At 40.3% G+C, this 144,179-nt stretch overlaps 3 protein-coding genes across 10 annotated transcripts; 2 read left to right on the plus strand and 1 right to left on the minus strand.

The window, feature by feature from the left end:
* Positions 1-12,304: 12,304 nt before the first annotated feature.
* Positions 12,305-18,691, minus strand: CCNA1 (cyclin A1). The gene is made up of 9 exons (XM_074816972.1): positions 18,505-18,691; positions 18,253-18,396; positions 16,849-17,092; positions 16,519-16,640; positions 15,582-15,805; positions 14,754-14,958; positions 13,704-13,817; positions 12,907-13,040; positions 12,305-12,571 (listed from the first exon to the last, which is right to left on the minus strand). Exons 2-9 carry the CDS (start codon positions 18,376-18,378, stop codon positions 12,520-12,522), a joined length of 1,221 nt encoding a protein of 406 aa, XP_074673073.1. The 5' UTR covers positions 18,379-18,396; positions 18,505-18,691; the 3' UTR covers positions 12,305-12,519.
* A 38,085-nt stretch (positions 18,692-56,776) lies between these two features.
* On the plus strand, positions 56,777-74,548 carry SPART (spartin). 5 transcript variants are annotated; one of them, XR_012622087.1, is made up of 10 exons: positions 56,791-56,919; positions 62,372-63,204; positions 64,296-64,493; positions 65,491-65,595; positions 67,391-67,520; positions 68,289-68,483; positions 69,457-69,615; positions 69,694-69,784; positions 72,119-72,232; positions 72,898-72,989. XR_012622087.1 is itself a non-coding variant. In XM_074815832.1 (10 exons), the coding sequence occupies exons 2-9, from the start codon at positions 62,374-62,376 to the stop codon at positions 70,814-70,816; spliced, it is 1,770 nt and encodes a 589-aa protein (XP_074671933.1). In that variant the 5' UTR covers positions 56,791-56,919; positions 62,372-62,373; the 3' UTR covers positions 72,898-73,036. The 5 variants fall into 5 exon arrangements, 4 of the variants coding, with proteins under 4 accessions (XP_074671931.1, XP_074671933.1, XP_074671930.1 ...); XM_074815832.1 differs by lacking the exon at positions 72,119-72,232 and adding an exon at positions 70,756-70,816 and having other exon boundaries at positions 72,898-73,036; XM_074815830.1 differs by lacking the exon at positions 72,119-72,232 and having other exon boundaries at positions 56,777-56,880; positions 72,898-74,548.
* A 5,411-nt stretch (positions 74,549-79,959) lies between these two features.
* On the plus strand, positions 79,960-120,399 carry CCDC169 (coiled-coil domain containing 169). 4 transcript variants are annotated; one of them, XM_074816975.1, is made up of 8 exons: positions 79,960-80,053; positions 88,188-88,270; positions 88,694-88,804; positions 88,897-88,937; positions 102,197-102,295; positions 102,500-102,553; positions 106,337-106,413; positions 109,784-113,112. In XM_074816975.1, the coding sequence occupies exons 2-8, from the start codon at positions 88,192-88,194 to the stop codon at positions 109,884-109,886; spliced, it is 564 nt and encodes a 187-aa protein (XP_074673076.1). In that variant the 5' UTR covers positions 79,960-80,053; positions 88,188-88,191; the 3' UTR covers positions 109,887-113,112. The 4 variants fall into 4 exon arrangements, with proteins under 4 accessions (XP_074673076.1, XP_074673077.1, XP_074673074.1 ...); XM_074816976.1 differs by lacking the exons at positions 79,960-80,053; positions 109,784-113,112 and adding exons at positions 80,300-80,396; positions 120,385-120,399; XM_074816973.1 differs by lacking the exon at positions 79,960-80,053 and adding an exon at positions 80,300-80,396.
* The last annotated feature ends 23,780 nt before the right edge of the window (positions 120,400-144,179 follow it).

The following is a 144,179-nucleotide window of genomic DNA, read 5'->3' on the forward strand; positions in this document are numbered from 1 at the left end:
CTAAAAGGTGGATGCTCTGTTGCTCAGGCGATTAGGAAACTACTCCACACCTTTTTACATAATGTTGCTCTTGTCATCCTTCCCTGTCATTCTAACGAGCCTTTAGCTGTTCAGTTGAACAGGAACACAGGGCAAAACCAGCCCCTCTATAGTTACGTTTCACCATTCCGTCAGTGCATCCTGTGGGACAACAGAAGGATCCAGGTTAGGCCACCCCTCCTGGAGGCCATCAGCCCAGAGAAGAGCAGAGCTAGCCTCACAGCCAGAGATGGTGCTCCAAGCTTGTTCCATTGACCTCTGGCCACCTCCAAGGATGGAAGTCCCACCGCATGTCTGGGCAACCTGCACCACTGCTTAACCAATCTCATAGTGAAGTATTTTTTCTCAGGTGCAGACAGAGCCTCCCTTGCTACAAGTTGCAGCTGCTGCCTCCCAGCCTCAGCTATGCCCCTCAGAGAAATCCCATTCTGGCTTATTAACAAGCTTCCTTTAAGCAGTTGAAAACAATTAAGTTTTCCTTAGCCATCTTTTCTCCAGGCTAAACAAACCCTGCTTCCTCGTCATTGGCAAAACTGACTTGAGTTAGGGATAATTAACTTAATTTATTGCCAATTAAAATAAATATTTAATTACCAATTTAGTTATTGGGAAACAAAGAGGCAAACTTTAAACAGCTTTCCTCACCACTATTCCAGGCTCAGCTTCATTCCAGACTCCTCTCCCTGCCCTGAGCAGTGTAGGGGGCTGCAGTCAGCCTGTAATGGCTCCTTCTCTGTCACTCCATTTTCCTCATGCTTCCCCCTGCTCTGGTGTGAATCCTTTCCACAGGCTGCAGGGGATAACTGCTCTGAGGACACAGAGCACCTCCTCTTCCTCCAACCTTGGTCTACCTTCAGCTTCCTCCTGTCTTGTATTTTCCACCCAGAAAGGGTGCTTTCCTAGAGGCTCCACCATCTTGGCTGAGGGGCTCAGCTGGGCCCTGCAGTGGGTCCGTTGGAGCTGGCTGGAAGTGGCTGTGTGTGGCACAGGGCAGCCCCGGCCTCTCCTCACAGAGGCTGCCACCCTATAGCCCCCCCACTGCCAACACCTTGCCACAGACACCCAGTATACCTGTGTAATTAGATGATCCCTAACTCAATTCTCTTTTACTGCAGGCCTTCCGTCCCCCCAGTCCTCAGGGAGCCATGGAAGGCCTCAACACAATCCTGCCAGGAAAGACTAAGGGAAAGACACCATTACATGTCTCAGGCTTTGCTGTGTCCATCACCACTAAGTTGCCTGCTCCCTTCAGAGTTTTACCTACATAAACCGTTTATCTTCCTTTACCTTAATTATTTTCTTCCACTACACTTAAAAAAGAAGAGTTAAGAAGTACCAGCCATGTTTGATTATCCAAGCACCACTGAGGTGAGCATTGCTAGAAACAAAATAAGGACCAAAATCCATGCCGTCACCTCTGAAATTTAAAGAAATACCTTGAAGAGCTTAAAGTCCTTTAGTGGCATTGACTTTAGATAAAAAACAGATGGTGATATTTAATACTGGCATAATAATTACAATTAGTATATATTAGCAGTGCTTCTCACTGTAGAAGACATCTGGCCAACTCCTGCCTAACTGATGGCTTTGGTAACTTGCCAGGAGGCAGAGAGACTGCCTTTGATTTGTATACACTGGGAAAAAAATTGGTGAATCAGCTTTCATTATAAGCAGACTTCAGCAAGAGTCATATCTACAACAGCATGTAGCTGCCAGCTCTTACTCTCAATACTCATTAGAAAGTTACTTTCCTTAGGGACTTGCGGGCCTTGCAGTCCTGCAGCTTACACCTGCTGCATTCATGAGACCAGGATGAGTGCTGCATCCCATCCTCTGATGCCCCTGTTTTAAGAGGATGTTCAGTAACTAGGGAGGAGTGCTATAAACACACAAGAACTAGAAATAATTTATTACCATAAAAAGCATAGAAACCTCAGTTCATTTTGTTTACAAGAGAAAAACCATGGGGTAACTCAACCATTGTGGTTACATTCTCACATGGGAAGAAAATGCAGTTAGTGAAGGGCTCTTTAACCTAGTTGGGAAAAGGAAAAACTAAAGGACTTGGAATTAGAGTCAGATATGTAGAAGTTAAAAATAGAGAACTTCTAGTATCAAGGGTGATTTAGCAGCAATCATAGTTAAACAGGTATAAAAGGCATCAGAAAGTCTGATAATCTCTTTTGATCTTAAAAATCTATGCATCTATACAGGGTCAATTAAGGCCTCTATACACTCCGACTCTATATTGAGCAAAAAAACCCAATCACTTTTTGTTGCCAAAGCCTGAACTGCAACAGGCCGCCTACTTAACCACTGCCCACAACTATCCCAGCATACCTCTTGTTTCAGGTGATATATAGGTTTCTCCTATAGCTGAAGTACAATGTGAGACTGTCCATACACAGTGTAACTTAAAAGGTCCAGAGAACAGAATCACTGGTGAAACAACTGAAAAGCACTCTGCTCAGCAGGATCCTACAAAACATTTATTAGAGACTGAATGAATACAAATGAGACCTAATGAATTACACAAAAGAGTGTTCATGTTAGGGGCTCTCTGAACAAGAGGAAGCCATACTCCTGTTCAGCCCCTGCACAATGAGATCAGACACAATGAGACTCCCCACTCATTTTGCTCCAAGTGCTTACTAGTGAGCACTGGAGGCTTCATGTATTTCCTTGGCTCTCTACAGTGACATACAGAACTTTCCTTAAAGAAAAATGCAAGAAGCAAAGCCTTTTATCAAACAATACAGAGTTCTAGGTCAGCACCTCTTTTGTTGATGGGCTTTCAGAAATTATCAACATCAATCCTGGATACAGAGTATAGATAGTGAAAATATTTGTAAAGTATGTTCCTAACTTAAACTCTGACCATAGGGTAAACAAGCTGTGGTTAACGTTTCATGAGCTGATAGAAAATCAACTCTCTATAGACAATAAATACTGTAATCATTGGCTACACTATATTGAATATTTCTATAACATTTACTCTTGGGTGCAGTATTCGTAATAGCCTTTCCCTGTTTCCAGAAAAAGAAGATGATGATTTCGGGTCATTCTTATGCCAGATGAAATGCAGGCCCCATTTGAAGACACAATGAGATTTAGTGAAGATTCCACTAGTTCAAGATAGTGGCACTCAAGAAGGGTAGTAAAAAAAAAAAAATCCAGTGATAGCCTTTAATCCTTTAGCAAAGTCACTTCTAGATCAAGGGCAGATAGATTCATTATATAATACTGTAATAAACTCTTTTTAGCTTTAATGTTACATTGAATTTTATACCATTACACTTTATGTTACTCTTGATTTTTTTCAGTATATTTAATATGAATTAGCACAAAGAAATTCCCAGAATTTCCTTGAGCATTCTTAGAGTGATCAGTTATATGACACCATATAAGGAAATAACCCCAAAGATTCTAAAATACTATGTTTTCAGACACTTACCAACCACCTGTGGAGGTTTTTCCTATCCCAAAGCATCTACAAGTTTCTTTTCTCCAGATGGAAGAAACAGCAACTTTTTAATATTGTGTACTGCTAGAGACAATTCAGTACAGTATTGAATCAATATTGTCAATGTAGTCTTCTTGGTAATTAGTGAATCTAAGTTTGGTGAGTGGGGGTTTTTTTGTTTTGTTTTTTAAAAAATCCTTTTCTCTTCACAAGATGACTATGAAAGGTTCTAGAGATTTCATCTGACAATAAAATAAAGGATTTTCCATGTTTAAGTCCAGTCAGCATTTGTTTTAACACAAGTGGAAGTTACAGAGATCAGCAGTTCCCAGACAGTAACCTCTGAATTGACCCAGAGGATGGTATTAAACAGCAGAACCTACTCGTACATCCCTTACATACCGCCCAGCTCAGTGATCTGGGAGCACTGGCAGTGGTTGTGCTGTGAGTTTCATGATGGCCTAATGTTCATGCCCTAAGACAAGCAGCTATTTACAGAAAGTACAGTTTTGTGAGGCATAATCTGACAGACTGCAGCAGAGCTTTATGCCCTGATTACTTGTTGAAAAAAATAGAGCCATCAGAGCCCGTTTACTCCCTGTCGGCCTTGTCTTTTCACCAGGTGATACAGAATAACTAGCTAAAAAAGAGGAGGAGCCAACTTCATGTTTAAAACTTGGTGCAGGGAGATGCTTTTAAAAATGGGTGTGCTTTGTTCAGCACTAGTGTGTCAGTCCTGCATGATGGGAGATATATTATTTGCTGGCTCTGGGCCAGGAGCCCTGCACAGTGTTATCCTACTGGCAAAGGAGCCTCTGCAGAGCCACATCCTTGTTCCACATCATTTGAAAGGTGTAAGCAGTCACTGAACGAAGAGAAAAAAGACAGAGGAAGGAGTACAACGTTCAGCTAGCAGATGCACAGGCGTATGTGGAAAATTGCATTTGTTCACGGGTGCTCAAGTGTCTACTGAAGATATGCATGCATGACGTGAACATGCTCTGCTCTCCCCCATACCTCTTTTACTCAGAGACAGCAACACCTCCAGAAAGCTGCTACTGTTAGCCAGAATAGACGTATTTGTTTTTCTTTAGCCAATGTCCATGAAGTGCCTCAGGCAGCCCATGACTGTGCACATAACAACTGGTTCAGCAACTGTCTTAAAATACATCTGTATAGATATCTATGCTCAAAATGAATAAGGAATCTAGGCTCAGTCACAGCCCAGCAACATAACTGTCCAAGGAGAAAACATTTCCATTTGACTCAAAAAATGCTTTACTGGCAAGTTTTGCATTGAATATTATTAGATCTCTGATGCAGCACTCAGATGACTGCTCTGGATACAGGCTTTCCACTGACTCTACCAGTTCATCTCATGCCTTCTGTTTAGAGGCTAAAGCTGAGAGCAAATACAATTTAGAAATAGCTACAGGTAAAGAAAAAATATAGATTCAAATGGGTGAGCAGCTCATGAAAGTAAAACTCAATTCAAGTTGGGAACAGAACAAGGAAAACATGACTAAGGTATAAAAAAATTACACTTAAACAACACAAACTGGGCAATAACTGTCATACATAACCATTCTCCATCTAGTTAATTACCTTGAAGCAAGAGTTAACACTGAAATTTTCAATAAGAGGAACACATTCTAACTTAAAAATTAACATTGATTTTTTATTTTTTCCCTTTCTTCCAAATCGGGCTGAATCATCTAGCAGGAATCCCCGTTTTCCTGCACAAATCATACAAGCTCTGTAATATTACAAGAGCTTCATCTGCCTAACCTGCAATCTAAGGAGATGCTCCTCCATCAGACCCATTTCAACAGAACACTTATGTCATGAGCATTAACAGTTTCCACCATATTTTCATCCTGTCTGAAGCAGGTTTTAAGTCAACATCAGATAGCCTAATTTTTATAGCCAGGAAAAAGATATAACTGAAAGTGTTGGATAAACTAATGCAAAATGCTGAACTTCACAGTGCAAGACTACAGATGTTCTGAGAAGTTGCATTTATTTTCTTGAAGTATCCCTTGAGCACAGCTAACAGACTTACATTGCAGCTTCCCTAAACCCTGGTTACATTTAATGAAAAAATAACTGAAATAACTGTATTGATGCAGTGATCTCACATGTTGGTAGCTTACACAGAAACACGTAGAAATGAGTGCAAGACCAAATAGCCTTCTTGAGCTCTGACCCAGGATCCTTTTGGGAAACACTGAGGTTCTTTCCCCTCAAGCCACGGACCAAGGACGCTGGTGCCCTCTTCTGGTTGTATTCTTCGGAGACCATCAGAATAGAGAATACAGCATCACTAGTATTTTTATTGAAAGTCAATTCGTTTTTTGCTTCTGGTTTAACACAATAAAAAACTCAAGGTCTTTTCTTGTATGGCTGAACCTGAGAATATTTTTATGTGCCTCTTCAGTAAATAGAGGTGACAATACATCAAGGCTCTGGGATAGGTATATTGTTCTTAAGCATGTGCTATGAAAATATGAAGTAAACCTGGTTCTGCCACCTCAACATCTCACTCCATTATCACATAGAACAGCACTGCTGTTGCTGCTCATCTGCAGTCTGTTTTGCCATCCATTTTGTTAATTTCAAGATATTTCTATCCTCCTCATGAGGGACAAAAAGAACCAAATGGAGGATGATTCTGGTTTGAGATACCTGTCACACTCCAGTTTCTACCTAGATAGGAAGAGGGTTTACAATATTCTACTGTAAGCAGCTCACTGATTACCAAATGCCAAATCACCAAATGCCTAATCTGTTGAATGCTGTGGGGTCTAGGGGTCTCTTTCCTAATTTTTCGAGTTGTTTACACATCAAAACACTAACAGTAACAAACAGAAAAGACAGCTTGGCTGCAGATGGTGGAGTGAGAAAACTCTTTCTTGTCAGAATTCAATGCTTTATCATGAGCCTGTTCTTTCAGCACTTGGTACCAGTAATGCTCCTCTGTGTTCAAATAAAGAGGGCCTGAACATGTGAAAGACAAGGACTGAGGACTCCCTTATAGTTTAGCTAGGTGTTTACTGGTATTAGTGACAGGAACACTTGGTCATTCTGGGCACATTGCTAAGACCAAAGAGGGGCAGACATCAAGTATGAGCACTGAACACAGCCACCCACATAGCTTGTTAGCTCACACTGACTATTTTGTCCTGCTCCAACAAGCTCTCCCCAGGACAAATCTGCTTAAAAAAGGAGCTAGCCCTAAGCATCGTGGAAACAAGCCAAATGGAGACAGACATTTGGCCAGGAACCAGCCCTTGCTCAGCCCACAATTATTTTTCAGTACCAGCACAGCCTAGCAAGCACTGTGCAAAACTCCAGGACAGAGCCTTAATTGTAGCATCTTCAGGAGGATTAGGGCCAGGACTGCCTGATCTTTCTTGTCTTGGCTTAGTTTAGTCACAAGTTAATTTGATGAGGGTAGGCATGTACTTTAGGATTAACCGTATCATATGCTCAGCATCCTTCTGTAGACTGCCCTAGAAGTTTGTCTCTGCTAATTGTCGTCAATGTTTGCACTGCTGCCATCTATACTGACAAACCCCAAGCAGGGCACACGTGAGCTGGGACTGGCTATATTAGCTACTCACCACGCAGGCTTTCTAAGCCAATGTTTCTCTACATCTCCTCAGGAGCACCAGATAAATGTATTGTCAGGGATGTTGATGATGGGCATCTCATTGTGCAAAGCTTTGTATTTTTTTTTTATATTACGTGGATGCAATCTGAACAAGCATTCAAGACAAAGTCTGAGCTTACCATACAAGAGAAGAACTATGAAGCAGACAGAGCTAAAAATAGGTATTCAGTGAGACTCTTAATTGTCTGATGCAATGGGGAAATACATACATCCACTATAACCAGCAGAGGACCTAATAAAGTTTGTAAGACTCAACTTGACAGGGCTCTAGAACATCTGAGTGGTAGGGTATGGTACTGTACCTCCTCCAGTTCACATCTGCCTAGCAGAGTCTGCACAGCTCTTCAGTATACAAAGACGATCTTGCTCTGGGGCAAGAGGAAAATTGCAAGAATAAAAAAAGCTTAATTCCAGGAAAAAAATCACTGATGCTGCTGGCTTGTTTCTCATCCTTAAGAGCAGCCCCACAAGCTGCTTCAAGGTCACTGGCTAAAATAAGTACTAACCTCAGCAATCAGAGCTAATTCTAGTCATTTCTAGAACTGACAACAAGCAGGTATGTACACAGACTAATCATGCAGCCAGATTTCTCAGCAAGGCAGACACCCTTCAGTCATGAATTAACAGCTTAACTGTCCTGACTACAGTTAAATAATTTTCTCCAATTACCCAATTATCTCTCAGACATCCTTAACTCACTCCAGAGAAGAAGAGAACAAAGGCAGACCCTAGTTGTTAAGTCCATACCTTCCCATAGACTATTATTTTGAGTTCTGCTTGTCCATTTTAATCTTAAGGGAACAATGGATTCACAGTACATCCCCAGCTATAAAGAACAGCTTTCTCAGGACACCAAGGGCAGCTACAATATTTAATGTTAGAAGCTATTGGTTAAAAAAATTAACTACAACACAGAAGAACCAAGATCATGCAATCACAGCACATTTGCATCTTCTGAAAGTCACAGCATGATAGTACGGAAACTGCTAGAATAAGATTAGGGAGCTCTGTGTTTGTTTCTAATACCAGTGTTAAAGAACTCTTGAATTGAACATCATGGGTCAAAGTTAAAATCCTCAACACTTCTCAATTCCAACCCACTCCACTCAGAGTATTGAATGATCACTCAAAGCTCCTTGGATGCGCTTAGCCTGCTGTCTCACTAGTAGGTTTTACCCCCACTGTATTGTCACAATACATTTTAACTGGGGGGAAGATACTGTGACCTGCATAGAAATCAATATTCAGCCTTTGAAATACACATGCTGAAAATCAACAGACTGATCTTCACAGCAGAGCTGACTGAGCAAGATCAGGCTTGACAATTCTGAAACTGCAACAGTTTAAATATTTCCTGAACAAAAAAGAAAGTGAGGTCTTATTTGTGGCTGTGGTCTACAAGCCACTAAGTGGTATGGTCAAAAATTGAGACTGCCTCTGTTTAGTCTTTAATGTTGATTCCCCTTTATTTCTTTTCCAGGATATGGCTGTCTTCAAGAAGTCTGGTTCCATTTCAAACATTACACAAGTGAGCTTTACAGGTCTTAGTTTTTCTGTATAGCATAGGCACTACATCAAAGAAAAGTTAAAAGTTTCCTTTTGGGTTGCTTTCATCTCCCTCCTTATAAATCCATGTTTCTGTATACCTGATAATTTTCACTACATCTTTTAAGTACTCTTAAGTGGTTTTGCATCTGCATTTAAGCACTTCATCTTATTAAAACAGCATTATTTCACCTTCATTACCATAATAGGCTCAACTGAAGTATCTCTTATACCTTGATCTCAAGTATCAGCTGCAGAGGACAGCCCACATGAGGGGCAGGCCAGAGTTAAGTGTGATGACTCGTAGAACGGCAGAGGAGGCAGCACCCAGTTTTCACCTTGGAAGTCAAGGTTCACTCATACCAAGAGCAGTAAGACTTTTCCTTGCTCTGAGTAAGACAAATAAAACAAGACCAAGTGAGAATAGAGCAGGAACATTCAAAATGCCGTTATTACCCACAGATCTCAGATGAGACCACTTCAAGACCAGTTTCTTCTGTCTCACAAATTAAAGTTTAATCCATCTTGCACAAACTTGCATTCACACTGCAGCACTGCACAGGTCCTGCACATGGGTTGGGGCAATCCCATGCACAAATACAGGCTGGGCAATGAGTGGAGGAAGAGCAGCCCTGAGAAGGATTTGGGAGTATGGGTGGATGGAAAACTAACTATGAGCCAGCAATGTGCACTCACAGCCCAGAAAGCCAACTGTATCCTGGGCTGCATCAAGAGCAGTGTGGCCAGCAGGTCGAGGGAGGTGATTCTCCCCTTCTGCTCTTGTGAGACCCCATGTGAAGTACTGTGTCCATCTCTGGGGCCCCCAAGATAAGAAGGGCATAGATCTGCTTGAGTGGGTCCAAAGGAGGGCCACAGAGATGATCAGGGGGCTAGAGCACCCCCTCCATGAGGGCAGGCTGAGAGAGTTGGGGTTGTTCAGCCTGGAGAAGAGAAGGCTCCAGAGAGATGTTATAGTGGCCTTCCAGTAGTTAAAGGGGTCCTACAGGAAAGATGGGGAGGGACTCTTTATCAGGGTGTGTAATGACAGGACAAGGGGTAATGGCTTCAAACTGAAAGAGGGTAGACTTAGATTAGATATTAGGAAGAAATTCTTTCCTGTGAGGGTGGTGAGGCACTGGCACAGGTTGCCCAAAGAGATTGTGGCTGCCCCCTCCCTGGAATTATTCAAGGCCAGGTTGGACGGGGCTTTGAGCAACCTGGTCTAGTGGAAGGTGCCCCTGCCCATGGCAGGGGGGTTGGAACTAGGTGATCTTTAAGGCCCTTTCCAACCCAAACCATTCCATGATTCTATGATAAGGTGAAGAATCACATGAACTACTTAGTTTTTTCATTTTGTCTTTTTAGTCTTTGGACTGAAAGAGTATTTAAGCCACTAGATCAGTTGCAAAATAATGACAAAACAAACAAGAAAGCAGATGAAGCACAATCTTCTTCAGATACTGTAGTTTAAAAAAAAAAATCTGCCACGTTTATAGACCAGAGAATTAAAGCTTCAAGGAAGTTAAATGCTACTACTGTATCTGTCTTGCAGCTGAGTAAACTCTAAAGAAGTACAACAGAATGAAAGTTTGGCTTCTAGGAAGACACCCCATGTCAAAACACTTAGTAAATTCAGACCTGGACACCTCCTACTGTGTTAGATGCACCAAGTATGTTGGCCTAAGAGCATGAGACATGACTGTGGCCATAGACTGTTCGTAAGAAAAAAACTCATCTCTTCGCTGTTACTGCAACATGACCACACAAATACCTTCAAACTGCTATAACACTAAGAAAACGGTTCTGTGCTTGAGACATTCATTACCATTTTCAAAATACTCAACACTACAGTAATTGCAGTTCAGTAAGCACTATTACTTACAACTAAAGGCTTATTAACATGGGGTTTCAGGACACCTTATGTTCAGCCTGAAACACCGTAAACAAGCTGGTACCCATAAGCCTGGTAGATTTAGCAAGATTCTTGCTCAGCAGTCACCATTTCCTCATGAAACAGGCAACCAACGAAGTCACCACTCCCCCTTGTAACTAGGCACCACTGGCTCTGACCCTTGTACTGAGCCACCTAAAGGAGTTGGCTGCACTCATGAGTGAAGTTCATAGCCCACCTTTAAGACATTCATCCAAAAGCTGTGAAATTCACTGCATGGAGACAATCCATGGATTTAGGTCCCCACCATAAAGTGAATACCACAGACATGAGCATGGGATATCTGGTCACATCTGTCATTATTAGTAAATACCAAGACAGATTAATTTACTTGACTAGAAAGTGTTCAAAACAAGACACTAAGAACTGCATAGGCTAGATTGAAACTGAATGCTTCCTTCACTTAAAGGATATTTACTTTGAGATAACTGAATCAGTCATTACCACTGCCTCCATTTTGAAGGAATACAAGGGTTTGCATTACTAGAAGGATTCACCATCCAGGACAGGAAGGAGGCAGGGGAAAGAAAGCCTTACACACAACCAAGGGAAGTGAAATCCCTGAAGCTAAGAGCAGTCTCATGATACACACACACTGGTATAACCAGGTTTTAAATTAAAGTAAAAGGCTTGTCAGCTGATACTTGGTATGTCTGCTGAATTGCATGTTAATATCAAGTGTTAAGCATATTCTTGCTTGCAAACACGTAATGCCCTGTACAGATTACTCTTAAGAAGCAATAAGCACTGAAGGCTTCAAACTCTTACAGTAAGAGAACACCTCAGGTTTACCTTGCTATTTAGAGGAGCTGAATATAGTTCTCTACATGTTGACCAACTGAATTATTTTTAAGTACTTTGGACAGGAGTTGTGTTTAAGAGTACTCAAGGTCATGTTTTGTTTGTTTTTAAAAACACCACCTAACAATAACTGGGGGGGCACAAGACAGTGTTGCAGCTCAGGATACGAGTTAATAGTTAGTCCTGTCCCATCACCCCCCTCCTTTCTGCTAAGAGTAAGGTTTCTCTAGAGACTGCAGAGCACACATGTTCGGCAGTGCTCTGGTGGCAGGAGAGGTCAGACAGCTATGCTGTAAGACTACTCAATACCACAAGTATGACACAGCAGCCATTTATCTCCACTGTTCCAGTACCTCATAGCTTTTAACACTGCTCTCTACTGCAGTTTGTCTGCCAGTGTCTGAAGTGTTCCAAAGGCTCTCCCAGCCACAATCTCCCCTTCCTCCAGCTCCCTGCAGATGAATACCCTTTATTCACCCCTATAAAGGGAAGTTTGACTTTTACCTCAACATTAATGGTCTTCTACACACAGGTTCACTGTTCATAGACCACTTGCATCTGGATGTTTTTGCTCTGATATGGTAAACGAGTTGCAGAAAATAGGTTCTGTTCATGGCCACACAATCTTGTCTCATAGAAGAGGAAGAAACAGATAAAATATTGCAGCAAATCACCTGTGTCTATAGAGATGTCAGGTTGTGTTGGTTCAGAGTACACTTTATCCACTCCACCTAGCTTAGAAGCCCTGCTCACAACAATTTTGTAAAAAACCACAGCCCTTTCCACTCACTCTTATTGCAGATATCAACTGGAGTCAGAAGATTCATAGAGGAACAGTGTAATAAGACATTTATTAAAAGTGCTGTCAGTTATATTAAGAGCTGTAGTCTAATATCCTTTTTTAAAAAAGGCATGCAATTAAAAAATACTAGCTAAAAACCATTCTGGTCACTATGGTTACAGACACATGACCTGCAGTGCTCTGACATGTTTGATCAGCTTTGCTGATTGGGACAAGGTAATCTTCAAGTCCAGAATCCACAGTCTCTATTGTAGAGGAAGAACTGCTGGGGGCTCCAGAAGAGACACATGCAGGTACCTGGAATATAAATGCAATCACTAAAGATTATTGTTTAGCTGACAAATTTAGAGATACCACCTTCTTGTGCCATGCACTGAGGAAGAAAAGAATCATCCTGCAACATCACAGAAGAATTGTTATCCAGTACATCTGTATACCTATGGATTAACTGCTTTTCTGGTCAGAAAAGTTTGCCCCTCAAACAGGCTGACAGAGGCTTCTGTTTCAGGAATAGAAGCTGACCACTATGAGAAGTCTGTCAGCTACAGCAGCTGTAGCCCAAGCTGCTAAACCAAAGTCATCTTGTGCTTATAGCCTCCAAGTTACAGAACACTGGCTTCTTGGTTACTTACTTTGAGCACTTGTACTTCTCCTTAATTGCTTGCAGTTGGCCATGGGGAGCATCGAGGCATGCTTTATGCAGATCAGTCAGGCAAGGCACTATCTCACTTAATGAATACCCAGTGAATGCAGCAAGTGTTTCTGGCTGGTCAGGGGAGAAAAAACAGTGTTAACTCTCTTGTAAGCAACATTCATCTAGAAGATAGCTTCTGCTTCTGTAGAAAATGTACTTTCACTGCATCAGTGTTCACCCTAGATTCTTTAATCCTGAAAAGGATTCAAGTGTACCCTGCCATCAGTTTCACTCTAGGTCTTCCTTGGTGCCAGGAGATCTGACAAGAAGCTCCTTCTGCTCTAAGCATGTGGCATCCATTGCATCTCTTCTGGATCCTGCTCTCTGTTAAAGCTATTCCTCTGACACACAGCTGAGAGAACTATCAAGGCTTGCATTAAAGCAGCCACTCAGTGTAATCCACTCAAGTGCACATATTCAGTTCTTCCCTCCCTCTCAGAAAGCCCCTGAATTGTATTTGGGGAGGAGTTTTGGAGATTAAACACTAACAAGGCCTTAGGTACAGATTTGATGTGAGCAAGACAGCAAGGTCCCTCCCATTTCAGAGAAGAGGCAGGATATTTCAGGTTGATTTAACATTCATTTATTAGGTAGTCCTGTAGGTCAGGAATTGCTACTCATCTTAGGATTTCAGCCTTTATAACAACATAGTTTGAAGCTACTCCTTCTGCTTCTCAGCCTAGTTCTAATAACATAAAATGCTTGAGCTACTCATTAACATGTAGTTGTTCTTACCCAGAAAGACCTGTTCACCGTGTAGTTTGCTAGACAGTAGGCTGCTGCAGCAGTTTGTGAAGGAAGGTACTTCAGAAAAGGATCAGCTTCAAGGAGACTCAGCTCTGCAAGATACTGAACAAAAAAGCCACCATTTTTTCAAACAGAATGAGCCTAGCTGGTATAATCAGTCCAATACAGCAAGCACTGAAAGTTGTCAGTGGTCTCAATTTCATGTAAAAAAAAAAGGAGTTACATGTCTGGTGGGTAAAAATAGCATTCTAGTCCTGTTGATCTCACAGAAGAACCTTTCACATGTTTCAGTGGGGACAGAAAGACCACACTGTCAAAGCCTGAGCAATCTACACTGTAATCTGAAGTTCTGGTCCTATCATCAGCTCTGACATAATTTTACAGATAGAAACTTAGAAAATTCATGTTTTGTAAAAATAAAAAAGACACACTCTTCCCATCTTCCAAGGCTCTTGCTCACCTAGGTGGACCTCACCTGGAGATCAGGGATAAATGCACAGCTCTAAGAAACAGAATTTGGACTCTGTTGGAGCAGAGTCACTGTACAATCCTACACTCTTTGCAGATAAGCAGCAGATCAGATGTGTTGCTATAATCTTGGGTTAACCTGTTTCTAAGCAGGGTTGCCTATGCAGCTATGCAGGCATATACTGTGTCATCGTGTAGCAATATGTAGTACCATCACATCCAGGACAGACTTCCTATGCTGGCACTGTTGAAGAAACAACCACATTCCTAACACTTAGCTACCTAGTCAGTGCATTATCCCTGATCAGACAGGTAGAACAACCTTAGGATTTCCATGAGACATTTATCCAGAAGTCACAAGCTGCCTACTGAAGGTAGTAGACTACAAAACATCCTGTTTTAGGCCTGTTGTAGTTCCCGATAGGGCTCGGCATGAGAAAGAGAGTATCTTCTGATAAAGCATAGTATAGCAGCAGAACCGGTCTGCTCAGGTAACTTAGTGAAATACAAGTGATTCTGCTTTTGGAAACCCTTCTCCCCCCTCAGTCCTAAAAGGAAGATAATTCATACCCTTGCAAAGTTCTCTGTTCTGATACAGACTCCATGCCTCTGAATATACTGAAGGAGGAACTGATTGATGGTTGGGGCTGTTAGGTCAAAAGCCAGCACTTTGAGAAGCAGGTGTTCCATTCTTAGCAGCTGCCTCTTTGTGTAGGTATCATCTGTTATATATACAAATTCATCCACTTCTGGTGGGTAGATCTCTTCATACTTCCTGAAAGAGGCATGGAAGCCACATTTGTCAGCTTGAAAGTTACGGTGAAAGAAAGCCATCCGCTGGACCCATATCAGGATGAGCATATGACACTAAGATTTGTGTAGAGCTCTTACTTTAGTCCTCCAGGCTATGTAACAATTCAGTTTCAAATCTGGGCAAAGATGTTTAGAGGAACTCCAAGTCATCAGTGTAGACAGACACACTCTCACATTGTTAACTCCTAATAGCAAGCTCTCAGAGAGAAAGTCTCAGTAACACAATTCACTCCAAACCCCCATGTGCTCCTAGGCTACGCTGGGTACCCCGTCTGCTTAAAGCAGTTCAAGGCTAATTGCAGATTGCAGCTGTGAATCTATGAACTTACTACAGCCTTATAGCTAGCAGCCTAACACAGTAGTGTTTTCGCTCCTGCTGTTATGGTTACAAGCTTTCCCTACTGCAGTTCCTCACAAACACTAAATGTTTAATTTTGCTAATGCCAAAGTAGGCAAAGTTGCTGATCTTGAAACATCATGAAAAGCTACCTACTACTGCAAGCTTCAGTCCTTCAAATTAAACTAAAAGACTCAGTCCAAAAATAAGTTTTAGCTCACGGAGATTTCAGGAGATGAAACACTTACGCAGCTAGAAGAATTGCTGCTGTTCCTACAAGCTGCAGCTTCCCTCTGAGAACAGACATGCAGGAAAGAAACCTGTCCAGGAAGTTCACCGCCAAGTACAGAGTCTCTGTTCGAAGTTTATATTCTTCCCCTACTTCCACCAGCCAGTCTACCAAGATGGCACGCATTCCTGTTGTGATATCTGGTTGCTTCCTCATGTAGTGGGGCTTAGGCCTGAATCTTACCTGTTTGGAGAGAGAATTGAAGAATCAGGATTGATGGCTGAATCATGCATTGAAGCACCAGCCATTGATGGATGAGCTTATTAACATTCTTATGCTTTCACCAAAAGGATTACGAGTTGTTCCACTATAACTCATTACTACTAACTACAATTATAGTGCTAGTGGTATTAGTTAGCAGCATCTCTAGGAAGTAGTATTTCTACACTGGAGAGATAGGAGTCTGTGTTAGTAGTAGAACAGTAAAAGAACTCCTAGACTATGGACAGCCTTTGCCATCAAGCACATATAAGTCATTCAGAGGGACCTGAAAGTGAATAAATCACATTTTTTTCCTGTCTTCCTATCGGGAGACTGCACTTTACTGCTCTGATACAGAAAGGCAGGAAAAACTACTACTATATCAAGAGAGCTGTCGGTGAGATCACATCCAACTGCTTTAGTATTTTTGCAGCATTCAATTCCCATCTGCAAGGATTCCTCATCCCAAAGATTCAAGAGATGCTCCGGGGGTAGGCAATTTCAGGGACAGAGAGTAATCCTGAAAGATCTCATCACTGTCTAGATCCTGCCTTCAGAGATGGCTTTTACTGCTTGCTTTCTCTCTTTTGTATTTCAGTGTCAGCCTTGGGTTATCCTGGGGCAGCCATACATCCTTGCAGTATTGCAGCCCATCAGAGACACAAATACCTATAAGCTTGTTACAAGCCACTCACTTCAGCCTCTCGGAGGTACCGATGAATGTCTTCTGCATACTCTTCCACAGCCAGAGTTACGGCATCTTCCATGTGATCCTCACGTTTGGACTGGAAGGATGTGTCCACTGCCATTGGAGATCCTAACAAGTGAGAGGAAGCAGCAAGACATTGTGTAATTAGCCTCTTTACCTTCTCCTGCTATTTCTAAACAGAAGAGTTGTGCCTCATGCAGACACAATCCAAGTTATCTTGAAGTCTTATTTACTGTAACAGAAGCTACTCACTAATTCATAACCACCCTACACATACTTATGCTATAGATACCACCTGAGCAGTAATGGGTGTTACCTGTACTCAGATCTAGCAGTAGGTGAATACTGGATGTCATCGCACTAGTATCCAGTTGACAGAGGCTTGATTCCAGCTCTTCAGCCACTTGGCAGCCATAGTTTTCTTTCTCTTCTGGTTCATCTACATAGATAGCAAACCCTTGCTTTGATGAAGCATTGACCACACTGTTAGGTAATTCATCTTTTCCAGATGAAGGGATGGTGTTTTCAGAGCCAGAGAAGTGTTTGACAACAGTAGCACCCTGAAACAGAGCACAGAGTAATGCTGTGGGAGGGCAACTCAGGAAGAACACAACAGTATCGCTTGTTTTAGAAAAGAAAATCACTTTCCTTGCCTAACAGACACCGATAACATAAGAGTTGACTGGAAAAGCCACCAGCCACAGCTGGTACCTCAAAAGTACCACTTGTTGCTGTCTTGCTGTCACAGACCCCTCACAGAGTGAGGTGGTGTGAAAGTCAGGAGCCAGGGGAGTAGCCTCATCTCCAGTGCCCACCGCCAAGAAGCATGAGGTGAGGGTGCTGCTCCGGTCTGACAGGGCTGACATGTGCAGGGTCTGCTCTGCATTCAGTTCTGACAAGGAACAGCTGCTGTAAGTGCAGCAAGTTATAGTAACAAAAGAGCCCAGGCACTCTCACAGACCTGTTAAAGTCTTCACTTTGAATTTCTGAGCTCAAGCATCACAGTCCCTAGGACTACAACGTGTGACCAGGCTACAAGCCTTGACATCACCTCCTATCAGCAAACCACCAACAGGCTTTATGGAGTCGTAACCGAGAAGAGTCTGCGTACACAATAGCTGCTGCTTTAGGTCCTGTAAGTCAGCACAGCAACACTTCCCTGCCACAGCAGCAGACTCCAGGAGGGACCAAGAAACAGAAACACAGACAGACACCCTGCTGTGAACTTTAGCTTTTTGGGAGGCTCTGCCACACGGCAATGGGACCTTTGGGCAAGCATCAGTGAACAGACTTTTTCTTAAACCACTCCCTACACTTCAGGGGGTAAGCGCCCAAATCAAGTCTCACCGAGTCTTCCTTCCTTCCAGGAAGAATTATTTGGTCAAAGTATCTCCACGGGGAAGCGTCTGTAGATTAGGACTGAGCGGTTACTAGCAGGGCTCTCGGGAAACTCCCGCTCATGAACGGGAGCCCCAGTCAGACACGCACCCCGCCACCCCCAGGCCTTCGCCTGCAGCCTCGGGGGCAGGTGCCTGCGCCGCTCACGCCTGCGGCCGGCGGCGGCCCCACGTGCCGGCCTGGGGCAGGAGCTGCCCGCGGCCCGGGCCCCGCGGGGAGCCCGTCGGGCAGCTGCGGCCCCCGGGCCGGGAGGGAAGCGCGGCGGCCGCTGCACCGCTGCGGGGCGGCTCCGCGGGAGGCTGCGGCCGCGGGCGGGGCTCACCTGGCCGCCGGGCCGCTGCTGCCCGTTCTCCGCCAGCACCCCCAGCACGGCCCGCCCGCCGCTGCGGGGGGCAGCGGGACAGGGGTCCCGCCGCCCCGCCCGGCTCCTCTCACCGGTGCGGCGCATCGCCCCGACGGTCGGTACCTTTCAAAGAAAAAAAAAAAAAAACAACATATAAAGTTGGGGACAAAAAAACCCCTAAAATTCCCAAAACCACCACAAATATTTGGTTATGCCTCGGGCAGCCCGCACCGCGTATGCTACCCGGCCCCGCTCGCCGCCGGTCCCTGGAGGTCGCCGCGCTCCGCGGAGGAAGCCGTCCGCTCGCCCGCGCCCCGCGGGGGAGGCTGCCCGCCCGCCCGCCCTATATAGGCGGCGGCCAAGGGAGGCGGCGGCGGCGGCTGTTGGCCGCGGCCAGTTGGAAGCTCGGGCCGCAACCCCCGGCGCCGCCGCCCTGGCAACCCAAGCGGCGGCGGGTCGCCATGGAGACCCCGTCGGGGGCCGCCCGCCGCGGGCCCGGCCGCGCCACCCCGCGCAGCTCTCGCGGAGCGGTGGGGCACGAGTGTCCCGGCCGAGAGCCGCGGCCCCCGCCGGCTCCCCGCGCCTCGCCCTGTCTGCCATTCCTAAACACCCAGAATACAAGAAAACGGCATGCAGGCGACAACAGCAGCCTTATGGGAACAGTTGAGGTCAGAAGAATTTTGCTTCTCTCTTTGATAAGGGAAAGCCAACAAAAAAGAGTTTTTAGTTGATTTAAGCGTGGATTTGACTCCCGTGACACTTTGATAAATTCTAAGCCAGGGTACGACTGCAGAACTGATCGCACAGCTGTACACATGGGCGGTTCTCAGCCATCAGCGGTGGAAGCACAGAGCTTTATAAGAGGAATCAAGCAGCAGTTTGTCCAGGGCCATCAAAGATTTTCACCAGTGACGTGGATAATGACACAGAGAGCACGCTTACTAAATTTGTGGATAACACCACGATGGTGCTGGGAAGGGCTCTGACTATGCTGGGGAACAAGATTAGATTTCAGAAATGATCTTGACAAACTGGAAAAATGTTCTGGAAAAGCGGGATGCTCCTGAAGCACAAGTGCAAGGTCAGACAGAGCCGTCGGCTGCAGAAATGCAGGATGGGGAAGAGCCAGGTAGGTAGCAGCTCCCTGAAGAAGAATCAGGAGGTTACAGTGAACCCTGGAGTGAGCATGAGTCACCGTGCTCATGGCTGTCCTAGCAGGAACAAACAGCAATACAGCCTGTGTGAGACATGAGTCCTCGGAAAGTCCACAGTGAAGACAAAAGAGCAAGCAGTGTAACAGCTTGAACCTCAGCATGAAATTTAGGTTAGATACCAGGGTTGTGATGCCCCAGAAGAGGCAGCATGCGACATTTGGGGATTTCCTTTTACAGATCTTTAAGAGCAAGTTAAAAAACTGCTGTCAAAAATGTTTGTGCCTTGGCAGTTGTGGTACTTCTTGAGATGCTCTCCAGAGTGATTGAAATGTAGGAGCTATTATCCAAAACTTGGATACATCAAGCAGGGTCTTATGCCAGAATTGGTTTTTGCGGTTCTTGTCATCCAGGCTGTATTAAGGTCTGTATTTTTTCTTCCCACTTTTCTTAAGTTTATTTTTTAATTGACTTTTCCCCCCACCCCCCAAAAGAATTTACTGTAGGAGGTAAGTGGTATATCTCATGGTGAAAAATGTTACCTGTGTTTGATGCATAAGCCATGTAACACTACTTTACCTTTTTGACAGCAGGAGTTCCATGTCCTTGAAGCAGCAAGGTTGTAAGCAGGTAGTTATCACAGTGGAGCTGTCACAGCTACAGGTGTGGGCAAATGCAGGGCAGGGGGGACAGAAGGTTACGCTGTACTTCTGTGTTCTTCTCTTCCTTTCATGTCATCTCTAAACACCAGGTTGGCACAAGAAGGACTTCACATGGGGACACTAAACATTTTCATGCAAAGTTTTTATTTCTGGAAAAAAAATCAGTCTAGCTTCCAGCCTTTGAAATTAAGTACCAGCTTAAGCAGAACTTTAAATACTCTTTATCCTATTGTTTTGATGGGATTACTAAAAAATATTGAAAAATTCCTGTGCTACAATATATGTGGAATCTATAGCAGTCTAAAAAGGTGGATGTTAATCAAAACGATTTCTAAATGTGTGATTATTTCACATTTTAATTACAATTTTCAGTTTTAATAACATTTTTGAAACAAAAGGCTTTTGAAATGTATGTATTTTGTGAGTGAAAAAAAAAAGCCCAGCCTCACACTTTTTAGCAATAAAGGAAGAAAAAATTGGATTTCTCCATCAAAGCAAAAATTTTCTTTCACTTACAGTTTAGCAATGTTTTTCTAATTCAGGAGTATCAGGACTCTGATTTCAGTCTCTAATTATATTTTAAGTAGCTGGCACTACTCTTCTGACCTTAAATCAATACTGGTCGATAGTTTCAGAATCTCCTCTGAGAATAATGGAAATTGTATATTCAAGAGTTAAATGTTAAAATATAAAAAAATAAGGAGATGACTTATGAAACTAGTTCTCTTGGGACATCAGTGAGATGATGGTTCTAGGGCTCAGATGCCCCAAAACACTTATGTCCCTGACATCCTTGTTGGGCGCCAGTTTGCACTCAGCATCATCTGGCCTGCCACGGACAAGGACTGCCCTGCTCCCAGCCACTCACTGCTGCTGCCACCCTTCTGCTGGCACAAGGATTCCTGTGGTTGTGAGACAAACCAAGGACCTAGTCCACCTGAAAAGTAACACAGCTGCAACAACCACACAGAACTGGGATGGGTTCTCTGAGCTGGGTTTCTAGACAGCTCCATGAACTGTAGGTCCAGCACAAAAGAAATTACGAGACTGAGGTACCAGCATCATGAAGGCAGTGGTACCATCCCTCATCTTTATAGACCTAGCACTCCATGCCTGAATAATTTTAAGTGCTGTTGAATTTTTTTGTAATTTTTAAAATGTTATCCTATTCTTTGTCAACATTGAAAATACCAGCTGTTCTTTCAAGGGATCTTCCTTTGGCAGTGCCAGAGCTGTTTTTTTTTTTTTTATTTTCAGTAAAAACATCTGGATAAGATAATGAGATAGATGAAACATTATGCAAGTACATATTTTCAGATAGGTAAATGCTGTTTGTGAAAACTGCCTGTAGCTTATAAAAATAATCTTACCTCTGCCCAAACCTATTTTTCTAACTGCTCACTCTCTCCATATGGTATTTGTCATGAGGAATGTCAGAACTTGGTAGTTACACGTCTAACACGTAACTCACATTCATACAAAGATCACTTGTCACTCCTAGCCAATATATGGATGGAAGTTATTTACTGAATTCGTCTTCAGTCAGTGAATATCCTGTATACCCAAATACCCATCATATCTGTATACAATTTAGAAATAACTGAAGAACCTCAGCTACCCAACAGATGACTTCTTCATATCTTTATGTATAAGCAGCATATGGATATACTCAGTAGTCATATAGTACATTAATGTAACTGAAATGCCTCTCAAATAGCTTTTAATGAGGTTATCTAAGCTCCAGTTTCTCAGGAACTCTTTGAAACAGCCCAATATGGATTAGTACCTGAGGGAGGCCAGTGAGCTTTGCCAGCCACTACTTAATTGTAGCAGCAGATCAAATAAAGCTTTGGGCCATTAATCATTTACTTCTGAGCTTCCCTGTGTGTGCTTGAGAGGAAACTGAAGCCTTCCTGAGTGGGCTCCTTAGGGCTTCTTGCAGTAATTACTGTCTTACTTATGATTTCTAGGAAGACAGAGAAGTCAGAGCAATTCCTGACTTGGCGAGGATGCTTCCTCTGTGGCTCTGGAAAAGATAGTATTAAAGGGCTGGTTAGGACTCATCTGTGTCTCGTGCATCTTTCCTAGCTCCTTAGCTCTTCTTCTGTTTTGCAGGACCACTGTTAAGCCCCAAACTTTTACACAGCAAACTCCGCACAGGCTTCAGTTCATGATCTGGGGCATGGAGAGTGACTGTGCCAGGCCTCCAGTTCTGCCCTGATGTTAGACCTCTCAGAAGTGCCACATAGGGCTTATTTAGAGATTGAAGAGCTGCATTTAATTTTAAAATTTCACAATATAAGTATTTGAAGTTTATATTTTACTATATCAATCTTTTTGCAAGATTTGTTTACAGGAGAGAGAAATGTTGCCTGTACATATGCAGGTGCTTGTTGCTGTGCCTGGGAGCAGGAGGAGTGATGAAGAGCACTGATTTTTCCTTTCTCGTTCGATTAAGGGCTTTCAAGTTACCACCACTACCACAGACCCCTCCTGGGATCTTGGTCATGTCACCCTTGTAGGGAGCATCCTTTATCTCGGTGACTTGAAATCACATGATTCATCCATTCTCTGATTATAAGCATACAGGGGCAAAACTGCCTTTTGAAAGGAAATTGTGGCATATTTTATCCCAAGATATTTTTCTGTGTATTTCTTCCTCTCATGAGCTTGAGAAGGACACAGCTGCTTCAGAAGCTCCCAGCAGCTCCCTCTATCCACTAATCAGACCACTGTCAGCTGTCCTCTTCTCTCTTCACCCTTTGAAGTATCTTTTGGTCCCTAGTGTGTTTTAATCCTTAGATTTTCAGCTTGGCATAAACAGCTGTTTGGCCTGCAGCCTGGAAGTAGCATCTTTACTGGTAATAAAACAGCCACTGTCTAGCAAATATGTGTGAGTACAAGATGAGAAGCAGTTAATGTAAGACTGTTGCAACTTCCCAGCCTTGTTTCTCTAAGTCTCATATTGAATTACAACACAATTTTCATATAGGAAAACACATTCAGGCAGGTTAGACACAGAGTTATTATGACCTTGGCCAGGTCACATTCAATATTCAGTAAGTTTTTTCAGACCAATGTACCGAGCAGTCACACAGCCAGTCCATGTGTGCCACACCCTCTTCTGATGTCAGTTTATTGCAGAGCAACCCTGGAAGTCCCACTGCATAGCAAATTTAATGCATGGCCATAACTGAAAGAGGTTTTCAGGATGCAGTCAAATTAGTAATATCTGCTATCTGGTTTCCTTTCATCTTCTTTTGTTTCTCCTTTTGCCGTTCTGTAGCTTTTCCAAATGCTCTTAGCTTTTGGAAAGTTACACTTGTACAAAACAAAAAGTAGAAGAAAACTAGAGCTATAATTTATTCCATTGCCTACAAAGGCAGAAAGAAGGCAGAGATAAAAAGGAAGAAATACTGTGTTTAAATCAGAGTTTCAAAACACTAAATTGCTTTTCTAAAATATTTCAGGGAAGTTTTAGAAAAATAAATATGTTCTGAGTCCTAGAAGATGGAAACTACATTGGAATGTTATAACCTTTTTTTTTTTTTTCTTACTAACCCTTAATCTAAACTTAATGGTGCAGGTTGTACTGATTATCTAGTGTTAACTGGTATCATTTAAATAGGGCTACATGTATGCTTGTTGGCTGAGGCTATGTGTAATACTCACCTGTAATTTACAGGATGTAAAAGAAAGTAGCTTCTTCCAGTGGACATATATCTTTAAACTGTTGCTTATACACACCTGATGTACTTTAAAATCTGTTTCCCCTCTGTGATGCTTCTGTGAATGATACCTATGTAACTTTAATTTGTAATGCATCAGTATTCCTTAGGTTTCTCTAGAAAATACTTGATATTTGCCTTTCAGAAACATTTAGTGATTAAGTTTGCTCTTGTAACTTTGCCAGTGTTATCTAACTAAGCAAATTCCACTAGGTTTCATGCACTAAACCTTTCAGTTATAAAAAAGAAAATTAAACCGCCACACACATATAAGTTTACATTGTGCAAAATTATATTTTTATGTGTGTTAGGGCTCTGCTGTAATACACACTTTTGTGTATTTTTAGACATACTGACTTTATAAGATCAATTAACTCCAAGGCTTAGAGTTAAAGCTTTCTTCCTAAATAGAGGCCTAAACTAATAACTCTTACTCGTTATGTGTATGATAGCAGATTATCAAATCTGAGAGCTAAAATTTATCTGGAAAGTGAACCAAGCAATTTTCCTCAAGCCAAATCACCAATCAGTGTGAAAGGTTCACATTGCTTGCAGGATCGATCAAGCAACCCATTTTGTTGCATGGAACCCTGTGAGACAATTTCTGATTCTTACTATACTGCATGCCACTATAGCACGTACATTAAATGTAAAGTGAGTGTGGAGTAATTCTTACATAGAGAGCCAGGGGCATGAGGGAAGACAATAAATGTAGGACCTTAGTAAGCAGAGTGTTCTTGAAAATCCATTCTGCAGAACAGCCCAGAGACAACCATGTGATGTTGGTGTAAGAAGAGCTGTGATGATCCCAGAGCAGCCTTCAAAAGCAGGTTCCTGTTACCCAGATATTGACTGTTTTCAGAGTTACAGTACACAGTGTGCATTCTTGGCAAATGCTGTGCAAGGTAAGACTGTGAGATTTGCCTGTATTGTGCACATACTCATCCTCCACTTGCTACAGAAAACAGAAATAATCTGTGAAAGTCCCAGGGTGTCTGTGTAAAGAAGGAGGGGAAGCAGCAACATAGTTTATGTCCCAGACAGAGCCACAAGCCTCGTGTTCCCTCTGTAAGAGGAGAACACTTGCTTCTGAGCTTGCAGCTGCATTGTTCACGGTGTGGCTGATGCCGGGAGAAGCCTGATGCACTCTGCATCCTTATTATCTCCGTAGGTCCCCTGACCTTGAAGCACAGCCTGCCTGTAAATCCCATCGCTCTCATGCTAGATAATAAAGGGACCCTCCAGCAACAATCCTTTGCCACTGTGTCTCATGTCTGAGAGCAGGCAGAACTCACCTTGAGGAGCAGTGGAAGCTACCAAGCTGGCATAGAGCACCAGCCAATGCCAACGGCAGAGAAGCAAAGCCTAAAGCCTTGAGCAGGTGCAAGATGTTCCCCTCTGGGGTTGTAACAATCCTAACCAGAAGACTGTTGTGCATCAAAGAGTTAGTGATGCACATAACAGTGTACCTGAGTAGGCACAGGACAGTGCTGTGCTGCGCTGTGCTGCACGTACAGCTTGTCCTTCAGGTCTGTGCTGGGCTGCGCTGGTCTCTTGGCTGCAGCATAAACTCAGCTGGGTGATGATAACAGAGGAGCCCACAGGCAGCTCCCCTTTGGTGTTGTTGACTACCCACCTGCATGGCCTTGTCTTTATCTTAAAGTGGAACAGCAAGTTCTCATGTGAACGTATGGTTGGTTGACAGTAGAAATGACGAATACAGTATTTTTTGTCTAAGAAAATTCTACAAGAAGTCTCAAAACCAAAATGTCAATGAACCTTTCTACGGGTGGCATCTGTACCACGTGCCCTGAGCAGAGGTCTGTCTGATGCACAGCTCAGGGTTCCCAGCACCTGAAAGGATGTAAAATTATCTGTATTCTTTCTCTTTCTTGTGTTAGCACCAGAAAAAGGTATTTTAAGCAATAGTTTATGGAGTCTTGAGTGCCTTTCTTACTGGGATCATAAGGTACACTAGCCCCAGGGCCTTGTACTACAGGGCGTCAGCAGAATAGCCTGAAGCTGACACCAAAGATGTGTCTGAATCAAGGGGAGTGACAGGTGACAAATATGGCTCCAAACATTTCCAGCTTTGGGGTTGCTTCCCCACACCAGTCTAAGGCTGCTCCTACTAGCTTTGTGACTATGTATGTTGCCCAGTACCACTGCAGTGACTCCCATTTCACCCAGAAGGACAAGAAAATGAGGTTTTTCAGTATCAAAACAATCATAGAATATAAACTATGCCCTTTAGCGCTGCATGTGAAGGGAATATACCAAGCTTAAAATCAAACATTTCTGCTGTCCTTATTTTCTTCCCTTACAAGTTTCTCTGTATCGTAAAGCAACTGATAGCGTACTTTAGCACTGTGCGTGTTTTAAACAAATGTCCTTCACAGAACATTAATATCTCACCCCTGCTTTTCATTTCAGAACAACAGAGGAAAACACCCATAACTTTGATAGAACCTTGAAATGGTTCTGCATAATTCAGAAATAGACATTTCCAGATTGTTCAAAGCACTTTTTTTTAATAACTGTCTAGCTCCAGTGCTAGGTCCTTCTGCCAGATATTGCTGAAGCGCACGCTAAAATGCCCTTCTTGTATAGTAGATCTTTTATCAGGCAGGCCCCTAATTTATGGTCCCTGTGTTCACAGCATCTGTTACTCAACTGTTTATGACAGCTGCTGTTCATTTCTACTCAGAAGCTGATGGTTGAAAAGTTTCACAAGAAATTCATGTTTTGACTTGATGATCCTATGGAAGCTGACTCTTGGGCTCTGTTTCTCAGGTTACAAATCACAGACAAGTTCTCAGAGTGCAGCATCTGGACATTAAAAGAACAGTCATTTCGTATTTGTTCCTATCAGTTCTGCTTGTTCATGTTAGTAATTCAAATGGAGTGGCTTGTATGCATATAAAGCAGATGAGTTTTGTATCCATGACTAGCTGGAGATCAGCTACCTGCAACAAAAATCGAGGCAAAATTCATAGCAACCAGTAATCCTGAAAAATAGTTTTTTATCTTTGTTGTTTTGAAAAGTAAGTGCAATGATCAACATCTATAGTGTTGTGAAGGCAAAGACTATTTACTCAGCAGAGCTCTGAAGTACCGGTGTAAATACTGTGTGTTGGATGTTGACAGAGCGGTGACTTCTTTGTGACTTTTTGCATGCTAAAATTCATACTGTAAAACTTTGTTACAGCTAAACTACAGGATGTGAGCAGAAGTGGTCACTATAATTGTCTGAAACCATTTTAATAGTTTTAATAAAATAGAAGTTTGATATGGGATTTCCTTTTTGATTTATAATAGAAAGAAATCAAATAGCAAAACTTTCAGATCTTATCTTTCAGTAATTTAACTTTTTGATATTACAAGCATTTATTTCAAATTAAGTTGAAAATCTCTGCTGAAGGCATGAACAATCTCTGAACGAAAGCAATGCATGTTTTGGTTTTGGAGGGAATGATCAAAATGACAACTATTTATCAGAATGAATCATGACAAGCAACTGTTGTTTTTCAGTTAGCTCTGCATGCAAGATTTGGCATTGCTGGAGTCTGGCAATGGTTTTACCTAAACTGGAAGAGAGGTTGTCCACTGAACTCTATGCCTTACTTAAGTACATGACTTCGTGCCACCCTGCACGGGTGAAGGGAGAGAGAGGTGCGTAGACAGAGGGTGGCTTAACAGAGCCATTGCCTGGTGGTTTCATGTCTCTGGCACTCTTTCCCCTTTTTCCCATAGGAGTCAGTGATAAGATTTGTCAAAACTGTTAGATGAGCTCCGCAGACATCAGGCCATTAGTGCGGATTTCAGAACCTGTGAAGCAAATAGGCTGTAATGTACTGATCATACCTGGAGCATTGCAGTCTTGCCATTTTCAAACTAAAGAAAAATACAAATATATGGCTGCTTGCAACAATGTACTGTTCATGACAAACTATATACCAGGATTATTAGCTTTATTGCCAGGAAAGTGTATTGAAAGAAGAAACAGAAGTAGCCAAACTCTTCTAGTAATTGGAGAGTTCCCCTGTCATTTTTCTTTGATTTCTGTGTTGTAATTGGAATACTGTGTGGTTTCTCCACAATGAAATTTTAGTTGGCCCTTGATTATCTGAGTAAATTAGTTAATGATGCTTGCTCATTGCAATTCCACTTTCCCATTGCACTTACCTGAATTCTGCTGTTTCGAGTTGTCTGTAATGAATCTGTGTTCATAATTACAGCATATTGCTAATAAATGTTTGTAGTAGATGTATGGTACAGCACTGCTTATGTACATACACAGCAGCTATCATTTAATGTAGTTGAGCTCACACATTCTTATTGCTTACTGCATGCTTTGCTAGTGATAAATGATAGCCATTTTTCTCTACTGCAGCCAAGAACAGAGATTAAAACTCTAGATACTAATCTGATCTCACAGGTCACAGCTTGTCTGTGTAACCCGTTTTATGTTATAACTGATAGCAGTAAAAGGTCTTTCATCGGCCTTGTTTATTTATGTCTGTGATTCACAGTGATGATGATTTATAGAGCACCTGTAATTGCAAGTGTATACTTCTCATGAAAATGCAACGCATAGCTGGAAAAAATGACCTTGTGGGAGGGAGAGATATTAAAAGTCCAGTGTGAATAAAACAAATCCTAACTGTGAATAAAGAAATCCAAACAATAGGATAATCCAATTACTAAACAGAGAACAAATCTGTATATAAGCAGTGGAGGTGGGTAATTAGGAGGGGAAAACAGAGGACTGGAAAATTCAGCACTTCTATTATACATTGGTTAACATTTTAAAAGCTCTGTTCATGTAGTCATCTGTGCTCTTTGGCTTGCTAACATTCATCTTGGCTATATCTTGCAAAGCTGAGAAGCTTTGACATCATAGAGTTTGAATTTCCAAATTCAATGTGGTAAAGAATAAGAACTCTGTAATATAGAAAACACGAGTGATGATTTTAATAGGGAAAACCAATGTCTGCATATAAAGAAGATGTTGAAAATGTAGCAAGGAATGCAGAACAGAATAAATAAATAAAAAAAAAAAAAGGTGAAGATTTTTATAAAAGAAAACCCTTACAGGAAGAGATTTACATATCTCAACATCTTACTAAGCAGAAGACTGAAAGATGACAGAATTGCATCAGGACTCCCATGGGAAGAACATATGAAGCCTGAAAAGCCCATTTATTCTAGCAGACACTGAGATAAAACGATTCAGTGACAGGTACCTGAAAACAGTCAGATTCCAATTAGACATAAAGCAAATGTTTGTAACAATGAGATTGATTACCCATTACAGCAAACCCCCAGGGGAAAACAGGATGTCTTTTAATGTTTTCAGTATGCCTTTACTTAAAATATACTTTGTCTAAAAAATATACATGCTACCAGACTGTACACTGGAGTGACTGGGGAAAAATATTATGGTATGGTAATAGATAGAAAGCTCAATGAGATGATCTAACAGACTTTTTGGCCTCTAAGATCAAAACAACTCTTGTCTGAAAAGTAGTTCCTGTAGAGCTATATTTGGGCTGTAGCATCACTGACTAGATAAGCTTTCATCGGCATGTTTATATTTACCTAATTCCCTACACTGGAAGCAGCTCTTTGCTGAAAACTCTTTCCTTCCTTCCCTTTTAGTCTGGACAGTCAAGAGACTGGTGTCACATTCTTCTGTCCTCCAGATGCTGCCTTCTCCCTGTTTTCATCACTCCCTACTTCCCACTCCAGAAGCCAACCATGTCCTATTCTCAGGTAGTTAATAAGCATCCACAGGTTGTCTCTAAATCCAGGGAAACCTTTGCCTCTGATACCCTCCTGAAAAGAGATAGGCATCTGAGAGGTGAAGGAACTATAGCCATCTTACAAGAGTCCATATCTGTAAAAACAGCCAAGGCCTCTTAAGTATTCATTTGTTAGCCAGAAAAAAATAATTGCTGTTTATCTCTAGCTTTACAGACTACCCTTGTGGTACTGATAAGATAGTGAGAAATAAATGCCTTTCTCAAAATAGAATATACTATCAGAAACAGTACTTACAGAACTGTTTCATTTACTGAATTTACATTTTATTTTAATGCCTAGCATATGTATTCAGACTCTCTTCTTTTATTTTTTTATACTTGCTTCGTACCAAAAGAGTAGAGAGCTCTTACTTTTTTACCAGCTTTTTAGGGTTTCAGATCTTAGTTTTGGACAGCAATGCATGATACCCTTTAAGACCTCTAAGAATTTTCCTGGTGGTCCTTTTCCAGCATATAGTTGTGCACTGCTGACAGCTTTGTATTTGATTCTTGCATTGATCTCAGCAGTAGGGTGATGGAGACATGGGATCCCACTGTTTTAGGGCAAGTAAGGAAGCCTTTGGGGCCAGGTGTACCAAACAGGACATAAATGTCACTGCTTTCCCGTTCTCCTGTAATTACGGTCTCCTTGTTACCCATTTAATCACAGTATCCTTTTGGAACATGGTAATTACATTTCTGCCTGCGAATGACCCGGTGTCTGTGATGGCAGATCAGCCCCAGTGGGCAGGGCCAGCTCCTCTGAGCAGCAGTTCCACTCGAGCACCTTACGGCTGTTCCCCTTCTCCATGATCCCTCCCCAGCACACGGTGCCAGTGTGGTTATTTGACAGTCCCAGCATATGCTCTTTTACCAGAGACAATCTGGACCCAGTCCTGGGTGCCGCTGAGCATCTTAAATGTGTGTGAACAGTCCCTTTTTGGGGAAACAGGCTTCTCAACACCTGGCTGGAAATGTCCAGAAAGACTTCTGGACTCCTCTGCTGTGTGCCTGTGAAACAGTGATGTACTGAAGTCTTGGAAAGGTTAATTAGTATCTGAATAACCAACTGGTTACCTCTACACTTGATTCTTCTTTCACATTTATCGGCACGACACAAGAAACTCCCATTTGACTTTGAGAGACTTCCCGCTCTGTTTTATGTACGCAAAACATCCAGGGGATCAGGTCCTCCTCTTTTTATGTGATGCTCTTTCTCAGATGCTCCTTATGGAATGGATTAGTAAAGCACTCATAATCTGGAGAAATTGAGATAATTGAAACAGAATTCCTAATTTGCTGGAAATTATGACTTTTTGAAATGTCTTCCTTGCCTGAAGACACAGTTTAGTTTCCCATGAGATGGGATTTTCACATAAAAATTAATATGCAAAACTTCTTTTTAAAATTTGAGAATGTAATTTCAATTAGTTTTAATGTTGATTTATTTCATAAAATACCTATTGTAGTATATAATGTGCACCACCACAAACAAACATACTGCATGTACATAGAGGAAACATTCTTATTTTAATTTTACTCTAGAATCATGAAGATAAATTATTACTTTGTGGTTGGACAGAATACCTTGTCTAGATTCGCTGTGCACTGAAATGAAACAACCTGAAATATTAATCTTAAAAAAATATAAGCTGTTTCAATCAGTAAAACGTATTAACTGCTTTTACTGATTTTAAGAATACTCTGTCCATGCTGTAGCAATGCCGCTCCTGATCTGTCATGAAACACTTAAAAAATAATAAATGAAAATGCATAAAGTCAACTATGAAGGAGTTTCAAAGTTTCCTGAAATTAAAATATTCCAAAATTAAACATATTGAGAAACATTTATAGGAATTTTCATTGAAGTAATACAATTTTGTGGGGAAAAAAAACCCCGCTGTTTTTGCACTAGTTTTAATCAAGCTTCTGGAAACTTTTTACAAGGACAGAGCAAACAGCCATTCAGTCTGCAGTTGCAGGCAACTGCAGTTACAATAAGCTACTAGCAATGACAGGACTTTCAAGGATCATGAATCACAAAGTCACAAAATCATTTAAATTGTGAGTGAGCTCTTGAGATCATCTAGTCCAGCCCCATTGCTCAGGCAGGGTCAGCTATAGCAGGTTGCCCAGCATCACACCCTGTTCTGTTTGAATATCTGTGCAAATGGAGACTCCACAACTTCCCTTGGCAACATGTTCCAGTGTTTGACCACTCTTACAGTAAAAAAAGTGCTTTCTTGTGATCAGATGGAATTTCATGTGTTTCAGTTTGTGCCCAATGCCTCTTCTCCTATCACTGGGCACCACTGAGTGGTGCCTAGCTTCTTCTTCTTCATTCCCTCCCATCACATATTTATACCATTGATGAGATCCCTCTGGGCCTTTTCTTCTCCAGGCTGAACACTCCCAGCTTTCTCAGCCTCTCCTCATCTGTCACATGCTCCAGTCCCTTAATCATCTTAATAGCCCTGTGCTGGACTCAATCCAGTAAATCTGTATCTTGTGCTGAGGAGCCCAGAACTGGACCAGGTGTGGCCTCACCAGTGCTGAGTGGGGAGGATGGATCACCTCCCTCAACCTGCTGGTAATGTTCTTCCTAATGCAGCCCAGGAAGCTGCTTTTGCAGCAAGAGTGGCCTGTGGTCTCCTTGTTGTCTACCAGGACCCCAAGGTCATTCTCTACCAAGCTGCTTCTCAGCCAGTCAGCCCCCAGCATATGCTAGTGCCTGGTCTTGTTCCTCCCAAGAGCAGGATTTGGCATTTCCCCTGCCAAATGCATGAGGTTTCTGTCAGCCCGTTTCTCCAGCTTGCTGAAGTGTCTCTGAAGGGCAGCACACCCATATGGTGTATCAGTTACTCCTCCTGGTTTTGTATTGTGCAAACTTGCTAAAGATGCACTCTTTCCCATCATCCAGGTCATTAATGAAGTTGTTAAACAGGATTGGCCCCAATATTGACACCTAGGGTACACTGGTAGTGATTTGCCTCTATCTGGACTTTGTGCCACAGACTACAGTCCTTTCAGACTGGCATTTCAGCCAGTTTTCAATCCACCTCACTGTCACTTTATCTAACCCATACTTTGAATGTGATAGAGTTGCCCTTCCTTATATGTCCACAATAGATGCTGAAGGCTGCACTGATATGGCATGTGATATCACCCTCTTCAAGGCTCAAGCTTTTAAATGCATCTTGTGATTTCTGTCCTAAGGCATTGTAATGAACTTATCTATGTCATTTCTTGGTACACAAGGGAATCTCAAAACTTGAAAACAGTTGGATGCCTTCAAATCAAACTATATGGAAATGTTATAGTACAAACAGTGGTGAAGAATTTTAAGTATTGAACAGGGCAGCTCATAGTAGGGAATAGTGCGTTTCTTCAGAGTCAATAAATTTATTTTTCATTCAATAGCCACATAAATATCACTTCTTTCAGAAAGGTTGAGGTTTTAAAATGTAATGTAAAGCTCTTACAAGAATATGAAAACAGATAAGAATACATGAATAGGTGTATGTATAGTCTTCCCTGCAGACCTGTGGTTCATCTCGTTGAACAGCCTACCTCAGGCAAGGACCAAGACTTTATTATTCAGAAAAATACAAAATTCCTTTCATGTGCACATTGTGTGAATACAGAAAGTGCTGCATCCTCATTATATTCCAGATTTCCAGTCATGATAGTGATCAGTGGCATATAAATCTGAGAAGAATTTCTCGTAGTCCAGATATGGAAAGTGGAGTATGTCTTGCTTGAAAATTTATCTTCTATTGAAGACAAATCTTAAATTTATATTCTCTTGCAAGAGAAGGCACATCTCATTTTAAATTGGGGCCCAAATACTGAAAAGATGAGTCAACCTTAGGAGGTGCCTTTCTCCCTCCTTTGGCTATAGATGGAGACTATCTCAACAAGTTAGGTGAGATGAACACAATCTCTTGTGATTATTTTGTATCTAAAAGCATATTAATGTCTAATTTTTTTCAAAGTCTAAAACAAAACTCAGTCTGTAATATCAGATGACAATAAGTAATATATACTCTCTATTTAGAAATAATACTGTTATCAGTTTCCCATGTGTGGATGTTTTAGGCTCATTTCTACTTATATTAACATGTCTAGTTTGCTCTTTATACATTTTTACAGGTCAAAGACTACTGCTGCTTTCTTAAACCTAGGAAGAGGTAACTAATGGCCTTCCCTGTGTTCTCAGAAAGTTCCGTGTCCCTGGATTTTAACACAGTCAAAGATTTGGCAGTGTTTGGGCAGATTTTTCCCTCTAACACTTGGTTAGTTAATGAAGTCTGGTTGCTTGTTACAAATACAATACTGACTTGTTTTAAATATTCACATTTAGCCACCCAAGGCTATTGCATCGTTATGAGAAATGTCAGAGTCGTGCTGGGAGTATTAAGTATTCTTTATTTTTGTTTACTGCCATTAAAAAATTGTGCTCAAGATGTGCTCAGTCAGAGGAAAAAAAACCCTCTCAAAGTATTAATTACAGATTTTATTAAAAGCATACAGAAGACTTGAAGCGTAACCAAGCAAACGATCACTGTTCTCTCACCCTAGGAGAAGGAATTCCAGTGGCAGGGAGCTTAGTTTCTTTTGACAAGAAGGGAAACATAGACCTCCTAATTAACAGTGCTGTTAAAGAAGGGTGAGCAGCTTGTTGCCAAACATAACCACAGGGAAAACTGTAACTGCTGTAATCAAGAGAGTTATTTACCCAGTCAATAAAAACAAGCTGAAACAAATGACAATAATGCCCTGAATAACTGTGGTCTGAGAATAGGAAGTTACCAAGGAGTGTGACTGCTGGAGGGTGGTTCCGGGGTCACGCAGGTACTGGACCGAAGGTGTCCTGTGTTGTATGTGCAGTGGTGGGCACTGAGCTTGGATCTTGTCCCTGTGAATTAAGAGAAAGACAAAGAGACGATCATGTCTGCGCATTATGAAAGGGAAATAACAGTCCAAAGGGAAGCAACGGTGAAAAAACTCCCCACCTATTGATCAGAGTCAACTTCCAGGCTACTGGGTGTTGAACTGGGCTGCACCATTTTGGATTTTGCAATGAATCCCAGGAGATTCGTGTCTTCATCTAAGCACAACTGGAGACAAAATGAGGTTTTCCATTCACTCCGGCATTTATAGGGTCAGGACTTTATTAAAGAGCTAGTGAGCCTTTTTCACAACCTTGACAGCATCTTCCAGAGCGCTCTGAAATGGAATGAAAATCACTTTTACAAATCTCAATCCAAAAGTGATTTGGCATGCATCAAAAATCAAAATGATACTATATATGCCTTGGCTGATATTTACAAGGATACCAGAAAATGCCCCAGATTTAGAGCTCGTGGCTTGCCCTGGACCACTCAGTGCTAAGTAACTCAATGTCAATGCCAAGTCAGTGCTGTATGCACTCTAAGGTGTAAGCTATTGATAATGGTTACAGCTAACTGTGGGTTTGCTTTTTTTTCCCCTGTCCAGATTAGCTTACCCAGAACATCTGCCATAGCCTCACATGATAGTCCATAGGCCTACATTCTTGATGTCCTGATGTCTTGATAGCACATGGATCAGTGACAAAATATGGTCAAAATAAAGCAATGGCTACATATTTGAGGAATACTGAATACTGATGATCAGAGTACTAATTAAAATCTTAGTGCGTATCAATGAGTTCTTTCTTAGCTTCAGAAATACTAATGTATTGAATCTTACAGCTGTATGGAGCCAGCTCCAGGTAATATGTGATCAGATTTTCTGAATCTTTGGTACTCCTTCTCCAAATGAAGAGGGCTCTGCTAAGAAGGAGGTGGTTGTGTGAGTCAGACTACCAGGGTCAATAAGGATTTTCAGGATTTGGACTGAGATATCATAGCTTTCAGCTCTAAAACTGCCTTTTTGATTACCTTTGATGTGATCTTCTGAACCTCTGTTAACACGAAAGCCAGCCAATATTTTCTGTGTGACAGCAGCCAAAAATAACAAGTAACATAAAGGTGCATGTGCAATTGAAATGCTTTACAGCTTTTGAACGTCTAAGTACCTGTGTCCACTCTGAAGTCAGCTGCTTCGTTATTCAGACTGTCATTTCTACATGGCGCTCTGTGGTCACAAACGATCAGTTTCCAATCAGATTCTGCATGGTGCAGGCGGCTTCTGATATTACTTGCACACACCCACCAAGTGTGAGTCGTTGTGCTGAGAGATCCTCATTCCTCTCCTGTACAGGTTTAGCAACTACCTTAAGTTATACCAATGCAAATAAGCAGAGGATGACATCTAGCAGATCTGACTGACCTCATTTTCTCATCTGCACAAGTGTGAAGTTAAAGTAATCTATGGAAACAACTATAGTTGAGAAAAAAGAATTTAAGGTAAATGAAAGATCTGACCCAGCTGAAAAATCTCCCTTTAAGTTCTTCAGTAAATTCTTCAGGTTTTTCACTTTCCTAGAAAGCAACTGAAAGGCAAGTTTCCCAGGTACCAGGGGCAAAGACAGAGCAATTAAGGTGTCTCACCATGTTCCCTGTGCCAGAAATTTAAACGTTGCATAGTGCTTCCTGTAAAGGCTATCCCCATGAGGCCTGTCTGCTAATGGGTGTTTGGTCAACGGGACTGGGGGATCCACGGGAGCCAGACAGGGCAATAGCCTTATCATACACCTTCGGCTACTGACTTGTAACATGCCTCAGCTGCACATGCCGCATGCATTCCTGCAGCATGGAGAAGATGTGGAGATCAAAGAGAAATGGAGGAAACATGGGATCTGAATAAAACCATAGGAATGGCTAGCAGGAGACAGCCTGAGCTGAGCTGGGTGTTCTGTTACTGTTATTTAAGCTTTCTGTAAAGCAAACACTGGGTAAAAGACAACTTTAACCTCGTACAATGCACATAGTCTTTAACAGGAGCATAGTGGTAATGGCACCTGCTCACAGCACACACCAATCTCGTCTGTACCTCCATCATTTGAGAACACAGTTACAGTAGTCTCCTAAAAGTATATTATTTTGTTGAGTGATGAATGGCATTGTGAAATATTACCTATAATCAGCACCCTTTATTGCAAAGCTCATTAAATTCCTGACAAATCTAGTGTTGACAGCACTTTAATTTTGTTTTATTGCCTCATTTTATCTCACCAATTTCTGTCTCTGGTTTACAGTTAATAATGAAAGACAGCAGAACTGCACTGTGCTTCAGGAAAATAAGTATTCATCTTTTAAGAAGTCCCCGATTTAGGCCAAAGTAACGGTGAGTACTAGACAATGCATGCATTGACAAGGTGATTAAAGTTTAATAAAACTGTCAAGTGAAATAAACCAATCTCCTTGCAAAACATTCTGTTTGCCAGGTGCTTGGAATTTAGCTGTTAAAAAATTCTCTTTCAACAGTCTGTTTAAATGCGCAGTAGACTAATGTTGTGACTGCCAAGTCACAATTCGTTTTTTTTGCGTGATCTGTTGAGACTTAGTAATAAAAAAGACTGCTAAAATGACATTCGGAAGCCATTATAGCAAGTGCTATATAGAATAAATGCACTATTACTTAATGAATCACTAAAAACATATCCTATCTTTTACTGTCCAAGTAAGACAAGTAAGACTTTGGAGTCTTTTCAGTCTTTCACCACTGTCTTCACAGAAGAGTGTCTGATTCTCCACCCATCTGGTCACCTGCAACCAACCAAACTGTATATCACTACCAGTCTGATTTGACAGAGCTTTCCAGCATTTTTTCCATATGCATGTGATCATACAAAATCCAAGGCAGTGAGAAATCAAACACATACATCCACATATAAAATCTATAGTCCCTATAACCACCTGAAAAAACCTTTCATCTAAGTTCAGCACAGAACCCTATTAAACTGTAAAAAGTGCTTGTTATTAGTGGATTCCTAATTATTAATTGATTTGCTATGCAGTGTCTCAGGTAACCTTTTAAGAATTTTTTTTACAAGTTGTATTTTCTGTAGAGCCGTAGGTGAATTAATCCAGAGTGATTCATAAATGACGTATTCCAGTGATTCTGCCTGACATGTCAGTGTGGGTACTGTATGTCAAACCTTTCCTCTACGTTCTCCAGCAGCCTCTCTGAAGAAAACAGGTCAAACAACAAATTGAGTTTCTTGAAGGCCGGGATGTTCCCCCTGGGATTGACAGTTACTTTAATGAGAACATCATCTCACCTCTTGCAAGGTTTTGCAGTGCAGAGCGCATCAGCTCCCAGACTCAGAGGCAACCCTGACTGATGGGATAGAGAGACCTCAAATAATGAGGAAACAATTACACCCCTGCGCTGTCCTGAGTTAAAAAGGCATCCTGGCTCTCAGGAAGACAAGCTTTTTTAGTCCACTTTGAAAACACTAAGTGGCCTTAAGAGGGTTGAAACGTCCCACTGCACAAATCTGTGCATCTCCCAGCATAGCAGGCTCCTGCTTTTCTCTGATATCAGAGGCAGCCAGAAATACCAGCCCAGGCAGATGCTTGCTGCATAGGAAATTAAAAGAAGGGCTTAAAGCTAAATCTACAATGGTTTGTGTATCACAGTGCTATCTGAGATATCCTGTCCTCTCCCCTCATTCTTCCCAATGATTGTTATTCCTCACACTTGCAACTTATTTTAATTTGTATTGCAAGGCTCTTGGGAGGAGGCTGAATGTCTCTGTGTGTCTGTATTAGCTCAGCACCGTGTGTGAATTTTGTCTTCCAGGTGCAGGTACTGCTAGGGCTAGTACAGCAATACACACAAATATATATGTGTGTATGTATATACACACACGTATAAAAGAGCTCTCTTAATAGGACAGCATTAACTTCCCCTGCAAAATTCTGTGTTGAAAATAAAGATAGCAAAAATATGCAAAATTAAAAGGTCACCTGCATGTCAACAAAACTTGCATTTTTAATTTTCCTGTACTTTCTCTGTGCTTGTGACAAGACGTGCGAATTTATACAAAGCTTTAATTAGTACCAGGTGGTGAGAACAGGAAAGCTTTATGAAAACAGTCATTTACAATTTTATCTGGAGGCTCCTAAAGATAATGAGATAAACCTCCTATTTTTTCTTACCCTGCGTTTGGCTTTTCAATAATATGACAACATATAGTGTACCACGTACAGCATTATCTGTAGAAAACCACTGCAAAGTAAGATCATAAGAAAAATAAGATATGCTATATTTAAGGAAAAATAATTTTGTTTCTTTATGCGTTTGACAATGGTTTTGAACAGAGTGTATTTCGAAATTATACAGAAAAGAGTGTGCAAGTGAGTAAGGAAAATGGATGACTTTTTCAGGAAACAAAAATCACCCTTTGTAGGAAGATCCAATTTAATGATATTCCTGGCATTCAGCTGAATCTATTGCCAAAGAGTCTCACTGAGGGGGAGCCCTGCTACCTGGAGGGAGGCTGTCAGTGAGCTCCATTCCCCCACTCTCACAGTAATAAAACCCCAAGGTTTGAATCTGCTGCCTGGTAGTATAGGTCAGGATTGTGCCAATATCCTTTCTTCTCTTGTGGCTTAACCAAAAAAATCCCACCAAAAGCCCAAGAAGAACGGATACTGAGATAAATATTTTCTGTGTTTTGCATTTACTTTATTCTGTTTTGCCTGAGGGTTTGTTTCAGGACCATTGAAAAGTGTGGGAAATGACAGCCGACATTCACAAAATCATTAGTGCTGGTGGTGACAATGCTCAGGTAATAAACGTCCCAAGCTAAGATGGGGGAGACTCCATGTCAGATGTCTCCTTGACTAAGAGGATGTGAACCCTGTCCCCTTTCTGTGCTCTAATCACCATACAGGCTGCTCCCAGCCACCTCAGCTCCAGAGCAGTGGTCAGGGCAGACCTTTGTAAGAATGTCTTCAACTAGAAAAATTAAAGTGTAAATAGACTATGACATTGGATAATGTAGTAATTTCATTTTTTGAGTAGAGGGAAAAATACCTTTCCTGAGAAGGAACTTCAGTCTAATGACCACCAAGGGCTCTATATTCAACTTTGATTTCTGTACATTAAACATCTCTTTGTGAAAAAGATATATTTAGCAAAAGTTGAGATGGGTCCCCCCATGGGGCAGAGAGTGCTGAGGGGATTATTTGAATTCTCTGTGGTGGAAAAAAGCAAACCAGCATGTGCTGCTAAGGCTGCTGTCACCAGCTTGCCTAGTGCTTACAGGAGATTCTGATATGCAGCTTGCAGCATCAGGATCTTTTGGCTACTCATGATCTTGAACAATTTGTCACTGCTTCCCTTCCCACTGAGAGATAGATGTTCTGGATAGAAATGTATGTGAATTGTTGCAGACAGTAATTTTCTCCTGCAAATCTTTTGCTGCTGGCTTGCCAGAAGGATGAAGCAAACCTTGCTGCATCATGTTCGCTCCCTACGTTGGTTCAACACACCCCTTTAATTCACAGCCTCACACACCATAGCATTCTCTCAGATGGATTTTTGTTGATTTGAAAAAAGATGGAGGATACCATCTCTCCCTCTCATGCTTTTATCACTGTTGGAACAAAGGGTTTTATTCTTGTTATCTCCCTCTGGTGAGCAATAAAAGATAAGCCACAGGACTTATAGATTCAAAGAAAAGCTGAGAGATGTAACTAAAGAAGAAGAACAAACAGTTGGCTGTTGCTGGGCACAGCAGGTGGGTAAAGCTCGTGGGGTGCCCCACAGTATATCCCTCTGTGCCTAATGGCTGCAGGTAAGGTGAGAGGAAGAGTAGCAAAAAGATTACAAGGATTTTTCTCTCCAGTACCCTCTGGTCTTTGTTTTAGCATTCACCAGGCACCTTCTGTGCTGCAGAGATCGTTACCTAAATTTTTTTTAAAATCTATAGCTTTTTTATTTTTTTATTTAAAAAAAAAATAATTTGCTCAGTCTATTTCTAAGAAATTGTTACTGTGCCTGAAGCTCTGTATATATTTTAGCCCTACTGCTTTAGGATCCAAAATACCTGGTCTTACAACCTGCAGTGTCTTTTACTAAGAGACTGAAACATCTTTGTAACTCCAGTGGTGTAGTACAACAGTGACTGCCACACATTTCTTCCGTTACACAGTTAGCTGTAGCACTGCTGGTATTAGCTACCAAGAGGGCTTCGAGCTGATGTGCAGTCATGCTAATTAGGACTAGTGTACACATCAACTTGTAGAAACTCATACCAAAAACAAATACGCGGGAGGCCACTCTTTTCCACTGGTAACAGCTTCTCTAAGAAGTCTTTCATAAATGATTGTTTATCAAGAGCCGCCTTCTCTACAGATCTATTGACATTTGTTTATTGAACAACATCGAATATTTATATGCCACTTGAACTGATACGTCGCAGAAGTGGAGAGTAATGATGAGTAATGCATATTGTTTCTTTACTGGCTGTCTCCAAATCATAAACCGAGTGTTTGTCCAGCTTCAATTAGAAAAGGGTAAATTGATATGATTTGGTTTCATTTCCAAGAACACAGGACACTTTTTCTTGGAATTAATTTAATTTATTAACACTTCGATTGTTTGTAAAAATTATGTACATCAGGAGTTCTAAGGTATTACTAATATTTTTCTGGCTTAGAATTTGCTTGAAGGACAGACAAGCAAATTCAAGGTGATTGCTATGTGCAATTTAAGCTGTAATTCAGCCTTCTAATAAGAGTTTATATCCATTCAGTGCAGTGATGACTGCTGAGAAAGATAATACTGACACATCTAGAAAACTAAAGCAATAGATAAAGATGGTATCATCACATTATTCATTATTATTATGCCTTTTTCTAAAGGAACCAAACTAGGAAAAACAAGATAGAGATAAGCAGGGTTTCCAAATCATTTTTGGCAATGACAATAACATAATTATATAGGACACTTCATTCAAAAGAGCTTTTCACCTAGAGATTTTAATTAATTGCATACACCAGACAAAGGAATCACAGAAACTCAGCCATTTCTGAGGAAGAGCCCACAGTGATTGTACAGCAAAGATAAAGGATGAGCTGTGAACACCAGCTTCGCCAGCTGATACACAGGCCTTGCTGCTCACACTGACTCAACACTGCAGGGTCAACATAGGCAGCTGCCTCCCTGGGCAGTGGGATGTACCACAGGGCTCGGAGGCTGGGAAATGCAAGGACTTTGTATGTGTGTCTTAGCAGGAGTGAAGCGAGATGGAGTTTGTCAGTTTTCAAGCAACAGCTGCTGGAGGAGCTCCCAGAATACCCTGGATCCCAGATGCACATCCCTGTGTGCCCTTACACACCAAGCTGGGCTGGACCGTCCCTGTCCCCAGCTGCCTGCCTGGGGCTCCCCCACCACCCCTCGTGATACCCAACACGCTCACACCTGCCAGAACCACTACTAACACCCCAGCTGCTCTCAGCACAACCAGCACTCCACCAGGGCATCATCACTGCAGATGTACAACAGTTATGACAGACGTACTGCCTTCCTGCAGGTTCCCAAATTCCAGTCCTTACCATCACTCGTTCAAGAAATGCAGAGACTTCAACAAAGACAGAGCAGTGCCGGCGTGCCTGCCTGAACCTCCCCACTGCTCCTGGACTTCCTCCAAGTCCAGCTCTCGGCTCCCACCGCGGCTGAGCCCAGGGGAGCCAGCCAGAAGTGAGGCCAGCAGCCAGGCTTCAGCCCCTTGTGCACAGGCCACCTCTGCTACAGCTGTGGGCAGCCAGCAAACCTAGAGACATTTCATTCCTCCCAAATTCTTGACCATGAGGACATTCTCATGTGATAATTTTAGGAATGTTGACATTTTAAAAGAGCAGCAAAAGATGTGCTTTAAAAGGCTACAGCTCCAGATCAACCTAGCTGCTAACATACATACACAACAATCAACAGAGCCAAATTATTGATTCCTTAGGAAATAGTTATTCTACAGGGAAGCTGAAGAAATTGGGGGTTTTTATTTAATACTGTGCATACTGGTGCACCTCTTCGCAACTACTTTGCGGTTATGGTGCATTGGAGGCATTAACCTGTGTCAGTTCCATCCCTAAAGGAGTGAGAAAGGAGGATTAAAACATCTGCAAAAAAAAGCAACTGCATGTGAGACATGGATTCAGCTTCTGCAGCTGGGGATATCCTCACACCTTCAAGGTTTCTGAAAGATTGGGAAGCCTCATTCTCTTCTCTTTTGGGTCCCCACACAAGACCCTTAATGTGCAGAGGGCACCTTTCCAGTAGTCAGGGTGAGAATAGAGCCTGGTGGCTCTGCACACCTTCTTTCTATCTGGAGACTGAAATCATTTTGGTTTTGAAGTGTTTCACAGCAAACTTGGGTATTGTACCTGTCTCACAGTGAGACACTTCCTGAATTACATAGAAATCAAATCATAAAATATGAACAAGGCCTTGGACATATGTTCTTTTCTGCTTCCAGTTTAAGAGCTCCTGGCCCTCACCAACTCCAGCCACTATTGCTGCTCCTCAGAAAGAGGTTATTGCGCAAGGTGGATAATTTGCACTGGCCAGCAGCTGGTGGTAGTAAGCACTGCACCGTGCCTTGCACTTCAAAAACACCCATGGCAACAGCTGTTATAGCAGTATGCACCGATAATAGTGGGACAGTGGTAGGATTATGATTCTGAGGATATTCAATAATTTTACTAACAAATATTTTATTCATAAGGCCCTATGAAATTTAAACTGTGTTTTCTACGAAAATTTTTGTTTCAATAATGTGTCCACAAAGTAAAACTATTGATTATTAGTTAAGGCTTAAGCAGTATATTGTAATAAGATAATTAGCTAGGTTTTTCTGCAGTTTATGATAGAATTAGTCCAAGGAACTTCTGAATCATCTTTGGTTTGATGTGGGTATTTCCAGCATAAATGCCCAATCAGATTTAATTATACCACCTGGCTGCTTGAGGTACTTCAGATTGACCAAGACTGACAATGAACACTTGCTGGCCCGTTGCTCTTAACAATATAAACCTTCCCATTACCCCATCAAGTTTGGAAAGTTTTTCTGCTTTACAGTCAGAAAGAGTACATAAGCACTAGGTTGGAGTAGGCTCTTCTCCCCTCCAGATCCCTTACATTAGCACAGAATTCCTGTTGCCTTGCCCAGGGAGTGCAAAGTCCTGGCTATATCAACTGTTAGTAAAACATTTCAGTTTTCCATACCTATATTATACTGCTTCAATCATACATTGTCTTATATTTCCTCCTTATATGTGATATTTGCCTGCTAACTTGTTCATGTTAGCCCCTTCTCTTTGTCCATCAGTCTCTCAAAGTTTGGTTCATGACTCTTTATGTTAATGTCACAGTTTTGTTATATCTTAATACATTGCTATTTGAGTGTATTTAATATAGACTAACATCTAGGATCATTCATAGGTCTTGACATTAGGTGCTATTCTACAGGGCAGGGTAGTCAGTGCTGGCTAACAAGTGAGCAGAATTACTTTCAGTAAAGTTACAAGATGCAAGAATGGTTCTAGGCAGGAGCATTCCCTGCATGTATGTAGGGAAATGCAGTATCTGCTCTACTTGTTGCTTTACATGAGCTTTCTTTTTTTTTTTTTTTTTAAATTATTATTGATTTTTAATCTCTTTCCAGATCTTTTTGGCTATAATCTTTTCAAGAAGGGAACATTAAAGATAGGGCAATAGTTGACAACACTAGAGAATGCTGCTTTTACCATAAGTACAAAAGCTGAGGCAGAAAGGTGTAATACGAGAAAATGAGAGCACTATGTTTCAGAGGTGATATAAGCCCTCTTATTTTAAATATTTCAAACCAGATCAGACAAAGAACTAGGAGCTGTCTCACCTCTGATGTGCATAACCCTGTTAAAACAGAATTGAGTTCAATAGGGATTAACTCAAATTTAGGTTGCATTTGGCACCTTAATTTCAGTCGAAAAGCATTTTTTATCCACTCACTATTTTCATGCCTACCAGATAAAAATGTCTACAGAAGCTACTTCTTTTTTAAAGGCTGCAAGCAAAACAAGAAAACTGTGTAAGCCACTGAGCTACCCATCCTTGAAGCCAGGAGAACAATGTTCTGCTCTTGAAGATCTATATTTTTACTCAGGCAGCTTTTGAAAATACTTATAAAATTTATGCAGTGGACAAGAACAGTGGAACAAGTTCCGCTTGAGTAAATATGTATTGAATATTTATTGAATTTAAAGCATTTTATGAGTAAAAACAAGTTGAAGAGAATTAACATCTTCAACTATGTGTTTTCTTTAAATTAGAACAAACTAATCATTTGAACAGACCAAGATGGAACATGGCATATTCTGAGGAAAGCTAATTTACCTTTCACCATTACATATGGTGTGGGTGTTGTTTTCCTGGACGATGCAAGCCACCATCCTCCACATCCATGTGCTTCCTTCTGCACAGAAGTGTACCTTTATCAAGGCACCTTAGTTTTGCAGAGCCACTGTTCTCCTCAAAGAATGGTGATCCCTGTCCTATTGCTTATTGCTAGCTTATGCTAACAAAAGAAATGAACTGCTAACTACTATACACCCAGAAAATAGTTCAGAGGGTGTATTTTATATCGTTAGGGTGCTGGTGGTGCCCCATTTTCTCTTGTGGCAAGGCTATTTTAACCACCTCCATGCTGCAGTTCATCATCCCATCAGGTCCGCGGAAGTGACTGTAATGTGAACCTACCATGAACTGCATCAGTGGCATTAAAAACCTGCCAAATCAAAGAAAAAGAAACAGTTCTTCATGGGTTGGTTCGTTGCTTGTTTTTTAAACCAGGATGATTCAACTGTTTGAGGTAGTTATACTCTTAGATTCTGTGCACTCCACTAGTATGCAGACAGCATGAATTCCTGAGCTGTTGAAGGGTGAAATGAACATTAGTTCATGTGATTTGCAAGAGGGAAAGTGAAAGGGTATTTTGGCCCTACAAGTACAAACTTCAAACCAGGTTAATTCCTTAATAGCACTTATTGAGACCTACGCACATAAAAATCTACATTTAATTATGCTGCATATTATGTTTTCTTAAATATTTTAACAAATAAATAATATTTGAGAGTAATAAAATAATTGTACTGGAATATAATAATGTCTCAGGCACTGAGGGAATAACAGGTATGAAAAATTTCTCATAAAAATGTAATCCTTGGGATATAACCTTGTTACTTTCATTTCAATATCATACAGACACTTTATCCCGTTGGTTAAAGAGTTCTCAGTGCTAGTTATTGGGACTTGTTTGTGTTAAATTAACACCAGAAGGGTTTTCCTTGTAATCCCTGTATAAAAAGGAAAGATATTAAATATTTCAATTACAATAATTTTGGAGTCTAATATAGATTCTAGAAAATTAAAAAAATATCCATTTCATTTCAGGAGAGTTTCATGTTCACTAAATTTAATACATATTTCTCCTTCACCCAAGAAGATTGAATGAAGAAAGCAGTAATTTTACTGTAATTTATTTACATAATGTTGGAACAACATGCCAACACTTGTACTGGGTAATTTACCAAAGGAAGTACATAAAGGCAATAACAAAGAAGCTTTTATTTGAAGTTCAACTTTTATATATGCTTCAGGTACTTAAGTATTGTGACTGCCAAGCTGGAATAACAATGAGGTGTCTCTGAGTAAAGGATGCAGCCTTCTCACCTAGGAAAGAGGAATTAGCATAAGCACAGAACAGTTAATGGGTCACAAATTCTCTGGACACTCGGACAAAATCATACACATGTAGGTCCATATACTGCAGGTCAGTCCATAACATTAAAGATGTACTTAGGTGTCAGTATCATCGTGGCCTCATTTTTCTCATTTGGCAAATTTAAAAATAAATTATATTTAGAAGTAATATATTACCTAGCACATTTACCTGTATATTCAAGGCCAAGGCTTCACATGAGCTCCCTAAGTATTGGTAAGAGAGCTGTGAACTTCCAAGTGACTTTTTAATCCAACTTTTATAGCTTCTGATGATGAGATTTAATGAACCACTGACCTTTGTTCTATAGTATACAGCTTTTGATTATGAGATTTACTGACATTTGGTTGATATTACACATCTGCAAAATCTTTGGGGCTTCATGTCAGGTTCTGATGGCAGCTTTCCTCCATTGAGCTGATAAATATAAAAAGCATTCCTATAAACTAAAAAGCACAGGCACTGGATTTACAGAAATAAAGAAAATTCAGAAAGCTTTTAGTCTATGGGTTGGCAAGCAAGACAGTCAGAACAGGGCTGTAAGACCAGAATTACTGGACAGAAATATAATGGTGCGTTTTTGCTAATAAGATCATGCTTAGACTTTACATTATGATTTCAAGTAGATATGTCCATAATATAACCTTCAGTGTTATGCAGAAATACTGAAAATAGGTTTAAGAATCTCTGTACTATTCTACAGTCTGCAGTATAGACAGACACTGAGCAAAACCTGATTTTAACTACAGTATTATTTGATTTCAGGCTGACACTTCTGCATACTACATAGTTAGCCTGCTTTGCTTTCTGCAGTTTAGTCTATAAACTAAAGATAAGAAAGTACAGAGAGCAGCAGAAAAGGTTCTCTCGATACTACCTCCAAGGACAGTGAGCTGAAGTTCATAAATAATTGAACTGTGATAGCAGGGCAAAACTCAGCCCTGTTTTAATGCTAAGGCCACAGCAACAGCATACCAGAAAAGACAATATGCCCACATTGTCCTGGCAATGCCAGGATCTCCTTTGGCCTCCAGATCATGTCAGCACAATCCTAAAGACTCTTATGACTTGTGTCACAGTTGAAGTGGTGGTTAGCATCTGAGGAAAGCCACTCCTGCCAGCTCTCCCTCTTCTTTCCCCCTGTCTGACATGTAGTCCGCATCCATCCTTTCCCCCTGGACCTTTAAAAGTGCATAGTAGAGCTGATTTTCAGAAGACATTAAAACACTCTAATTTACTCTTTAATTTACTTTAGTTTAGGGTTGAATGTGGCTCTGAAAAGTCCCATGGCTTTCTTGGACTTCTCGTCTGTATCCCCTGCTGTCTTTAGTCTCCTGCTGAGAAGGCAAGTCCTTCCAGCACAGGAGCTTCCCTGTTTTTCTCTACATCTATGCAACCCTCAGCAGAGGAATGTCATGGACAGGATGATTCTAGGAAATACCATCTCACTAGTAAATTAATATATAACTTTGCATACATATAAAGACATTTTTAAGCAGTTAGCAATGAAATCAGTAAAAAGAGAATAATAGAATCATTTAGGTTGAAAAAGACCCTTAAGATCAAGTCCAACCATAAACCTAGCACTGCCAAGTCCACCACTTAAACCGTGTCCCTAAGTGCCACATCTACATGTCTTTTAAATACCTCCAGGGATGGTGACTCAACCACTTCCCTGGGCAGCCTGTTCCAGTGCTTGACAGCCCTTTCAGTAAAGAAATATTTCCTAATATCCAATCTAAACCTCACCTGGCACAACCTGAGGCTGTTTCCTCTTGTCCTGTCACTTGTTCCTTGGGAGAAGAGACCAACACCCACCTCACTAGAACCTCCTTTCACGTAATTGTAGAGACCAATAAGGTCTCCTCTGAGCCTGCTTTTCTCCAGGCTAAATAACCGCAGTTCCCTCAGCTGCTCCTCATAAAACTTGTGCTCTAGACCCTTCACCAGCTGTGTTGCTCTTCTTTGGACACACTCCAGCACCTCAATGTCTTTCTTGTAGTGGAGGGCCCAAAACTGAACACAGTGTTCGAGGTGAGGCCTCACCAGTGCCAAGTACAGGGGGATGACCATTTCCCTAATGCTGCTGGACACACTACTTCTGATACAACCCAGGATGCTATTGGCCTTCTTGGCCACCTGGGCACACTGCCAGCTCATATTCAGCTGACTGTTGACGAATACCCCCAGGTCCTTTTCCACTGGGCAGCTTTCCAGCCACTCTTCCCCAAGCCTGTAGCATTTCATGGGGGTTGTTGTGACCCAAGTGCAGGACCCAGCACTGAGCCTTGTTGAACCTCATACAGTTGGCCTCAGCCCATCGATCCAGACTGTCTAGATCCCTCTGTAGAGCCTTCCTACCCTCCAGCAGATCAACACGCCCACCAGCTTGGTGTCATCTGCAAACTTACTAGGGTGCACTCAATCCCTTTGCCCAGATCATTGATAAAGATGTTAAATAGAACTGGCCCCAGTGCTGAGCCCTGGGGAACACCACTTGTGACTGGCTGCCAACTGGATTTAACTCCATTCACTACAACTCTTTGGGCCCAGCCATCCAGCTTTTTTTTTACCCAGCGAAGAGGATGCCTGTCCAAGCCATGAGCAGCCATTTTCTCCAGGAGAATGCTGTGGGAAACGGTGTCAAAGGCTTTACTAAAGTCCAGGTAGACAACATCCACAGCCTTTCCCTCATCCAATAAGCAGGTTGCTCCGTCGTAGAAGGTGATCAGGTTAGTCAAGCAGGACTTGACTTTCATAAACCCATGCTGACTGGGCCCGATCACCTGGTTGTCCTGTACATGTCATGTGATGGCACTCAAGACGATCTGCTCCATAACCTTCCCCAGCACCAGGATCAGACTGACAGGCCTGTAGCTCCCCAGATCCTCCTTCTGGCCCTTGTAGATGGGAGTCACATCTGCTAACCTCCAGGTTAGGGACACGTTAGGGACAGGAAGGCTTATGCCACTGTGCTCAGTAGCCTGGACTAGACAAATAAACATCTTCAGTGAGTAGGGAGAAAAATGCAGTAATGTTCTGAAAGGTGTCCTTGTCCCCTTACAGGGCAAGACAAGAGGTAGCGGGGCTATGCTTGATGAAGATAGGTAAGGCTTGATGGGATAGATAGAAGAAGCTTGTTGGACATTCCAAAAGACTTTGTTGAATAAGTAATTTGTTATGTACCTGAAAGGAAGAAAATCCATATTTCATCAAAACAAGCTTGTTGTAGCATTTCATGATACTATCATAAACGTATGTTTCCCTCTAATGCTGTTTAAAGTGGCTTCCTGGGATTTGAAGCTGGAATCTGTTTCCCTATTCATTGTGTTTACAGACTAGTCTATTTTTATAGACATGTTCAATAGCTTGTTCATTTTATTGTACTATGTTTAATTGCTTTTGTAATGAAATAAATGAGGTTTGGGAGGTTTTCTAATGAAGAAAAAAAGTAAAAGATAATTTTAAGAATGATTCAAGGCCTGCTGAGTCAATGGCAAAGATTCAATTTTTCCATTAACATTGCCTCAAATTTTAAGGAAACGGAGTACGTGCATAAAAAGAATGTTTTTATTTTATTGCAGTATCCTATTTATATAATTCTCTAATAAAAAGAATCATGTATAATAATATATTAGCCTGTTTTGAAATATGTAGACACGTAATCAGATTTTTATCTTTTTAGATCACCAGGGAAATACTATACTTCATACTATATGGCCAAATTATGCATCACCTATTTAGACACCTAAATGAAATGATCAGATTTTCAGATGTATTAGGTATTCAGACATTCTTATGCAGCACATTTCACTACATGGCCATGCCATTTAACTGTTACAGAGAAGCCATTTTTTTCTGAAAATCTTTCAAATAACTCTAGTTTTTCTCAAAGCAATGTGAATGCTGCCATCTAGCCATACAGTAATGGTATATCTTTAGTCCAGTTCTGATAGACTCAAACTTTTCCAGTTTCAGATTGGAATAGAGCAGAATAGAGATACAAAAATTCCAGTTGCATTTCTGTTCTTTTAAAAAGGTGTAGGCACCATTTATTCTTAAAAAAAAAATAATATTATAAAATACTGTTTTGACAGCAAACTGAAAAGATAAGAACAAGGTTAAAATTATTGCATCTGATGGTGAACAGGCTACTCCTTGTGAATGACTTATTTTACAAATGCAGGATCTTATTTTTCAAAGGTTTATACATGCCTTCAGTTGAATGGGGTAACAAAGTTAAAACCACACATTTGTAAATTGAAATCTAGATCCTCTTTGCAGTTTGAGATTCATCTAGCAAAGATCAGGATTTCTACAAAACACTTTGTCTAACAAATATCATTATTAAGTTTGATCCATGAATTGTTTGGAAGCTGTTTATATACAATGTCAGCTGAACACTCAGTATTCAAACTGTACCGTTTGAGTTCTGCCATTGGCACTTTCAGATGCACATCATTGCATGCTTAAGATGTTGATCCACCAAGTGTCCTACTCAACACCTCTTTGGGTAACCAAAGGGCCAAGAGACTGCAGACAGGACCTGCCCTGATGCTGAGAGGGCCATGGATGGTGTCAGTACCTAGTCTTGGGAACTAAAAGAACTAATTTACACTGTCTATTTCCACATTTCATCCAGAGCATTATGTACAGAGCTGTGCAGAGCCAGACTGTTGTTTGGGATTACTCAGTGGATAACTAGAACCATTCTGTTTGAGCCCCTGCCCATCAATTTGGGGAGTTTGTATTTCAAAACAAGTTGAAACACGTGACTCCTTCAATTTCCTTCCCTAGGCGGGGAACGCTGATGTAATTACATGACACATAGGCCACCTAGTTAAATGCACAGTTTCTTTTCTAAGTACAAAGCTACCAGGAAAATTATCCGCTTCCCACTTGAGGTAGAAAAAGTCTACGTAGTCTAGCACACACACAGTGGGACTCCAACTAGAAAGCAAAATCTGTCCAAAGACAGACATACCTTAAACATAAAAGGGGAGAAAATCTACATAAGTAGATGCCTTTTAGCTAGTATTTCCTATATCCTTACTGAACAAGACACACAATATGACATACATCCCTGCACAGGACCAGTTCACAGAATTGTCTAAGTCCAAAAACTGGCCAATACCAGATTCATCAAAGGAAGATGCAGGAAAACATGTTGTTACTTACTGAATAACAGCCCTCAAACCCGTTCTATTTCAAGCAACAGGAGCTTAGCCTGAATTTCAAATTGTGAAGAGCTGAAACTACAAGAAGACAAGACAGAACTGCCACAGGCAGGGCCCTGGTTTGCCTCACCTAAATCATTAGGAAAACAGATGTTCTCCCACATCATCTGTAGCAAAATCTTGGTGGTAGTTGTTCTTACATACAGTGTATCACAAGGCCCTAATTCTGCCACTATCCTTTTTGGACTAGCACACTTTGAAGTCTGGGTATGTGTGCTTTTGTACACACACGCACGCTCACACCCACAGAGAGATGAATGAGAGTTACAGCTTCTTATTAAAAGATGGAAAGACTACATGTAATCAAATGACTAACTCAATTTATCACAGACACCAAGCCATTCTTGGCCACTGAAGAACAATAGAAAAAACAACTCTTGATATCACAAGGGCTATACATTATTTTTGACACATTAGTGCTTGATGGTGCTGTGAGCCACAAAAAGCCAGAAGACAAACAAGAAGTTATCTTTCATGTTCCCAGAGAAATTAATTTGTGGTGAACTGAAATCAGCATGCAGACATCTGTTTCTCCCAAACATCAAGAGCATTAAAAAAAAATGTTTAATTATGGATGCAGTGTGAGATGCACTGCTTTCTAATTCTGCATTTTCAATTTCGCATTTTTAATCTTCTGTGTAGCCTCCCCCTGCCAAAAAAAAAAAAAGTATAAATTGCATAATTCAGGATTATTTATTAATTTTATAAAATCTCACTCCCAGACTAGTGAAGTGCAAAGTCCTTGCCCCTGAATGGTCTCTCGTTTTTGACAGCAGCATACTTTGCACCTTTGGTGCTAAAACAAAAGGAAATATATATCACCACCTCCCTGCTTTCTGCAGTCTGACAGTATGTCAAATCATTCTGGAAAACACATAGCTGCTATCTAATAAAGTGGCCACTATTCCAAGTGCCACAAAGGGGCATGATAAAATACTCAATCAGCATTTGAATTTATTTTTCCTCTGAACTGAACAAGCATCTCAATATTGTAATCAACATGTGTGAATAACTCGAGTTCTGTGATGCCCAGCTTTACTGTGATCTGTCCCAGCAGAGATGTGTTTAGCTATAAAACACCCAAGAGAAGCCTTTACAGAGCCAGGTATTTCCCTGGTAGTATTCTCTTCTGACCATGTTTGTCAACTTACTATATGTACTCCTGAATTAACAAACTGAACTCACAGTCAGCTTAAGCTTGTCCATCATTTGTCTCCCCAGTTCTCACATTCCTATCTCCATTGCAGCAGACCCTCCAAGAGCACTTTGACCCCTTTCCAGAAAAATTTCCCTTAGGCTGGACTTGAGGACCATGCTTGTAGCATCCCTGAAGGTAGGAAATGTTAAATCTGGGGTCCCATAAAATGGACTAGGTTTTCTGTGCTTACTCTGTGGGTACCCTATTCAATATAATATGGCAGATTAGGGAGATAGCATTTAATGACTACACACTTGCAAATGACTGCTCACAGCGAAGGGCAGGGAAAAACCTTGCTCAAGATGGCTGCAGCCTGGCAAACAGTTGAATGCAATGCACAGATGGTATCTGGACCCGTATCTATATCTTTGAGTTGGTAAAGCCTCCTCCTTCCCAGGGCCATACTGTTAACAGGTTATTCCATCACACTTCGGGAGTGGGCATCCCAGATGAGATCTTCCCAGGAGCCACCTACCCTTTCCAGATGTTTCATGCTTGTCTGCTGCTAGGTTGTTAAGTGCATTACCTCTGCTTGTAGTTCAAGCCTATCAACACTGCACATACACACCACAGACGTGTTCTTGCACCTTAATAAAGTGCTGGTTCACTCTGAGGTCAGTAGCTGGCATAATTTTAAAAATCTGCAGTACTACCTTTGTCAGACAGCTGTTATTGCTGTTTCCTCACTTGGCTTGAGGACAATTTATCTGCAAATGATTATAGAGTTTGAAGGCAGAAAAAAGGTAATCATCACAGTAAGATCATTTACTCATCTACCACAAAAATTTTTGCTATTGTTACAAGCTGTAGAATAATTATATATCCAGTTGTACCCACACAACAGTGATTTATTGTGTTTCCATCAGTGTTTTGGGGGCTGCTGACTAAAAGCACTCTGTCTACACTGCGTGATTCCCATCAGATGTGTAACCAGGCTACAGTCGTACTGGCATTTGGTGTAAGTCAATGAAATTTATTTGCATACTAGTAAGTGGTTTTGGAGAATTCTCTCATATTTTTCACTCACAGCCTCACCACCCCCTCATGTGTTCTAACTTTTACAGATCAGTTTGATATCCCTCAATGATATTACTGATTGAATGTTTAAATAACTTGGATATATATACATGCTTATATACCTAAATACATATATATGTATATGAATATTTCCCAGCTTATGTAGAACTTATTTATATGTTATTAAAACACAGAAAAGGAGATATTTGAGGAAAATAATTTTTGTGAAAGTGCAGACAAAAATTAAGCAAGCCCACAGTGGTTGTTTAGATTAAAATCACTAAAGATATAGCTTACCACAAATGGAGTTATCATTTGCAAATAAGGATGAAGACTTGCAGAATAAACACACAGTTTAATTTTTGCAGATTCAGGTCAGGCAGAAGCAGCTTATTTCTACAGCTATAGGAGGGAACGTGTAGCAACAGAGGTTCAGCCCTCTACCGATGTGAATTCTGACTTAAACCAAAAGTAGTAGGGCTTGTAGAAACTGATGGTGGATCTAAGCTGCCCTGTGAGGGAGCCTGATACAGCAGAGCAGCATCTGCATGGATGGAAATGTTGTCATTGCAGATGTGCCTGTGTTCCTGATAGCTCAGAGCATGCAGCCAGGAGGCCTCAGCGTACATCTGTCCAGCTCATCTCGTCCTCACTTGTGATGATTCTGTGCCCTTCACCAACTTCTAGGCCTAGCAAGGCCTGCTTCCAGAAAACAATGATGGTAAAAGGGATTATTTAGGCCTGTTTCCAGAAAATGCTGAACTACTGAAAATGCTGAGCTCTCTCAACTGACGGACAAAAATGACATAAATGTTTCTCTTTAGGAGACACCCTCTCAACTGATCTATATAAACTACTTGCAGCTTCTGCTCTTACAGAAATAAAAAAAAATCTACCATCACTTCATCACTTACATCTTCTCAAGGCTGACCTGTGTTTCAGCACTCTTTCAGCTGGTTTATTTAATTTATTTTTACATTCTGATTAAAGCATGTATTTAAGAAGCAACCAAACTGAAGTAGAAGTCCTCTGAGATGAAGAATTGTCTGTTGTTCCTACTCCTTGCTAGGAATCCACTTAAGGCCACTGTTTTGATTGTTTTGGGGTTGGGGTTTTTCTCTGTTTAAGGATAAGACCAGCATTTATTTCATAGAATCACAGAAAAATTTAGGCTTGAAGGGATTGCTGAAAGCCATGTAGTCCAACACTCCACTCACAGCATAGCCAACTCTGAAGCTACACCAAGTTACTCAGACTCTTGTCCAGTTGGGTTCCAAACACCCGAGGGATGGCGGTTGCATGGCCTCCCTGGGCTAACCATGACCAGTGTCTGACCACGTGCATGGTTAAAAAAAATAATTTAAAAAGTCTTTCTATTGACTTACAACAACACTCCTTGAAAAAAGAGTGTCACTCTCCTTTGTAAAACTGTTTTTTAGTTCCTTGTTAAGTCTTGCCTATATCCACATAATTCAGTGTTATCTGTTTACCTGAGCCCAACCTATCATGGGTCTAAAACAATGTTTAGGGTCCTCTCCACCTGCCCAAACCATGTTATGACACCCTCATCCATCTACACTACATGTGCAAATGTCATTCTCATTGTTTGGAGAGAGGAACTCTCCCCCATTTGTGCACAGCTTGTCTCTCCTCCAGGTTCTCTTTTTTTTTGTCAATAGAGAAAGGAATGAAGAGCAGGCAAGTGAGAAGTTGAGGACACAGAGTTCCTAAATAGATGTTGTGCTAGAAACTACCATGTGTGACATTTCCAGAGATACTCCAGAGCTAAGCGAGGCCAAAAAGCAAACCCATCTTCCAGGACTGTGCTGGACAGGGCTGCCACTACCTAAACACAATGTTCACTATGAATTTATTCTATGAAGGTCTGTGGCCTTCAGCGTATTAAAGGTTGATTCATGATAAGCATACACATGACAGTACCTGAGAAAGCAAGTTAATTAGCTCCAACGGGGCTGGCACTCAGCAAGTTCTGGAAGAGCTAGCTCAGGGGAAGAACTGTGCACCATGGAATGCACCTTTGCTAGATTTAACATGGTTAGAAATTTTCTATGTGAAAGTCAAGCTGCAGAAGGTTTTTAGCATTGATTAGGAAAGTGACGAATAAATAATATACTGCCAGATTATATTCAGAAAGTCTAACAGCTGTTTCACTGAGAAGTTGGAAGTTTCACTGAGAACATGGGTGTTCACTGTTCTAAAACAGGTGCTGGAAATTTAGTGAGACCATTTTTCTTTTGGTTTGTCACACTACCGGTGCAGAAATGCAGTTCATCCCTCCCATAGCTCAGGAGCCAGTACTGGGGGATGCAGCCAGCCCTCCCCTCCCCAGATGTGGAATGAGCCTCACCTGCAGACAGCCACCTCTGCCAACAGGGCATCTCTCTGACTACAGCAGTCAGTCACTCTGTCACAATTAACAGTCAAAATGAAGTATGAAATGTGACATAAAAGGGAAGACTTTTAAGCTTCAAAATGATAGCTTTTAGGCCTTATTTTTCCATTTTTGAATATTGCTATCAACCACCTAACTAGAAGCCCCAGTGACCGCAAGCTCTCCCGGCGTGTCCGGCAGGGCCAGCCCCAAGGCCTGCCCGCACAGCACAGGCACTGCCCGCGCCGCCGCCTCGCGCGCCCCCGTCGCTGCCGCCTGGGCCCAGGCCGCGGCCGCCGCCGCTGCCGGGGTGACGGAGCGGCAGGAGAGCGTGTGCTCCTTCTTCCCGACAGGAGATGGAGTCGGGGGAGGTCGCGGGTCACAACCAATATGATCACAACAACATGAAACACCTTTTAATAATTAAACTGGTAAAGCAAGATAACCAAGCTGTTAGAACCCCTTCTCCTCACGCCCGCCGCCCCCAGCCCCGGACAGCGCTGCCGAGGGGCTCCCGCCCCGCCGCGGGCGCCTCCCCTGCCCAGAAGCCACCACGGGCCCGCCGGCTCCCAGCTGCCGCCGCAGCCCCTCGGCGGCCGCCGCCGCCCGTCCCGCTCCGCCCCCGCCACGGGCGCTCGGTGACGTTCCAGTCGCGTGCCGGCGGCCCCGCCCGCTGCCGCCTGACCCGTGAGGTGGCGGCGCAGGCGGCCCGGGCCGAGGTGCGGCGCGGCTCGGCGCGGCGAGCGGGGCCTGGCGCGGTGAGCGCGGCCGCGGGGTCGGCCCTCCCCGGGCTGGCGGGGGCTCCTCCCGGAGAAGTGCGGGGGGGCGGTGCTGCGGTCAGCGCGGGGCGGGGGTGGCGGCGTGAGCGGCGGGGAGCCGGGGCGCGGGCCCGGGCAGGGCCTGGGGGGGTGGTGGTGACGGCGCCCGGGTCCTCTGGCTGCAGGAGCGGTGGAGGCCGGCCGGCAGGCGCGGCGGCCCCGCATCTCGGCGGCCCCGCATCTCGGCGGCGCGGTCGGGCTGGCCCCGGAGGAGCTGGGAGTCTCCGCGCCCCTGCGCTGCAGGGCGAGCGGCGGTCGGGGCTGGTGAGGGGAAGGTGCCGCCTCACCAACGCGAGCTCTGATGCCAGGGAGAGGCGGGGGAGCAGCGGCGGGGGGGGTGTGATTAGGCCAGGTTAAAGTAGCCATGATAAAGAATTTTTCGAGTGTCTCCTCGTGGAACTGAGAGGTTACTTGTCAAAATACTTTGGAAAACCGCGCCTTGTATTTTGTCTTTTTTGAAAAGATTCATGCCGGACAGTTTGGGCTTGAGTTGTTTGAATATGGAAAAATTGGCAGAGATTGGAAGCTGGCAGGCACACAGTTAATGAAAAAGTATTAAATAGCAATCTTGCGTAAAACTAAATTTTCCATGATGTTGACAGAATCTTTGGCCACAGATGGTAGATAGTGACCATGTCTTTGGACTTCAGTGCTGTGAAAAATACAAGTGCTGGACAGCACAGCTGCATGATGAAGAGAATTATCTGCCCTACTGGTTTTTCACTTTCGTTTTTAGGGAAGTGCCAGGTAGGCACTCAAAGCCTAAAAGCTCTGTGTTCGAGAGCATGTGATGGAAATACAGACCAAGGAGTTAGGAGGGAAGTCCATTTATTTGGACAAAAAAATGCTTGAGATAGCAGTAGTGGGTGGGTGAATGTAGGTGCTGGGGTACCAGCCTGAGAAGATGGCATGTGTTGAAATGTCAGAAGATGGGAGTTTATTGAAGTCTTTAGTAATTTTGAAAGTAAGAATTATCATGTTAGATCAGATCACTGACTTTCTCTGCTATCTAGTCAGTGATACTATCTAGCCTTAGCTGCGTAAAAACTAGCAGTAGGCCACCACTTAATGAAAAATTTAAGGTCTACTTTAAACAATTAAATAAACTAAAAGAAAAAAAGTGTGAATTTATCAGCTAGTACCTGGCTTGTATTGGTTTAAATCCTTTATAGCGTTTGTTTTAATTCAGTTTGTTCTCAATTCTTGAAAGTTACTAAGGCTTTCTTCATTGCTCTTTCCCTACAGCAATAAGGCTTAAACAATTCTGTCGGCATGTAGTTCTCCTTCATCCTCTTCACCTTTGAAATCAGTGGCTGATAGAAAAACAGTTGTCATATAGGGAGAGCTCTTGGATTAAGGGGCTTGTTTTGGTTTTGCTTTTTCCTCCCCAACGCCACCCAGGTTTCAAAAATAGCGAGTTGGAAAGAGTGTCCTACCTCTGTCAGTCAGGATATTTAATCCTCTTAATAAGCGTTAGGCTTAATGTTTACCTTCTGGCAGTAAGATCTACCATTGAGCTACTTCTTTTTAAAATATACATTATTTTTTAATGAAGTAGGGTTTGCTGCTTCAGAGGAAGGATGGTCAGCCCGATAGTTGAGATGCTAACTTACAGTATCAAACTGAACTCAAGTTTCCCTGTTGCACTGTAGCCTCCCTTGGTCTAGTCACTTAAAACCACAGAGTATATCTGTACTGATAAATGAAAAAGGGCCAAGGAATGAGCTCGAGCACAGGATTAATCTGTCATTATCTACAGTGCCCATTAGCTCTTTTCTTAGTGCTGTTTTGGACCAGCTTTCTCCAGGACAAGTTCCTCTAAATCTTATTCAGCACTACGTGGTACAGATCTGGGCCAATCTGTACCAGCTGCAGGACCAAAGGTTGGTTTGTGGTGCTCTCATATGCACTTTGACATTCATTCCAGCTTTAAAACAGAGGAAATAAGACTCTGCGTTGTGCAGAGAAATGGATTACAGATAAATATTAAAACATGCAGGGCACTTAAATACCGTATTAAGAGCATACATTGAAAATAACACTGACTGAGGATCTTCCTTGCATATGAACAGATTGCTTCTTAAATGTTCTGTTTCAGAGAATACTTCCTGTGTTGTGAGGGAGCAATCCAGTTTGCTTATTTACCTTATACCATCCGTTATTTTGTATTAATTTTAATAAATTAATGACTGAATTAAATTCAGCTCTTCAGGATGACTTTCTGTTATCTCTTGTTAAACTTAAAATCTACTGTGAATTCCTTCCTCCATTTCCGAGTGCACCCAAATGCATAGTTGGGTGGTAACTGTACTGTACATACACTGCAAACTTGGGATGTTTCAATCAATCAGAGATGAGTTTCAACACTTGCACTCTTCTGAATTGCTGAGACAGCTTTTGTATCTCTGCCACGCACTAGTGCTGTATATACACTGATCATGCTGACATCTCCATTTTCTCAGACCTTTTCTAGTGTTAATAAAGACTGAGCTTTAGCAAGAACAGTGGTGTTGGCAGTATGACAAGCGTAGAGTGAATAGTAAATTAATTCACAATTAAGATGAAATGTAGCTATGCCTTTAGAATTTTACCTGATGTCTCTTCTTGGGGGTTGAAACTAGATGATCTTTAAGGCCACTTCTAACCCAAACCATTCTATGATTATATAATAATGATCACTAGCAAAAGAATTATTTAAAATCTGTAAAGTATCTTTGCCTTAGCCGCCCACCAGCAAAAACAAATCAAAAAACGTGAGGCAGAGTAGACTATTGTGTACTGCAGTTGTGTTCAAACAAATGAATTGTTCACTGTAAGCCTTAAGAACAGACTTTTTACAGAATTGGATACACAGGCACTAAAAATGTCAGAACACTAAATTTTGCTCATAAAGAAGTAAACTGTGATGATAGGTTAAACTTGTCTGTCTCAGTCTTCTAAACATTTTCTGTGTTTTGGAAACCTACAATAATTTTTAAATCAGAGTTCTTTACTGTTAAATTGTTTTTCACCTTTAAACCCTTCTTAAAAGGACAAAGGGATTTTTCATTAGCAAATACAAGTGTTGACCCAATATGATGTAGTTTGGGAGTCCCTAGGTTTTTTTGCTAGCAAATAATTTGACTATGTATATCTTAAGTGGTCAATGTCTAGATCATAAAATATATATCACATAGTTAAGTATAATCTTTCATGTAAGGATCGAGCTGTATTTGCAAACTTGTTAGAGTTCTTTCCAGTTACTTCCATTATAATTGTTTGTTGTTGTGCTGGTGAGTATGCTTCTAACTTCTGAACTTGATGTCCTTGGTGGGTATTAACTATACGCTTATTTTTATGCTGGTAGCATTCTTCAGCTTTAATCAAAGATGCCGAGCCTGTTGGCAGCAAGTGACTGCAGTCAACCAGAAAAATCCCCTCCGGCCCAAGATCTGTTTTTCTGCTACGTGATGGGGAATGGGCAGTGAGCCTGGTGGCTTGAGTCACTGCTGATCTGCTCCACATGGGCTGCCTTCTCAAGCCATCCCTGTCATATTCCTATGACCTGTCTGTCATTGGACTGAAATCACACATTTTGTCTTTTGCATGAAATTGGATTCTGTCGCATCATAAAAATACAGATGTGTTCCAGATTACATGGCACTTCTGTCATGTGACTGCAGATGCATTAGTCACATAAGTACTGTATGCATTTTGATCATAAAGGATGTGGAGTAGAGCATGGTATTCCATCTTGGCCTCCTTAAAATATTTTTATGACCTGCAGTTCTTAAGTTTCTCTGTTTTTGTTGGCATAGAAGGAGGATATTTTCCAGATTATATATATATATATTTACTTTATTGATAGTTAGACTAAAACAAGAAGAGACGTTAAATAAACTTAAATGTAGATACTATTTCAGGATTTTATTAAAAGTTTGGACTTCAATAGTTCTTTTCTTCTTTCCTGATTTACTTTCTTCTTTTCATCCAGTATATTTATAGAGACTAATCCAATTTGATTTAGTGGTTTATTGGGTTGGTAAGCCAAACTTACCTCTCTCAAAGGAAAAGTAATTGATTCACCAGAAAAAATCAGTAACCTTCTGCACAGCCTTTCCTATTCTGGTGCAGCTTTCTTGAATGTGGCTCAGCATTGTGTGAGGTCTCACCAATGCTGTGTTCAGTGGCATTAATGGTGCTGTATGTGTAATGGAAGTATTTTTATTTTTTCACTTTGGATTTTACTTGCCCCCATGTTTTCTGTAGCTTGCTATCATTGTGATTGACAGATGTCGCTAGATTTTTCTCCTTTCTTCCATCCAGCTTACAGCAGAGAATCATTGGTTTCTTGAAAATGCATGCTCTTTCATTTTTATATAGTATCCTATTTTTGTTGTTCATGATCATTATTCTCTTCTAGTATAATAACCTGATTTTTCTGAACTGACAATGCCTCTCAACATTGTCAGGAAAAAATACCACTGGAATTTTGTACATTGCGTGTTGTAAACACTGTCTTAGTCCAAGAATGATTTGTATTTGCTGCATTTGGCTAAGACTGAAGACCTGCATTCAGTTGAAACAGTGATTTTACGCGTTTTAGAGTTCAGATAAAACTATTGGATTATTTTTGGCTCTTCAGTTGTTGAAGTACACATGAGGCAGTTTGAGGAATACATTCCAAGATAGACAGAACCTGCAACCTTTTGTACATCTTGATACTTCCAAGTTTTTGTCACCCGGGGAGCAAGGAAGGGAAAACACCAGTTGTCTTTCTCACTTTATAAACACTGTAAAGGAAATAAGTAATTCCCTATTTTCATTTTGTAAAGCACAGCTTTAACTGTTCAGAGTATTTTCTTGCTGGTTCTGTGTGTTGATGTTAGTTGAAGTTTATCAAAATATGTTTAAATCTGTTGAGTGCTTTCCCTTAAATTATTTAAATAAAAATGTACTGAGTTCATCTTTTATTTAAATAGACAAAATGTTAACTGAACTTTTTTAATACCTTAGAGATTTTTTAAAAAATATTATCAAAAGTTAAGTTAGATTTTTAAATTATTTTTTTACTCTACTATTTCCTACTGGTTTAATACTTTTTAAGATGGAAAGTTTAGTATCAGGCATGTCCGTATTCTCCAGATGTTTAACATTTAAGAAATACATGTCTGTGATGTAACTAGATGTGATGATTATAAATTCCTTGCTGTCTTGGAATCATGTATTCTAAATCTGAAGGTTGAGATTACCATAACTTACCAGACACTGTACCAAGCAACTAGATAGCTTTCTGCTAATATATACAGTATGGTCATCATTAGAAACCAATTGGAAGGAATTTTGTTCTAAGGTAAACTTTGTTTGGCTTCATCTTATGGATACTCTTACTAATTTTTATTCTAATTTGCAGTAATGGAACAACTGCAGGGTCCAGTTATGCAAGAAGATGCAAATATTAAAGCTATTAATGAAGAGTACAGGAAAGCCTTTATTTTTATCAATAAAGGACTGAATACAGATGAACTGGGTCAGAAGGAAGAGGCAAGAAGTTATTATAAGCAAGGGCTTGACCACTTGCTCCGAGGAGTTAGCATTCCATCGCAGGGCCCTGCATGTGTCGGGTCCCAGTGGGAGTCTGCCAGGCAAATGCAACAGAAGATGAGGGAGACGCTCCGAAATGTTCATGCTCGACTCGGCATTCTAGAACAAAACACCCCACCCGTACAAGCAAGTCCTGCTGCAATGGATGCCCCTGCTGGGGTGTCCAAGCTGTACCCATCCATTCCTTCCAAAGAAAAGCCAGAAAGACCCCCAGCCCCTAATTCTCTGTTCCTACCACGTCAGCCACCTGCAGCAGATGGAAGTGTTGCAACTGTGAGCCAGGGGCAAACTGGAGCTATGAGTCCATCATCTGCAAAACCTCTTTGTCTGCCAAATGAAGCACCTCCTGCCTATACTCCTCAAGCTACCAATGGCCATTTTACTGTGTCTTATGGCACAGACTCTGGGGAGTTTTCTTCTGTAGGTGAGGACTACTACAGTAAGTGTACTCAGCCACCTCCCCTTGAAAACCTGGGAGTGGATGCAGATGAGCTGATCTTGATTCCCCAAGGAGTACAGATATTCTTTGTGACTCCTGATGGGCAGGTTAGTGCTCCTTCGTATCCTGGATATCTACGCATTGTGAAGTTCTTGGATACAGATAGTGAGACGGCCCAGAATCGTCCACCTGCATTTCTTCAGGTAACAGGAAGATAATTTTCTCCTTTAATTAAATTTCAAGAACTGTCATAAAACTTTAAAAGGCAATCTTCTTAAGTTCTTGCTCTTCTGAGCCTAAATCTCTGTGTGATAATATGAAGGATGTTATAGCTGTTGGAAAAATGGTTTTCTGTAAATGTACACTTTTATGACTTCTTCTGTGAAAATCACCTCTGTGTCTTCCCAAGGTTGTCGAGTGCTGATTGTTCTGGTGAATTCTGTTTTCCAAAGGAGTTGACTTAACATGTATTTTCATTTCATAAAATTAACTTCCCTTTCCTCACATAGAGAAGACATGTTGATTCACCTATTGTAACACGTCAGTGTAAAACAGGGTTGTGCACTACCCACTCCAGTCTCAACTAGAGATAAGCTGTTGCAGTTAGGACAACTTGATAATTTGAAACTTGAGGGCCCGAGTTAATCCAGACTCTGAGCTACAAATAAAGAAGATGCATTATTTGGATTTTTTCAGTCCGTGCTTGCTTCATGTGGGCATGTTCTGTAACATACATTGTGTTTCTGGTCTGGTTTCTGACTTTGGATCTCCTTGTTGCTGCTAAGATTGGCTGTCGGAAGTCTCATCAGCAAAGGGGAAACTTGGAGGGAAAATAAAAACTGCTTCCTGGTTTTGGGTCTGCTGGTTCACCTCCACCTGTGTTAGCAGCTTTCAACAGTCAGCCAGTGACAGCCATACGTTCTCTTTATCCTGTCATATAAACCTGTCCTGAGATCTACAGGAAGTTGCAGGTGATGTGAATCCTGACTTGTTTGGCAGTGCCTTTCATCTACTTCTACATCTGGGCCTCAAGACTAGACCTCAGTTAAGAGAATACCAGACTGAATTCTAGTCCTGTGAAAATTAGTATTTTTTCAATATTAGACTGTCAGAACTAATCAAGAATGATATTTCCACAGTCATGTAGATTTTTTGTTTTTTCCAAGATAGTATAAGGCTTTTTTATTTTTCTTATTCAACTTTATGGAAAATCAAGTTTGTGGTGCTTATCAGTACGTTCTGCCTTTCTTTTTAAAAGGATCCTTTAATTCCTTTATGTACTTATCTTTTCTAGGTTTGTGACTGGTTGTATCCTCTAATGTGTAACCAGTCTCCTGTTCTGTGCTGCAATACTGGAGTCTACATGTTCCCTGACACGATGTCCCAGATACCAGGGTCCTACGTGGGAGTAGTGCTGTCTTCAGAACTTCCAGCAGCTGACAGAGAGCTGTTTGAGGATCTCTTAAAACAGATGTCTGACCTTCGAATCCAAGTAAATCTCTGGGCTGCCTGTTCTAAGCCAATAAGAAAAGGTGTAAATGGTCTATATTCTTCCATTTACAGTTGTGTAAAACTACAGAGTTCTGTGTCTTGCTTGTTAAGCTCACCAGTTGAGAAGTAGCTAAAGAGTCAAGATTAAGCAACCTAGTAATGAAACTGTGATCCCTGTGAGATGGGAGGACAGAAATTTTAAAATACTAAGTTGTAAGCGCAGAGAGGAATTGGAGACCATTTTGTGTATTCTGCCTATTTTTCCAAAAGATAATATAGGACCCAAAATGAAAATCTGTGTTCAGGAGAAAGCACATTTCTTCCTGTGTGTGTGCAGACACATGCACACACTTTATGTGTAGTTTTGATGATACCATTCTTGGAATATTGTGCCCAAATGTGTTTACAGTTCAAGAATGTTAAGCCGCTCCAGAGAAGACCTGTGAAAGTAGTGTGTACCTCAAAAATCTGCCTTCAAATGGGATCTCAAAATAAGATAATCTAGCACCGTATTGCAGTAAGATGTTGACAGAGTAAATAGAAAAAAAAGTAGTCTTAACAAAGGTGCAATAAGATACAGCGACCAGAAAGAAGGTGAAAATGTTACTGTAAGAGCACTGGAGCACCATTTTTCAGGAAGAATGGTAATCAATAACTACTTAAAAGCTCATAGCAAGATTATATCTTTTCATGAAAAATAGAATGTTGTTGAATCACCAAGATTTCAATGCAGTGATGATGAAGGACCAGTTTTCAGCATGCCATGTGGGCAGAGTTCTATTGAGTTCAGCAGGGAATTTCACTAGCACAGGAAGCCACTAATTTTTACTTTAAAGGAAAAAATACAACAGAATTATGTGATGTTTCCGTGCAGGACTTACTGGATAAAATTCTGTCATCTTTCCTGCATACAAATAGTTCAAATTTGATATCTCATTAGTTCCTTATTGTCCTAAAATTCCCTGTTTTTGTTAATGTTCCCTGATATGATGTCACAGGTGCCAGGATCCCATGAGAGAGTAGGGTTATCTTCAGAGCTCCCAGCAACTGAGAGAGCGCATTTTGAAGATAAATTTAAACAGATGTCTGGCCACAAAGTCCAGGTAAATTCCAGGACGGTGATTCAAACATTCTGTAGTAAAAAAAAAAAAAAAAAAAAAAAAATTGTCACTGAAATACATGTTAGAACTGCTGAGATTCCAGACTTGATTGACAGCGGCAATGTATGCTGTGCTCTGTGGTGGTCTTTTTTTTGTTGTTGTTGGTTTTGTTTGTTTGTTTTGTTAGGAGCTGATTCAGTTACTGCAGGCTACCACGTTTTGCGAACTAGCAGATTTCTGGTGTTTTAAAAACTGTGATATAGCACAAATATTTCAGAGCCTAGTCTGATGGCCACTTCATGTGTCTGTTTTACATAGTACTCATGAGGATCTAATTAACAACTATATTTAATGTAATTATAGTACTGAGTCACCTGCCTTACTAGAGAATCCATTTCTGCTCCTTAGTATAGTCCTTAGAAGTCTTGTTGACTGTTTTTCTATAGTGACCCAAACTGTGGTGTAACTAAATTATGTCTGGAACATAGTTTGTTGGGGTTTTGTTATTGGGATTTTTTTGTTTGTTTTGCAGCTGTAGGTATGTATTAAGGTTATTTCTCCTGCCCACCCCCCACAGTGTTTTGGTCACATGCTGAAAACATTTTTTGAACATGAGATTTCACACTGCTGTTAGGCAGTAATTGATGATAGGGTACATGTCAGTGATACATTGTTAACCACCTGCGTAGCAACCTTCTAAGTCTTAATCTACTCTTTTCTGTTAATGTTGGTTTTGTTTTGTATGTTGGTTTTGTTTTGTTTTATTGCAACAGTCATCTTTGTGCAATACCCTGCTTTTATTTCCAGTAAATATTTCAGGGGAATCTAAGAATTCCATGTAATATCAAATATTATATTGTGTATTATATTTTGCTTATAGGTTTCACCCATGAATGCTTTCATTTAGCCTCTTCTGGACTAAACAAAAAGGTTTTTTTCTTTCTATCCATCATTAACCACTTGAAGTGTTAGGGTTTCTTACTTTTACATTGGAAAAGTCCTAAAAATAGAATCTTAACAAAATCCTAAATCTATTACATTTTTTTTGCTTTCTGTAATTAAAGTTTAATTATACATTGTCTGTGAACTGTGCGATGTTACGCATTTTAGAAGCACTAACCAGACTGTAGTGGTGGTTGCTATATTTGAATAATTAACATCTACTCCAGACACTAGTATTTGACATGAAATCACACAGAACCTATCCACCCAGCTTTAAATGGGGAGCAGTATCATGCACAGCTTGATGTCTTCCTTGGCTGTGCCAGTCTGCAAAAGCATCAACAGCACATAGAATGAATAATGTCTTTTCTTTTTGAGTTTGGGAGGAGAGGATGAGGCACAAAACAACCAGAACAGCTGCATTCTTTTAGTGCAGCTGGATTCTCTGACCAAAGACTGCAGTTCCCATATTTAATAACAACAGAGTTGACTTCCCTCTGAGAAGATAAAAATGGTAGATGCACAAGTCTCGTCTCTTTTTTGCTAGTTAACTTGCACCATAAGTTTTCCCTACTTAGCTACTTGACCATATGGCCATACTGGCAAGCAAATCTTTTCATTGTAACTGGATGAAGAAAGTGTACAGAAAATGCTGAGCTGTCTCGTAAGCTTTTTTGAATGCATAGCATTTCTGTGCAAAAGTAATTGAATCACAAATTTCCCTTGAGTTTCTGTACACTTACCCAAGGAATATGCAACATTAGCATTATTTGATAATGGAGCTGTATGATTTAAACCAGAAATCCTGATGATATGTTGTGAAGTAGGTTCTCATGTATTTACTTTCACTTGTTAGCCTTCAGAAGCCTCTAGTGATACAGTTAACTTGCCTCAGACTGTACGTATCCAACCACAACCTGAAGGAGCAGAAAATCAGAAAGAGTTGCCAGAGTGGAGTGAGAAAGTTGCCCATGGAATCTTGTCAGGTACTGTTGTAATAAGAGGATTGTGTTGAATATAAACGTCTGTAAGTAACATTTAAAACTCCTAAATGCATGTGTGCTGGTAGAAGCTGAGTGGTCAGAAGTAGTTGTTCACCAGTTCCAGTTGTGATCATCTAAAGGATACTTTAAGCTTTATAAAAACAGTGCAGAATTTAAATCCATTCCCAACAGTCTTGTTCACTGCGAATGAGTTAGGCTCCTCATTTGACTGTATGTTAAGATATTACCCCCTGTGACTCAAACCACTATGATAGAACAATTTTACTCCTGTATGAGCAGTTATATTAAAGCAGGCATCTATTGTGATTTCTGCAGATAAACACTCTTTTACTTCTGAGAACCATTGGAATACACTAATGACCAACTGTAGTACCCATGAACCTGCTAGGAGGGCTAGAGGGTTGGGTTGTACATTTTCAGAATGTTAATAGCATTGAGATGTGCAGTTCTGTCCCTTGTGACCCAGCTGGACCTTGGATATCTATTAAAAAACTGAGTATCTCTATGAAGCTGACATTTGGATGAGGGCTGGCTGTATTAAACTTAAGTGAATTGAAAAAACGTGGGTGGTGTAGGAGCAGAAATCACTGCAGGAATTCATGCTGGCCCATTCAGGGAAGATTATAATTGCAGACTGTGTCATCAGGAATCTTTCTAAAGTCAGTGTTGCAGAGGCAGAGGAGGGAAAGCTGTAGGAATCATTGTCTGTAAAATTGTACATTCTAAGAAAAAACAATTTTTGCCTTGAAGGTGCATCTTGGGTAAGCTGGGGCCTAATAAAAGGAGCAGAATATACTGGCAAAGCTATCCACAAAGGAGCTTCTAAACTGCGAGAACACATTCAACCAGAAGAAAAACCTCTAGAAGTCAACCCAACTGTGGCAAAGGGACTTCATGTAGCAAAACAGGCTACAGGAGGAGCTGTGAAAGTCAGCCAGTTCTTAGGTAAAAATTTCCATCTCATAGTATGTTGTACTTTTGCCTTAAATAATAAATATTCTGTAAAATGAGAGCTGATTTCTCTAGCCAATGAACTAAATAGATTGACCTGATGAAATCCAGAGATCAGTAGTTTGTGCCTAGTTACCCCCTGTGAGAGACGTGCTTTAGGACTAGTATTTATTATATAGCCTTGAGGCATCTTTTCCTTTCCTAAAAGAATAGTCCGTACATTCTTCAGTTCAGCACGCTTTTCTAAGTTTTAGACAGTTGATTCAAAATGGTGTGTCTCTTTTCTTCTTAAGTTGATAACTATGTACTGTCACTGGTTACTAACATATTGTACCACTAGAGAACGTGTGTGCACATATTTTTAAATATGCACATCGGAAACAAGTCTATTAGACTATGTATAAACTTTCAGATAGAAACAGCTTGGTGTTCACAGGTGCTTGGTAACCCTAGCAGCTCTCAGTAACTTCATTCTGTTATTTATCTGCATTAATGTTTATACTTAGCGACTAGTGACTCATCCAAGTTTAAAAGCAAATTGTGCTGGATGTTATAAAACTACTTTGAAGAGCTGGAATGGTGGTAAGAAAGACTTCTCCAGAAGGCCAGTCAGGAAAGAAACAGCTTGTTCCCCATCTGCAAGTTGGGAATAACAAAGCAATAGAAACAGTTTCTTGAAATTTGAGTGCGAGACGTGTATGTATTTCTTTTCAAGTGTTTTAGCCGTAAGACCAACCTTATTTGTTTCTTAGGAATTGGAGCTGTGCAGAATCGGAAAAATAAGGTTGCTTCGGTATCAGTTGGGTAGTTAAGCATGGATTAAAGTCTGTCTTTCAAATAAGCGTATTTAAATAAAAGTAACACTTAAGACTTCAGTGAAGCTTACTTTTAATTAGGAGTAAGGGCTCTTAAAGAAAGATGTTCTATGTTCTTACTAAATAATCTGCATACTGTTGTTTTATGGTAGTTGAGGGAGTGTGTTCCATAGCAAGCTGTGTCGGAAAGGAGCTGGCTCCACACATGAAGAAGCATGGCAGCAAATTAGTTCCAGAATCCCTTAAGAAAGATAAAGATGGCAAATCCACTTTTGATGGTGCTCTGGTGGTAGCAGCAAGTGGAATTCAAGGTAATAAAAATTGCTTATACTTTTTTAATTGCATACTTTTCAATGCTATGAACTCAAATAAGCTGTTAATTTTTTCAGGGTTTGCAACAGTGTGGCAAGGTTTAGAAAGTGCAGCGAAGTGCATTGCTAAAAGTGTTTCAACCGAGACTGTAAAAACTGTCAAATACAAGTAAGTTATGTTTTGATTGGTTTCATTTTCTACAGCATATTGTCATTGTGTTTGAATACTGGAAAAAAAAAGCTTATGGAAGTGTAGGGAAGCTAAGTGATGAAATAGCAGCTTATCACATGCTGCATAATTAGAGCAAAGCAGATAAGTGTTCAGTAATGAGCACCTCCTGTAAGTAAAAATATGAAATACGTAAATGATTGTGGTAAGTATTTTTTTAGCTCTCTTCGAAAAGTATTACAGCTTCAGGCTATCTTACAAATAATGTTCAGATTTATATCTTTGTTCTACAGTATAATGTCATGGTAAAAAAGGTTACTGGTTTAAACCTCTCAGCTCTGAACCTGAATTTATGTAAACTTAGCTAAATTTAATAAAGATGGAAGAATTTCATCTATCAGCAGGTTTGACTAAAGTGAGGAGGTATAGAAAAGAAAATTGGTAAGGAAATATATGGCATAAATAGCAATAACAGCAGTAATAGGATAGCCTCAACTTGCAAAACGCGGATGTTCTTAGAAAAAGATAATAGGGGAAGAACATAATAACAGTTGCGATTAAGATGTTACTAAGATGATGGAAAGACCAAAGTTGAGTGCATGTAGTGGAAGATGCTGTGGAGAATAAGGGAATATATTGAAGTAACTGCAAAACGTATGAAATGCACCCCTCAAAAAAGTGCAATAGTAGGTTAAATGGAATCAGTGGTAAGTGTAGCAAAAGAGACGTTAAAAAGGATCGCTGAAAGTGCATACAGGCTACTAGCAGAAGGCAACAAGGTAAACATCAGCATACAGTATTAAGTGGACTGGCATTCGGGGTTGTGTTGTGGTGCATTTCAAATAGGAGGCTAGACAGTGAAGTTCTAGTCAGTGCTGCTTTATTAATAATGTTTGTTTTCAGTAGGAATGTCAGAAGGTATTGTACTGGTACTCGTTTCACATAAATTCACATTAATGTTTTTGTTTTAGATATAAAAATAGGAAATGTGGAGATCAGCAGTCAACAGCCACTAAGAGTGAAAAACAATAAGTAATTAAACTGCAGTTAATTACAGTTAGAAATATTTGATATGTGATCTTTAAAATCTGTCTATATAAATGTATTAAAATTCTACATCTCTTTTGGAAGCTAATTTTTGCTTCAGTGACAAAGGTTTCTGCCACTCAAAATACTTCAGTGAATAAGCTAAATTCCACTTAATGGAAACAAAGCTAAAGGGGTATCATCAGAGTGTCTCTAAATCAACAAAAAACTGAGCTAAAACTTAGCTACAATACCTTTGTGGATGGAATTATAAAGAGATGCTTATCATATGATCAGAATTGGGAGAAAATGTAGCTTCAGAAGTAATATTTCTGCCAAAGTATCATGCTTCTACCTTGGTGGGTTTTTTATGGCAATTTAAATAACTGCAGTATCAACATCTGCCCAACTTTTTTCTTAAAAAAAAAGTAAAGTTACAAATGATGCAATTGAGGTGGGCAAACTGAAAAATCCATTATCAAATATTAAGAAATTGTTAATCTAACTGTATTGGATAAGCTATAGTCTTACTTTAAATGAGGTTACCTATTTTACTAATGCTATATAAAACTGGCTTCTGATGTTCCTGAGGTGAAAATAACTAATAAATTGACAAATACTACATTTTGCTGTGAGATTAATTCTGTGATCTGCAGATCTGATGTTGGTGATTCAAGGCTGTTACTCTATGAGAGAATTAAAACCAACCAAACAAAAAAGCACTAATTCTTTTTATTAGGTTTCATTGTTGGTTCCAGCTATTATGCTGTGGCTACTGCACTGATAATGTGATAGATTTTTGGATTCTTTGATGTTCTGTGCTTCTCTCTAGCCTTATTTTGAGGTCCTCAAAGAATCTCTGGTCATAAGAAGCACAGGGAAAAAGTAACTCTGCTAACTACTGGGATGCTGATGCTGCCAGAAATACTTCCCTTTGGCCTAGTTTGTCCAATTACAGTGCGCTCTGGGGAAATGTCTGGCTGCCTGGAACAACTGGAGTTACTCTTGTCCTCCTTCAGTATGCTCTCTATACTGGTGTAGATGTGCACCTTTCTTCACTGTTTAGTAATTAATATGAGACCACTGACTTGCCCCCTAGAGCATAAAGAAGCTGGACGCACAGCCCAGTGGAGAGACCAGAGGTTTTATCTCTTAGTAATTTTTATTATATCCTTAAGATAGCTTTCTTGAGCCTTCAGGGGTTTCGTATCTCCTTTCCCCCCGCGCTTCGCTTCTTCCCCTTTGCCACTCTATTGATTCCCGGTTACTTCAGATAAGCTTTCACTGCACAATGGAATTTTTTTGTAGGCACCTTGCTACGTCCAACATACGAGCATAGCTGTGTCAGCAATTCTGTGTACCCAGGAGACCTGTTAGACTGCCTTGAGTTAATTTGCTTGAGCACAGTGGTGCACTACCTCAGTGAGTCTACTTCTGTGACTTTGAACTAACGTGCCAACGTGTTGCTGTTACACCAGACATGGTATCATGTTAAGCCATGTAGACACAGGCAGAGGTGATACAGGACAAGTACTAACCAAGCACTATTCTGGCAGAATATGCCTGAGGTGGTTCTGGTCCCTTTTTGTGTAACAGGTGAGAAGGTAGGACAGTGTTTGCCCTCCCTCCTCAGTGCTGCCACCTTTGATGCAGACTGAGAAGGTTTAGCAGCTGCAAGGGTCTAGCTGTGCAGACTTAACATGGTGATATAGAGGGTATCAGGAATTTTACCTAAGAACTTAGGTGAAAAGTACTTGGGGGTTATTGCACACAACTTCTCCCACGTTTATGGTTCTATAGATAAGCCTTCTACTCTTCAAAATGAGAGAGGAAGGAGGGAGAAAGACTGGAAGGTTTTTTGAGGAAAAAGGGCAGAAGCATATTGGTATCTTTAAAGAATAATCTGCCTGATAGAGGAGCAGCCCTTGCTCACATGGCTTGGTAATTTCTAATTTTATTCTTTAAGCATTCAGGCTGTGTGCTCATTATTTGTTCTTGGTAATGCTTGCATTTTTGCTTTCAAAAGAATTCCAGTGAAGATTAAAATACTAAGTATACAAATCTACAAAACTGCTGTTTTTCTTAAGGTATGGAGATGATGCTGGCCATGCTACAGACAACGCTGTGAATTCTGCAATCAATGTTGGTGTGACAGCATTTAACATTGACAATATTGGTATCAAAGCTGTTGTAAAGAAAACTGCAAAGGAAACCGGCCATGCTGTGTTAGATGAGTATAATGTATTGGATGATGAGGATAAAAAATTACACTGATGAAATACTTCTCAAAGCCTTACATTAGAGATGAAACTTCCTATTTAGAAGTAACTATATTGCTAATCCGCGATTTAACACAAATCACACTGTACTTTTCAAGCAACTATTACTTAATTTGACATGAAAATGTAAAAGTAGGGAGGGCATTTGTAGAAGGACAAATGAAAGTTGTCTTAACTCCTTGTGTATTGAACAAGGGTTTTAAACAACTGATCAGGGCTTTAGAGAACTGGAATGATAGGAGTTTGCAGTTAATAAACTTGCCTCTGTAAGCACTTTTTCAAAATATAATGTGGGATAATAAATTAATATAGAAATACTATTGTGAATATTTTTGTAATACTTTATATTTATAAAGAAGGTGGTGATATAGAACAAATAGGCTTACTAATTCTGGAACAAGTAAGATTACTAGTTTTGTTTTTTAACCATCCTTAAGAATTAGTTTTACTAAAACAGCCTTGTCTTATTTAATATGCACTACTAAAATAAGCTTTGTGTTTCATTGTTTGGTAGAGAATTGCCCTTTTCAGCTACCAAACAGCTAATCTCACGCAAAGTTCATGTTAGAAGAGATGAAAGATGAACCTCAGGTTACTAGGTAGTTAATCCCTTTAAAACTTTTTTCCCTCCAGCATATAAGCAAACCAAAGATACCAAGGATTTCTTCTAAAAGAGGGTATTTACAACTCTAGAAAAATGTATTCTCCAGTTGACTCCGTAAGGAATATACAAATTTTCTTTGAAACTGAGATTTTTATTAAGAGAGGATAAGTATGTTTTTTTCATAAATTAAAGTATTTTTCTGTAAAAAGTTTCTATAGAGGACACTAGGAACTTCTATGCATTCTGTACTTTTTGGCCAATCCAGAAAGATTCACAGTATATATCATGGCCTCCTAATGGAAGACATTATGTATTTGCTTCAACAAGTAGTTCTAACAGTCAGCATCTTTATTCCATTAAATTCATAGTTGCACAAGGTAGGTTTTTAGAGAGTATGAAGACAAGCCCTTCTAATGAAGAGATGTGTGTGGAATAGAATAGACACTACTGTGTAGGTTTTTCATCCTGTTCCTAGTGCAGTGTGAAATAACTCCATACGTAGAACCCTTGAGATGCTTTTACACTGCTACTTTAACAGTTCGGTATTGAGTTTTAAAGCTGCTACACATTGTAATATTGGCTGGACCTGCAGCAAACAGAACACCATCAATTTACAACTTATCTCCATTTCATGTAAATGGAGAACATAACTATAAATGGTTGTTAGCAAATGATATTTGCATCATATTGAAAAAATACAGTAACAACTAATGTCTATTAGAATGGTAATAGGTGCACATTTTGTGGTAGCTACTGTAGGTGTGTACTTAGGCTGAGAAATGTGAAACAAAGGGTCTAACCACTTAAAATGTACCTTTGATTTGTGGAAATAAAGATGAAATTAAAGTTGGTTAATCTGTGCTTGGCCTTTTTATGATGTGAAGCTACTGTATGGATCAGTGAGTGGAAAGACTCAGACTTCTGAAGTAATAAAAGAACAGTATTGAGGTATGTCTACTAGAAACAAGCTCATCAATTAGAGTTTAAAATATTTCAGACTAAAAAGGTCCATGAAAAGTACACTACAACAATTTCTGTTACTACAGTCTGTCACTTGCCAGCAAGTGTAACCAGTTCAAGGCTATTTCACAGTAGCAGAAGCATTTTTGTTATGAACTGCATTTACAATCAGGATGTATGCATTTGTATCTTCCTTCTCCCTCCCATTTTGGTTTTGCATATAACTCATGCCCTTTAGTTTCATCTATAAACCATCAGAACAGTAAGTTCTATTAAAACAACAGTTAAGATCAAAGTGTTACTGTCCTCAAGAGACCAAGTTGTAGCATACTGAGGAAAAAAAGACTTAAATGCCCTCAGTATCAGGCAAGCATTGTTGTCCTGTTCAACCTGCTGTTCTCTTCACATGGACTCTCAAATTTGTCTCAAAGTAGATTAAAGCTTTTTTTTTTTTAAATAATACTACCCCATTTTACAGTTTTCACTATGATACACCCTTTTACATTGTTCTAAAGTTCAGTTAATTCTCACTGCTGAAAGTATTATGCTGTTGAACTTACCCTGCTACAGCTGTCACTACTTGGGCCCAGGTCAGCAAATCCATAGGCTTCTCCCCACTTCCTCCACCATATACAACAGCCTTCACACACTTACTGCCTTATCTCGGCTCTCCCTTTTACACACTATACACACTAAGCTCCCTAAGCCTCATATCTTAGGTTTGTTTTCTACTCCCAGCTGGGGTTTGTTTCTTCTTTGAACACTGAACATCTGATGTATGGCAGTCCTAAAAGTAAGTCTTCCTAATGCTGTTTACCAAGTGAACTGCTACCCAATTTCCTAATGCATTGCTATTTCTAAATTAATTTATTCAGAGTCTTTTCTTCTAGGATATTGGTCTCAAATCCTGTCTTGAGAAGGTTACTCTTAATGACCTCCAAGTCATTCTAAACTACTGCTGTCTCTGGCATCTTCATCATTCTGTAGGTATAAACCACTGTTGCCTCAAGTCTAAAACCCTGCATTTGAATGGATTTCTCTAGATTCCAAGGGTTGGTTAGTTTGTTTAATGCTGATTTAAAAACACCTTGGGATAGCCTATTTCTTAATATTCCCTGACAAACTAAATCTGTAATCCTTTAAAAAGAATTGGTAAAACTACCTTCCAGTAAAACTACCTTCCACTAAAACATGCTGACCAGCTGACGTGGTTTAACCCTAGTCAGCAACTAAGCCCCATGCTCGCTTGCTCCCCTCCTGGTGAGATGGGGGAGTAAATGGGAAGGGTAAAAGTAAGAAAACTCATGCGTTGAGATAAGAACAGTTTAATAATTGAAATAAAATAATAAATTTAATGAAAAGGAAAATAACAAAAAGAGAGAAATAAAACCCAAGAAAAACAAGTGATGCAAATGAAAAACAATTGCTCACCACCAATGGACCGATGCCCAGCCAGTGCCTGAGCAGGTTTCCACCCAGTTGATACGCTGAGCACTATGTCATATGGTCTGGAATATCCCTTTGGTCAGGTGGGGTCAGCTGTCCTTGCTGTGTCCCCTCCCAAGTTCTTGTGCCCCCAGCAGCCTCATTGGCAGGGCAGCACGAGAAGCTGAAAAGTCCTTGACTTAGTGTAAGCACTGCTCAGCAACAGCTAAAACATTGGTGTGTTGTGAACGTGATGCTCATCCTAAATCCAAAACACAGCACTATACCAGCTACTAGGAAGAAAATTAACTCTAACCCAGCTGAAACCAGGACACCAGCTCACTACAGAATGGTGTAGGTTGGAAGGGACCTCCAGAGGTCCCAGACTACAGAGGTCTGTATCCCACCCTCCTTCTCAAAACAGGTCCAGCTGGAGCACAGTGCTCTGCACTAATTCTGCTCATGTTTTGATTATCTGCAAGGATGGAGATTACAGTCTCTCTGGGCAACCTTTGCCAAGTTTAAGTCTGGTAAAGTTAAATATTTCTCCCTTATACTGGGCCAAAAATTTTTATATGCACTCGGGTGCATTGCTGCTTATCCTTCCGTAGTGCATACTGGTGAAAACTCTGGCTTCTCTGTCTCCTCTACACCCTCCTCTTATGTAGCTGTTGACAGCACTATCTCCTTATGCCTTCTCTTTTCCACACTGAACATAGGCCACGTGTGCCAGCCCCTGACCTAAGGCAGCCCTTAGGATTTGTGTGGGAGCCCAAAGCTGCAGCACTCCAGCATGTGGTCCCACGGGAGCTGAATGGAGTGGAAGAACCACCTCCTTCAACCTCCTGGCTATGCTCTTGCTAACGCAGCCCAGGAGGCTGTTGGCCTTGTTTGCTGCAGGGTGCATTGTGGCTCGTGGTCAGCTTGTTCACTGGGGACCCCTGTGCCTTTTCCTGTAAAGTTGCATTCTAGTTACTACCCCCAGCCTGTACTTATCCATGGGCTTTTCCCACCCCAAATGCCGGACTCATTTGCTTTTTGTTGAATTTCATTAGGTTCCTTTCAGCAGCCTGTTTCTCCAGGCTGTATACCCCACTCTGAATGGCAACCCCGCCCTCCTGCATAGTGACCGCTCCCCCACAATTCAGCATCATCAGCAAACTTGCTGAGAGTGCGCTCAGTCTGTCAGGATGTTAATAAAGAATTAAGAGTATCAGCTCAGGTATTGAGCCCAGAGTCAAGCAGTCATACTGCGGATCGCCACACTTTAAGCCTGATGGCCCAGCCAATTTTCCAGCAACTTTATTTCTCAGTTACCCAATCAATAACTCACCAATTCGGCTATAAAGGTACTATGGGACACTACATCAAAATCCTTGGTAAAGTCAAAATACACAACATCCACCAGTTTCCCCTTGTACACACAGCCAGTCATCATACCCTAGTTACTGGTGCCACAGAAATAACTACTTTGTAAAAATTAATTTATGTCATAATCCAAATGTTTGTCTTCAGCAACAGGTCTACCTTGCTTTTAAGCAACTGTTTATTGAATTCACATAATCCAAAGATACGTATTTAAGTATAAAATTCTGTTTTCAAACCACATTGTGTTGTGATCAAGTTTCCTAAGTTTTCTTACTAAAAATTTCCATCTCAAAAATAACATTAAAAGCCTTATAACAATGAAAGTACCTTTATAGGTATCCATATATCTAATTTTAACTGATTTATTTGGTATAAAGAAATGGAGGAAAAATCTCATGTATTGCAAGTGTAGCTATGTTACTGCTGTGATTGTTAAAAATAGTGATGTTTTGAAGTTTTACACACTCACACAAGACCTCAGTCCACAAAACACTTTCACTCTTCTCCCACTCCAGTTCCCAAACCATGTGGCAAAGCACGCAGTTATACCAGCTGTCCTGTGCCAACCCAACCCGTGTGGCCTGGGCTCATCCTTATATGCACTGTGACCTAGTTCCTGAGAGCTTACCTACTTAGTTTACCTAGTAATCCCGGAGTTGAGGCTGGGACCTGAAAGTATCCTGGAGAGGAGGTCAAAGAAAAGTCTCCTGGGGCAGAGTACACTGTGGCCGGGATACAGCCCTCAGTTACTCTGTGCATTCTGTTCTCAGACTTCCTTGTGATTCCAGGGATCTTTCTAAGTTCTCTAAATGTGCCCTCCAGTTGAGAACTATTCGGAAGGCTGGTTAAATTAATCTTGAAGCAGTTCTTCACAAAAACTAGTAACAAGAAAAATGGTTACTGATTAACACCTTTGCTGTTAAGATTCAGCACACTCAGTTATGAATGCTAACCTAGCTCCAAGTCATTACTTAAATTATTGGTTTGGTATGGAATGTGTTTTCAATATGTATCATAAAAAGGTAGCATTCAGTAAATCCTGAAGGCAAAATGAGCAGCTAAATTTAAATGCAGTTACACTGCAGCACTCTTCTAAAGTTGCTTCTTGATTAAAGTATTTCAGATAATTTTTAATTCGAACCACACCTCAAGTGGTAATTCACTGATTAGATGATAGAATCAGTTATAACTTGAGACTGTCAAAAATCACCTCCTGCTCTAATATGTATCACCAAACAAAATTAAAATGACGACTTCTTATGATCAAGCTTCTCACTCTCCATCCTTCTGTTTTACCCCCAGACACTAGATCCTGCCGGATCAGTGACCCTGCTGTTGCAGTATCAGTAAGGTGTTGGACTGGCCCATTCAGTGTCACACACTACCACTTTAGGACTAAAATTCACAAGATTTCAGGACTGACTTTTGGATGGCAATGCTGATTTATGCTATGTTAAAGTAATGCTAATACATAACTCCTGTTTTAATCTTTGAAAGCAATGCCTCTGTTACCCAACAAGCTGTAGGGCTATTGCATTTGGCTTGCTACTCATGCAGTGGAATTCCTTGAACTGAGAAACTACACCCTTTGTTTTTTCACAGTATACCAGTAAAGCAAAATTACAGTCTATCTCCTTCCTGAGAAAGTGAACTGCTAGTTCCTCTAGTGAGCACTAGGGCCCATGAAATCGTGAGTTGATCTAAGAGCACACTAATCCTTCCCAGTTTGTCCCTCTTATCAACTCTGGTGCTTTTCTGAGCAGCTGGTGAACCATGTCAGCTCACTCATCAACAGAAACTGCAAACATTAAACATTTTTCCTGATGTAAGTTTTCTAGGTTTCATGAGCTGTACTGGCTTGTTGGGGAGTTACCTGAATGTCAGAGCTGGCACTGAAGCAGACAGAGAAGGTAACAGGGAGAACCTGACAGCAATGCCACTCTTGTGGCATTAAGCTGTTAGATTAATGCAATCCACCCCATAAAGCTTTACCTTGAGAAAGCCATGAACCCAGATGAAATCCCTTGTTTGAAAAATGCAATTTCAAAGCATGAATCCAGACCATTGCAAGACAATTAAAATATTAGTTTAGATTGACTAATTGACTCCATTGACTTGATCAGTGATGATTAAGATCCATTATTCTAAACTCTTCTGTCCTGTCTCAAGTTAGGTTCTTGCAAACTAGTTTATGCACAGCACAGATCACAATTATCAAGGGTGATAAAATACAGGCTAGGCACTCTTTTAAGACCAGGCCTCGCAGTGCTGTGCCTGCCTTCGCATGTGGGTCAAAGCATTTATTTAAAACCGTGCTACTTTCCATCCAAAAGCAGTGTTTAAAAAAAAATCTGCACATATTTGTGTTTCCCAGGTCATGAAAAACTTGGCACAGCAACAGTTCATCCTACACGGTCGAAACTCTTTAATTGGGCCAAAACTGTATTGTTTGTCCCATTAATTTCTGGTGCTGCTCCAGCCACATGGTGGGGATTTCCCTGGACAGAGGGAAGGAAAAACCCATCGAACGAGAGGCAGTTAACAGCGACGGACGAGAGCTGCTACAAACGCGGGCAGGTTGAACGGCAACGGCCACAGGAGGACAAGGTGATGCCGGTTGCCAGGCGGGCGTTTGCGCCGGCCCCCGCCTGCCCCGAGCAGCGGGAGTGCCACGGCGGCTACGGACACTGGGGTCACCCGCCCCGAGAGGTGACCGGGCCGCGGCCCGGGACCACCGCCCGCCTCTGGCCACACCGCCGCCGCGGGAGGGCGGCCGGGCCGCGCCGCTCCCTCAGGCCTCCGCCGGGCGCCCGTTACCCCGCGCAACGGCCACCGGCGCCGGGGCTGCGCGCGGGGCGGGGGCCGGCGGCGCCATGGGGGAAGACGGCGGCCGCCGGGCGGCGGATCCCGACCGCCTGGGGCTGGAGCTGGGGCGGGAGAGGCGGAAGAAGTGAGTGCCCGGCGGGGGACGGGGCTGCGGCCGGGCACCGCAGCGGCCGGCGGCTCCGGGCAGCCGTGCCGCAGGACTGCCCTGCCCGGGGCTCCTGCCGCCTCCCTGCGGCAAAATGGCGGCTGTGGCCTTGGGCGGGTGCTGCGGCTGATGCGGTGGGTGGGGAGCGGCCGGGGAGGCCGTGGGTGCCCGGGAGATCCCACAGCTCGGCTCGGCTGTGCCGGGAGCTCGGTTGGGATTGGTGAGGTGGCGTGGGGCAGAGGGCGCGGTGGGCAGTAGGAACAGCTGGCCGAAGGGCTGGGACTGGCACAACGAGCCTGAAGAGGTGGGATAAATAATTTTCTGAACAGGCAAGGAAGATAGGACAGGGTGTCGAGGTTTAACTGCAGTAAGCCACTAAAGACTACAGAGCCACTCACATACTCCCTTCCCAGTGGGATGGGGGAGAGAATCAGAAGGTTAAAAGTGAGAAAATCTGTGGGTTGAAACAAAGACAGTTCAGGCAGTAAAAAGAAAAAAAGGAAACACAAAACCCCAAGAAAAGCAAGGAATGCAAGAAACCCAAGTTTTTCACCATCAGCTGACCAGTGCCAATCCCCAAGCAAGGCAGCCCCAGCAAACCTCACCCTCCCAGTTTTTATTTCTGAAGATGACATTCCATGGTATGGAATATCCCTTTGGGCAGTTGGGGTCAGCCGTGTCCCCTCCCAACTTGTGCATCCCGAGCCTGCTTGCTGGCAGGGCAGTGTGGGAAGCAGAAAAGGCCTTTCTACTGTATAAGCACTGCTCAGCAATAGCTAAACATCAGTGTATTATCAACACTGTTTTCATTACAAATCCAGAACAGCACCATATGAGCTGCTGTGAAGAAAAGTAACTGAGCCAAAACCACTGGGCCAAAACCAGTACACAGGGACTGGAAGCCACGATGGGGTAAGAACAGAAAAGACCTTACGTGGGTGTGTGACTGTTTGTGGGAAGAATCAAATGGATAATGAGGTGCTCTTTAAACACACCTTTCCACGATGTTGAATAAAACTGGAAAGCTGGATTTCGCTCTTACTCTGCTATCAGTAAATAACAGAAACCTACAGGGAAGGTACATTATCTCTAGAGCAGTTTGCAGAAAACATGAGAACTTGTTAGCGCTATCAGTTAGTCCCCTTGCTTAAGCAGCAAATGTTTCAGTGCTCTGATGATTGTTGATGCTCGTGCAGTGGTGGGATTCTAGGTAGGGGTTTTTTCCCAATTTGCTTAGGAAGTTACACATTTTTCCCTGTGTTAAAGAATATGATTGCCTTTTGAATGTTAATAAATTAAAAGTTAGAAAATGTCAGAAGCTCCTGTGCTGCCTTAAGTTGAACCCTTAATAATTACATTTCCATACTATTTTTAAACATTGTATTCCATACTGATTTTTCCCCTGAACAGTGTTTCTTTCTGTGTCTGGGCTGCAGATTCTCTTCAAACTAGTCCTGCAATTGTAGACTTTATAAAATGTTTATTCACTAATGGAAAGGGGGAAGCCAAAATTAACAGAGACAAAATAGGCAGCTTCTGTGTTCAGAATGGCATAAAAAGGAGCTTGCACCAATGTGTAAGTAAAAGTTACTAAGTCTCTTGAACAGTAGCGTGTCAGTGTAATATATCAATTATCCTCTGCATACACCAATTCTTTTACCTAGCACACAGTCCTGGTATTACAGGTATTCAGGTAAAAAGCAGAATGTTAGTTGCTTTGTTTCACTGCCCCGATTTTTTTTTTTAATTAGTAAAAACCTAGATTCTTTGTGCACCTTAAGTTCTTGCTAATAGCCCTGAGAATCTTATGCAAGTCTGGGCCCAAAGCCCAGCACACATTGTGAAGTGGTGACTTATTTGATGATGAAAGGAAAATATATATTTAATGAAAACCTTTATTTTGATGGCATGACAGTAAAAGACTTGCAGCTCCAGGTGAATTCTGCACCTGTTTCCCGTGTGTATCTTGTCTGTACAAATAGACTATACCATTATTGTCGATTTCACAGAAGTTATTTATTCAACCTAACTGATAATGACCAGGCTCGTTAGACATCTACATGTAAATCAGTGGCATGTGTAGTCAATGAATACAGAAGGGCTCTTTGAAGGTGTGACTCATCTGACCTACTTTGGCTGGCTGTTCTAGCCTGAGATGACTCACACCCTGGGAGGTGCCTGTTTCTCTCCATTGGGTATAAAGCAAGTTGAGGATGACTGGCTTGCAGATAGATGGCTGCATTCCTTCACAGCCATCTCACCCTTGTCTTTTTACTTTACTTATTTGGTTATTGTGCCAGTAGGGCAGTTTGCTAACAGCCCACCTACCACTCTCATTTAACACTCATGAAGAGGTTTTTACTTTGAAGGGTAGATTGAATCATCCATGTCCATAAGGGGTCTGTAGCTAAAGTACCTGCTGATTCTCAATGATTGTGGATGTAGTACTGTGAAATCTTTCAAAAGCTTTAATGAAAGTCAGCTTAACTGTGACTCCAAATTACTGTAATCAAGATTCAGTACAGGTTTTGATTAGGAAATGTCATAGCAAATGTTTCTGAGAGAGAGAGAAGGCATGTAATACTGCAGTATACTTCTTAATAGCCAAAGAGGTCTTAAAGCCATATATTTATGCATGTCAGCTATGTTGATGGAGTTTTGTGTTAATTCAGCTTATGAGATTTCAGCTTCTGTGGCTTTCCCAGCAAGGAAAGCTGCAGCATTTTCCTCACATACTGCTGACTGCAAGTCTCAAAAGTCTTTCAGTACTGTTTATGCTCTTCCCTGTGGTGCCTTTCGCACTGCGCAGTATTGTTTCTGCTTTGTTCATAGGTTCTAAAGGCATCTATATATTTTGTCTTCTACAGGAATCAGTAAAGATCTGCCATGTTATAGAGCTGATGCCGTATAACTAATGATTTGCCTTGAGCTTCTTCTGTAATGTTTCACTGGTTTCTCTCTCCACTATAGAAAACGGCTTCAAGCAGCCTTTTGCCTGATACATGTACCACATATCCAGATATGGATAGCAAAATGTGCAGGAAAATGGCTTTCATCCTAAATGGCTGTCACTTTCAAGTGAAATAACAGCTGTACACTGTCTTAAAAAGTGTCGTGGTTTAACCCCAGCTGGCAACTAAGCACCACGCAGCCACTCGGTCACTCCTTACCGCTCTGGTAGGATGGGGAGGAGAGTCAGAAAAAGTAAAATTCGTGGATTGAGATAAGTACAGTTTAATAATTGAAATCAAATATTATTATAATAATAATAGTAATGAAAAGGAAGATTACAAAAAAAGAGAGAAATTAAACCCAAGAAAGAGAAGTGATGCACAATGCAGTTTCTCACCACCCACTGACCAATGCCCAGACAATCCCCAAGCAGCGATCAGCTCCTCCCAGCCAACTCTCCCCGGTTTATGTATTGAGCATGACATCCTATGGTATGGAATATCCCTTTGGCTAGTTTGGGTCAGCTGTCCTGGCCATGCTCCTTCCCAGATTCTTGTACATCTCCTTGCTGGCAGAGCATGGGAAATTGAAAAATCCTTGACTTAGGATATGCACTACTTAACAACAACTAAAACATCAGTGTGTTATCAACATTATTCTCATTCTAAATCCAAAACACAGCACTGTACCAGGTGCTAAGAAGAAAATTAACTCCATTCCATCCAAAACCAGGACAATATCCACCCCTTATTCTATACCATTTACATCATGCCTGGGTCCCACACTTCCAATACATCCACCACCACTTTTCCTGTCTCTTGATATATACACACACAGATATCATTCCCTTAGTTGATGGGCCATCCCTATAAATGTCCATTGAGTTCATTTAGTTCATGACTTTGGGCTCCATCTGTCATAACAGTCTTTCAGAGCAGGAAAGATGGTGTGTGGTGTTGCATGCTGAAGCCGGTTCTGGTTCCATCACTGCTGCGCTTGTCTTGTTCTATCATCACTGCACTTTGCTTGTTGCATCAAAGTTAATTCTTCATTAATCTGGGTGATTTTACTGTAATTCTTCATTAATCTGGGTGATTTTACTGTAATACCCTTGATATGGCATGCAGCCACCACAGAAGTGATGATATATAGTGTTATATAGCAATTAGCATCATACCATTTAATTCAGTGTCTTTTCTCACCCAAAATCAAATCCCCTTGAGGCACACATCAGACTTCCCCATCCTCCCGCATCACCCACCAAGTGCACCCAGGTCCTTGAGCAAAAGCCATCCCATGAATGCATTTGCCTTTGCCTGAGGCAGGAATAACCCAGACTGTCTTCCTCAACATATATTTTATGTGTACTACAGGGACTTTATCCCCTTCTACAGTACGTGGAAGTTTTGATTGGGCAGGGCCAGCCCAATTGGCAGATCTAGTGTTCACTCACACGGTGGCTTTTGCTAAATGTGTATCCCAATGTTTGAAGGTTCCACCCCTCATTGCTCTCAGTGTAGTCTTCAGCAGTCCATTGTATCATTCCATTTTCCTCGAGGCTGGTGCACAACAGGGGATGCAATATGTCCACTCAATGCCATGCTCTTTGGCCCAGGTGTCTATGAGGTTGTTTCAGAAATGAGTCTCATTGTCTGACTCAATTCGTTCTGGGGTACCATGTCACCTTAAGACTTGCTTTTCAAGGCTCAGGATAGTGTTCCAGGCAGTGGCATGGGGCATCGGATATGTTTCCAGCCATCCGGTGGTTGCTTCCACCATTGTAAGTACATGGTGCATGCCTTGCCCGCCAAGGCATACTTAGCAATTTTTTTCTTTTGTCATTTCAATCACAACCTTCTTATCTGAACTGTGCTTTTTTTTCCTTCACAAGAGCTTTCTTGTTATGCTTAGTATGCAAGGATGTAGTTAAGTTCCCCTGATGACTTAAACGTGAGCTTCCAGAATTTTTGGGCTTTCTTTTGTGATGACTATAAATTGTCCATTGACATGGCAGAGATTCATAGGCCTTGAATGTGTCTTGATTATGTTTAACCCTGTGAGGTTGCAGGTTAAGTCACGCCACAATCTCTCTAAGTACAGACCAAGGCTCTGGTCAGGCACCTATACACAGCTGCATTAAATTCACAGCAACAGATACATGGCGTGACCATCACTTCCTATCACAATTAGATGTAACTCCAGAAATGCAAAATACTCCAATACATTAAGAAGCTGAAGTATTTACCAAGTTAGCCAAAGTGATTTATTGCTACATCCCTTCTCTATCAGGGCAGGGACTGTAATTTACTGCATATACACTGACTAAAATAGAGAGGTTCCACCCTGGCTACTTTCTGGGTGCTATTGGAGTATTAAATGTTTAATAATAATTAGATTTTTAAAAAAACTGTTTTCAGTTGCCAAATGAAAATAAGACTCTCTGTCAGGGTAGCAATTACAGTCTGACACCTGACAATTTATCATTTCTGTACACATTTTCATCAGGACAAAATATAATTGGAAGTTGGCTGGCAGTTTTGCTAATGGTGCAGAAAGAATAATAAAATCTAATGTAAGAAATGTTGTATAGTCTAGGAATGGTAACATAAATTAAAACCTGAAAACACTGGATTTAAAGAACTCATTCTTCCTGTGTTATCCCTCCGCATCCATCTAAGCACCAAGTATAGGGTTTCTTTGAAAAGGAAAACAATTTCATTTTGATGCAGCCCAGCTCTAGTTACACCTTTGACTGTGTCTAATTTTCAGTGTTATTTCCTTCCAAAAACCCCATTTTAGCACTCACTGTCATCATAATTTTCTTTTCCAAGCACTGAGAGGTTGATAGAAATCTACTTTACAGAAACCTTATCTATTTGTATTGGAATGACACCAGCAACGTAGTAAGATTTTGTCTTCTTCCTAGCCATCTGCTTCTTTCATTTGGAGTGGGAGCAAACAGGCAGCAGCAATCAGGTTTCCTTTCTTGCATCTAAGCTTTGACTCACGTGTTTCATGCCTATCTTTTGCTGAGGCTTTCAACACGTCCTTTTTGTCTCCAGCAAGTTACCAGTACGTTCATGATTTCTTTCCTATGCCCCCCCTCTCTAATTTAACATTCGTAGGGACAAAAAGCGTTGGAAGACCCAGCTCTCCCCTGCCGTTCAAGATATCTGTCTTACTGTGCTCCAGTGTGTTTCTTGCACTGAAAACTTACTTGAATTACCTTAAATTACTCTTCTTTACATTTCTTTGCTATTTCAGCTCTTCAGCCCTCCTTATTCCAGGCATACCTCTTCTGTTTCTTAAGATTGGTTGGTTTGCTTCTGCAGCTTGCAGTTGAAATCTGATGTTTCAAGCTATGGAAAATAAATGTCACCAATTGAATGTGAACATCAGGAGTGCAACAAGTGATACCATTTCTCAGTAATCAGTTCTATCATCAGAGTTTTGATTTCTCGTGGGCTAATTAACTATCTCTTGAAGGACACTCCTCATTATGAACATGCTCAGAAAGAGAAGATTCATGTTGACATGGAAGGTCCCCTTTAAAAAAAAACCCAGACAACAGGACAGCACAATAATTTTCTCTCTTGCATGTTTTAATGAACTAGCCTAAGATTTAAAAGATATCTATTGTCATATTGGTACTGTAAAGCATTTTCCAAAGGGCCTTATTTGCAGAGTTGTGTTGTCAGTTCTTTTTAAATATCTCAATTTGGGCACTGAAAAGTGGAGGCACCCAAGAACCATTGGTTTTTTTTGAAATCTTGGCCTTTCAGACTTAACTGTAAAGGACAAAACCACAAACTGTGCTTGCACTGTGTTGTACTGTGTTTTGCTTGCACCTATGCTGATGTGGGCTGACTTCCTGAGATCTCACAGGCAGGAACATTTCTCCATAGACATCTCTGAAAAGAACCGGGCTCTTGGCACAAATATGATCAATAATTTAGTTAACAGTAATTTCCTCTTGGCATGGTCAAGATCATAAGATTCATTGTAGCACACTAAACTGTCAGCTTACCACTTACAAGGATGAGAGTCATTCAGCAAGTTGTCTGGTTCATGCAGCTGGGTTGTGCTCTCATCAAAGTCCTCTGCTAGCTTCTGCTTCTGGTCATACCTTCCAAGGCAGAAAGAGCCCAGTTTCTGTGGTACTTGTCAGCTGTCTGGCTGCCTGACCAGTATACAGAGGTAATCAATGGGCAAAAATATATTTTCCCACAAGATTAACTTTAAGGTACTGAAAAAAAATGGTGGCTTTAGTGCCCATTTTTTTTTTTTTCGTAACGCTCATCTTTAATCACTGGCTTTCTTTTCTGATAATCATAATACATGGTATGCTTTGGTTGGTTTTGTTATGGGTACAATTTAGAAGATGATTATTAATCATTGAGCAGTGAGTCAAAATGAAGAATTAATTCAGAATTTCAAATAGCACATCTCTCAGGCATATTCTTTTTTCAGAAAACATATTCCTTGGATATCTTCTTTTGAATTAAAAATTAAGGCCAGTGTCTTCTCTACATTTGTTTAATTCTGATGATCTGTTACACAGTTATTAAATTTTAGGAAAAGTTGGTCTTGTTTTTTTATGGAGGTAATTTTATTCACAAACTAGAAATGCTTCATTTGTTTTTAAGGCACTGTAGTATCCATAAAGAAAAATACTTTAAAAAGACATGGGCAAGATGGTGTAATTACATGGAAAGACCAATAAATGCTTCATTTGAAAATATATTCAATTTATTCTTTTTCATTTTAATAATAGGATTAATGCAATAGCCAATTTATTGACTTCTCTAAATACCACAGGCAAATGCTTGAAAACTCAATACTTGAACTGAGAACCACTGTAACAGAACTGGAGAAAAGACTTAGCAGTGTTGAAGATGAAGGTAAGTGAATTACAACAGTCTTGCTAATTGATTAGGAAACACAGAAAATTAATTCTTTTGGGTAGGCCCTACAGAGATACAAACTTTTATTTAGAAATTTATGATGCTGGAAATGTGAAATTAAGGAATGCTACGTGCTGCCATGTTAGCTTTTTTGGTAAATTATTGATGGAACTATAGATAACATGAATTCATAGAGTTGGCTAATATTCTGGCCACAGTAAGCTCAGTGAAAAATTCCCTTGATTTATATTTTCAAACTTTTTTGTATGCAAAGGTCCTCATTATGAGGATTGCTAACTGAAGACTTTCTCAGTCTCCAGAAGAAAGTGGGAACAGCTTAGCATTGAGAAAATGCTAACTTTTACTTGAAATGGCATGAAATAATCTGGGGAATAGAATAACCCTGTATTTGTTTTTAAGGTGATGAATGGAAAACCAGATATGAGACACAAGTAGAATTGAACAAACAGCTGGAAAGGCAAATTAATGTTCTTCAAGGCAGGATGGAGCTTATTCGTGGAAATCCAGCAGGTGGAAATGGGTATTCATAACTGTTTTTCAATAGAATTAGTGATTATATGTTGAAATGATATCAATGGGTCAAATTTTCTGCTTATTTGTAGATAAATTGTCCATTGTTCGCACCTTTGATCAAATGCCTGTGGTGAGTACTATGGCATTTGGTTGGTTAACAACAAATTGCAGTGTAATTGAAGAACTTGTATAATCTTTGTTTTTTCATGACAAAAAATAACAGCAGCCTGGTATAGAAACCAAAACAATCAGTCCTGCTTACTTTTTTATTGTTTCAGATATGAAGTTGCTTATAAATTTATAGAGTAAAATCGTTAAGTAAGACCTGAATGTTGGGAAGAATTATGTAGTGAAATTTTTAACTGAGTGAAGGTGATTGAATGTGCAGTAAGGCGTATGAGATGGAGTAGCTGAGTTCTATGATTAAATGGAAAAATGTTAAACCTTGATCACAAAATCATGGGATTATTTAGTGTTTGGCCACTCTCACAGTAAAAAAAAGTGCTTTCTTCTGATCAGATGGAATTTCGCATGTTTCAGTTTGTGCCCAATGCCTCTTGTCCTGTCACTGGGCACCACTGAGTGGTGCCTGGCTTCCTCTTCTTCATTCCCTCCCATCACGTATTTATATGCATTGCCGAGATCCCCCTGGGCCTTTTCTTCTGCAGGCTGAACACTCCCAGCTTTCTCAGCCTCTCCTCATCTGTCACATGCTCCAGTCTCTTAATCATCTTCATATCCCTGCGCTGGACTGGCTCCAGGAAGTCTGTATCTTTCTTGTACTGGGGAGTCCAGAACTGGATCCAGCACTTTGATTATGCCTCACCAGTGCTAAGGAGAAGTGATGGATCACCTCCCTCAATCTGCTGGCAGTGTTCTTGCTAATGGAGCCCAGGCAGCCATTGGCCTTTTTTGCAACAAGAGTGCATTGCTGGCTTGTGGTCATCTTGTCCACCAGGACCCCAAGGTCATTCTCTGCCAAGCTGCTCCCTAGCCAGTCGGCCCCCCACTGGTGCCTGGGGTTGTTATTTCTCCCCAGGGGCAGGACTTTGCATTTCCCCCTGTTGAACTGAACTTCATGTGATTCCTTTCTGCCTATTTTACCAGTTTATCGAGGCCGCCCTGAACGACAACACAATCTTCTGGTGTATCAGTCACTACTCCCAGTTTTGTATCAGCTGTGATAACATAGATTAATAGTTGCTGTAACATTTTGCATAATATGGTTACAGGAAAATTCCTTATTGTACAGTAAATTTTTGGAACACCAAAGAAAGTATCTGTTTTCTTTTTTTAAATTTTATCCCTTAATACACTCATATTTCATGACCTATTAGTGGAAATGATTATTTGTTGTAAACAGGGTGTGAATTATTAACTGCTCTTTTGGATCTGATCCATGGTTTTCAGATAGTAAACATTCTTGCCAGTTTTAATACTGTCGTAAAGACCATGGTGTTTTCTAGGTTGGCAGGGTATTTTTTTTTAAACAGCTAATTAAAAAGAGAACAAAATCTTTCCTATCCCACTTCCCTGTTTCATGGAGTTGATTTGAACATACAATTGGGATTATGTTTGAAGAAAAGTCTTGAAGACAGAACACTGATCTAGAAAATTTACAGTAGAGTCTGCTTCAGACAATATTATTCCTGTCAGCCCGTAAATCACAGACTGACATGCATGCTTATAGTATCAGAGGTGTTTATTTCTGTCCAGTTGCTAGTACTCTCTTAACCAATCCAATTACACCTTGCCAAGCACTTGAAGAGTCATTATCAGTGAGATAATCTCCTTTACCAGCAGCTGGACTGCACCAATCCAGTTTTTCTAATCCCTACTAAATACTGCTTTGCCTCCTCACCTATGAGCTATGGTTCTGAGAGGTTTGATTACTGTTCCCATAAAGGAAAGAATGTCAGCACAGCTGAAAGATTCATACTGCCAGAAGGAGTCTAGAAGACAGTTTGGAGAGTCCTAGACTTACTCAGTGACACCTAGTTCTTCTGTTTGCTAGCCAGAGGGGGGAAAAAAGTGCTTAGGGATTTAGTGAAATGTTTCATTTTTCCTTGTTTTGATTTTTGGGAGATGGAAAGAGGGGAAGAAAGTAGATGTATTTTGTGGGCTTTGCTGTTTTTTTTCACTGAAGCTATCAGAAGAGTCAGTGTATTTTTACAGATACTCTTGGAGAATGCAGAGCTGTGGGGTTTTTTTTCTTCTAAATTCTAGGAGATAAAACATTGGTAAAAAAATACACAGATTATTTTGTGGTGTTTAAGCATATAGGTTTATCCAAATCCTTTTTATGTTTTTGAGAGTTGTTCATGGAAATAGGGGGGAATATTTAGCTTTTCCACAGATGAGAATAAAGAGCAGATGTGGTGAGTGGGTGAGAAAAAGCAAATAGCTTTGCAGCCAGTCATCTATCTACGTTTGCTCAAAGTAAAAATGCTGAGAGTGGATATATATAAAATCGTGTGTGTGTGTTAAATCAGAAGTACACTATGATATTCAGCTTTCAACTTGCAGTTCCATATGAAGTTCTGTGGAAAGATAGCATAATTATTCTTCCAGCAAGATGATACAATTTCTATAATGGCAACTGTAGACAGTAGATTTTGTTTTGAGCAACATATTTAGAAAATTAAATAGTATTTGCAAGTCTTTTTAACCTATGTTCACAAGGAAGTTAGACTTATGCAGTTAGAGTTATTAGAAGGACCTTTAATAATTCTTAACTTCCTAAGGAATCTCAGCTGTATTTAACAGAGAAGGTATCTCAAAGATGCTAAAGAGGTTTATCTCACTCTGCTAGTCATTTAAGGTCCTACCATAATCAACAGAAGGAGAAAAACATGTCCGTAGAGTAATTCATCCCATTTAGAGATAGGTAGCATAAAATATTTTCTCAATATCAAGCACTACAGGGAAAATAAAAAAAGATTAGTCATCAGGGACCCTGGCAGTCAGCAAGCTATAAAAACCTGAATGAAGGAGAAGAATACAAATGCAAATTCTGGAGTGATGAACAAGGAAGCACAGAGGATTTTCTGTGTTGATAAATTGCAATAATTGTTGCAGATGGTTTGCACTATTTTTGCTTTAGAATTGTATTGTGAATGATGTCTTGCTATTAAAAACACCCCTAAACCATTTAAATATACAATTATCATTCTGAAGTCCTTTCACTGACTTGAGATAATCCTTTTTCTCATTTCAGAAAAATAATTTAGGTGTTACATGACAGTAAATGCAGAACCCATACCTTGAACACACAAATTTTACAGCCAGGTTTTAGAAAATAATTTTTGTGTACTGAGGGGTGATTAAAAATAACCTAAACAGTGACAAACACAGGGGAGTTCCAACAGTGAAAACTGTTTAGTCAGTAATTTCCTTTATGTCCCAATGAATAATACAAATGTCATATAGTACTTCAGAAATAATTACAGAAGGATGCCTTCTCTCTAAAGTATAACATGATGTGAATTTTACTTGCCTCTCCTAAACATGCTGCATTCTCATTTTTCATTAAATGAGTTTTGGTGAAATACATGCTCTCTGTTAAGCATAATTTCCCATAAAAGGAAAAAGAAAATTATTCCTTTCTCTTTCAACATTTCTGCAAGAAAGAATCCCTAGATAGCGGCTTTAGTATGCAAATACTGAAAAGCATACTGCAAATTCAGTTCAGAAGAGCACACTCCTGATAGCATTGCCTTAGCAACGCTCTAGTTAAGATTAGCCAAGGAACCAAGGTTTCTGTGATAAATCACCATTTTCAGGAATGTCCAGCAGCACAGCTGAGGAAATTCTGACATTAAGGGCCAGATACTTGCTTTGCAAAGCTGCCTTTCTGAGAGCAGTGACCACAGAACTAAGACCTTCACACAACCACCGCAGTGTTTTTTCTGTCAGTTTTAAACTGTAAGCAGAATGTGTGGCAGTGTCACACTGGAGAAAGCACTGGCAACATGACAGGAGGGGAATCTTGGGTTTATGAAAACATGCAATGTAGACTTTGTATTTCAGTAGGTGTTGATAACTGCCTATAGGGAACATCAGCACTTTATAATGGCATAGGAAATGTTGACAATTCTCCTAGCAGGTCACTGTTAGATGAACCTTGTTGCTCTCGCTGGATTAAGTCACCAGTAGATCTATGGAAAGAAGAAGTCTGGTATTGTCTTTTTGTGAAACTTGTAAGTATTTTGGAGAAAGTTCTGTAGTCTGGTCTAACTGCCCTAAACTGTATCTTGCCTTCTCACAGACTTCCCTGTCCTACTCCTTTCATCTGACCTCAGACAAGTATTTTGGATGCCTCCAAGAGGCCTCTTTGATTTGCATTTCTGCCTTTACTTGTCATGTTGGTATTAGTTGTTCCTTCTGGTGGCCTTGCACAAACCAGCAGATTATTTTACTCAGATCACTTTGTGGTATTCCCAGAGGCAGAATACACTTTGTATTTCAAAGAAAACGATCAGGGAAAAATCTTGCAGTCAAGTGGCATTATTAGCTGGCTGTTCTCAAGGATTCCTTAGCAATTGGTTGGGACCCTGAGATCTCTTCCAGAGAAAATGTATAAGGAAGCAATCTCCAGCCTTTTTCAGGCCTACCAGGAGAGATACTAAATGAAATGTTTCAAAGTCAGCAACAACTTGTTCTGTTAATCTGAACCACAGCAGTGGTGGTCTCAATTTTAACTTCCTTCTCCCCAGGTCAGCAGATAACCTCTATGAGCAATGCTGTGGAGACCATCGACATAAGGATTTAGGGTAGCAGTGTCCCACTCCTATTACACTGAAAGAGCCTGAACATTCCAACAAGTCTCCAGGTTGATTTCTTTACCCTGGGCATTGCCAATGTCTGGTGCGAACAGGACACGCTGGGTTCATGTAGTTCAACTCTCGGTCTGGTTTCGCCTATAAAGATGCTGCTAACCACAAGGGGGCACTTGGCATTTAGACAAGTGCAGGGAGCCTTTCTTCACCTGCACTGAAGCCCTTCTAGGATGTAGTGTATATCTATCAAGTGCATATTGTATGTAGAAATGCTAAATAATTTTTATGTATCAGTTTTTCAGTAATACATGATGAGTGAGTTTATTGATACCAGCTTAAAATCAAATTCTGTTACAGTAAAACTAAAGATGTGGTATTGCTTTTTGCCTTGATGAGTTTAAAATGATATGTTAAAAGATGCAGCTAAATCAGCTGATGAATGTCAGCTCCTAGTGTTGGAGAGAAGGGAGTTTATTTTCTAAACAAAACTTCACTTGATTTAAAATGTCATGTAGAATGGATTGCAAAGGCTTCTTGTGTTGTTTTTTTTCTATACGACTAACACATATTGCTTCTGTTCTAACTCATGGAGAAAAGTTAAAGAGGATTAGAGCTGAAGCAAATTGCCCTAAGGGTCAATAGTCTGCATGAGCTGGACTCTGATGAAGGCAAGTTTGAGCATCTTGATGATGTCATGGATTTGTCACCTTGTCTGTTGTGAAATAATTGATAGAAATTTTCACCTCTGTTGCCACTGGTAGCAGGGCAAGGAAAAATCCAGAATGAGAGCAACTTATGTGGGTGGCCTTAAAATTCAGCTGCAGTATCATTCTGTATAATTTCATTTTCTGGCAAGTGTTAAGCCAAATATGTAACTTCAGTCGAATGAAAAGGAAATTGTGTGAAAAAAAGAAGAACTGGAGAATTGGTGTTCCCTTTGTGAAACTCTGGGCTTTGGTCACTGCTGGACACAAGACTTAATGTATCATTGCTCTGAGAGTGAATCTTGCTAAGCCCTGCAAAATTCTGTTACATAAAGAAAGTATTCATTTAAAATCTCAATGTGTCTTTTAGTTTACCAGCTTGCTCAGAGTGGTTTGACATGGACGACTTATTGAAAACTAAGGATCTTAAATTCAGGTTAAATCCCGTAGTCAGCTTATGTCTCCTTTTCAGGAATACATTGTCCAGCTATTCAAGGCTTAATAGAAGAAACTGTAATAAATCTAACTTAAAAAAACATTTGAATATTCAGTTAAAGCACTTCTAAAAAGCTTTTTCAGAATTTATCTTACTGGTTCATCCTGGAGTTTTGTTGGCAATTTCTCCCTCTGGGGGAGTGCTGCATAGCTGGGAGGCTTGTTCTGGTCTCTTGAGCTCTCACAGGCCCTTGCTTTGTATTGAGGCTCTTCTATGCTCCAAGAACTGCTACAAGTCTGTGTTACTCTACGCTTTAAGCTCTGTTTTCTGTGAGCTTTTGCTTTTGTGTTGCTTTACCCTATTAAGCACTAAGCTGATCATACAAACATGAGCATCAAGAATTGATTCTGTTTCAGTGAGGTTTCTTTCTGCTTTCTTCCCACAGAATTCAGGAAAGGCAAATCCAGACCATAATGATTTGGCTGAGTTCATATGCTGGGGTTTCTCACTTCTTGATTTGTATTGTTGTGCAGCAGCTAAAGACTTCAGATATATAAGGTCTCAGCTAGTTCTTCAATTACTTCCTTGAAAGGAAGGGTGGGAGGTAACTTACAACCAGTCCTGGCTAAAGTGGGACTCTAGAACCGCTTTGAAATGTTACTATTTAAAATTTTCTTGTGTCTGACATTGCATTTTATAGTGATTGGGGTCTTAGAGAGATCTTTTAGTTGAGTAGGAACATCTGTGTTGCTAGATTCCCATGAGAACTTCAGTATTGCCACAGAGCTCTGCATCATCAATTAGGTGCATGGATCCAGAAACAGAAGTCAGAAGGCTGAGTTAGCTGCCTAAGTTTCCTGGGTATTAACTGGGAGAAAGGCAGCTAGATTGGGATTCACAACAGAGTGCGTAATAGAGATGGAGAACCAATGGGAAATTGGTAAGAAACACCCAGGAATTCTGTCTGAAACCCTGCCTGCTTTCCAGAAGTAGACATGGCCTTCCAGCCTTTCTCACGTGTTCCTTCTCCACCCATATAAATTTTGCATTTCTGACTGGTTAATGGCCTAACTTCAAAAATTATCTCAGCACTAGTTAAGTATGATGACAAGGGCACTTTCAGGATATGAGATGCTATGAATTCAGGCTCTTAGGGTGGCAGAGGACTAAAATGTAACTCATCTAACTTTCTATGTGCATTAATTTTGAGGCTGTTAGACAGAAGAGGATTCCTTCCTCGTGTAATATGGGTGGTTGTCATGCTTCTCAGGTTGTGCCCCATTAGGGAGATGACAACCAGGAAGCTTTGCTTTGAGACTCAATACAGGCTTTCAGCAACAAACTAAACAGCTTTATTAAGCTTGTACTTATGGGCAACCACACTAGCAACAGCTCAGATGCCTGCCTAAGTTATACGACAAAACCAGATGTGAAGAATGAAACACATTGCATACATTGCTTTATTAGCATTAAGGTGTTAAATTCTGCCTGAAATGCGATTTAGACTCTAGTCCCTTTTTGATTTTGGGCTTCACTTCCCAATATGTAAATTGGGAGTAGTTTATAACTTTCTTATTTCACAGGAGAATTGTAAGCATAGGTACATTACAAATTATGATGGTAACTGTATCCTTTAGTCACATTATCGATCTATTTCTGTCTGCTTGCTCATCAGAAGCAGTGTAGTGCACCGTTTACTTGTGGTTGGATATCATCCTTGCTCCAGAGCTGAATGATTGCCGAGACATCTGCACTGGACCAGCTGCATTGGCAGCAAAAAATAGACAGCGCTCTGAAAAGATTAAATTAAAAAAGATCTAAAAGTAGTTTAGTTCATAGGTGAAAGAACTCAAAGAAATTAGATGAGTACCATCACCAAGGAGATACCAAATTGCTCTGTTGTGAGTAACAGCTGCAACACCACATCTTGCCGTCTTATATAACACTGATGGACAATCTAGTGAGGAAATAAATAGTGGGCTGTGGATTTACATAGAACAGATCTGGAGAGCAGCATGAACTTCTGTATTTACTGTATTTAAGCTTACTGTGGTGGTACAAAATATGTTGTAGGTGGTAAAAAATATGTTGTACAAGATATGCTGTCACATGGCTATAATCTTTAATGTGCAGTCAGGTCAAGAAGGCAAAAAAAACTAGTTTACTAGCTTGACAGTGCTGAGGCCTTCTCTATCTGTCTTGTTTAATACTGTACAGACACTGATGTTATAATGAAACAGCACATGACCCTAGCGGAATTTAGCCAGATCTCTTTAATCTGCAGCTTACTTTTTCTCCTTGAATTGGCCAATGTTGACTGTAGGAACCTTCTGTATTAGGACAAAGATTTCATCTGCATCCAATGTACTTCTGCTTTAATTAGGATAAAACCATAAAAAACCCCATTCTTTTAATGTCTCCAGTGTGTCTGTTATAACAGATTAAAGTTAATAACAGTTCAGTCATGTGTGAAACATTCTTGAAAGATACAACTCTTCTGTATCGCTTTTTTTTTTCTTTGAACAGTGGGAGGGGTTCTTCTCTCTTGGCAACATGTTTTAAAGGTGCTGTGTCTTTTGCCATGCTCCTGCAAAATCTTGACTTTAATGGAAATAATTTCTAGGGAAATCTCAGTAACAGCCAGAAATGTTTTTGTGAAAAATAAAATTTGGAGCCGAATAAGTAACGTGTTGTACAGAAAATTATGAAAAAGAATAAAAGATGCAATGATCTGCAGATGTTAGAAAGGAGAAGACTGGAGATTTCAAACAGGCAGGTGTTGAGGCAGATGTATATGTTTGGTGGCTATCTATTAGAAACCATTGGTAGGATTATCACTTTATACATCCAGAAGATAGAATGGCTTGATGATGTCCAGAGTCAAAGATATAAGTTATGGCCATGAGATGAAAATGCTCTTATAGGAATGACATAATCTTTCATGTAATGACAAATGGCATTTTCAAGACTGACTGGATGCCCAGAAAAGTGGAAGCTGAACTGGTCTGACCAAGGTACTGACTGAGAGATGAAAGACACAGTTGTAACAATAAAATGAAGGTCACAGAATCACAGAATTGTTGAGGTTAGAAGGGTCCTCTGCTGGAGGTTGTCTTGTTGAACCCCCCTGCTCAAGCAGGACCACCTGAAGCCAGTTGCCCAGGATCATGTCTAGATGTTTTTTTCACTCTAAGGAGGAAGACTCCACAACCTCCCTGGGCAACCTATTCCACTGCTCAGTCATTCTCACAGTAAAAAAGTGATTCCTCATGTTCAGAGAGAACCTCCTGTGTTTCAGCTTGTGCCCACTGTCTCATGTCCTGTCACTGGGCACCACTGAAAACAGCCTGGCTCCATCCTCTTTTCACCTTCCCTCCAGGTAATTATATATATGGATAAGATCCCCCCTCAGCCTTGTCTTCTCTAGTCTGAACAGTGCCAGCTCTTTCAGCCTTTCCTTGCAGGAGAGGTGATCCAGTCCTGTCATCATCCTTGCGGCTGTTCATTGAACTCTCTCCAGTATGTCCACGTCCCTCTTGTATTGGGGAGCCCAGAACTGGACATAGTATTCCAAATGTGGCCTCACCAGCTCTGAGCAGAGGGGAAGGATCACCTCCTTTGACCTGCTGTCAGTGCTTTGCCTAATGCAGCCCAGGATAACATTGGGCTTCTTTGCAACAAGGGCGCACTGTGGACTGATGTTCAATCTGTTATCCACCGGGACTTCCAGTCCCTTTCTACCATGCTGCTTTCCAGCTGGGCAACCTCCAGCATATATCAGTTCATGAGTTTGTTCCTCCGAAGGTACAGGGCTTTGGACTTATTCAACTTCATGAGGTCCCTGTCAGCCCATCCATTTTTCCAACCTGTTGAGGTCCCTCTGGATGGCAGCACAACCCTTTGGCATATCAGCCACTCCTCCCAGTTTGGTGTTATCTGTAACTCTCCTGAGGGGACACTGCCCCATCATCCAGATCATTAACGAAGATGTTAAACAGGACCAGACCCAGTATTGATTCCTTAAGGCTTAAATTAGGTTTGGGATTTTTCACCATTAGCAACCATTCATAAACTCTGAAAAATAGACCATATATGGATACTGGCCTTCTGGATCTGAGGTTTGCATGATAACTAGGGAAAAAAACCCCTAAATTTCCATGGAAAAGAAGGGAAGAATATTTGGAGAGAGTCACATTATCTTCCTTTCCATGTTTACCAGGAAAATCTGGTAAATAAAGGCATAGCAAAGCATTAAGGTCATGAGAAGAAATAACTGATTATTAAAACAGTGATCAGGTAATCAGTACAGAAAGTGAAAGGATTCAGCTATTCTGACTAGGGAGATGCCTGAGTTAGAAATAAAAAGAAACAAAAATTCTGAGACAGATACTTATTTTACATAGGGGACCTAAGCAGACAAATGGAAGAACCTGACTAGCCTGAAATGTAATAACTTTGATAATGAAAACATGAAGGGATAACAAGTATTAAAGGTATGCACTTGGCAGAAAAGATTGAAACAGAGATAGATGTGTTATGTAGTAGATGTGAGAGACTTTTACATCAATGTTTTTTGTTCTTTCTTCATCACCTCTTTGGATTAATTAATCTTGATGATGGATAGGAAAACAAACTTCAGCCCCAATAATATTTGAAAATAATATTAAAATCTATATTGAAACAATATGACTTGAATATTAGGACACCAATATTTTATTTTCTGTATATAGATGTCTACCTCTTGGCTAGGTCTTTAATTCCTACTACAGGCAGTGCAGGTCTCATTAATACAGTCAGCTGAGTACAGAGATTTGTTTTCTAGATTTATCTGAGTAGGCATCTTCAGTGAAATAGTTGTGTAAACAAAGAGACTTGCACATGTTTCAATGCAGAATAGCCCACCGCTGCTCCGGAAGGACATGTGTCTCCTGTAAAACATGTCATATCTGCCACACATGAATGTCTTGGACCCTCTAGGGCATCTCAGATGACAACTGAGTTGAGCTCTTTGGCTGCTCAGCTGAATGAATTGCTGCACATCATTGATTGTATTGACTGTGACTCTTAGTAGGAGCTTAGTTCACATATGGACACTCAAATGTAGATATCCTCACCTCAGACTGAATGCCATGCATACAGTCAAATATAGATATAAATGTAAAATTTGGATGGATGAATTTGGATATAATATTATATCACTTCCAGAAATTGTATCATATGTGATACTTGTAAGTAAAGACTAAAAACCAAGTGCTAGTAATAATGATGAGGCACAGATCTCAGTGGATGTGATAGTTAGCACATTTTATCAGAAAATACAGGATAAAATGGCGGGAATACTGGTTTAGATTTTGAAAATCTAGAACATTTCAGAAAAGTCAGTCAAAAAACCTGTCAGATCAAGTGATCATGAATTAATTCCTTTTAAATTAAACATGTATATATTGCCTTAAGTTTTCAGTAAAGGCAGAAATAATAAAATGCAAGACAAAGGAAGAAATACCTAATGTCAGCAAGTGCCTGGAAAAGGAAATGACAGCAACCAAATCCTAAGGAAAACTCAGGAGCTGGATATGCTTAAACTGAGCAATATTTGTAATCTGTACTTTAGGATTCTGAAAGAACTGGCTTGCTACATCACTGATCTGGTATCAGGTGGTTTTAATAAAGCTGTGGATGATGGCATTATGTGCATTGGGGAAAAGCAAATATGTTTTTTTAGTTTTAAGAGAGAGAAAGAGAGGAATAATTATTGAGAATCCAGACTGAAATACAGGTTTATTCAAAGTGGCTCGTGGTGGGCAAACCCATTGACATCCTGTGATGGGACAATAGATTTGTTGTCACAATAAATATAGTAATCTTGCTCACTGTGACCTCTGATAAAGATACCATGTCACGTGGGAAGCAACTGATTAATTTGGAAAAAATAAAAAATAGCAGATTTGTTAAAGGAGTAGAACTGGCAAATGGAACATGATAGCGGTGACTAGTGAAGGAGGCTGCTGAGAGAGTACAAGTGGAGTTCTTCCAGGACTAGGTTTAGGACTAATCTTAACATTTAATACATGACCTTGACACATAAAGTAGAAATAGATTATGATATATTTTTTCTGATACAAATTATGTAATATAATAGGGATTTGGATGTTGTTTAGAAAAAGAATGACACTGAAGACTAAATTATTAAAAATGGGATTAAAATTTAATAGTGTAGACCGAAGGATTTAGGAAACAGTAAACAAATTCTGTTATGAATTGAGAGCTGATCATCTGGACATAGATGCAGAGGAGAATCTGAGTATTCTAGCTGATCCCTTGTTGACTGTGAGCCATCACTGTGCACCTGTGAAAAAGGAAAACACAAGCCTAAAATTTCTCTATACAGACAAAGAAGTATTCCTGACATTGTTCAAGGTAGTAAGATGGCTTCTGGAGTAGTGCATACTCTGGTACAGTTCTGTTCTCCAACCATAAGAAGGTTGAGCTCCAGGCTGGTGTACAAAGGGGTTACTATGATGGTTAGATGAAAGAACAGCCTGCTGTGTGAGAGACCATTTTTAAAAGCTCACCTTATTTATCCTAGTAAAATGAGTGTTGAAAAAAGATGTTCCTGTCTTCTGTCTATACATGCTGGGGGCAAACACCAGGGAGGAAGAAGAACAGTTATCTTAAAAATAATTTGAATACAAGAACCAACAGGTATAAACTGACCTTGAATAATCTGAGGCAAGGAATTAAAAAAAAGCCATCTACTATTAGACCCTCCCAATAAGAATGGGATGAAGTGAATCTATTTATGAAAGGGATTATAAGAAGCAGTTTTCTTTGTTAGAAGTGGAGGAGGACCTGCTTGGGTATGCATTCTGCTTCCACTACACAGCAAACAAAGAACTGGCCAGTGCCACTAACCAAAAATGAACTCTTCACTGTTGCTCTAGCTCATCCCAATTGTAGACAAGATAAATGGCTACATACCTAAGACAGTCTCCCCACAAAGTATTGCTTTCTAGCCAAGTTGTTATGGGTTACCTTTGACATCCCATGTGCCACTTCAGCCAGTCCAGCAGCTCTCTTGGAAAGTGGTTTGAAAACGGATGTGCAGTTGAGATATGAAATCTTCCTCCCGCTAAAAAGGAGCCATCAGAGTGAACTTTGGTTAGAAGTAAGGAGCAATTCTGGCTGGTCACCACAGGGTGACTTTGCTAATCTATCAAAGAGCAGCCGTGTGGAAAACATTATCTGTATCATTTTAACACAGTGAAAATGTGTAGTGCATAACTGATAACTGCAGCATATAATCGCTTTTCTCTCTGCAGTGTGCCAGCCAGAACCATGTAAACAAAAAGTACACAAGAAGCAAATAGAATGACAAACATCATAATGCCCAAAGAATAAGGACTATGGTGATGATATCTTTATGCAGAATGGAAATATTTGTAAAACATTTTTTTATTTACTATAACCACAGAGTTCCTTAAAGGAGGTTCTTAAACAACTAGAAGAGGAGAAGCAAAGTCTCCAGAATCAGTTAAAAGACTATGAACTTAGACTGGAACAGGAAACAAAGGTTTGTAATCACTCTATGCCTCTAATCTGTAAAAGCCATTATGTTGTCTGACAAACAGATAATGTGTGTGCAACACACAACAAAATAGTTCCACAAAATATGTCAATGGAAAAAAGCTCTGCTGTATATTTGTTTCATCCTGTATGACTCAACTTTTAAAAGATTTTGCTTAATGGTAGCCTATATCCCTTATTTTAACTGTAGGCTTACCACAAAGCTACTGATGAGCGGCGCATGTACCTCTCAGAGATCTTAGAGGTAAGAAAAATGTGCGATTCAGTAACTTTTAAAAATCATTATTCTTTCTTAATATAGCAACAGCATCTGTTAATGCCATTAGGTCAAAGTCTTTTATCACTTAATTCATGTACCAAATACATTACAAAAGCTGCTTTTTAAAAATTTTAAGAGCTAGAAATTGAAAGATTACTACAGTTTATTTATTTTTAAATACTTTTTTTGCTTTTGTGTCAATTGGAGTTTCATTGTTCCCAAGGATAGTCAAAGTGCCCTTAGCTGAGAAAGCTGAAGCGATTTTCTGATACTTGCTTGTCCATCCATTAGTCACAAGACTGCTGTGCTAGTTTAATGTTTCAGTTGAAAAGAACAGAACCAAATTATTAGCAGTAGTGAAACCCACCTTAGGAGCAATTCCTCTTTTTCATATTTCCCCTTTTTTTCTTTTAAAGACAAATGAGCCAGCCAGCTCAGAATGACAATACAGCACATATTTCAATTAAATTTATAAGGGATAAGATACCTTGGTTTTGTGAAATCAGAGGTTAAATTTTATTGCTGCAAATTATATAATACATAAAAATTGATACTACAAACTGGAGGAACCTGTAGAGGAACCTGTAAAGATTTCTAGTATTTATTCTGTAAGAGCTCTTAATTCCTGAATAATGTAAAAGTAATAGTTTAGTGTGATACTCAAGAATGGCTGTCACTGAATCCCTGTCACAGCCAACTGGGGCAAAAGGCTGTAATTAGCAGTGTTTCCATGTGTTTGCACAGTGGGCAACTGATTCTTTTATGTGGTTCATTGCTGCACATCTGAAAGAATTGCTTAAACTAACTTTCCAGCATGAAACCAAGAAAAAGCCCAGGAAATGCCCATAGCTGTTAATATGTATTAGCAGTGAAACTGGGAACTGCTGGAGGAAGAAGGTACAAAATAAAAGATGATTTTATTACTGAACATGCTAGCAAGAGGTGTGCCTATGTTCAGCTGCCTAGAATATCACTTAAACATGCTTAAAACATTATTTGAAGTGAGGTATATGCACTGATATGTTACTTAAATGGGGATTAGGAACTAGGATTTTGCCACCAACACACAAGGTAGTTAGTGCATTGTATTTTCAGTAATCAGTTATTTGCCCCCATGATCTCAGGATCATATGAGAGCAAAATAATCATCTTCAGATTAATCTCCTAATTTTTAGATCTCTGAATGTTAAACAGCCAATCTAAAGAGGCTGCAGAGGGATCCTCTGTGGAGATCTATGGAGCAAGAAGCATGTTTAAGGTGCAAGCCATCTCACCTGTTTTAGATGAGGATGAAATTAATTTCTCAGGGACTTATCTGTCCCTCTTCCTGAGCTATAAGCAGAGCCTAGGTGAGTAGTTTAGATTAGACATCTACCTTTTACGTTGCTAATCTGAACATGGCAGTCAACCTAATCATGGTTGACTGTTGGCCGCAAAAGAATCTGCCTCATCTGGTCCCTTCAGGTCCTGTTTTACTATGACTTTGATTTGATTGTTGCTTTTACATTATTTTAAAATCTGCGTATGTATGCCCTCCCATTTAACAGTTCATTTTTTTAACAATATGACAGAAGTAAACTTGTATTCAGTGCAGACTTTTTCAGCTGTATTAAAATTTCACTATTCTAGAGTCTGCACAGTAATGTTGGCAGCAGTTGAGTTAGAAAGATTTACCCGTAGGCTAACATTTTCCATACATCCCAAAGTAAATATACTACAGGATATTGTTATCCTGTGACAATATATTCCAGTGACACTCTTAGCTGCAGAGAATGGATATAATGTCTTTTTAGGCCTTTTTTTCCTTATTATGTTTGTGTTTTTCTGTAGCTCCCAGTTAAAAAAATAATCATAGAATAGAAGTTTTTACTGGTGGGTGTTAAAAAATTCCAGATGCTCTGGGTTTTTTTCTACTTTGTTTTGGATCCCTCCTGAAGCCTGCGGCAGAAGCAGAAGAGAGAGATGCTTCTGAACAGCCATTTCTTTTATTTACCTTTTTTATTATCAAGTGCTTATCTGCTTTTTTACAAAATATTTGTATCTTCTGAGTGCTTTTGTTGTTTGTCTTGTCTGGATCCATAAGGATATAGTCAATTTTAAATGATAGTTTTAAAATAAATTAAAGATTTCACAAACTTGAGAACTCATGCTAGAGGCCCTGATGGTTTATGGTGTATTCTTGTTTGCTTTTTTTGTTTTGTTTTCAGTCTGAAAAATGTTGGTTTGGGATTTGGACTCCACAAATCTCAAAGCACTTTCTGGTGGTATTCAGAAATCTGTCTGAGAAGCAGGCAAAGAAGAACGATAGCAGATCTTTAAAAGGGCCATTCTTCCAGGCTAGATTTTTACCAGAGACTTTTACTAGTGTAGTAGAGTCTGACATGTGACTGGGATTTCTTTGCAGAAAAAGCCCACAGTTATAGATAGGTACAGCTGGAAAGCTGCTTGTGCAACAGCAGCTCATTTTAGTTGGGATAGGCCTGGAGTAAACTGTACCAGCAAAAACAGTGCTATGGATAATAATCGTATATATTGGCACTCTATATTCATATAAATTGAAAAAATAGTGAAGGCAATCGTAGCATAGGTCTTGCCTTGCATCACAGAATCACATCTGCTCAGAAAGATGATAAATTATACTAGCCGTCATCTTTTGTACTGGAGTTCCTTGAGTGCAAACAATGTCTTGCCTTCAAGAAAGTGAATCTGTGCAGATCCTATTCCATTTTTACATTTGCACTCTGAAAAGAGTCTGCTTTAGTTATAGCTGACTTTGCTATGACTGGGCCAGGAATACTTGCCTAGTGCATTGTATATGTGGAAACACAGTAGAAACCATTGTCTTATAAGCAGTGAGACAGTCTTTTTTTCAGTGCCAGATTTTTTTCTCACAAATGCAAGATGTTTTCACACATGCTATAAAACGTAATGTTGTGTGGTAAGGTAATGTAATATAATAATCCAAACCTTGTCCCAAGGTCTAGCTCTAGACTTTCACAAAATCTTCACTGGTCTGGTGTAGCTGATACTTCAAATATCAAGATTATCATACATTTATTACATGTTCCTGATGGATCTGTTTAAAAGGGTTGTGAAAATCCCATTCACTTACACTAGACACCCAAGTGTGCACAGCAGCCAGACAAGCCCTAAAACTTCTGCGTTTTCTGGTTTTCTGTCCCTCTGAGAGGTAGCTCTAGTAAAGGCAGCTGGATGAGCTAGCAAGTGCTGGGTGAGAAGGAAGCCCTGTCAGCTAAGGAATAGGAGAACCAACTGATTTAATCCTGCTCAGATTCTGTTAAATGCAATACCAAGGGTAACAACTGGGATTTCTTCAGTATGTCCAGTAATACAGACTTCCAGAGCATGCAGAGATTTCCATGCTGTGTTAATTTTTTTAGAAGTAGTTCCTGTTCTTAATGGTCTAATAATTCAAAAGTACAAATAAGTGACTATAATTTGTTTTGTTTCTCATTCAGGGAAGTATGTTAGAAATATAATGCTTCTTCATTGAAAATACGGAGTTATAGGCAGTATGACCAAAAATATGGTGATTGAAATTACATATTCTCTGATTGTCTAGCTTAATAACTAATGGTATTTTTGCACAGCAAAGGATTTTGGCATAGTATCAGTATAATATGTGCTTAAAGTACTTTATGGCAGTAAGACCATCAATGGGTCAAAATTAGTTTGGAACTATTTTACTTCCTTAACTGTGATTGTGGCTAGGATTTAACTTGTTTTGTAAAAATTTGGCTATTGCAGACCTCAGCTACACTTAAAATTGTTGAAAGGCAAAAATCAGATGCTCTGACATGCAAGGGAGAAAACCGGATACTGAGGTAAATTTCCTTTATATTCTCTCTGTTTTCTGGTTTATTAGTTTTTACTAAGTACTATGTTCTGAATATTGCAACTTCCTCTTCATGATAAATATCACTGAGAATAATCTTATTAACAAAGTATTAATCTTAACATCATTTTTCATACTGCTTTTCAAGCAGTTTGGTTGAAGTTGGGTGCAACAAGTATACCCTTTAGTCCATTAAAGGTAATTCAATTAAAATAAAAGCCTTGCTTGGTCCTTTTTAGCAAATAGATATTGTAAAGCTTTTTGTGGATGATAATGTGAGTGATTTTAGATGACAACCTATAAAGGCTGCATTGTTTAACAGATTTCTGTTTATATGGGTTAGAAATTTAAATTTGAAAAGAGCCCACCTGCTCAGAGCCATATAGAAATAAAATGAATTTCTGATTGTGGTGCTTTTGAGAAAGCTTGAAATTGGAGGAGATTTATTTTTTAACTGAACTGAATATGTTAAGAATATAAAGTATGAAGAATATAGGCAATCACATCAAAAGTGTGTTGGACCCAGTATCCTGCCTCCAGTGGCTGTAAGTAGATGCCTACAAAAGTGTGTAAGCAGGCAGATAGAATATTTGCTTTTGGAACTCTCCCAAATACTTTATATTTGGAGACTTCCTGAGCTTTCTATGTATTTAGTATCTCAGTGAATACTCTTCCATTAACCCACTTACCTATATTATTAAAATAAGCATACACAATACATATTGGGAACATCTGAAAATGTAATGAATAAATTATAAGCATGAAATTGTGTAGACATATTTGCTTACCAGCTTTATCCTTTCATTGTGTGTAAGCACAGAATCACAGGATTTCATAAATCGAAACACTGGATCTTCATGCTCCAGGAGAGGATGTTAATAGAATATGAATTAATATAGTACAATATGAATTAAAGTCTATAACTGAAATTTCTCAATACAGAAAAAGCGCTGTATGGGTCTGAGGTACTCCACCTGTAGCCAGTGTATCCCTTCTGGCCCCAGTGATGTTTAAAATAGTTCATGTGGAAAAGGTCAGGAAGCTAGAACTAGGAGAATTCACTGTCTCTGCTGGGAGATTAAATATCATCAGCCAGATATTGAGATTTGTTGAGGGTTAGCACTGATCTGTGATTACGTTGGAGTTTTTTTGTAATTTATTTTAGTGAACCATTACTTACCCTGACATTATATGACAGTGTGTTTCTGTAATATTCTTTATATCAAACAAAAGAAAATAAAGTGTCCTGTAATTGCTGGTCTCAGAAGAGTTAAACAAAACAGTGTTATACAAAACAAAACATCTCCTTTCAACCCCTTTCTCCTCAGAGGATTTGTTTTTTTGACTTTCCAAAGTGCTTTATGCACATGAAGGGAATTGTTCATCTTTTAAATTGTCCTCAGTAGCTAAGGACCCGGTTTGCAAAGCATTGGCTTTTATAACCAGTGACTTAGAACTTTCAGGTCACTGAAAGAACTTTGGTCTTAGTTGCCAACATGGAGATAAGAATGGGAATTTGGCATAGTTTGTATTTTAAGGAAATACTAGAATGTAAGTAAGCACTCCTTGGTCATCACAAGGTTAACACAGCCATTGTTATATTATTCCTTTTTAATTATGTTTTGATTTACAGCCTGAAGGTTGTTCATTCAAGCTGACATTAATGAGAAATAATTTCATTCAAATAAGAGAAGACCTGCATGACTGAAAATAAATGTGTTGTTGAGAATAATTTGAAAATTTTCTGTCCAGAGTTCTTACCTTACTTTTGCTGGCTTTTCAGAAAACACCTGCCTTCACTGGATTTCAAACCATACTAAGAAACTATGCTTAATGCTTGTTTTAACTATAGGTACAGGTATGGAAAACCTAACCTGTATATTAAAGCAACACTGAAACATTTTTGAGTAGTAATTGTGAACAGTAATTGTTGATGTATTAAGTTTCCTGGCCATGCAAACATAGAAGCCAAGTTCAGTAGAGGTCCTTTTAATGTTATTTCACAGGACAAGAATAAGATACGCTAGCTGAGAATTAGGAAAAACATGGATGCCTTGATGACTCATTTCTCTGATGCAATCTGAGCGCCAATGTACTGTCATTCTGAGCCCTTACTGTTAGACTGAGGCATATAGCAGGGCTTATTAGCTCAGCTGCAACTCTGCACTGGCTGCAGCTACCTGGCTCCTAAGTCCATAAATCCATCTGGTTTTGAGTGGAAGGAGGTTTTGCTGCCTGCAGAATTCCATACAGACACACACTGTCTGCTTGGTCCAGCTCTACAGTGATCTACAGATTAATCAATTGATTTTGAGTAATCAATTGATTTGAATTTGAATAATCAATTGATTATTGAGCAAACTGGGGCCTTGGGTTCTGATCTTCCAAGTTCTGAGTAGAAGTAGCTCCTTACCTCTATGGGGCAGGTCTCCCTTCAAGACCATGACTGATTGTAAGAGCTGGAACAAAGGATGCGTCAGTCTCTAGAAGACTAGCTAGCCCTAGGGACAACTTTGTTGGCTGTTTGCCTAGAAATTTGAAACTTACACAGATCGTGTCATCACAGCTTCTACTCCATAACAAAATATTTCTCTGGCTATCATCATGAATATAATTGTGTGATGTTGTGATATATTTTCCTTCAGAGTGCCTATTGCTTGAGAAAGACATTGAAACCCTGTATATTGTCATTAGAGTATGTGAAGTGCTGTTCTGTCCACTGTAGTAATTAACAGGGAGAGGAACAAATGTACGTTGCATAAGAGCAGAGACGCATGCTGCTTGATCATAAGAGTTTGTGGAATCACCATTCCCCGCCTGGAGATTTGTTTACATTCCTGCTGATTTCTCTTAGAAGATCAAGATGAAAACAGCTCTAGTAGGTTTCATGTAGATGGTGTATGTATCCATGATGAGTACCACTTCAGAAGTCGGCTGACAGAATTTCCTCTGTAAGATCATGGGCTCAAGAGCGTGGGTCTCCAGAGTGGAATACCTTGCAGAGAACTGTAACTACATGAAGTGTTTTTCCATTTCCTAATGGGGACACAAAAATGTCTCCTTAGCCAGTTATCATTCTCTTTGTGCGAATGTTTAGTATTCTAATCATGTTCTTCAAATGCCATCATTTAGGTAACAGGAAGTAGTCAGGAATTGAGATGAGGCTTGAGTTTGTATGCAGAATAATTAGATGCTCTGCTAGCCTGCAAAGCCAGAAATATACTTGTTTTTCCTCTCTCAGGTTTATTAATTCACAATAGTAATCAGTTATGCAAATATAAAAAGTATGCAAATTTCTAGCAGTTGAAGCTTACAGGGAATGTGACACTTGATGACTAACTTCACCCATTTCATTTCAGAGGGAGATACAGTGTTCCAGGAAACCCGAAGATGGTTAATCCTCAAAAAGGATCGATTAAAAAGACTGTAGGAGTGAAGCAGCTTCCAAAACTAAAGCACTGATTTAATATTAATGCCAAGAATTTCCAATCACTTTAAAAAAAATTTAATTTAACTGAAAGTTTCTAAATTGAAAATGAATGTATTTGTGCTTTATTATAATACCAAACCCAGGCTGGCATGTATTCTTGGCAGCCTTAATGTAAGTGTTCGTCTGCCTAACAGAATTGTTCTTCTAGTTGACATCTTTGCGCTGGTGATCTCTGACCCTTTCCATTTTGGTTCTCATGAGTGATTCTGGGTGTCAGGGAGTTGGAAGCCTTAGAGAACATTTAATGTCTTTATACACTAGGTAGATCCTTGAACTCTTTGACTGCACAGCAACCACTGAAAACAAATAAGCCTCTAAGATTTTTGACCTCTCAGCCAAGAAGAAGAAAAAACCAAACTGATGTAACCTGAAGTGTTATTTCACCACCCAAAACAGTAAATCTCAAATAAAATTCCGTCCAAGAACATCCCCATTCACTACAGGCAGCAGAGACTCTGAAGTAGTCTGATGTTGGTACAGCTGATCATGCCTTTCATTTGGCTTTAAAAAAGAAAGACAGCATAGTTTACTAGTCAGTCTGATTTCTTACATGATACCATACAGTAGAGTCCCTTTACAGTATAAAGTTGGTTTATATTCCATGATCTTTCTTACTATAGCAGAGAAGACAAAACACCTCCAAATTTAACTTTTTTAAAAGCTGGCTTGCCACAGATCCTGTGTTGACCATCACTTTCTGTCTGCATGGTTTAGAAGCATAACACTGTTTCCAGCTACTTTAGACACTAGTAATGGGTAGAACTGAAAGAAAAATTGAGCACTTTTTATCAACAATTCTTCAGAGCCTATCTTGTGGAGGGGTTGTTTCTTTTAAACACTACATACACACTATGTTTCTTTGTACTAGTATGTTGCTATTTGAAATCTCAACTCTCAGTCTGGGTTCCATAAAATTCTATGTGTATTCTCCAGTGGCACCAATCCATGTATTTTTAGGATCCAAAATAGTGCCAGTCTTTAAAGTCATCTCTTCAATGAAAGTAGAACTACTTTGTATTTTCATTCTTAAGTGTGCAATTATTGTTGCAGTTTCATTACCTACATTTTAGTCATTAAACTTCAGCAGAATTTTTTTAAGTGGCAACAGGAAAAATGTTTTGGTAATGAAGTTTCAAGCCTCTGGGTTATGTCTTAAAAGCTCTTGGCAGAGCAAATGTGATTGATTGACTACCCTTTATTATTTTTAAGAGCATACCTAGCTCTTTGCAGTATCTAATAAAGCTTTTTGCCTCTTTAAGAGCAATACAAATAGTTCCTTATTACTGGCAGCATTAAAGTGAGGCTGTAATTAAAGTCATACAAAAAGATCAATTATGTTATTCTAAAATTCAGAGAAAGAAGACCTACAGTATTGTACAGCATATTCAGTGTGGAAACCCCATTTTTTTCCTCTTACATAGCATGTATTACAGATTTATTACAGATATTTCTAATGTCACCATGATGCACCTCGTATTATTCTTTCATAAGCAGGGTGCTCTGCCTGGCAATTTTTTTCCTCACAGTTACAGTTGAAAGCATAGCACAGCTGATTAGGTTAGCACTCTTCTGTTCCTGTTTTTCACATGGAAAATTTCCAGACTTTGATTGTGCTGGCATTTGTCATTGTGGAGAAGGAGAGGGAAAAAAATCACCATAATGGTCCTGTTGGCATAAGAGACAAGGGACATCTGCAGGAGTGAAGAATATCCAGTTCTTGGATTCATGCAGCAGACATTTACTACTGCTGCCTCTGAATCAAATGTTGGTTAATGCACTCAAGTCCTGTAGCGCCTCAAAATAACTAGAAACATTCCACAAATGTGGCAGAACAGCATTTATTCACAGCAGGAGACATGGACACCTTCCTCATGGGTAGTCCTCACTGAGGACTTAAACAGAGACATTTTTTTCTGAAGGCCAAGAAGATACATTTATTGGTACAGTTTGGTACAGTAAGGACCTGAGGAGAGGAGCCTATGTCCTATTTAGTTTCAGCTTGCCAGGAACAAGCTCAGGATTTGAAACTCCGTAGCATGATAATTAATCTCTAAAACACGTGTTTAACCGTTCTAATTGTGTGTCCAGCTGTAATGTTTTCTGTGCAAAATGGCTATAGTTCTGTACTCTTTAAATTACTTGGCAATTCATTTTTGTCCTGCCTTTCTGAAAATAAGGACACCCTGATGATTAAGTATGATGACTCAAGTTTCTTTGCAACAGCAGAAAGGTAGTTTTTAGTTTCAAAAGTGTGTATTTCTTTGGACCTGAATAAAATTCCCAAACCATATTGGATTGTTTGGTTTGGTGATTTTGGATGGATGAGTGTTTTGAAACTCCTGGATTTATCTTGCATGGATGTTTCTCACTACTATTATGCTGTGCTGTGAAATGGGGTTTGTTTACATTTGCAGCAATGAACAGCTACATGTCTTTACACAATATCTTCTATATGAATATTTCAGCACATTTAGGAGTAATTCATCCTTCAAAGCACAGTACGTAGTATTATTCTCATTTTAGGCATAGAAAACTGAATCACAGAGCTAGGTTTATTTAAATTAGAGATGAGAGTGTAGTGATGTCTGGCTTTTCCCTGATTTCATGGCAGAGTGATCTTTTGTAATGTCGGTAGAAGGTAAATTTTGTCTCCTCTAAAGTCTCTGTGCATCATATTTTAAACAGTGGACAAATCCAAAGACAAAAATGGGAAACTGAATTGCTGACAGTTGTGGTCAGTGAGCAAATGGAGCTAAACATCAGAGGAAGATAGAGCTGAAGGTCTGAATCTGACCAAACTTCTTCCTGCAGCACAGAATGTAATTGGGATTCCAGATGTACTGGTTGTAGTGTAAGTGCCTTTAATTGATGGACCGAGAAATTTGATATCCTAACTCTTGGGACTTGAGAGTATGCTTCCCTTACATGGTTACTCATCTAACTCCACTGATTCCAGATGAGTCATGGTTTTGAGGTAACTGTGGCATTTTAAGTATTTACCTGTATTGTTGCTGGAAAATATGAATTAAAAAACTCACATGCTGGTAAGCAAACATTTCTTATTTCCTGAAATACCTTTTTTTTAAGACTCATGGTTTAAGAGGGTATTGAGTTGTGATTTTTCTTTTAAATAAATCAGTGTAGCACCGCTGTATTCCTCTATGACAGAATAATATTAAAATGTTTACTGGATAGGCATTGACTGTGTGGTTGATTATTATGTAATTATGCAGCATAACCACAGACTCCAGAGAACTTGGGTGATGAGCTTCCTCATATTCAGGATATTATTAACAATAAGCAAAATATTTCATTGCTTAAATACTTTGTTTAATGGGTTCTCCATATAAATAACTGACTAGGTGGTACAGTTCACAGCTTCCCCAATTCCTATGATATTTATTCTTCACTGGTAAAGATGAGACGCATAATTTAGTCTTAATACATTTCCAGTAGTGGAAGATGCTGCACAGGCATTTTTAGAAATGTGATGCTGACACAGTAGCAAGCAAAAAAATAAATAAATGAATAAACAAACCTCTGTGTTATTAAGCTTCTGCTGTTGCTGCTGGACTGGTGTCAAACATAGTGATTTGAACTAACTCTGGTTGGAAGCAGAAGCAAAGTGCGTGGATGAAAATCACAGCTAATGACAACAGTTTTATCTCTTTACATACAGGTGTCACATTAATGGCAGACAGCTCTAGATCGGATAATGAGGCTTTTCAAAGCTGGCAGTATGTCATTTAGCTTGGCAGATCGATTTAACCCTCCCTTTCAAAGATACAAACATTGTATGCAGTTCCTTGTAGGTTGCAGCTACTAATCTGTGCCGTAAACTGGTGACTAAGAACCATGTAGAGCCCAAATGAGTATCTCACATCTACAGGAGCAGCATGCGGATGGGACCAGGCTTTCCCTCTGGTTCTGCGTGCAAACCGATGCACCGCTCCACAGAAAGGGCTCGCCCAGGCTCTGCTGTTCTTCCAGCAAGAACCATCAACAGCTGAGCTATTGGAATGGGTTTAAACTCTGAAGCCATTTTGGGCGCTGCCTGTCACACAGGTGGCTTCCACCACAGTCCTATCCTCCATGTGGCAAGCTCTGTGTAGCTGGCAGCATCCTCTTAAGACTGTCAAGACTCCAGAAGTTTTCTCATGAAGGAGAATCAAGGTGTGTTTTGTGTCCTCTGGCTGGCAGAACAGGTAACAGCTGTCTGGCTTAGCTGTGCCCTTGACATTATTTTATAGAGATTTCCCATGGTGCTTATGACTCTCTTTACCAAGCTCTCAGACATCCTTTCCATGACCAGAGGTGTTGGCACATGACCTGATAGCAATGGGAAGAGCAATGTATGCCTGGTGGTAGTAGCACAGTAACAGGAGTTGCACTCTGTCCACCCACAGGATAGAACTGAGGGCTGAGAGGGACACTAGTCTGCTCCCCTTAGCCCAGGACTGGTTTGAGCATCTTCAGTTCTCCCTCTAGAAAGGCAGGTTATTTGAGGGGGACTACACCCGGCTGAAGTTCCTTTGCCCATTATGATCAGGGACAAAAGAGGGCTGAGAACACAGTACTGACTCGTTGCAGATGCTTCAGTGCACCTAGCTAGGAGAGGCTCATCAGCTGCTTGTGCTCGTGCCCAGGGGTATGTGGGCAGTTCCTAAGTTAGAGCTGGGCTTCCAGGTGTAGGCAGTGCAATTTCTTCAAATTTTGCAGCTAGGAGTGCTCTGTTGCTGCAGTCTGGCCCATGTTTGAGGATTGCCACTACTCCATCAGGTTTCCATATCAAAGACTTCCTTGGTGCTGTCTGGCCTGATGAAAGCAGCAGAGCTTCATTTCCAGGCTGGTAAAGTTCCAACGCTCTGGTTCCCATGTAACTTCCTCATCCCTCCCTTTGTTGCCTGGGAGATGAACTCTGCTTCAGGAACCCATCTGTAAAGTGGGGAGAATAGGATGTTTCTGGTGCTAAAAAAGTGATACAAAGATAAATACACCAGTGCTGGAAGGAGGCCAACTGGTAAAAACACAATTAGCCTAAGTAAGCCTGACCTAAATCAAATGGGTTCTCTTTTGTCTTACAATGAAAATGAGTAACTTTGGTGCTGTGTTGGCGCAGAAACTTAACAGCTGTGGCTGCTGCATCTTACTGAAAAGAATTACCAGTAAAGATTCATGTCGGGGTATTTCCCAGTGAACACAGATCAGCAGTGTCACCAGTTGCTGTGCAAATCTTGTCAAAAGAAACAATGTCAACCACAAAAAGAGAAGAACCCCTTGTGAGGTGTGGCCAAGGGTATGCCTTGGTCCCCCACCACTCTGTACAACAGACGCTTCCTCCTGCAGCTGTCTAATCCCTCCTCACAACTAGCAAGTGTCCCACAGGGAATCTGCTGAGGAATGATGTGGTGTAATGGAGCAATGCAGGCTGGGGAGCAGAGAAATCATGCACAGCTGAAGGGTTATTTTGGGGGAAGGATGAAGCAACAAGGGTGTGCCTCCTTGACTCGTCCTGTGCTGATTAGGAAGAGGATACTGAGACATCTTTTTTAAAAGAGCAGAAGAGGAAAAGGTAGAAATATAAGCGTGGGAATCATCTGTCCCAGCTTGGGGCTTAAAAGTCATACATCTAAGTCTGAACAAATCACTGTGTACTCCATGTGCAGTCAATGGGAAAAAACAGACACCTTCAGAGAGCAGTTCCTCTCATTTGAACAAAGATGCTTAAAATGGATCAGATGACACATCTACTGGATTTCTCTCCACTGACTAGAAAGAGAATATAGGATGACAAATTCAGAATAACCTGTCTAGCATGTAACTAGGTACACTGAATCCTGTTCATGAAAATGTCTTTATTTTTCTTGCTCTGGTTAGGGAGAGTGACACCCAAGATCAGTAGAGGGTCTGAGCCAAGAAGAAATACTGAGCTGCAATTTGATTCTCTGTTGGATTGATCTTTTCCTCTTGCAGCAGCCCAGCACACAACAGAGGACCTGTTCTTTAAGCACCGTATTTACAAGGCCCACAGATCTATTCTCATGTTGCATCAGCACTTACAAGGACAAATTACCTTTTTTTTTCCTTCCCTTTGAAGAAAGTTGGCAAGCTCCATGCTCTTGTGAAATCAAAGCAACAAGCTGCTGCATTATTCTAAAAAGCTCTCCCTAAAACCTATGGACCTCCAATATACAGGTGGGAAAATATAGCCCATAGATCAATTTGCTACAGACCTTAGAAGAAATCTGACGCAATCGTGATAAGAATCAATAACCTAGAGATCAATACTTTTTTGTGTGCCTGTCTCTTAAAAAGCTGAGCTAGGAATTTACTAATGAGAAGTCAAGTTATTGGCTGGGCAAATATGTTCTTGGAGGATTAAAATAGTTTGCAATTCCTGCCAGGCCTATAATGGTTGACAGCATAACTTAATTAGTATAATATATTTCTAGGGCAAGAATAATTTGTACAAATACACTTAAAATGTTCAGATTAAATCATCTGCCTTGCCTTAGACTGCCGCCAGAAATCACATCTCAGTCCAAGCCTCTGGTTTCTCATTGGTGAGGACGAACGCTGCTCCTGTGCCACTGTGGCCATCCTGGCTTGGAGGGGTACGAGAACCATGTGTCCTTCACATGGCTCATGAGGAGACGAGAAGAGTGGAAGACCATATGTCTGTGCTGTGTTTTCTACTCTGGACATCTGCAGTGAAGCATCAAGCCTGAAAACTTACTGTGTTGTCCTGTGCGCATTGCTGCCTTGGCTAATGTTTCTTAATTTGTATGAATACTTCTCCAGTGACTGGTGTTTCTGGGTGTACCCACAGAAGTGCTAAACTGGGCAAAATAATGGGAATTCCTAACAATCCAAATCAACAAAAGGCTTGCCAGAGACAGAAACAATACCTCTTTCCAACCCAATCAAAATTAGAAGACCAAAAACTTGATACTACAAAGCCATACTCAAATTCCTTGGCTATGCTTTGATGCCTCAGCCATCCTGGGCTGGGTCTGACCCTGGTTCCCCTCTCCAGGCCTGATCCCCAACCCCGCCTGCGGGCAAATGTCCTGTCCTTGCCTCAGCTGTCCCTGTCCCCAGGGAGGTGCCTAGTGCTCAGGTCTGGGGCTGTCCCTGGTGTCACCCCACCTGCCCTGCTCCTGGCTGGGGTGGTGGGACGGTCCCTGCCTGCCCTGCCCTGCCTGCCCTGCCTGCCCAGGGATCCCCTGCAGCTCCCAGCCCTCTGTAGCAGAGGTCACTGGCTGCCACCAGTCCTGTCAGATTTGCACTTGTTGATAGCGGTGACATAAATAACAACTCACTAAAATGCAAGAGTGATTTACTTTAAGCACTTTAGCACCTGCTGTTGCTCATTAAGGGATTATCATGCCCCAGATTGTTCCTGGCAGTCCAGGGTTTACAGTTTTAGCACATGGCACGTGTGTACAAGTTACCTTACCGTGGTGCGCTCATGCACTTACTCTGTCCTCCCTCCGCCCCCCTCCGCTGGCCTTCATGTTAAGATCTCACATGTAACTTGAAGCCACACATTTTGCAGGTGGGATGATTAGGAGAAAATCCAACAATTCAACATGCATGCTTTTAATGTTATATATGAGCATTTGACAGTATCTCATGATTCAGAACAGTAGAGCATTCTCCATTGTTGGCTTGTTTTATCACTGTGTGGACATCATAGCATTTCCTGAAATGGCAAAGAAGAATACAGAGGTGGAAGAGTTGTGAACTTGTGCTAAAGCCTCTTCAGAGATCTGGCATTTCACACTGTCCCCCTGGGCTGGCATTTGGTGGGGGGAGTTGTAGCAGTTTTCATGGTGGATATTCCAAAAACCTTGGCAAAAATACTTGTCTCACTTCTCCTAGTAGTCTCCCCTGCTTGCTTAATTGCTTTAATTGCTTGTTCTTCTCTGGTATCTGCAGCACATACTTTCTCACTATAGCATTTCACAGTACTGCAAACTTACTCCTTCATCACATTTTATTAAAGTTGGTCACCTGCAAACCTGAGCCATAGTAGAGTTCAATTATTATTTTCTGGCCTGGTTATTTCCCAGCACCATCTGTTTCCTAATGTCAGCACTGGCTGCGGCGGTGCCTGCTATGCCCTTTTTGAACTGTCTGCCCTCTTTCCTCTCACCATCAAAACTTTAAATGGAAATTACTTGAATTTTACTGCTTAGTATTTGTCTGGTCTCAGGGAACCATAATTTAGGAGTAGTGCCCATGGCATTTCCAAGAAGGAAAGAAGGAATGGTCTGTGCCCAAAGATACAGAAAATGGAAAAAAGAACATGTTAACACTACAGAGGACAAACAGTACCCTGCTGCTTTCCCAGCCAAAACTCTGAGGATGTGCAAAAAAACTCCCTACCACCACCAAATAAAACCCCAATCCAAACCAATCCCCCCTAAAATCTAAATAACATATTTATGCAATGAAAGACAAAACTGGTCCATACAAGCTTTGGCTTGAGTTATTCTGAGGGAAAGTTCAGCATTTCTATAAAAACGTTGTAGTATCAAACTTCATATGAACTTCAATTTAAAACAAGCATTGGTACAAAGCAGAGGGAGAGGCGTAAGTTTGCCCTATAAAAGCCTTTGAAAGATTTACTTAAGAAATACCTTTGACAGACTACTTTAAATCTAAAATTGTGCTCAGAGGCAAGGAAGATACTTCTGCTACAGAAGAAAAGAGGCTTGCTGAGGGTATCATTTATTTACTTGCAAAGATACAGCTTAACAAGTTTAATGGACTGATTGAATTCTCATATAAAGAAAAAAGAGAGAGAAGATGTTCTGAAGTATGCCTGCATGCTTTTGGCATTCCTTTTGAGCTGTGGAGTGTAAGCATAGCTGAGGTATTTGCCCAATATATCTGTGCAAAGACTGTCTAGCGGTATCCAGATTCCTGGACCTTAAAAAGAGGGCAAACCAGAAAATAATACAGAATGTGTTGTTAAGGTTTACATTAAGAGCCAGATTTTCAAAGGACTTTACAGAGTAGATTCAAAGAGGCCCCAAATTATATAGGACTTGAAAGTTAAGTTCCAGGAAGGGAATCTGCCACTGATGCTCTCTGTACATTAAATGGGAAAAGTTAGAAATCAAAGGATGAGATCTGTAGCACTCAGATGCTGAATGGGGGGGACTCTAAACCAGCAATCATCAGCATGATGACCAGGAACAGTGGAGAGCTCCCATCGACTCTGCTTTATCTTATTTCAAAGTAGGGAAGCTGTTTCTGGGGAAAGCTTCCATTTCAGTTACTGGCCACTTCATGATGAAGTGCAGTTTAACCAGAAAATTCTGTGCTGTACTCCATTTCAGATCCCTCAAATGTCTTCGGAACAGTTCAGCCTTTTGATGGTTTCTTTTTAATAGAATTTTCTGCAGTGCAGAAATAAATGCATCACTGATGTCATTGCATGTACATCATAACATACATGTTTTCTACAGTCATCCAGAATTCATCAGTGTTTTACAAACAGAAAACACTCTGATGAAATGGTTAAATAAAATAGGTTGGTTTTTTTTTAAATACCACTTTATGTTATGAAATGTATATGTACAAGAAGACTGAGAGTAATCATAATCAAGTGAAAGGAAAAGATGTCATTTTAGGAGGAGATAGGAATGCTGAAGAGGTTTTGTGCAACCTTTTCACCCTCTCCCTAGCAAATTGACATTTCTAATATGTACATCTCTGGGGGTGATGCTCTTACCACGTTAGTTCTTTCTCTTTCTTGTTGTCTATGAAGCATTACTGTAAATGTAACAGGTCAGTCTCCCTCTTCTGCTTTTTCACTGACCGTAAACACAACTGATATTAAAGACCCTGAAGTGATTGTGACAGTTTTAACAAAGCCAGTGATATCAAAAGTACTCTGTCTATGAGCTGATTAGTCAAGCTGGTGACTTCCAGGAAGGATAAATTTAGGCTCCTTCAGTATGTGCAGAAATACCAGAAGATCTTCTCTCCAGGTATGACACTGCTATCAAATAAGCTTTTTCTTTTTGTACATGTTGACCTCCAGTTTTAAACCAAGACTGTGCTGAAAGCATTAAAGGTACTATTATCATAGTTGCATGCTAAAGTTACTTTGAGGCACCTGGCTCTTAAATGGGTAGTGGAATCACAAACCTGAGAAATGTAGATGTTTTTTGAGAAAAGCTGCTTGAATTTTCTGGTAGGAAATCAAAGTCAGCCTACAGGATATATGCCATGTCTATGGTTGCAGCTTCCCTGGAATAAGGACACTATTTGCTATGGAAAAAAAATGGAAACACACTACCAAATGTTAATGCTTGTTCTTCTAATACAGGTATTTTACTTTCAACAAAAAAACCATGATGAGAAATCTGTGGGAAATACTTCGTACCAAAGTTTTTTGATGACTTTGAATGACTTGTATTCTATTTGTGAGTCTTGTTGTCTTTGAATTTTCAGGTAGAAGGCACCATTTCAGCTGCTGAAAGCTCTGCTTTCAGCATGGAGGAATACAGGTATTGCTTTCTGTGAGTATCGATCGCCATCACCGTTACCAATGTTCCCAGTGCAATAGCGCTTGGCGGGGAGCACACATTCAGCATGCCTGAGCACTTGGAAGAGATTTGCACTGTATGAGAAAACCTGAGGCTAACATATGACAAACCACAGAAATCTGCAATACCTGTACTTTTGTTCTTAGGTGACAGTTATCTAACCAAACAAGGATTTTCTTGGGTTTGTAATATGAGGATTTTCTTTCTTTTTGCTGTATTGTACCTTTAACTACCATGTACCTTCTGCAGGACAATGGGTGGAAATTATGAAAGGCAGGTCCTGCCTGACAAACCTGATCTCCTTCTATGACAAAATGACCTGACTATTGGATGAGGGAAAAGCTGTGGATATTGTCTACCTGGATTTTTGAAAAGCATTCGACACAGTTCCCCATAGGATTCTCATAGAAAAACTGGCTGCCCATGGCCTGGATGAGCGAACGGTCTGCTGGGTCAAGCACTGGCTGGATGGACGGTCCCAGAGAGTGGTGGTCAATGGAGCTAAATCCAGCTGGCGGCCGGTCACAAGTGGTGTTCCTCAGGGCTCGGTGTTGGGACCATTTCTGTTCAACATCTTTATTGATGATCTTGATGAGGACATAGAGTGTATTATCAGTAAATTTGCAGATGACACCAAGTTGAGCGGGAGTGTCGATCTGCATGAGGATAGGGAGGCTCTACAGAGAGACTTGGATAGATTGGATCAGTGGGCCAACGTCAACAGGATGAGCTTCAACAAGGCCAAGTGCCAGGTCCTGCACTTGGGCCACAACAACCCCATGCATCGCTACAGGCTTGGGGAGGTGTGGCTGGAGAGCTGTCTGGAAGAGAAGGATCTGGGGGTTCTAATTGACAAGCAGCTGAACATGAGCCAGCAGTGTGCCCAGGTGGTCAAGAAAGCCAACGGCATCCTGGCTTGTATTAGAAATAGCGTGACCAGCAGAAGTAGGGAGGTGATAGTCCCCCTGTACTCTGCACTGGTGAGGCCACACCTGGAGTATTGTGTCCAGTTTTGGGCACCTCAATATGAGAGGGATATCGAGGTGCTGGAGCGAGTGCAGAGGAGGGCAATGAAGCTGGTGAAGGGCCTGGAGAACAAATCCTATGAGGAGCAATTGAAGGAGCTGGGACTGTTCAGTTTGTGGAAGAGAAGGCTGAGTAGAGACCTCATCACTCTACAACTACCTGAAAGGACATTGTAGAGAAGTCGGTGCTGGTCTCTTCTCACAGGTAATTAGTGACAGAACAAGAGGAAGTGGCTTTAAACTGCAATAGGAGAGGTTTAGACTGGACACTAAGAAAAAATTTTTCACAGAAAGAGTGGTCAGACAGTGGAATAGGCTGCCCAGGGAGGTGGTGGAGTCACCATCCCTGGATGTGTTTAAGGGTCATTTAGATGAGATGTTGGGGGATATGGTGTAGGGGAGAACTTTGTAGAGTAGGGCTGATGGTTGGACTCGATGATCCCAAGGGTCTTTTCCAACCTGAATGATTCTGTGATTCTGTGAAATTGCAGGCAAGCCGTACAGCTCCATGGACAACATCTCATTCATCTGAGCTGAGCTCTTGGTAAAACATTTTTGAAAGGAGAAATGGTTCAGCTAAGAATAGGTGATTACTTTTAAATTTTGCTTTCTAAAGGCCATTAAGTAATCAAATTAGCTCCTTTGATTGGGAGGAAATCTCAGTAAACCTATGTAGCACTGGGTCAGTATGTGTAGTGAACAGAAGGGAGGGAGCTCTTCATGGCTGGGTGGAAGGTTCCCAGAGATGGCCATGCCCTGTTTGCTTCAGGATAAAGCAATTCATCGGGTGAATATTGAACAACCCCTGCTTTGGCCTACAGTACCTCCTGAGGTCATCCTGAAGGTCATGATCTAGCCTAGATGTCCGTAATATAAATGTGAGACAGCTTGTTGTGCTGGCAAGGCTCCGCAATACTACAGAGGTACTTACCTTTAAGGCTTCATTTTAGTTAGATGATTCTGAATAGGGAATGATGTTATAATTAGGACACTCGGCTGGGCTGTAGGAGATGATGATGATGATACGGTGACTCAATTTCTCACTTGCCTGTGGGATAACAAGTGTTTCCTGTGGGTGTTGTAAGCACTGTAGTTCTGTCGTGTTCTAGAGGTGTCTCCATCTCAGCGTGACAGGCATCACCGATAAAAATCTGCAAATGAATCTGTGCCTTCTAACTCAGAAAGATGAAACAAGAAAATTGAATGAATGGTGCAAATTGTGCATGCTTACAGTTTTTGTCCACCAAAAAATAGGATTATTTGAGTTTATTGACTGGCCATCCAGCAAGATGTAATAGCCAGATTTATACAATGACAAGTTCCCTGCAGGCTATTCAGGCCATAGACTGCTTCTGCAGCACAGCAGAGTCCTGATCCTGTTTCTTTGTGACAGCCATTTCTACTGTCAGTCTAGACCAAGTGAGTGAGAGAAATAGTGGCAAGTTAATCAGTATTTTTCATTCTCCCTTCCTGAAGACTAAACCTCTTGTCTGTAGGCAGAAAGACCCTCCAATGGGTAAAACAGACCAGTCTGCCTTTGCAAGCAAAAGGACAGCCACAAGTGGAAATCCTTACTCTCTTCTCCAGCATGCCACAGGCATAATTTTGAATTAATGGCTTCAAAATCTGTCATGTTCTGCTTCAGAAATTGATGGAGGAAAGGGACCTTTTATCTTCCTTTTTTTTACTGGCATGAGAACTGGACAAAATGTGCTATTTTGTCCTAGCTGAGATTGTTACAGAACATCTATTATGACTGAATCATTGCCAAACAGCTTTGGATTAGAGAGACAAGCCTGAATGAAGCTGTTGACTGTACTGGGAATATTTTGAGTTCCCTTCTCATGACTGGCTCCCCTGATCTGCCTTTCTCCATAAATTTTCAAGGAAAAAGATGCGATATTTGGTTCAGATTTCAGATTTCATCCAGCTAGATGCAGTGATGGAAACCTCTTCTTATTGCCCAATGTGAGACAAGCACAAAAATTAAAATACAGAGAATATTTGTATGTTATAACTGCTTGGGAGCAAATGGAAAGAGGTAATAATGATATGTAAAGTGACTTCACTTTGTAAGTGGTTCTTCGCTTGAAGAACTTTTAAAATAAGAGTTTATGCCTTAGCTATAGCTGATTTCAGTTTAAATTCTGCAGGCTTCTCAATCTAAGCTCAGAGATCCACCCACAAGAAACAGCTTGTAGACTCAGACCTTTAGCTGGAAGCGTTAGCTGAGTTATGTCAATCTTAAAATAGCAATAGCTAGTTGAAAATTTATTTTCATGGGGGTGGGGAGGTGATAGGAATAATAAAATGAATTCATAAGCCTAGCTGTGCATCATGAAATATATCTCTTGATTCTTATGTATATTAGCCATTCACATATGGTATATGACTGCAGAGTTCACAGTAAATGCCATTCAAATGGATTTTGACATTTAAAGGTCAAGTAGCACCAACACTCATTGAGAGAGCATGATCAGAAAAAAATGTATGTAAAAGTGAGCCTCAGAAAGAGAAATTAGGAGAATGATAGTGTGATAGCTTGCTATTTTGCTTGTAAGTTGTTTTGAAGATCAGTAGGGAAAGTTTGTCTTGCCATTCACTATGAAATATAGTTCTAAAAGTGGCATATAAAGATAAACTTTTTGCTGAAAAATGGCTACAGCACCTATCTGCTAGCTATCAAATAGCCAAGGCACTTTGAAAAGCAGAGTAAACAACAAAAAAATTATATGACACAGCTCTCCTTTTGCTGTCTTCTGCTTCCTTCTTCAAAGAGCCGGCAAGTGAACTAACCTTGTCTATGGTCCATGCTTTCCTCCCTCTTTGCTTCTTTCTTTTCCTTTGATTTTTTTTTTGTTAGACAGATAAATGGGTAGTTTTAGGAGAATGTGGTTATTAAGCAAGAAGAACCAACTGAGTTGTAAAGGGCCTCTTATTCAGCTTAAAACTCACTGAGTTGTGCTGGCAGAGGGGACTGGATATCCACACAGTGCTGTCATTTGCACAACATAAGGGAAATGAAACATTATTTTCTAAGCTCTTGTTGTTATAGCAGTTTTATAATAGCCATAGTCAGAGCAAAAACCTTCAGGAAGAAATGTAAACATTTTTCTAAAACTGTTCTGTCGCATAAGAACTGAAAGGTGAAACCAACTTTTCCCTCATTCCAGAACAAAAATAGACCAAAAGTACAAAGAGGAGATTAAACTTTTCTTGAAGTTCATTTGTGATTAACAGAGGAGTGTGGTTTCTCAGCTTCATGGTCTCCATGTTTTTATGTCTGTAAGTCTCTATTTGACATCCACTTTTCCACACCATCCATCTCACCTGAGAATCTGCCTTTGACACTTGTTGTTAAAATGAAACTTTAAGCCGGATTTTTAAAAGGCTGACATTCAGCTAGATGGGAAGAAGAAATGCATGACTGTGATGATAGTACACACTCTTTCTTCCTCAACTTTTGGAAGGATGAAAGGAGAGGGCTGTCATCTTTCAAGGCATTTTCAAACTTCCAGTAATGAGTTAGCAGGAAATGTATCTCCACGAACAAAACACCATGACTGCCACTGCAGAGTTCCTTACAGAACTGCCATGTAAATCAGCAGGACTGGTTTGAAACTTTACCACATGTTGACAGGAAAAAGAGACAATGCACCTTAAATAACTTCCAATATGCAAGACTTCTAGGGGGAAAAAAAATTCACAGTGAAAGGTGTCCCACTGATAGATTATGATTTGTCACGGAGCATGTAAAATGAAGGATAAAGTATTTTCAAACTCATAATTGATATGGCTGTTATTTTTACAAAGTTTCTAAATGCTGGTTTTACAATACCATTATTTAATAATGAAATGGTGAAGAGCAAACACTACAGATGAATGTTTCAATATTAGTGTCTGCTTTGTATAAGACATAGAAGAGGAAGCAATATATTTAAGTTATCTTGAAAACTGTGGATCATGCTGAGTAGGGAAAAAAGCAGTAAAATACATGGAAACAAAGTAAAAGAGGAGTAACGAGCAATTCTTCTAGAGGGTAAATGTTTACTTTTTCTTATAACAGTGGACTCACTTTGCTTTCTGATTTTCTGATGCATCTCCTCAATTTTAAGACTTATGCCTGGATGAATTAAAGAAAATATTACCAATAACTAGTTAATTCAAATGTTGTAATGTACAACTCCTATGAACTTTAGTTTTCAAGGAACGTAACAGTTTTATCTATGAGCTTCTCCACTGTGGTACAAAGCCAGGCACATGAAGTGAGATGGGACTGTGTTCCTTGGGAAGAGCTCGTGCTGCTTTCCTCCTACCAGAAGAAGCCAAGATGGTGAGTATTGTTAATGTATTAAGCAACTACTGCAACACAGCTTGCTTTCAAGGGAAATATACATTCTTCTAACTATTTTAACTAGACAACAAATTAAGTTGTTACCATGAACAGCTGTTTAATCTCCCGCAGTAAATAAAGGGGGGAAAATTGTGTTATATGAATTCTTCAGGCACTATCTGGTTATACAAGGTATATCTTGGATTTCTCAGGCACTCTGAACTGCTTCTAGGATGCTTTACAGTGTTGTACACCTACCTAAAAATACTTCCCTGTGCTTAACTGATTTTTTTTCCCCATATTTACACTGCACAAACACTTCAAAGTGATGAAAGGACTCATGAGAGGCATCTAATGCTTGGACATCCATCACCACCAGCCTGTGTCATGGCACAGAGGTATTCCTGACAGATGTGGGTCCTTCAGGACTGATATCTCAGTCATTCGTCTTCACTTCTGAGTGTCAATACACCAAGTGTATGTAACATGCACAAGAAAAGAATCTTGGCAAGTATATAACCTGTCCCTTGTCCCTTGTCAGGAGAAATTTTTCTTAATCTTATAATAACCTGGATCACTGGTCTTCTGAATGCTGTTTGTGTGGCTATACATGACATTATAAGGGCACCAAATATATGTAAATCTATCGTAGATGCTCTCTGAGACCAAGTCCCTTGGCACCCTGCTATGAGTTACCTGGAGGTACTCCCACAAGCAGCTCTGACAATTGTGTATTTATGTGTGCACGGTGCTTTGCTCTCCAGAAACCGGGGCCAGACTTCTGTCTCAGGATTATCTATGTACCTTCTCCAACAAGCTGGAACACACACTCGAATACAGCACTTGGAAATTTAGTAGAAAATGACCATGCAAAAGCCACCAAGGGAGATTTTTCACTCATCACAGCTGCCAAAGGAGCTGCGTGCCAACAAGAAAGGCAGTGTGAGACTGCAGCAAGTCACTAGCGATACCCTAGTCAATGTTGGTAGTTTACAGCACTACTTCATGAGACTCAAACCAGATTTGACTTAAGTGACCTTTTGCTTTCCATTCATGAACAAGCAGGAATAATCAAATTTAAAGATGCTTTGAGTACTGGTCTGGGCTTTCAGATGTCCTGAGGATCTTGCTGAGGACCTTGGCAGAGCTGGTTTATAGGCAGTGGGTGGCTGTCTTTTATTCTTTACGTGGGCGCCTATCTTCACTTTCCCATCAGCTCAGCCAGTCAGCTTGCAGCCAAGCTCTGTGGGAATACGGAGAGAGGAGTAAAGCAGTTGCAGTTAAAAAGACTGTAAGTTACTCTTTACTCTGGTGGTGGGTGAGTGCGGGTTGCACTGATCCAGTTCTTCATTCCAGAATCCCATTTTCCTCAATGACTGTCTTAACTTCACCCCTCACCCCTGCCTTTCACAGGCAGCTTTTAAAGGATGCAGAACTACAAAGCAAAATCTTCTTGTTTCTCCATATTTGCAAGTTGAGCTTTACTAAGACAGAGTTTTTCATGAATGAAGGCACTCTGTGACTCCAGCATGACACAGTTGTCAGGGATATGCCAATATCTGATTGGTCAGGATTTGGTTGCTTGATAGTTTTTTCTGAGGCTTTAAGTAGAGATGCACCATACTCACCATTGGGGCTGGGGTGGAGGATCAATGTATGGTTCAGAATATGGAGGGAACGCTACTTCACACTGCTGCAAGGTCTGCTCATCATTCAAAGGCAAATATCTTGCTGGTCTGAATCTAGTTGTTCACAGCTCTTGCTAAGTTTCTGCAGCAATGTGATTCAGGAAGGAGAAGGACTGCTTGGGACATGCATCTGGAAAGAGTGAAGGGAAGAAAAAAACTGTTCATGTACAAGAAGAGTGGAAGGGTTCTGGATCAACCACATGAATACGCTGTCAAATTTCCAACCGCCAGGCCAGAGTGACTTGCACTATAAACAAGGAAGGTAACTATTTTGTTATGCCATAGACTTCTCTTGGCTAAATACTGTTACATTAAATCATGTTTCAAATATAACTTTGGTGAACTCCAGAAATTTTAGAGTTAGAAAATCTGGGTTGTTTTATTTTATTTTATTTTTATTTTTCCCATGTTCAGGAAATCATCCAAATTATCAGCCTGTAAGAGACATGATCCCTCCCTAAGTGGGGGAAATAGTTTTAAGATTCCCTCTCACGACAAGAAAGAGAGAGTTGCTCCTAGAAACTGTTTCAGTTTTGAGGCAAGTGCATTCTTCACTGAAATTTCCCTCTCACCTTTGACTATAGAGAAAACTCAGTTGAGTGCCTAAAATTATTGGTCATAGGATGTGTGGAATGAAAGGGTATATGGAAGGTAAAAGACACAGGGAAGGTAATGGCTTTGTAAGTACCTGGCACGGAAGGACATCTGTTTTGTGGGGATATCTGGTTAATTGTTATTCAGCATAAAAAACAAGGGTGAGAGACATGAGAAGTAATAAACCACACCCAGATACACAGACCCTAAAGAATAGGAGATAACAGAAACAATCCTGAAGACTAAAATGCTCAGATCACTGATGGATGGGACACACCGGAGTTTCAACCAGGACTTTGTAAGTGATAAGAAGACGTGGGGAACAGGTTTTCTGTGGGTCTCGTGGGAAACAGAAAACTTATTTTGGGATATCTGAGGGGGCTTGTGAGATTGTGTAAAACTTCTTATGGGATGCTGAAAAGGAATTGTGGAAAAGTGTGAAATTTATTATGGGATGTTTAAGGGAAAGGACAAAGGTGAGAAAAGGAGGGACCAAGATGAATGTGGAAGGAACAGGCATGTGCAAATGGAGAGGAGAGGTGGATAATAGGGGCCAGCTGTGTATAAATAAGTTGTTGGTTGTATCCCCATCCGCACAAGTCCAGCAGCTGATCACTGCAGTCTGTCCTGTATTCTTATTAATCACTATTCATAACTATTTTTTCTGGCTGAGGGTGCTCTCCATTCTGTTTTTGTGTGTTTGTGTGTGTGAGACACCAGGGAACTACAAGCCAGAACAGGGTGAGAGGTCTGGGAGCCAGCTGCTGGAAAGGCCATAGGTCTGGGGACCAGGCATTGAGAGCCTGGGGGTCTGAGAGCTGGCTACTGGAGGGACCATAAATCCAGATTTGTGTTTGTGTGAGTCTGGGTGTGAGCTCTGCTGGCAAGTAGAACAGGATCAGATCATTTGCATCATGTGTGTGTGAGAGCTGTTTGTGGTGGGCTGTGTCAGCAGCGCGTGTGTGCAGCAGGGACACTGCTCAGCCTGGCTGCTAGCTGTCCCCGAGGTCAGGGAGTGTATCAGCTTGGCTGTAGGCACAGGGACTGGGACGGGGTGACTCCTCAGTCCTGAAGCCATCAGATTCAGCTTCCATCTAGCAATCACAGCCCAGATGCCTACAGACACACAAGCCACAGGAATGGACTCGTACAACGCAAGGGTTCTCAGGAGAAGGTGAGATAATGTTCTGCACAGGTTAGACCATCTCCACCAGAGTTCGTGCCATGCATGGGGTATGCACAGAAAGGACTGCAGCCATAGATTCTAGTATAGTGTATAGTTTGCTCTGAATTATTTAACAACAGGAAGAGTAAGAGCGAAAGTGGAATAAACAAAAGGTAACAAAAACACACAGTCTCTGTCCTGAGGCTTCAGCTAGGCACAAAAATGTAAGCATTAGTAAGAGGTTATGAGATCACTTAATTCTGCTTCTTCTGGTGCTGCCAGCAGTTCTTGTCATTTGAAAATGCCTCACCAGTGTCTCTCAAGGACTTTCCTTCTCCCTTTGTTCTCCTCAGGGAATACCTCTTCTCACTAACCTTTAAATGGCCTTACATCTTTCCGCAGTCAATGTTTTGAAGCACTGTAGAACAGTATGAAATATGCGTATGCATAGAGAGAGAGTTTATAAGGGTAAAGCAAATTTTGCAATTTGCTAAATTAAATTCTTAGACATTATCATATAGATGTGTTATGTTAAATGTCTGACTACCTGGGCAGGGTAAAATATTATGGTTTTTGGTTTACTCAGTTTATATATGGCATTACCAACCTAAATATAAACCAAGAGCCAGATTTTAAAATGTATTGAATTTTCATTAAAGTAATGGAATTATATGCCTAAATTAATCTTAAATGTAGCTTACTATTTGGGTAACTTTTTTTTTCAGTTGAGGTTTATCTAAGTTAAGGAGTTCAGGAGTTGTCACTTGACATCTTTTAATACACTGAATGAGAATTAAGTGTGTGGGTTTCCATCACCTTGATTACCCTTGCCATCAGCAGGAGAAACTGTGCTGCAAGTAATAATAGCGATAATAAGACCATTTCCTTTTTTTTTTTTTCATTTCAGGCACAGCATTGTCAGTTTGCAGAGGAGTATAATTCATGCCAATAAGAAGATTAAAGGCTGTTTAGACTACCATCATTTGTAGTCCATGGAGAACTTGAAAGCAATATATTCTGCTGGTGATACCTGCATAACTGGGATTAAAATACTAGTAACGTCTTGTTTTCCTGAAATGGTTGTAGCTACCCATGCCTACAGGCAGTAAATAAAGCTAAGTATCACAAAGGAGAACAGACATCAGGTTCACAAATAAGAATGTCTGCTTTCAGTATGAAAATGCCTGATTTGACATTTCAAAAAATAGTTGAGAAGATTTATTCAGCCCTACATTTCCTCCTGAAATTAAGTATCTTTACACACGTGCCTTGTCAAAGCAAAATAGTGTGTTTGATGCTAAACTAAAGAAATGTATCTGAGTTACTGACCTCCTATCAGTTGAAAATACTTATCGCGTGGGGAGCTCCAAGGGTTATTTATTAGACTCACCAGTTTCATTCAGACATTACTCAGTGGTAAGTAGAATGCAGCCCTGCAGGTTTGCAATGCTTCCAAGAATGATCTGAATGAAAATCTCTTTCCATTGCTTTTATTATTTTTTTTTTTTCAAATCTATGAAGAATTCGGTTAATTCAGGGTTGAATATAATTTGACTTAGGGATTTAAAAGAACCTCAGGAAGTTCAACAAAAGCAAAGGCAGTCTCCAACCTCTGAAATAGAAAAACCCCAGGCTGGGCACCAACAGCTGGAAAGCAGCTTTGCAGAGAAGGACGCAGGGGCTCTGGTGGACAACAAGTTGACCAAGAGCCAGCAATGCACCCTGGTGTCAAAAAAGGCCACCAGCCCCCTGGGCTGCATCGGCATGCGAGTCCAGGGAAGAAAATCTGCCCATCAGTTTGGCACTTGTGAAACCACATCTACAGTACTGTGTCCAGTTTTGGGCTCTCCAGGACAAGAAGGACATGGACATACTGGACTTGGAGAAAAAAGGAATACTGTAGGATGGAATCCATCTCACTTTCCCTACCCTGAAAGTCTGCATGGAATTCAGGTGCCCACCATGGTTCTGAATGAAGTTTACATAGTTCTCTTTAAAGAGGGTTTTCTAGCTGTTAGGGTTTGAGCTTTTTGAAGGAAACCCAGTGCTCTACCCAGTTTGATTTATCTAGAAGAACTAATCACACTAGAAATGACATTCATCGTCAATGCACCAGCTCGTACTGGTGTTCAGACTTTCTTTCCTTCGTGACTGTTTTGTGTCCTGTGCTTTTGGCTGATTCGTTGCACACTGGCAATCTGTTTACTATCACTGAGTCCTCTTTCAGTTCTAATAGCTGTTGTCCCGTTTCTTCAATTAACTTCTATTCTGGACTTAGCTCTTCAACTACTCTAAATAGGGATAGTACCATTTGATTACAAAAGCTATGTGATTACAGCAAAGGCGGACTATCTAAGCATTTTTCCTCCCTCTTCCTTTCACTGTTGAAGACTTTCACACACCAGTTATGTGTGCAAAGGCTCTGACATTTCCATGAGCTAATCAGAATATGCATAAGGAGACTCAGAGGATTTTCTTCCCTTTACAAATGTTTAAGTGACACAATCACATTGGGGTGTTTTATTCTAAGAAACAGAAAAGAGTACCTGAAAAAGTAGTTTATTTCTCATACTCCAAAATGTTACAATAATGATTTTCTGTTTAAAAATATTCAAGAGGAATTCTTGCTGTTGTAGGGTGAAGTCAGTCGTTAATTATTTACATTTTCTCCTTTATTCAGCTATTCTTTCTACATAATTAAAAATTCCTTCCCATCCAACAAGTAGTCTGCATTCCAGCTGAGTTTGAGTCTCCTAGAGGGAAAGGGTTTTTTTGTTATTGCTGGTTTTTAGTCATCCCCTGCTGATATCCTGTCGTCCAGTCAAAACAGAATGAATTTGCAAGAGGCTTCCAACAGCAGAAAAGTCTCCGAAGCTTTGCTGTAAAATAATGCATACAACGTACTGGAAAACAATTGAGCTCACAGTGCTGGAATATAAAATCATACTAACAAACCACTAATCAGTACAACACAATCCAATATTGATTTGAAACAATTTCATGTAGTTCTTGTGCATCATCAAAGTGGAAGTAATAAAGAGGCTAACACAATTAACTTATAAAAGTGTATAGAGAGAAGCAAATAATAACACAGAAGTTTTAAATGACCGATAAATATTTGGTCAGGTTTCATCTTACCATGGTGAAAGCCTTGTCTGTTTTGTCTGAGAATATTGTGAAATGCCTAAGAGCAATTAAGTATCTAAAATGACTTAGTATCCAAAGGAAGAATTTTTTTAAAAAATACATTTCCTAATTAGTTTAACTCGCTAGATTGCCTGTGGACTGTCAGTGCTGAGGTGAGGAATTGGCAGTTTCACATACAGGTAGATATGGATTCTTCTAGAAGACACTGAAATGGAATCTGAAAATAGTCCTCAGTTATGTACAGCATTGTCACTACTGAATCCTGTGGAAGTCATCATGAAAGCCGGAAGGGCACAAAAGACAATCTGGTTGGAATGCAGGACGGAAGGCTAATCCGAACATTACCTGCATTTTAAAATCAGTTTAATTAAATTCATGAACACAGTTGAATGGACACCTTTTTTTTTTTTTTTTTTTAGTATATAGATAAGGCAGTATGGTAACACCAGTCAGAAAAGTAATGTGGGAGTCTCATATATACAGCATGTTTATGCATCTATCATGTTCCAGGGAATGTGGATTCAATACTATTGAGTACATCTATTCCTTGTGACATTGTGATGGGTGCTTTTTTTGATCTTTTTTTGCTGTAATATTGTAGACCACGGTCAGAGATATCAATATTTATTTTGATGTCTCCTACATGGAGTCCCTATCAGAAAACAGCATTAGCAGGATGTTCTCAAGGGGCTGCTTCTGAACGGGCTGCCAATTTAAGATAGCCAAAAGGACATACTCTCTATTATCTTATGTATTATTGTGAGCCATTTTATTCAAATGAAAAGTTCGTTATCCTGTTTATTCTGTATTATCTTTCTGTCTTTCTGTCTTCCTGCTTTGCAAAGCTTTTTACATACTTCTCATCCTTTTTTAAAGATTTGTGTGAAGAATATACTCTACAGAATAGAATACTGTTGTACTGAAAGTTTTACTAAAATATTAAGATTTTTGTGGTTTGTGGCCAATTCAGACAACTAACCTGTTACACTAAATATTAATTTCAAATTGTTTCATACAACCAAAACATTTGGAATACACAAATGCTTTTCAAGGATGAACTGATACTTGGAATAGGCTGCCCAGGGAGGTGGTGGAGTCACCATCCCTGGATGTGTTTAAGGGTCGTTTAGATGAGATGTTGGGGGATATGGTGTAGGGGAGAACTTTGTAGAGTAGGGCTGATGGTTGGACTCGATGATCCCAAGGGTCTTTTCCAACCTGAATGATTCTGTGATCTGTGATTCTGTAATTAGTTATCAAATTATTTTTCTGTCCCTGTTAGACTGTAAGCTTGAAAGTGTATGTTAAGAGCCAAACACATGTATGGTATTAGACAAAAGCAACGGCCAAATTCTCCCAGATGACGCTCAGCCAGATTGTTGTGTATGGCTCGGTCAGCTGTTATTGTCTAATATATAAAATATATAATTTAACAATGTTACTCTATTAATCTTTTTACAAATCTTCCTTTTCAAATGTGAAATTGTTCTTTTCTCTCTGGGGACCACATAAGCATAGATCTGAGTTATTGGGAAACAAAGCTAAGCTTTTGTTAAGAAAAACTACAATGGAAGAGTGCATGTTAATGATTAAGAAATGTAGGGGTTCTGCTAATCTAAATTACAGCCAATCTGTTATCCAAACCTGATATCAGTTACGTGAGAAGTTGTATCTCGAGCCACCTGATTTACTCCACTTTTTACAATGCTGGATTAATCTGAAATACAGATATTTTGTTGGTGTCACATCTGGTCACAAGGTTGGAAGTTGAATACTATCATATACAATTTAAATTCTCATTACCTTATTTCCTTATTTTATTCCTGAACCATTCTTGATTTGGGGACTGGAATAGCCACTGAAACTGTTGAATAATCCAGTAAAGAAATCATTATCTCTCTTTTTTTTTTTTTTTTTTTTCCTGTAGTGAAAGTCTAGCATGAACAAGCAACTCTCTAAATTATTTTTTAAGTTATTCAAGCACAGCTTCATTTATCTGAGATTTAATCTGGGGAAACCACAATTTTCAAACAGTTCATAATAGCACGGAAGTTCACATGCTCCATAATGTGTAATCATTTTTGCCTTAAGACTGGTTTCTCTAAATGTTGTTTTCTATAAATATTGCTTCATCTAATGGAACTTATTTTAGAGCTCTACTGGAACAAATCAATTACCTCTTGAAATTTTTTCCAGTATGTAGCATACTAAAAACATCAATTTTAGTTTCTAAAATAGATCATTTTGTATAGTGCTCTAACAGTTTCTGAAGATTTCTGTAGTAACTATAGCAGAACTTCCCTTTATAAAACAAATTATTTTTACTCTCCAGTGGGGCCTTGTTCTGCTAAAATAGTCAATTTGATAACAAGAGTTTTTATTAGGAAATAAATTTTCAGTAACCTTGAAATATGTGAATTAAATTTGCTCTGTAAGGACTTGATTCACAAAACTTTTACCTAATTGGTAAAACATGAACATTTAGGACCAGCTTTTAATAAGATTACAGTTCTGTTATGCTAGGAAACATTATTACTTAAATGCTCCTGAGCCTGAAGGACTTTTTTTTAGTTTAATTTTATTTTATTTCATTTTTTTATATAACTGTGAAATACAGTATCAAAGAACACAGTCAGTTGTGTTTCTGCACCTGTGGTATGTAGTTAAAAGCTTTTTTTCTGTAATCTACCCCATCTCTCTTGAGTTCCTTGACAATGCTGCTTGTTTTCTCACAGGTCACAATGGTTTTTCTTTAGTCAGTCTTCTCCTCTCATTGAGTATGTGGAGGACAGAAAGAAATCCTGATCCCAGCAACCCCCTGTTCAGCTGCCTTTTAAACACTGAGACACCTAAAGCTGACTAACATCCTTTCTCTTTGGCGTGCAGTGCTTTCAGTGCATATCGATAATACCCCGTGTCACTGCATGTCTGGAAGTATCAGCCTTCACGGGGCGAAGTACCCCAGCATGGCTCATATGGAAAACCTACAGAGGTCTAGAAACTTAGCATGAAATTAATTTCACCTAACTTTGCAGTCTGTTTTGATGTTCCTCATTCCCCACATGCACTTTCTGGGAAGCACAGGCACCTGTGAAAGGGTTCAGATGCCTGGAGCACAAACAACTGTTTAAGCTTCCACCTTCTTTATGACTACTATTCTTAGGTCTCCAGACAATGTGTTCCTACAGTTTTGAATGAAGTCAAGGGAGGATGTCCCAACACCAGGCTTACACCTTTTTGTGCTTCTCACACCTACTTGTATGAATAAATTAATTTTTTTACTTCTTGAAACAAGAGCTAAAATATTGCTTCTTATTCACACAACTGGTGAAGCTGAAACCTAGAACCCATGTGCTGTTTAAGTGGTTGATTCCAAACAATGTGGCCAATGTTAAAGGAAACAATCGGAATTAATTTAGAGCAAGCCATTAAGCTTGATTTCTTTGAAATTGTATTTCTTGTTAAAAACCAGACTTAGCCTGTGATAAAAGGAGATGGCAAAATCATTTTTAAATGCATTTCTTTTTCATACTAGAGAGACTGTCAGAGAGAGACTGTCAAACAAAAAGAATTTTAGATGGCAGAAATTGAATGTCTGAGGAAGAGCAATAAGATTCATATTTCCATTTTTCACAGGTGACTTGTTTATATTTTTCCAGAGAGCTATTAGACTCTCTGAATGGTTAACAGAGAATTGTGTATTCATAATCTATTCTCAAGGGGTACTTCCTAATTACCAAATATCTTAGTGCCCCAGTTGTCTTCTGGGTCTTGGCTCCCTGATCATCAATACTGTATACATTAGTTCAGTGGTAAGCACTCTTTTAGTCTGAAACATTTAGTTCCCCACAAAACAAAATCTAGGTGCAGTTCTGGGGATAATTCAGTCCAAAAACCATTCTCCAAAGATGTTTATATGAGCCTGCACAAGCTCTAACTCCTGCATTACATTCTCCAGCCCACTCTCAGTAGGCTTTGCAGCCTCAAGCAACCTTACATATCTCCCCCAGACAGGTAATACGTGCCTTCTGTGTCATGCTATAAAAATACTGCTCTTGATAGGCTGAAACAAGATCCTCATATTTTTTTCAGGCAATTTCAACTAGAAAATACAAGATATTAAAAAGCAATTACATCTCTGAGCAATCAGGACACCATATAGGTCCTTGAGGAGGAAGCCCAGGGCTAGTGTGGATGCACAGGAGAACCCTGAGTGTGGACATGAGCCATTCTGTACCATGTAGCATAGGCCCGGGGATCTCCCTGTAGTGAATGCATTTAGCAATGTAGGTACGGCCAAAGAAACTAAGCTTTACCAATTATTCAGGCAGCTGATGGCAAAACCAATTGTGTTAGTGGCAACAAACTACAATCAACAGAACTTCTGCCCTGCCCTGCACAAAATATGCCTGCTTTGGTCCCACCCATACTTTGTCTAAGTAAGTTTTTTGTAACTTGCTGAGGTATTCAAACACCTTAATGTGTATCATTTCACAAAAATGTTTAGACAAGTCTAAATATCTGTCTTTGGCATACACTTCTGCATATACATTAATGCCAATAATTAGCTTCATTTGGTCTCAGTGATTAACCATGTACTTATGCGTTTTTTGCACTGGGTCCCAAGCTGTGTTCAGAGTTTAAGTGAGCAAGACAACTTTGTATAGGCCTGCTCCACCATGACCTCTAAATAAAAATACCTGCAGTCTAGTGACTTCAAAGACCATTAGTCAGCCTCTTGGATACATTATACTTGCCTATAATAAAATAGATGTCTTTTTGATTTGGGGAAACAGTGTCCAGTCATAAACTACATTTTGCTATATCCATCTCCAGGTTTCATTCGTATGTCAAAGGTCTACTGCTCCTGCAGCCCTTGAAATGATTAAGAATTTTGCTACTGTTAGCAATGCACTAAATCAGGATGAGATTTTCTTTAATACAAATGTGCAAACCTAAGATGAATAGCTAAACACAGCTTTTCAGCTCTGCAAACTTGGCTATGCTTTAGTGAAGCTGAGTTCATTCATGAGAGCTGTTCTCACAGTTTTGAGCAGCACATGTATCTTTCCTTATGTAATTACACTTTTTTCTTCATTCCCTAGCACTGTCTTAAAACTACTCGAGTGTGTCCAGAGAAAGGCAACGAAGCTGGTGCAGGGTCTGGAGCACATGTCGTACGAGGAGCAGCTGAGGGAACTGGAGTTGTTTAGTCTGGAGAAGAGGAGGCTGAGGGGAGACCTCATCGCCCTCTACAACTACCTGAAAGGAGGTTGCAGAGAGCTGGGGATGAGTCTCTTTAACCAAGTAATAAGCGATAGGACAAGAGGTGATGGCCTCAAGTTGCACCAGGGAAGGTTTAGACTAGCTATTAGGAAGTATTTCTTTACAGAACGGGTAGTCAGGCGTTGAAATGGGCTGCCCAGGGAGGTGGTGGAGTCCCCATCCCTGGAGGTGTTCAAAAGGCGGATTGACATAGCACTTAGGGATATGGTGTAGTTGGGATCTGTCAGTGGTAGGTTAATGGTTGGGCTAGATGATCTTCAAGGTCCTTTCCAACCTAGGTGATTCTGTTCTGTTCTGTTCTGTACTAGGCATACACAGTACTTTGTGTTATTCCTGAACACGGTAAAATTCCATGAATCTTACAGTTTAATTAAAGGAAGATATTAGGTGAGTACTTAAGTTTATTTATTTCTAGGGGGTTTAAGTATACACTTCAATTAGCATATAGGTAAATATGCTACTAAATCATAATCTTGGTTTGTTTGATAAGAATGGCATTATCTGTCCTGTATTAGTCATGCCCAGCTCTCCTTCATCTCACCCCTCTAATATTTGTTCTCTATTTGTCTTGTACTGATTTAGAAACTGTTTCATTTACTTTTAGAAAACAAACCTTTCCATGATACAGATCCCCCACCTAAGCACTATTCCCATGACTAGCTAAAGATAAAACATCAATATCTGTATTTACTGAGGAAGATGCTTCAAGTCTAAAGAGATTTGACCTGAGTTTTTTTATAATTAATGTGATCAGCAGCAATATTAATTTGCAGACATCTTCAGTCTGATGATATCTTTTTGCTGTTGTGGTCAAGATAAAACATGAAACATTAAACATGAACATAAAACATTAAACATAAAACATAGCTCCTCATCTCTCTTTCAAAACCAATCTTAGAAAGTAAACTTTCAACAAAGTTCTTTAGAAGATCCTTCATAGCAATCTGTAATGCAATCTGCAGAGAAACCCCTCCAGTCCTTGCAATTTCATAACCAAGGACTATTACAACAATCCCTAGGGGTGGAGTGGGGACTTACTTTCATTTCCTACTTAGTTTTAATTTGTCCCTTTTGGGTGAAATGAGACAGTATTCAGAGCCTGTCATCACTGTTCTTTATTTTATAGTATGATGACCTGTGTCTGCACAGAAGGCAGCAGAGACCCTTTGAGCCTGACATCAAGGATACAGAGGAAGCCTGTGCTGACATATTCTACCTGGATGATAGAAGCAAGAGAGACAATCAGACAATGACTGAGGACCACAGAAGCACAGCAAGGTGATGGACAAGCTGAAGTATTAAACAAGCTGAAGTATTAAAGTTTTATGAGTATTTGGGGTAGAAATTAAGCTGAGAAGGTACTGTCCATCATTACTTGAGACAGACCTGGTATCATGATTCTGTATTTAACTCCTTTAATTCAGAACTGTACCACCAGAAGGGTAAAGAGTTTGGCTTCTGCTGGTCATGGCAAGACACAACAATGCTCCCTCTGCCAAAGCCCGGGCATTTTGACTCAACAGGGTTTCCAGAGCACTTAGCAGGGAGAGGCAGAGACAAATGTGCAGACATAACCCTTTTCCTGTTATCACACAGTACTAATTTCCACAGGTTACTGGTCTGATTAACAGATAATGACAGTTTCCAATCGTCAGTATAATAGAACTGTTAATTTTGTAAATGCCTTAATACTCTACACATAACCTAATAATTGCAAGAGTAAGAACTCCCTGATTACAATCCAAACTGGGACTATAAAAAAAAGGATATCTTATATCATGTGACCCATTACATTCCCCTTCAGATTTTAAGGATTATTTATATGCCATTTGTGTTACAGTCACATGTGAAGGGCCACCACTGTACCTTCTCTCCACTGCACTACACTGAATCATACAATAAATGGCAGTGTCATGGTATAAACCCGGCTGGCTTTTTGCTAGAGACTCCAGGTAGGGCCATTCTCCCCAGCTGTGGTGTAAAGCACATTTTTAACATCTTGTCCTGCCAAGACTGGCCCAACGGCTGCTGCATTTCCTGTTCAATTTGTTCAAAAGCTCAGAGCCCCGTGTAAAATCATTCTTTTTTCGGGTCACTTGATAGAGAGGGCTTACAGTCTGACTGTAATTTGGAATATGCATTCTCCAGAAAACCACAATGCCTAAGAAAGCTTGTGTTTCCTTTTTGCTAGTTGGTGGGGACATGGCCATTATTTTGTTAATCACATTCGTTGGAATGGATGGTCTTTAAGGTCCCTTCCAACCTAAACCACTCTATGATTCTGTGAATCTGATGACGTCCGTCTTGCCATTTTATTCCTAAAAACTAAATTGCCTGTGCAGGTCTCTCTTCACCTTTGCTTTATGGCAACACCAGCTCTCAGAAGGGTTTGGATTATTTTCTCCCCTTTCTCAAAAACTTCTCCATACGTATTACTCCATACGATGATATTATCAATGTATTGCAGGTATTCCATTTCTTCTTTCCAAGAAGAAAAAATAGCTCTTATCCCAGCTGAAACCACGACAGGCAGTTTTTTCTTTCACAACATTAAGATAGAAAGCATATGCTTGCAAGTATTGCACAAATCACACCATGGCAAACATTTTCAAATGAAAGCCTGAGAAACCAATGGGCTGTACCTCTCAAAGAGCAGGTATATTGCATACGTTATAGGTTTCACCCTGGATCTCTGAGAGGTAGATTTATGATTGCTTGGAATAGGCTAAATTCCCTTTGAGGATGCTGCCACATATTTCTATTTTTTTAAAAACAAGGCAATTTGTTTTCCTACATTTTAGCTCATTCTTGTATCCAAGGGAAAAAAAAAATATACACAAGAAACTCACAAGAAAAAGAGGATGTAGAGGCTAGGATATACAACATAAGAAGATCTGTACAAACACTAAACAGTTAACCTCCCTTGACTTATTTTGCAGTGTGTCTGATGTGTGTACATGGGTGTATGTATATATCCTTTTATTTTCTCATTTGTCTTTCATTATCACTGAGTCTTCCAAAGTATATGTTCTTATATCTGGCTTGTAGGCAGTACCTTGTCTTTCATCTTTATATAACCATTCTCCCCCTCAGTTTTCAACACAGCAGCCTGTTTCTTCCTCTCAGCTCCCACATAGCAATCACCTCCCTTTGCTATATAGATATGCAGTCCCTCAATTCTCAGCTCATAAACTTATTTAACTTTTCTTAAACTTGGGAATATACCTGTTCTGCTTTTGTTTTACTGGGTTCTACTTCTGGGAAGATGTGCTAGGACTCCTTATGCGCCTAAGGGAGAGTAGCAAGTATTTTAAGCTATATTGTCTTATAATAAAAAATCAGATACATTATTTGTTTAGGATATCATCACATAAACTTGCTCTACTTAGAGTTTGAAAGACATACTGCACCTTATTGTTTTAAGTTGGCACACTGTGAAATTAAGTGGGACAGATCAAACATGGGCAGTAATTAGTGCTCTTTAAAACCTGTAATCCCAATTTTCATTTTATCTTGCACATAGCTGTAAGAGAATACGATAGCAGTTTTATATAAGAGCATACATTCCCACCGATAAGACCAGTGACTTTTTACACCCATATTATAATCAGACACAGTCATAATATAAGAACATGCAGCATATGTTTTAAAGGTCTATCTTTACCTTGTTTCTTCTTTTTCTTCACCTAGCTTTCTGTTTGTTTTATCCTTACTCACCCAGAAGCTTTGTTTCTCCTCTCTAATTTGAGAATGAAAAAGCATGAACACCAACAAACTCTGCAGGGAGTTCAGGAAAATCGCTATTACCACTTTGTTTCCTGCAGTTTTCATGGCTTCTTACACAGACAGAACCACAGAAAAGATGCTGAATCTATGGCAATTCTTCCAGCTTTGCACTACGCACTATGTGGCAGTGGGGAAGCTGAAGGACTCGCTATGCATGTCCAGCAACAGTGAAGCAATCTGTGTTTAATGAGAAAGGTGAAAAAAGCGTTTTTTATCCCAGATACTCAAGTATTCATCTTACTATGGAGTTTGGCCTTAATTTGTTTAGGGACAATTCAGTTCCCTTGCAAAATAAAACTGTCAACTTCTAATAGTATTATTTTATCTCATAAGCTTGCCAGAAGTACGTATTTTGCTATAGGTACATTTTTCAAAATTATTCACACAACTGAAAAATAATTATTATTCTGATTTTTTCTTTCTTTCTAATCCATCTTTGCCCTTTCTTTCCATTTCCCTCTTGCTCCCTATTTTCTTTTGAAAATGGAAAGGGGAGAAAACAGAAAACAACAAAACTTGTGGATGTCTTCTGGGTTGAGATACCCACTGTTTGCTGGACTATTTCTGTATCCAGCATTACCAGGGATCGGAAAAAATAGGGAATCCCTGGAAACCACAGTCTAGGAATTACATCTGAGTAGTAGGCAGTAGGGTTATGCTCCTGCATGCTTGTCATGGTTTGACTGGCAGCCAAACACTACGCAGCCACTCGCTCACCCTCCTCCTGCCCAGGGAATGAGGGAAAAAATTGGAGGTATAAAGGGAGACTCGTATGCTGAGATAAAAACCAGTTTAGTAATGCAATAAAATGAAACAATAACAATAATAGAAAGTACAAATGGGTAATGCACAATGCGATTGCTCACTACACCCGCCGACTGCTACCCAGCCTGTTCCTGGCTAGTGATCCCAAAAAAACAAGAACTCCTGGAAGCGAGAGAGAAGCCCCTTCCTTCCTGGCCACCCCTCCTTTATATACTGAGCATGACGTTACATGATATGGAATATTCCATTGGCTAATTTGAGTCTGGTGCTCTGGCTTTGTCCTCTCCCAGCTTCTTGTACACCTACACATGGACAGGACATGGGGAGTTGGAGAGACCATGATCTCTTAGCAACAGCCATAAACATCAGTGTATTGGCATTCTTCTCATACCAAATCCCATACTAAATCCAAAACATAGCACTATTCTAACTACTAAGATGAAAAATTAACTCTATTCCAGCCAAAACCAGGACAATGCTATCTTCCTGTAAACATACCTTCAGCATGCAAGAGGGGAGTGTTGAGTATTCTGTAGTTTCGTTCTGGAATATGAAGTAGCATAAGAAGACAATTTTCCTGCTAAGACTACAGATGTTTGGGGAATATGCTGAGCTGCCCAAGGAACAAGCAGGCATTGCATAAATGGATGTGCCTAGCAGACATTTGACAAGACAGAGGTTTTCTGCACTGGTTTAGCTTTGTTTTCTAAGGATGTGAAACCCAGATAATTCAGTGAGGCTCAATGCAAAATTAGCTCCTCTAAAGTACGGAGCAAGTACTGGCAACCTGAGCACCTACATTTCATTGTCTGAACTTTCAATATGTTTTTGGCAGTGCTGAGGTGGCGAGCATCCATCCTACCCCAGAGGCTCTTCAGACTCGGAGGAGGATCACTGCCAGCCTGCTGTCTTTGGTGAGCAAGTCATATCCATCAGCTGCCTTCTGATCATTTGCCACCACTGGAAACTATAATCAAATTGGACAAGAGGAGAGAGCTCAGGTACGCTGAATTCCTTAAAATGTTATGAAATTAGACAGCTGAGTAGAGAGGAAGGGTATTTGTATCCGTGCTGAGGAAAAGGTTAAGAAGCTCATTCACCACTGAGCATCAAAGAATCAATACAGGCAAGATGTGCTACCGACTGAACTCCATTCGTTCTTGTGCTCTGGGAACAATTTTTTTCAGCATCTGTCTTAAGTGTGAGGGAACTTTCTGCATCTGATGATAAATTGTGTTTAATCCCTTTTACATTATTGGTGACTTTCACCTAGCTAAAGAGATCATCATGGTATTGCACAATGGATTTATCAGTTCTGGATTTATTCCCTTTTGCAGGTTTGATATAGTGTTTTACTTAAAACAAAAAGTACAGGTTCTTTACTAAGACTGCAAATTTAAATAATTCCTGGCTAGTACTTTTCTTTTGCTTTTGAGGCATATTTTTTTTCCACTGTTCCTTGAAACATATTTAAATAGCTCAACTAATATGAAAAACAGGTAAAAATGTTGTAATTCCTCAACAGCTGCTATCAACCAACTTCTGTTGTGTACCAGCTTATATAATCCTCAAATCTAAGATGCTGAAACTGGAACTAATACTCCTCATAACATATGTAAGATATTTTAAATATCAAACCAATAATGCTAAAGGCCATTATATGTAAGTACTTAAGAATAAAGAAAAGTGTTTTTTCTGAAAGATCAGCTGAAAAATTTTACATTGTTTCAATTTTCAAAAAAAGGCTTTAGACCACTGCCAGACAGCTATGCTGACTTTAAGAAGGAAGCTAGAACAGAGGAAATAGTATTCACTTAGTAACTTGAAAGAATCATAGCTAAACCATCTGAAACTAATACATACACAGAATACTGAGGTTGCATGTTTTTCTCTGCTGTGTATAAGAAATAA

The sequence above is a fragment of the Strix aluco genome, chromosome 2, assembly GCF_031877795.1.
Source record: "Strix aluco isolate bStrAlu1 chromosome 2, bStrAlu1.hap1, whole genome shotgun sequence".
In the NCBI taxonomy this organism is placed as follows: Eukaryota; Metazoa; Chordata; class Aves; order Strigiformes; family Strigidae; genus Strix; species Strix aluco.

What these genes read in the sequence shown, in the direction of transcription:
- CCNA1 (XM_074816972.1), bottom strand. Translation starts at nt 18,378, where the DNA reads ATGCGCCGCACCGGTGAGAGGAGCCGGGCGGGGCGGCGGGACCCCTGT. An exon ending in GAACAGAGAACTTTGCAAGG is followed by an intron (nt 13,818 to 14,753) that starts GTATGAATTATC and finishes TTTTTTGTTCAG; the next exon opens with TATCTTGCAGAGCTGAGTCT. An exon ending in GAGAAGTACAAGTGCTCAAA is followed by an intron (nt 12,572 to 12,906) that starts GTAAGTAACCAA and finishes TTTATATTCCAG; the next exon opens with GTACCTGCATGTGTCTCTTC.
- SPART (XM_074815830.1), top strand. Translation starts at nt 62,374, where the DNA reads ATGGAACAACTGCAGGGTCCAGTTATGCAAGAAGATGCAAATATTAAA. An exon ending in TGTCTGGCCACAAAGTCCAG is followed by an intron (nt 65,596 to 67,390) that starts GTAAATTCCAGG and finishes TTCACTTGTTAG; the next exon opens with CCTTCAGAAGCCTCTAGTGA. An exon ending in GAAAGTCAGCCAGTTCTTAG is followed by an intron (nt 68,484 to 69,456) that starts GTAAAAATTTCC and finishes GTTTTATGGTAG; the next exon opens with TTGAGGGAGTGTGTTCCATA.
- CCDC169 (XM_074816973.1), top strand. Translation starts at nt 80,320, where the DNA reads ATGGGGGAAGACGGCGGCCGCCGGGCGGCGGATCCCGACCGCCTGGGG. An exon ending in GGGCGGGAGAGGCGGAAGAA is followed by an intron (nt 80,397 to 88,187) that starts GTGAGTGCCCGG and finishes TAAATACCACAG; the next exon opens with GCAAATGCTTGAAAACTCAA. An exon ending in ACCTCTCAGAGATCTTAGAG is followed by an intron (nt 102,554 to 106,336) that starts GTAAGAAAAATG and finishes TGGCTATTGCAG; the next exon opens with ACCTCAGCTACACTTAAAAT.